Genomic DNA, 120,398 nt, shown 5'->3' with positions numbered 1-120,398 from the left:
AGCACAGTGGTGAACTTGCCCTTGATGGGGGTTCTTTAACCAACCAGCACAATTCTGATCACTGAAGTTTAGCAACACCATGACCTATTTCCACAAAAAAAGGACTTAGTTTTATTTTGTTCTAATTGTGTAAAAATCTTGTACAATTTATAGTCATAGAGCACTACAGCACTGAAACAAGCCCTTCAGCCCATCTAGTTGCTGCCAAACTATTCTTCTACTTGGGTCCTTAGCTACATAGGCTATTGATGACCTGTCTCCGTCATCCAAAGACAATGGTACGGTTGGACTTCTGTAATCCATTGTGTCCACTGTACAGGGGATTTGCCCTATTGGCATCACCAGAGCATTGTTGGTTGACCTTACCCATTCCCACCTCTCACAACGGGGACATAGGGATGGACTTTGAGAGGCAAACTATTATTCTGCCTATTCCTAATGGGCCCACTTGGACCATAGCCCTCTATATCCCACTGATCCATGTACTTATCCAAATTCCTCTTAAAAGCCGAAATCGAACTTGTATCCATCACTTCCACTGGCAGCTCTTTCCACAGTTGCATCATGCTCAAGTAAGTAAGTTCCCCCTTAGGTTTCCCTTAAATATTTCACTTTTCGCCCTTACCCCATGACCTCTAGTTCTAGCCTCACCCAACGTCAGTGGGAAAAGTGTGCTTCCCTCATTCCTATTGGGTGTTGTCCATTTGCCATCGACTCATGGCGACCCTGTGGATAGTGTAGATGTCCACAGGGTTGTCATGGCAAGATATGGAAGTATCTGTGTAGGTTGGGACCTGGCCGTATTCGAACTCAGGACCATCCAGTCTCCAAGTCCAGTGCTGATGCCACTACACCACCGACCAGCCCAAACCGTGCTCTAACTTTACCACCCATTATTTTGTCTACCTCTGTCAAATCTTCCCTCATTCTCCAATGTTCCAGCAAATAAGGTCCTAACGTTCAACCTTTCCCTCTAACTCAGGTCCTCAAGACCCGGCAACACTTATTTCACGTTTCTCTTGTGAATGCTGCTGATCTGATGCTGTGTTGCTGTGATGCTGATGCAGAGCAACACACACAAACACTCAGCTGGTTAGGCAGCATCTGTAGAAAAGAGATAACAGTCGACGTTTCGGCCTGAGACGCTTCTTCGGGATTCAGCGAGAAGGGGGTGAGATCCTCAAATTACCTGGTGGGGCGGGTGAGGGGGAAGAGGCTAGCTGGAAGGTGATAGGTGAAGCCAGGTGGGTGGAGAAGAAAGAATCTGATCGGAGAGGAGGGTGGACAACAGGAGAAGGGGAAAGAGGAGGGGACCCAGGGGCTAGTTTTGACCAAGAAGGGCAATGCGAGTCTGTCTGTTCAGGAGCTGGCATTGGATCAGTCTCCATGCAGCATCTCGTCCACAGCCGTTCCAACGTGGGTGGCCCTGAATTGGCATCGCCTGATGGAGTCCATGAAGCACGCAAGCCTCCCCACGACATCAACGTGTTGACCAGGTCGTGGTGGAATGGGTAGGTGAGAAGAAGTGAAAGGCCAGAGCGGGGAATAGAGGAAGTGGGGAGGGAGAATTTTGTTCAACGGAAGAGGAATTTGAGATTCATACCATCAGGCCGGAGGGTACCCGGACGGAATATAAGGTGTTGCTCCTCCACCCCAAGGGGGGGCCTCAAGAGGAGGCCATTGGAATGGGAATGGGACGTCCCACTTGTGGCCGATGGTGCGGAGGTGCTCGACAAAGCGGTCCCCCAATTTATGACGGGTGTCACCAAAGTCGAGGAGGCCGCATCAGGAGCACCGGACGCAATAGACGACTCCAGCAGATTCGCAGGTGAAGCGTTCCCTCACCTGGACGGACTGTCTGTGGTTCTGAACGTAGGTGGGAGAGAAGGTGTATGGGCAGGTATAGCACTTGGGTTGCTTGCAGGGATAAGCGCCTGGAGGGAGGGACGAAGGAGCGATCAACTTTTCTTTATTGTGCACTTCATAATAAACCCGATCTCAACTTTGAGAACGATGCCAGTCAACGGAAAGTTCAGAGAAGACCAAACAGAAAGATAGCTTCTGAGCCTTGCCAAACGTTGCAGAATTTGTATTTAATTCAGAAAATAATTTACATGAAGTAGACTATAAAACTATCACAATTTTTATGTGGTTTTTGAATGCTGTTCACTAGTTAGAATGAACGATTTAAAAAAACATAGAACACACAATATTACGGCACAGTATATATACAGAGTGGGCGATTTGCCTCTGTAAACACATCATAGCATCCAGTCACCCTCCCAGTGGCCGTGAAGTGTCGATAGAATGAACGTGACAGTGTTTACATGAGGCAGTTGCTGGTTTGGGTGGGCGTTCAATTTTCAATACAGTGGATTCCTGCTAATCAGGCCATCAGTTAACTGGGACAGCCACTTACTTGGGACAACTCTGAACGAACAGAATCAGAATTCAGAATCGGGTTTAATATCACCGGCGTATGTCGTGAAATTTGCTAACTTTTCGGCAGCAGTACAACGTAATACATAACAGAGAAAAAAATACTGTGAATTACAGTAAGTACATATAGAGTTATAGAAAACTACGGCACAGAAACAGGCCATTTGCCCCATCTAGTCCATGCCAAACCATTTAAATATATATTAAATAGTTAAATAAGTAGTATAAAAAAATAGAAATGATCAAGAAACTAAGTGAGAAATTAGACCAGATTCCCTTCATTTATTTAAGACACTAAAAGGGACAGGAGATTGTTAAGACCATAAGATATAGGAGCAGAATTAGGTCATTTGGCCCATCGAGTCCATTCTGCAATTTCATTATTGTTGATCCAATTTTCTCTCTCACCCCCAATCTTCTGCGTTCTCCCCCGCATCCCGCCGTGCCCCGACCAATCAAGAACCTATCAACTTCTACCTTAAATATACCCAATGACTTGGCCTCCACAGCCACCTGTGGCAATGAATTCTATAGGTTCACCAATTTCTGGCTAAGGAAATTCCTCCTCATCTCCTTTGTAAAAGGATACCCCTTCATTCTGAGGCTGTGTCCTCTGGTCTTAGACCCCCATCCCCCACCCCCATCATAGGAAACATCCTCTCCACATCAACTCTATCAAGGCCTTTCAATATTCAAAGTTCCAAATGACAGAGTTCTTCTGAATTCTGGCGAGTACAGGCACAGAGTCATCTGACACGCTTCGTAATGCAAGCATTTCAATGCTGAAATCAGAATAGTCGTTGCAAACACCCTTTGAACTCTCTCCAGCGTCAGCAGTTCCTTTCTCGGATAAGGAAACTGCTCACAATACTAAGTGCGACCTTACCAGTACTGTACTCTATAAGACCTCAGCATTACATCCTTGCCTTTATATTCTAGTCCTCTCGAAATCAATGCTAACATCGCATTTGCCTTCCTTCCCACAGACTCAACCTGCAAGTTAATCTTTAGGGAATCCTGCATTTCTCTCCATTTAGAAAATAGTCTATGCTTTTATTCCTTCTACCAAAGTTCACTTCCCAACACTATTCCATCTGCCACTTTGACCATTCTCCTGTTGCTGCCAAACAACTTCTAACTTGCATCACTTGTGTGGCCCACAAGTTAGACACCCCACTGTGCTTAGAACGAACTGTTTTTAAATAGCGTCAGTTGCGCGTGAGTTCAAAAAAGCTGCGATTTTTGTCATTGATAGTTAGCAAGAAATAAGCAGTCAGACAATTCAGAACAGTTTTGCTCACTGTGCTTTCAAGCACTCAGGCTTGGAGATGCCAGAAATGGCCGGGAATGAAAATGAAACGATTTCACTACTTCAACAAGTTAGGACCTACAAATAATTCGAAGGTGTCGACAATCATCTTGAATGTTACAGTGAAATTAAGATTTGGAGGATGCAATTGTTTGAAGCTGTATGGAGGCTGTTCTGGACTAGGTGTCTGTGATGATTTTGTTTGTTTACAGTCAATCAAAAGCGTAATTCCTCTGTCGATGACTGTTAGGAACTCATGCTAGTTAATAGTACTCCAGTAGTACTGATAGTGTCCTAACTTGTTCTGAATTTCTCTCTTAACTGTATACTTTGTTTCTCAGTTAAACATTAGTTTTTGTCTTTTTTATACATTTTTAAACTATTTTCATGAAACTTCGGCTAATTAGGGCAGCCACTTAATTGGGCCAAAATGTCCGGCTCCCAATGTGTCCTGATGTAACTGGAATCCACTGTATTTTCTAAAAAGTACACACAAGGTTGGGGTTTACAATGAGTTGATAAAGAAATCTATATATTTTGCTTTACGCAGTTCTCCTGATTATTCGAAGGTCAGTTTGATTGGAAATACACCAAAACAGAGTGAAATGCGCTGCTTGCGTTAACGACCAACACAACCTAGCGATGTGCTGGTGCAGCCCATGAGTGTCGCCACACGTTCCTGTGCCAACGTAGCGTGCCCACGACGCTCAGCAGAACAACACAGAACACAACAAGCAACAAAACAACAGCAGCAAATCGAGCCCCATTTCCCCCTCCCTCCCTCCCTCCCTCTCTCACACACATATACACACACACACACACACACACACACACACACACACACACGCACAAATACATGGACAGTCCGGACCTCTGGGCTTTGACTTCCGCACTTCCGATCGGAAATGTCAGTTACCTGAAGGACTCACCCTGAGTTGGGATTGCTGGCGTGAGAACAACTGATTGACTCAGGTACTGAGACAGAAGATAGAGATTCACGTGCTGGGGGGAGGTCGGAGCAATGAAGAGGATGGGGGCTGAAATACACCCTGAGGATCAGAGCAGTTTGTCATCTATTTTGGGGCTGAGGTCTTGAATTCATTGGGGTTTCCTTTCGCCTGGAAAGAGAGTGCTGTCATGGGGAAAGGGGCACGGCAGCCATTTTCTGACTTAACTGTGAGACTGGCACCGGGACTCGGGGCAGAGTCATCTTTCCAATGGATCGGAACCCCTTGGGACTTCCGCATCCAACAGTGAGGGCAGATGGCTCCTGTGGAAAAGTTTGGGATGGGCGGAGCCCCTGGATGGGGAGTCGAAACAAAGGCAGGCCTACTAGCCAGCCTCGTCCTGGTTCAACACCATCCATCAACGGGTCCGAATGAATCAGTGGCCAGGGGAACAAGAGCCACTGTCCCAGAAAGAGTCGACACAGAGAGGACATTTAAAACAAAGGTTTATAAGTCCTTGATTAGTAAGGGCTGCAGAAGTCAGGAGGAGAATGGCAGGTCAAACTCAGTGGGCTGAACTAATGTGGCAGGTGGATGGGAAAGTGCAGAGAGACAGAGGGGTGTAAAATGAGGGGAGAAGCAAAAAGTAGTAAGGTGAAAAGTAAAAGCAGCAGCCAGGCAAATCCAGGGCGAAAATCAAAAAGGGCCACTTTTCAACATAATTGTATAAGGGCTAAGAGTGTTGTAAATACAAGCCTGAAGGCTTTGTGTGAATGAATGGCCCTAATTCTGCCCCTGTGTCTTATGGTTAAGTGTGTCAAAGAACTAGTGACACTCAACTCTGAGAGAACAGGGCACTGGCATTGAGATTTAAAGTTTTATGGATGATAATGGACTCTGGCCTGGAACGCAGTCAATGTTCTAATGAGGCAGGTCATCGATGTTGGATTGGGATGTAGATTTGTTCTCCTTGCAGTTTACTATCCCTAAGTTTACTTGTATTTTTATATAATTACATATATACATATATTTGTTCAGTGAATTCTCCAAACATTACAGTAAAATACTTCCTGGTTATTAGGGAACTGCAGTTTCTGTGTTTTTCTCGAAACTTCTTAGTTTTCAGTAACAGGCGTCAGGCCACTTGAATCTGGCTATCTTATCGGTTAATTGTTTTATCATTGGAAAGCTGTTATCTTGAGTCTAAGAGATGAGCATGATTGGTTCTTCCTTTGTCTTTTCTTTGTTCCTTTCTTGTTCATTTCCTACTCTTGTAACACTTAATAAAATGGCCACAATCAGTAATTCCTGTGCCTCATTCTTGACTTCCGAAGAACCTTTGGATCGCTAAAGTATCAGGATCCAACATCGAGGACCTGCCCTGTTGTCCAATGTCAGAAATCGGTCAAGTGGGAGATGCAGAGTGGGAACGGTGGAAGTGTTCTCCTGGGAACATACCTCCGACCCGCCCGAGCTGTGATACTCAAATCAGGCTGGGGAAACCGAGGAATTTGAAACCGATGACACCTCTGTTTTGGATGCTGAGGAGAGCTCAGAACCGTCGTCCACCTTCTTCCCAAGGAGTTGCAATATACAGTTCCGGAACTGGCCAGGGAAAGACGACACAGGTTAGCTACCTGTTAACAGAGTGAGACTCCCTCCGCACCACCCATCACACCCTCCCAGGGTCAGACACAGAGTGGTTCCCTCCACACCGTCCCATCACACACTCCCGGGGTCAGACACAGGGTGAAACTTCCTCCACACCGTCCCATCACACACTCCCGGGGTCAGACACAGAGTGAAGCTCCCTCCACACCGTCCCATCACACACTCCTGGGGTCAGACACAGAGTGAAACTCCCTCCACACCGTCCCATCACACACTCCCGGGGTCAGACACAGAGTGAAGTCACTCCACACTTTAGTGGAGATGTGACTAGGTGGGAGGAAACTATGCCGGAGTTTTACTGACCTGTCTGTTCATGAAGATGTAAATAATGGGGTTGTAGATCGTGGAGCTCTTTGCAAAATAAGCAGGGAGAGCAGCTGCCAGAGGGTGGAAAGCATAGCCAGGGTTCAGGGAGGCAAAGAGCGCAAAGAAAGTGTAGGGCCCCCAGCAGAAGCAAAAAGCAAGAATCATCACCACAACCATCCGTGACACCTCCTTCTCAGCCTTCTGTGTGGTCTCCGATTCCTTTTGCTGCATGGCCACCTGAGGGGAGAGCAGCGAGCATCAGCAGAGTCCGGCTCACACCTCCCGGTCCCGCGCACCACCCAGTCTCACACCACCCGGTCCCGCGCACCACCCAGTCTCACACCTCCCGGTCCCGCGCACCACCCAGTCTCACACCTCCCGGTCCCGCGCACCACCCAGTCTCACAACTCCCAGTCCCGCGCACCTCCTGGTCCCGCGCACCACCCAGTCTCACACCTCCCGGTCCCGCGCACCACCCAGTCTCACACCTCCCGGTCCCGCACACCTTCCGGTCCCGCGCACCACCCAGTCTCAGACCTCCCGGTCCCGCACACCTCCCGGTCCCACGCACCACCCGGTCCCACGCACCACCCAGTCTCACACCTCCCGGTCCCGCGCACCACCCAGTCTCACACCTCCCGGTCCCGCGCACCTCCCGGTCCCGCGCACCACCCGGTCCCGCGCACCACCCAGTCTCAGACCTCCCGGTCCCTCAGACCTCCCGATCCCGCACACCTCCCGGTCCCACGCACCTCCCGGTCCCGCGCACCACCCAGTCTCACACCTCCCGGTCCCGCGCACCACCCAGTCTCACACCTCCCGGTCCCGCGCACCTCCCGGTCCCGCGCACCACCCGGTCCCGCGCACCACCGGGTCCCGCGCACCTCCCGGTCCCACGCACCACCCAGTCTCACACCTCCCGGTCCCGCGCACCACCCAGTCTCACACCTCCCGGTCCCGCGCACCACCCGGTCTCACACCTCCCGGTCCCGCGCACCACCCGGTCTCACACCTCCCGGTCCCGCGCACCACCCGGTCTCACACCTCCCGGTCCCGCGCACCTCCCGGTCTCACACCTCCCGGTCCCGCGCACCACCCAGTCTCACACCTCCCGGTCCCGCGCACCACCCAGTCTCACACCTCCCGGTCCCGCGCACCACCCAGTCTCACACCTCCCGGTCCCGCACACCTCCCGGTCCCGCGCACCACCCAGTCTCAGACCTCCCGGTCCCAAGCACCAGCCAGTCTCACACCTCCCGGTCCCGCACACCACCCAGTCTCACACCTCCTGGTCCCGCGCACCACCCGGTCTCACACCTCCCGGTCCCGCGCACCACCCAGTCTCACACCTCCCGGTCCCGCACACCTCCCGGTCCCGCGCACCACCCAGTCTCAGACCTCCCGGTCCCGCGCACCACCCAGTCTCACACCTCCCGGTCCCGCGCACCACCCAGTCTCACACCTCCAGGTCCCGCGCACCACCCAGTCTCACACCTCCCGGTCCCGTGCACCTCCCAGTCTCACACCTCCCGGTCCCGCGCACCACCCAGTCTCACACCACCCCGTCCCGCACACCTCCTGGTCCCAACACCCCTCCCTGCCTCACACACCTCTCCGTCCCTCACACAGGGTGTGACTCTGTGTGTGTGTGTGTGTGTGTGTGTGTGTGTGTGTGTGTGTCTGTCTGTCTGTCTGTCTGCATGTGTGCGTGCGTGTGTGTGTATGTGTGAGTGTGTGTGTCTGTCTGCATGTGTGTGTGTGAGTGTGAGTGTGTGTGTGTGTGTATGTGTGTGTCTGTCTGTCTGCGTGTGTGTGAGTGTGTGTGTGTGTGAGTGAGTGTGTGTGTGTGTGTGTGTGTGTGTGTGAGTGTGTGTGTGTGTGAGTGTGTGTGTGAGTGTGTGTGTGTGTGAGTGTGTGTGTGTGAGAGAGAGAGGGCATTGTTCACCCATGCCCATGGCTGTGGCCAGCCACTCAGTCACTACTCTTCCTGCTGGGCTGAGCGGCCGTCAGACTCCTCACCGATCGAATGGCCATCCAGACTTGCAGGTAGCAGATAATGATGACCAAGAGGGGGAGGATAGCACAGGTGATGGTCAGGGTGATCATGTAGGACTTGACCCCGGGGTCTGTGCTCCCGCTGAATACGTCTGGTCCGCACGAGGTCTTCAGCCCATGAGGCCAGTATCTGGCAAGAAGATAGAGAGTCAGACAGTCCAAGCTGGGTCAGCTGGCCCACTTCAGGACACAGGGAGAGCCACAACTCCCACTCCCCACCCCAGGAGGTACAATCTGTTGTCATCTAACTCTATCAATTTACACAAATCGGTGGAGGAACTCAGCACAGCAGGTAGCATCTATGGGGTGGAATAAACCGCCGACATTACGGACTGAGATGCTTCATCAGAACTCGGCACAAAACAGGCTATTTGGCCCATCACTCACATGCCGATTTTTAAAAAACCCTTCTCAGCATCTCCTGGTGGCCACCCATTTCAATTCAACTTCCCATCCCCATTGCAACATGTCCTCTACTGAGGCCAAACTTATCCCTCTATGTTCCATCTAGGCAGCCCCCAACCTGATGGCGTGAACAATGAGTTCTCCAACTTCTGGTAATTTGTCCCCCTCCCACTTCTCTCTTTCTCTATTCCCCATTCCCTTCTCCTCCGCTGCCCAAATTTCCCCTCCTCTTCCCCTTTCTTCCATTGTCCACTCTCCTCTCCAATCAGATTCTTCCTTCTTCGGCCCTTTACCTTGTCCACCTATCACATCCCAGCTTCTTACTCCATCTCCCCATCCACCTTCCCCCTCACCTGGTCTCACCTACCACCTGACGGCCTGCACTCCTTCCGGTATGTTTTGTAACTTCAAAACATTAAATTAATTCAGATGGAGATGAGTCTGGGAATACAGGTCTGACTTCGTCTTTACTTATAACGAAGCACACACGATCAATTGGTAGCGTGATGACATATGCAAGTCATGTATTTTGACATATAACCCATAATTAACCATTTAAATGAACAATTAATCAAACTATGAATACCCAAGATGACTCAAATATTATTGAAATATCACATACACAACACCATCCCCTCCCCCTTCTTATTCTGGTGTCTTCTCCTTCCTTTCCAGTCCTGATGAACAGTCTCAGCCCGAAACTGCTGACTGTTCATTCCCCTCCATAGATGCTGCCTGACCTGCTGAGTTCCTCCGGCTTTTTGTATGTGTTGCTCCAGATATGGGCATGAACTAGAAGGGCCGAATGGCCTGTTCCCGTGCTGTACTTTTCTATGTCTCGATGACTCTGCTTCCAGCGTCTGCAAAATCTCTAGTGTCTCTGAAAGGAAACTGCTGGAGGCAGTCAATGGGTCTGCCGGTGTTGGAAACAGCTGCTGTTCTGATACTTTGTGTTAGGTATCAGATGAATTGATGTAAGACTAAAGGTGTAGTTTTACTGACCGGTGGTGTGGTGGCTTTAGCATCAGACTTCAAGGCTAATGACCCTGGGTTCAAATCCGGCTAGCTTCCACCCATGCTGGGTTAAGTGTCCCAGCCTCGGCCTTGTTTTAAAAAAAAATTAGTCAAATGCTACAGGAACGGCAAAAACGCCACCCAATGCGCCACAAGACGTGGAAAGGAACATTGTAGTTTAACGTGTGTACTTTGGTTCTAGTTTAATCATCTGTACTTTTCGCAAACTCATTTTTCACAGTAAGTGATGGTTCGTCCCTATTTACTGGCAATTACATATACTGTATCTTTCCATTGGCTAAGTGTTTGCACATCAACCATGTGGTGTAACTGTGCAACCATTAAATGGTTTACCTTATCTAAGGAATTTTTTCTCATCTCGACTATAAAGATGATGGATTTTTCAGAGGGGCTTGTCTTTTAGCTTCACCTTCATTACTTTTTGTGTTTTGCTTCTCAGCTCCCCATTGAGTTTCCCTAGTGTTCGTATGTTTGTTTGTACTTTAAAATAGACGATCGTTAAGAATTAAGCCTGCTCGCCACTCTTGACTTCTGGGAGGACCCCCAGAATATCAGGGAAATAACTGAGAGCCGGCAGCAGCATCTGTGGGCAGGGGGGGGGGGGTGGACAGTTGATGTTTTAGGCCGAGACCTTTCATCAGGACTGAAAGACAGGCGGGGAGAGATCTGGTGTAGAGAGGTGAGGGGAAGGAATCAGAATCAGGTTTACTATCACCGGCATGCGGCGTGAAATTTGTTAACTTAGCAGCGGCAATTGAATGCAATACATAATATAGAAGAAAAAAATCAATAAATAAATCTTATTCAGTATACTTTATATAGATTAAAACTCATGCAAAAAAACCCAGAAATACTATATATTATTTTTTAAAAAGTGAGGTGGTGTCCCAGGGTTCAAGGTCCATTTAGGAATCGGATGGCAGAGGGGAAGAAGCTGTTCCTGAATCGCTGTGTGCCTTCAGGCTTCTGTGCCTCCCACCTGATGGTGACGATGAGAAAAGGGCTGCCCTGGGTACTGGAGGTCCTTAACGGACGCTGCTTTTCTGAGACACCGCTCCCTAAAGATGTCCTGGGTGCCTTGTAGACTAGTACCCAAGATGGAGCTGATTAGATTTACAGCCTTCTGCAGCTTCTTTCGGTCCTGTGCAGTAGCCCCTCTATATCAGACAGTGATGCAGCCTGTCAGAATGCTCTCCCCGATATATCTATAGAAACTGCTATTGTTGCTTTTTTAAAAATAACTTAGAGAGTGCGAAGTGAAGGAGCCTTGGGTCCCACAAGATGCAAGCTTCGATCGCCTCGGTGGCTGGAGGCTGTGGACTCGCTCTCGGCTGTGGTTTGATGTCTAGTGTCCTCCGCGCTTTTCTTGTTGCGCTTCAGCGCGGAAATGGACCTGCGCTTACGGCCTGCGGTCGCCGACGCCCTGCTGGACGATGTGGCCGCAACTGCGGCCGCCGGCTCCCGGACCAGCTTCACTTGCCTCCGCGGCTTGCGGCTGCGGGCGCTTGCAGTCTGGTGTTCAATGTCTTGCGGGTTACTTGCTCGCTTTTTTTGCAGTTTGCGCACTTCGTCCCTTTTTTAAACGCACGTTTGATTGTCTTGTGTGGGGATTTTCTTTAAACGGTTCGATAGTGTTTTATGGGTGCCTGGAATCAGACGAATGTCAAGGTTGTAAATAAATATACTTTGAACGTTTAAGTGCCTATACGGGAAGCAACACACATCAGAGTTGCTGGTGAACGCAGCAGGCCAGGCAGCATCTCTAGGAAGAAGTACAGTCGACGTTTCGGGCTGAGACCCTTCGTCAGGACGAACTGAAGGAAGAGTTAGTAAGAGATTTGAAAGTGGGAGGGGGAGGGGGAGATCCAAAATGATAGAAGAAGACAGGAGGGGGAGGGATGGAGCCAAGAGCTGGACAGGTGATTGGCAAAAGGGATATGAGAGGATCATGGGACAGGAGGTCCTGGGAGAAAGACAAGGGGGGGGGACCCAGAGGATGGGCAAGGGGTATAGTGAGAGGGACAGAGGGAGAAAAAGGAGAGAGAAAGAAAGAATGTGTGTATATAAATAAATAATGGATGGGGTACGAGGGGGAGGTGGGGCATTAGCAGAAGTTAGAGAAGTCAATATTCACGCCATCAGGTTGGAGGCTACCCAGAGGGAATATAAGGTGTTGTTCCTCCAACCTGAATGTGGCTTCATCTTTACAGTAGAGGAGGCTGTGAATAGACATATCAGAATGGGGATGGGATGTGGAATTAAAATGTGTGGTCACTGGGAGATCCTGCGTTCTCTGAAGGACAGAGCGTAGGTGTTCCGTGAAACGGTCTCCCATTCTGCGTCAGGTCCACCGAGAGCACCGGACGCAGTACATCACCCCAGCCGACTCACAGGTGAAGTGTTGCCTCACCTGGAAGGACTGTCTGGGGCCCTGAATGGTGGTGAGGAAGGAAGTGTAAGGGCATGTGTCGCACTTGTTCTGCTTACAAAGATAAGTGCCAGGCAGGAGATCAGTGGGAAGGGATGGGGGGGACGAATGGACAAGGGAGCGGTCCCTGCGAAAAGCGGGGGGGAGGAAAAGCAGGCAGTTTAGTGGAGATTAAAAGGCTTTTAGACTGACACATGACTGTGAAGGGACTGGAGGGATGTGGATGAGACACAGGAAGGGGACATTTAGCATAAAAGATAGGCACAACATTGAGAGCGAAATGGCCCGAACCAGTGCTGTACTCTTTATGTACCATGTTCAATACAATGGAATGCAGTCAAGGGTTAAGTAGGATGGCACGGTAATGTAGCGGCTACCTTAACGCTTTATAGTACGAGCCACCCTGGTTCAAATCCCACCGCTGCCTTGACGGGGCGTGTATGCTCTCGGAGCCGGTTTCCTCCGGCTGCTGTGGTTTCCTCCAGCATTTCAAAAATGTACCGGTTAGTGAGTTCAGTGGCATGGGCTCATTGGGCTGGAAGGGCTTGTCACCGTGCTGTTTTATCTTTAGATAGACAGATAGTTAGATAGATAAATGGATAGACGGAGCATAGAAGGTTGAGGGGGGACTTGACAGAGGTGTTTAAAATTATGAGGGGGATTGATAGAGTTGACGTGGTTAGACTTCCATTGAGAATGGGGGAGATTCAAACAAGAGGACATGAGTTGAGAGTTAAAGGGCAAAAGTTTCGGGGTAACATGAGGGGGAACTTCTTTACTCAGAGAGTGGTAGCTGTGTGGAACGAGCTTCCAGCAGAAGTGGTTGAGGCAGGTTCGATGTTGTCATTTAAAGTTAAATTGGTTAGATATATGGACAGGAATGAAGAAGGAAGTCTGAGAATCGGAGCGGGAGTACGGAAGAAGCCATTTTTGAATTTTTTGGTTTTTTTTTCCATCGGCGTTCAGAGAGGCAGGACTGCGCAGGCATGTGAGGTCGGGCAGTGAAGCACGGAAGATTTAAAAGGAACAGAGCCTTTTTCAGCGGGCAGCATAGTTTGCGGGCAGCAAAGTGAGCCGGGAGCAGAGTGAAGGCTTAAGGGCTTTGGCTCAATGGGCTTAGGCGGAAATGGGCAAGGCGAGGAAGGTTTTGTATTCATTTTTTGTTGTTATTTGAGGAGAGGGGCAGTATGAGTGTGAAGGAAGTTTATTGTTCTCGGTGCCGAATGTGGGAGGCCCTGGAGTCTCCAAGCCTCCCGGACGTCCACATCTGCGCCAGGTGCGTCGAGATGCAGGTCCTAAGAGACCGCGTTAGGGAACTGGAGCTGCAGCTCGATGACCTTCGTCTGGTCAGGGAGAGTGAGGAGTTGATAGAGAGGAGTTACAGGCAGGTGGTCACACTGGGGCCACGGGAGGCAGACAAGTGGGTCACGGTTAGGAGGGGGAAGGGGAAGAGTCAGGTAATAGAGAGTACCCCGGTGGCTGTGCCCCTTGACAATAGGTACTCCTGTTTGAGTACTGTTGGGGGGGACAGCTTACCTGGGGGAAGCCACAGTGGCCATGCCTCCGGCACAGAGTCTGGCCCTGTAGCTCAGAAGGGTAGGGAAAGGAAGAGGAGGGCAGTTGTAATAGGGGACTCGATAGTAAGGGGGTCAGATAGACGATTCTGTGGACGCAGTCCAGAGACCCGGATGGTAGTTTGCCTCCCTGGTGCCAGGGTCCGGGATATTTCTGATCGTGTTCAAGATATCCTGAAGTGGGAGGGTGAGGAGCCAGAGGTCGTGGTACATATAGGTACCAATGACATAGGTAGGAAAAGGGAAGGGGTCCTGAAAGGAGAAAATAGCGAGTTAGGAAGGGAGTTGAGAAAAAGGACCGCAAAGGTAGTAATCTCGGGATTACTGCCTGTGCCACACGACAGTGAGAGTAGGAATGCGATGAGGTGGAGGATAAATGCGTGGCTGAGGGATTGGAGCAGGGTGCAGGGATTCAAGTTTTTGGATCATTGGGACCTCTTTTGGCGCAGGCGTGACCTGTACGAAAAGGACGGATTACACTTGAATCCTAGGGGGACCAATATCCTGGTGGGGAGATTTGCGAGGGCTACTGAGGTGTCTTTAAACTAGAATGGTTGTGGGGTGGGAATCAAATTAAAGAAACTAGGAGAGAGGAGGTTAGTTCACAACAGGGGGTTGGGAACCAGTGCAGAGAGACAGAGGGGTGTAAAATGAGGGTAGAAGCAAAAAGTAGTAAGGTGAAAAGTAAAAGTGGCAGGCCGACAAATCCAGGGCAAAAATCAAAAAGGGCCACTTTTCAACATTATTGTATAAGGGCTAAGAGTGTTGTAAAAGAGCGCCTGAAGGCTTTGTGTGTCAATGCAAGGAGCATTCGTAACAAGGTGGATGAATTAAAAGTGCAGATTGTTATTAATGAATATTATATAGTTGGGATCACAGAGACACGGCTCCAGGGTGACCAAGGATGGGAGCTCAACATTCAGGGATATTCAATATTCAGGAGGGATAGACATGAAAGAAAAGGAGGTGGGGTGGCGTTGCTGGTTAGAGAGGAGATTAACACAATAGAAAGGAAGGACATTAGCTGGAAGGATGTGGAATCGATATGGGTAGAGCTGCATAACACTAAGGGGCAGAAAACACTGGTGGGAGTTGTGTACAGGCCACCTAACAGTAGTAGTGAGGTTGGGGATGATATTAAACAGGAAATTAGAAATGTGTGCAATAAAGGAACAGCAGTTATAATGGGTGACTTCAATCTACATGTAGATTGGGTGAACCAAATTGGTAAAGATGCTGAGGAAGAGGATTTCTTGGAATATATGCAGGATGGTTTTTTGAACCAACATGTCGAGGAACCAACTAGAGAGCAGGCTATTCTAGACTGGGTATTGAGCAATGAGGAAGGGTTAATTAGCAATCTTGTCGTGAGAGGCCCCTTGGGTAAGAGTGACCATAATATGGTGGAATTCTTCATTAAGATGGAGAGTGACATAGTTAATTCAGAAACAAAGGTTCTGTACTTAAAGAAGGGTAACTTTGAAGGTATGAGACGTGAATTAGCTAAGATAGACTGGCAAATGACACTTAAAGGGTTGACGGTGGATATGCAATGGCAAGCATTTAAAGGTTGCATGGATGAACTACAACAATTGTTCATCCCAGTTTGGCAAAAGAATAAATCAAGGAAGGTAGTGCACCCGTGGCTGACAAGGGAAATTAGGGATAGTATCAATTCCAAAGAAGAAGCATACAAATTAGCCAGAAAAAGTGGCTCACCTGAGGACTGGGAGAAATTCAGAGTTCAGCAGAGGAGGACAAAGAGCTTAATTAGGAAGGGGAAAAAAGATTATGAGAGAAAACTGGCAGGGAACAGACTGTAAAAGCTTTTATAGATATGTGAAAAGAAAAAGATTGGTTAAGACAAAATGTAGGTCCCCTACAGACAGAAACAGGTGAATTGATTATGGGGAGCAAGGACATGGCAGACCAATTGAATAACTACTTTGGTTCTGTCTTCACTAAGGAGGACATAAATAATCTTCTGGAAATAGTAGGGGACTGAGGGTCCAGTGAGATGGAGGAACTGAGGGAAATACATGTTAGTAGGGAAGTGGTGTTAGGTAAATTGAAGGGATTAAAGGCAGGTAAATCCCCAGGGCCAGATGGTCTGCATCCCAGAGTGCTTAAGGAAGTAGCCCAAGAAATAGTGGATGCATTAGTGATAATTTTTCAAAACTCTTTAGATTCTGGACCAGTTCCTGAGGATTGGAGGGTGGCTAATGTAACCCCACTTTTTAAAAAAGGAGGGAGAGAGAAACTGGGGAATTATAGACCAGTTAGCCTAACATCGGTGGTGGGGAAAATGCTAGAGTCAGTTATCAAAGATGTGATAACAGCGCATTTGGAAAGCGGTGAAATCATTGGACAAAGTCAGCATGGATTTGTGAAAGGAAAATCATGTCTGACGAATCTCATAGAATTTTTTGAGGATGTAACTAGTAGAGTGGATAGGGGAGAACCAGTGGATGTGGTATATTTGGATTTTCAAAAGGCTTTTGACAAGGTCCCACACAGGAGATTAGTGTGCAAACTTAAAGCACACGGTATAGGGGGTAAGGTATTGATGTGGATAGAGAATTGGTTGGCAGACAGGAAGCAAAGAGTGGGAATAAACGGGACCTTTTCAGAATGGCAGGCAGTGACTAGCGGGGTACCGCAAGGCTCAGTGCTGGGACCCCAGTTGTTTACAATATATATTAATGACTTAGATGAGGGAATTAAATGCAGCATCTCCAAGTTTGCGGATGACACAAAGCTGGGCAGCAGTGTTTGCTGTGAGGAGGATGCTAAGAGGATGCAGGGTGACTTGGATAGGTTAGGTGAGTGGGCAAATTCACGGCAGATGCAATTTAATGTGGATAAATGTGAGGTTATCCACATTGGTGGCAAAAACAGGAAAACAGATTATTATCTGAATGGTAGCCGATTAGGAAAAGGGGAGGTGCAACGAGACCTGGGTGTCATTATACACCAGTCATTGAAAGTGGGCATGCAGGTACAGCAGGTGGTGAAAAAGGCGAATGGTATGCCGGCTTTCATAGCAAGAGGACTCGAGTACAGGAGCAGGGAGGTACTACTGCAGTTGTACAAGGCCTTGGTGAGACCACAGCTGGAGTATTGTGTGCAGTTTTGGTCTCCGAATCTGAGGAAAGACATCCTTGCCATAGAGGGAGTACAAAGAAGGTTCACCAGATTGATTCCTGGGATGGCAGGACTTTCATATGATGAAAGACTGGATCAGCTAGGCGTATACTCATTGGAATTTGGAAGATTGAGGGAGGATCTTATTGAAGCATATAAAATCCTAAAGGGATTGGACAGGTTAGATGCAGGAAGGTTGTTCCCGATGTTGGGGAAGTCCAGAACGAGGGGTCACAGTTTGAGGATAGAGGGGAAGCTTTTTAGGAGTGAGATGAGGAAAGACTTCTTCACACAGAGAGTGGTGAATCTGTGGAATTCTCTGCCACAGGAAACAGTTGAGGCCAGTTCATTGGCTATATTTAAGAGAGAGTTAGATATGGCCCTTGTGGCTAAAGGGATCAGGGAGTATGGAGGGAAGGCAGGTACAGGGTTCTGAGTTGGATGATCAGCCGTGATCATACTGAATGGCGGTGCAGGCTCGAAGGGCCGAATGGCCTACTCCTGCACCTATTTTCTATGTTTCTATGAAAGGAGTGGAGGGTTATGGGCTGAGTGCAGGTCAGTGGGACTAGGTGAGAGTAAGAGTTCGGCACGGACTAGAAAGGCCGAGATGGCCTGTTTCCGTGCTGTAATTGTTATATGGTTATAGATGGACAATTAGGTAGATAGATAGATAGATAGATAGATGGACACAGAGACACAGACAGACGGATAGGTAGATGGATAGACAGACATCTAGATAGATAGACAGACAGATAGATGGATAAATAGACAGTTAGGTAGATAGATAGATAGATAGGCGGTTACGTAGATGGATAGATAAATGGATGGATAGACAGACAGTTAAATAGATAGATGGATAGATAGGCAGACAATTAGATACGTGGAGAGATGGATAGATGGACAGAAATGGACAGACCATTAAATAGATAGACAAATGTGTAGATAAATGGACAGATAGACAGTTAGAAGTATAGTTAGTTAGATGGACAGACAGATGATAGAAAGAGAGAGAGAGAATTAGAGTAAGAGAAAGAGACAAAGAGTTTGGGGAGATTTGCTATGTCACCAGAGTCTGGAAATTGTCTGTGGACGTGCTGTGGAGAGCATTGTGGCAGGTTGTATGACTGTCTGGCATGGAGGTCCCAATGCACAGGGTCAGAAGAGGCTGGCGAGGGTTGTAAACTCAGCCAGATCTATCAGGGGCACAAGCCACCAAAAAGTTAAGGGCATCTTCAAAAGCCGGTACGTCAGGAAGGTGGCATCCATCATGAAGGCCCCCTCCATCCGAGGCATGTCCTCTTCTCACTATTACCAACAGGAAGGAGGTACAGGGGTCTGAAGACACACATTCAATGTGGAACAGCATCTTCCCTCCACCATCAGATTTCTGGACCGCCCAGGAACCCACGAACACCACCTCACTATTTCAGTCTCTGTTTGCACTACCTTTGTGTATTCTTGCTGTAACTTACAGTAATTTTCGCTTGTGCTGCGGTGCTGGTGCCAAGCAACAAATTTCATGATACCGCACACAGATGGAGATGGGTGTGCAGAACACGCTGCCAGGGATGGCAGGAGAACTGAAACATTAGGGACATTTAAGAGACAGATGATAGAAATTTGACGGACTATGTAGGAAGGAACAGTTAGATTGATGTTAGAGTATGTTGAAAAGTTAGACCGTAAGAGATAGAAGCAGAATAACGCCATTTGGCCCATTGAGTCTGCTCCACCATTTCATCGTGGCTGATCCATTTTCCCCCTCAACCCCATTCTCCTGCCTTCTCCCCATAATCTTTCATGCCCTGACTAATCAAGAACCTGTCAGCCTCCATCTTAAACACACCTACGACCTGGCCTCCACAGCCTGCTGTAGCAATGCATTCCACAGATTCGCCACTCTGGCTAAAAAATTCCTCCTCGTCTCTGTTCTAAAGGGACGTCCCTCTATTCTGAGGCTGTTCCCTCTGGTCCAAGACTCCCCCAGTGTAGGAAACATCCCCTCCACATCCATTGTATCTAGACCTTTCAATATTCAACAGGTTTCAATGAGATCTAAATTCAAGTGAGTACAGGCTCAGAGTCATCAAACATTTAATAACCTTTTCATTCCTGGAATCATTCTCATGAACCCTATCCAACGGCAGCACATCCTTTCTTAGATAAGGGGCCGAGAACTGCTCACAATAATCCAAGTGCGACCTCACCAGTGCCTTGTGAAGTCTCAACATTACATCTTTGCTCTTATATTCTCGTCCTCGCAAAATGCTAACGTTGCATTTGCCTTCCTCACCACCAATTCAACAAGCTGGCACCACATAGTGAGCCGAGGGGCCTGAACTGTGCTGTAATGTTCTACGTTCTACTGCAGCGGTAATCTGATTCTGACTCAGATAAATGGCCCTGAAAGCACAGGGAGGGTGGATGAAGGTTCTCACCTGCTCCATCCGAAAATAGGAGGAAGACACCAGATAGTGGACCATGCCCAGGAGAAGATGATGCCAGCAGAGGCCCACTTCTCGTCAAACTTGATGTTCCCAAATGGTTTGCAGACGACCACCCAGCGCTCCCATGCAATGACGGTCAGTGACCAGAGAGCTGTAATACCTGGCGAAGGAAGGACAATGTCACCAACGCAGCTTGTCCCATCGCCAACCCTGCCACCATCTCCAAACAGTTTCACTAAAACCCCTCTGACTCAACAAACCCGTCCTCACCTCCCTAGTTACCCCCAAACCCTTGTTCCCACCCCAACACCCCAACTCTTCTCACGGTTACCCCAAAACTCTTGCCAATATCCTGAGTCCTAACCGTGTCCTCAACTCCTTGCAGTTACCCCAAAATTCTTGTACCCACCCCAACACCCCAACTCTTCTCACAGTTACCCCAAAACCCTCATCCTCACCCTGACCCTCAACTTCTCACAATTATCCCAAAAGCCTCATCCCCACCCTGACACCCCAACTTTGCCCTCATCTCCTCAAAGTTACCTCAAAACCCTCATCCCCACCCTGATCTCCCAACTCTGCCCTCAACTCCTTGCAGGTAACCCAAAACTATCATCCCACCCTGACCCCCAGTTCTGCCCTCATCTCCTCATGCTTATCTCTCATCCCTACACCAACCCTCTCATCTCCTCACGGTTACCTCATATCTCTCATGCCTACACTGACCTCAACTCTGCCCCCATCTCCTCATGGTTACCTCAAAACTCTCGTACGCACCCTAACCTCCCAACTCTACACCCTCATCGCATGGTTACCCAAAAACTCTCATCCCCACCCAACCCCCCCAACACTACCCTCATCTCCTCACGGTTACCCCAAAACCCTCATATCCACCCTGACACCCAAGCCTGCCCTCACCATACCCCAACCTCCCAACTCTGCCCTCATCTCAGTTACTCCAAAATACCCAACCCCATCCTAGGACCAAGGGATGGGAAGTCTCACCGCAGACAGAGACAGTGAAGCCCTCGAAGATGCACATGGGGTGGCCGAGGATGAAGTATCCGAAGATCTGGTTGCAGATGCTGATGGTGCTGGCAAAGAGGGTCTCGCCGAGGTCAGCCACCGCCATGTTCACCAGGATCCAGTTGAGTGGGTGTCGTAGCTTCTTGAACTTCCAGGTGGAGACCAGCACCAGGCCATTGGTGAAGACCGAGGCAATGACCACCAGCACCATCCAGAAGCTGGTCAGGTCGTAAGCCCAGCGGGGGGCTATGTGGTAGTTGGGGCCCTCAAATGGGCCTGTGGTGGTGGGGGGGGGGTGCAGTTCAGGGTGGGAGGGGTTGAATGGAGGGAGGGGAGTGAGTAGGAATAGGAGGGTAAAGGTTGGCAGGAGAATGGAGGAGGAAGGAGAGGACAAGACGGGGTGGAGGAGGTATGGGATGTGGGGAGAGGGCAAAGGAGTGTGGGGTGGATTAGGATGTGAGGAGGTGTGGGGAGGGGGAGGAGAAAGTAGTGAGAAGGGTGGGGAAGGCGATGAAATGGAGGGATTAAGGTGGGGGAAGGATTGGGAGTAGGGGGTTGCAGATGGAGAACAGGTGGGGCATAGAGAGGGAGAAGAGGAGAGAGAGAGAGAGATTAGGCCACAGTGCATGAGTGTTTTCCCTACAACACTGGCAATGAAGGCAGGGCATCCCCATATCCCCACATGACCACCACTTCACTAACCAGTCCCTTGTAAAACCAAATGATGAGGGTCGAGGCAGAGTCAATATTTTGTCAGCATGTTCCCTAGTATCATAGATCCGTCCAGGAACCCTGGCTGAATTCTCCCCTCTTCTCTCTTTCTCTAATCCGGGGGTCACTGGGCAGTGACAGGGAGCAGGAAACCGGGCTGATTTTCCCCCTCTTCTTGGGTGATGTTCAGGATAGCCTCTTGCCCAAGGGGACTAGGGTGAATGTGAGTGTTGATCCCCCAGCGAGGGACAGGGAAGTAATGGCTTTCAGGACACCAGGGAAATGAGGTGGGGTGTGAGGGACAGTCCGAGGAGTCGTACGTGGGGTATGAGGAGCGGTAAGGACCGGACACCCTCTCTGAGGGCCAGACGTTTCATGGAGCAATATGCAAGGTGGGGAAGGGGTGAGAGGGATGAGGTGGCCTTCTGCTGGGACGTGGCACACCTTCCCAATTACCTACCCCCCCCCCCAATCGCTTACCCCTGGTGGAATTGGTGTTAGTGTAGATGAAAACGCTGCCCCGCGTGGTCTCCTCCTCCTCATATCTCCGCCGTGCCGCGTACCCCACCGCGTTCCAGGATTCTGTCATCTCCCTCGCTTCGTGACCCCCTCCTCCTCCTCCTACCCACCCTCCGCCCCGATCTCTGAGCCGACGGACCGTGCACGGACGGAGAGAGCTGGGCGTGACTTTATAAACCACTCAGAGATTTGCCTCCCCCCCCAATCCGCTGGCAAACCCTCCCTCACCCAAAATCCTGCCCTTAAGAGCTGAAATATTATTCTCCTCTTCCTCCCAATACTCCTCTGACGTCAACAGGCAGGCTTGAGTGGAGACTTTTCTGGGCATCTCAGGTGAAGGGCCTCATGTGGCAGGTCAGGAGTAATCAGGATTCCCAGCAATCTGTTCTTATTACTCCCAAGGTCTTCACGCCCTCCCTTCTAAATGAAACTGGGTCAACCCTCACTGAGAGTAGGGAAGTCCTCACCACAACTGTGGAGGGGCTGTGGTCTTTAAGGGTGAGTGCGGTGCGGAGCTTGGGCTGAGAAGTGGCAGATGAAGTTCAACCTGGAGAAGGGTGCAGTGATTCACGTTGTAAGGTTGATTTTAAAGGTGAAATACAGGGTTAAGGACAGAAGTCTGGAGGAACAGAGGGATCCTGAGGTCCACATGCATAGATCCCTCTAAATTGCCACACAGTTGATAGGGTGGTTAGCCGGGTGTATGGTGTTCTGGTCTTCAGTTAGTCAGGGGACTGAATTCAAGAGGCGTGAGGTAATGTTGCAGCTCTATAAAACTCTGGTTAGACCATATTTGGAATATGGTGAACACAGGAGATCTTGCAGGTGCTGGAAATCCAGAGCAACACAAACAAAATGCTGGAGGAACTCAGCAGGTCAGGCAGCATCTGGGAAAAGGAATAAAGAGTTTATGTTTCAGGTCAAAACCCTTCACCAGGGCCAGAAAGGAAGGGGGAAGAAGACAGAATAAATTGGGGTATGGGAAGGAGTTATCTTCCCCACCTTCTTATTCTGGCTTCTAACCCCTTCTTTTCCAGTCCTGGTGAAGGGTCTTGACCCCAAAACGTCAGCTCTGGAATATTGTGCTGCATTCCGGTCACCTCATTATAGGTAGGACCTGGAAGCTTTAAGAAGAGATTTACCAGGATACTGCCTGGATTATAGAGTACATTTCATTAGGTTAGGTTGAGTGAGCTAGGACTTTTCTCTCTGGAGCGAAGGACGATGAGAGGTGACTCGATGGAGGTGTACAAGATGATAAGAGGCACAGGTAGAGTGGATAAGACATTTTCCCAGGGTGGAAATGGCTACTAGGGGGAGGAATAATTTTAAGATGATTGCAGGAAAGTATAGGGGGGAAGGCAGAATCAGGGTTAACATCAGGATGTGAAAGGTTTAGAGAGGATGCCGAGGAGATTGATCAGCATGCTGCCTGGATTAGGGAGCATGCCTTATGAGGATAGGCTGAGCGAGGAGCAAAGGAGGGTGAGAGGCAACTCGATAGAGGTGTATAAGATGATAAGAAGCATAGTTCGAGCGTGTGGGTAGCCAGCAGCTTTTTCTCAGCGCTGAAACAACTAATATGAGTGGAGGGGAAGGATGTCAGAAATAAGTTCTTGTTACACAGAGTGGTGGGTGCATGGAACACCCTGTCAGTGGCGGGGGGGGGGCGGGGGCGCGAGGGTTGATATAATAAGAACATTTCAGAAACTCTTAGGCACTTGGATAATATTAGAACAGAGGGCTATGTGGAAGGGAAGGGTCAGACTGACAGTGGAATAAGTCAGCACAACACTGGACTTCTACTGTGCGTTGTTCATGATATGATGAAGGCCAGTATGCCACATACCTTTTATTTTTAAAACCACCCTATCTACTTGTGTTGACAGTTTCAGGGAACGAAGGGGGAACTGCTTCGTCCAAGCACCTTTGCTCTGTCCACCGTAACGGCTGGGATTTCCCAGTGGTCACCCATTTTAATTCATCATCCCTTTACCACTCCAACATGTCGGCCCATTCCCTCCTCTACTGCCACCATGAGGTTGGAGGAGCAACACCTCACATTCCATCTGGGTAGCCTCCAACCTGATGGCAAGAACGTTGACTTCTCTAACTTCCCGGTAATTTCTATCTCCCCCCCCCCCAACCCCTTCTCTTTTTTTTTTAAATTCCCCATTCTGGTTACCCTCTCTCTCCTCTTCTGCCATCACCGCCCTCTTGTGCCCCTCCTCCTTCTCTTTCTTCTTTGGCCTGTTCTCCCCTCGTATCAGATTCCTTCTTCTTCACCTCTTTATCTCCTCCACCAATCACCTCCCAGCTTCTGGCTTTACTCCCCACCCACCCAGCTAGCCCCTCACCTGATCTCACCTATAACCTGCCAGTCTGAACTCCTTCCCCTCCCCACCCCTTCTTATTCTGGCCTCTGCCCCCTTCCTTGCCAGTGCCAATGAAGGGTTTTAGCCCAAAACGTCGACAGTTTATTCATGTCCATAGATGCTGCCTGACCTGCTGAGTTTCTCTAGCATTTTGTGTGTGTGCATTAGAGCTGTTTCTAATTCCTGATCCATAATCCCTACAAGATCTGATCCTCTCACTCCGTGACACCATCCCCACGCACTCCATAACCCAGTTCCATAGTCCCATGAATTTAACTTGTAATTGAGTAAACTAATCCCCCCCTCCAGGCATAATGTCCCTATCCCTACATCCTCTCTCCATCCGTGTGCTTGAGAATCTCTTAAGCACTTGAATTAAATTGACTTTATTACTTACATCCTTCATATACACGAGGAGTAAAAATCTTTTCGTTACATCTCCATCTAAATGTACAATGTGCAATTTATAGTAATTTATAAAGAACAGTATGTACAACAGGACAGCCAATATAACATAGAAATACAATTGTACCAGCATGAATTAATCAGTCTGATGGCCTGGTGGAAGAAGCTGTCCTTGGGCCTGTTGGTCCTGGCTTTTATGCTGCGGTACCATTTCCCGGATGGTAGCAGCCGGAGCAGTTTGTGGTTGGGGTGACTCGGGTCCCCAATAATCTTCGTCCCTTTTTACACACCTGTCTTAGTAAGTATCCTGAATAGAGGGAAGTTCAAATCTATAGATACACTGGGCTGTCCACACCACTCTCTGCAGAGTCCTGCAATTGAGGGAAGTACAGTTCCCATACCAGGCAGTGATGCAGCCAGTCAGAATGCTCTCGATTATGCCCCTGTAGAAAGTTCTTAGGATTAGGGAGCAGTTACCAAACTTCTTCAACCGTCTGAGGTGAAAGAGGCGCTGTTGTGCACATACACAGCTGGTATGTACAGACCATGTGAGATCCTGGTGAAGTATATGCCGAGGAACTTAAAGCTGATCACCCTCTCAACCCCAGATCCATTGATGTCAATAGGGGTTAGCCTGTCTCCATTACTCCTGTAGTCCACAATCAGCTCCTTTGTTTTTGCAACACTGAGGGAGAGATTGGTTTCTTGACACCTTTCTCGTATCTGCCTCCACCACACCTAGCACCCTCCACTCTTTATGTAAGAAACTTCCCCCGCACATCTCCTTTGAAATTACACCCTCACAGCTTAAATGCATGTTGTCTGGTGTAAGGCATTCCAACACTGGGGAAGTGATCCTGGCTGTCTATCAGCTCTCCTTGTATCCCCTGATGCTCCAGAGAAAATAACCCAAGTTTCTCCAACCTCTCCTTATAGTACATGTTCTTTAGTTTGCAGCTAAACCTCTCCAAAGCCTCCACATCCTTGATGGAATGGGGTGCCCAGAAATGAACAATATGAGGGGTGATTGATAAGTTTGTGGCCTAAGGCAGAAGGAGATGAGTTATACAGCTCTCGTTACATGCACGTGAAGTTCATTTCTTTGAGTGAAAATGCAGAAAGTTTGAAGTTAATAACTCATCTCTTTCTACCTTAGGCCACAAACTTCTCAATCACCCGGGCTGTGGACCACTTCTGGAGGTTCAAGATGCTGACTTCTACAAAGAAGGGATCCGTATGCTCAATGACCGCTGGACTAAGTGTGTAAATGTAGGAAAAATAAATGTGCTAGGTTTTCTAAAATTGACTCTTTCTACCTTAGGCCACAAACTTATCAATCACCCCTCTTATTTCCAATGCAGCCTGACCAGAGCTTTATAAAGCTACAACACAACTTCCTGATTCTTTAACTCAGTGCCTTGAATAATAAAGGCAAGCATGTTGTATGCCTTCTTTAACACAGTGTTACCACTATGGACATGGACTCCAAGACCCCTCTGTACGTTATGGGTCCGACCATTAACAGTGTATTGTCCACCATATATGTGATCTCCCAAAGCACAACACCTCACAATTACCCAGATGTCACCAAAGACATTTGCAAATTTCTACAGACGTACTGTGGAGAGCATTCTGACTGGCTGCATCAGCGTCTGGTATGGGAGGGGTGGGGTGGGGTCGAAATCAGCTGCAGAAAGTTGTGAACTCAGTCAGCTCCATCCTGGGCCCTGGCGCCCCCCCCCCCCCCCCCAGCATCCAGGACTTCTTCAAGGAGCGATGCCTCAAAAAGGCAGCATCCATCATTAAGGACCCCTATCACCCAGGACGTGCCCTCTTCTCACTGCTACCATCAGGGAGGAGGTACAGGAGCCTGAAGACACACACTCAACGATTCAGGAACAGCTTCTTCCCCTCTGCCATCAGGTTTCTGAATGGATATTGAGCCCATGAACACTTCCCCACTACTTTTTTTCTCTTGTTGCACTATGTATTTAATTTAACTTAAATATATATTTTTTTTTAAGTGAAGTTTGTTATGTGGCATTGTACTGTTAGCATGTAACACACACTGCAAATTACATTATATATATACAGGTTTTATTATTATTTACTGCTGCCACATAACAAAAAATTTCATGACATATGCCAGAGATATTAAACCTGATTCTAATTAAACTCCATCTACCCACCAACACTAGCTACAACACCTCCAATCTTCTTATCATCTGCAGACTTATTCACCCACCCATTTACATTGTCATCTATGTAATTTATATATATCACAAACAGCAAAGGTCCCAGTCTGGATCATTGCAGAACACCACTGGTCACGGACCTCCAGCCAGAATAACTCGCATCGACCCTTTTCAATGGGCAAGGCAATTCTGAATCCAACCGGGCTAATTCACCAAGGATCCCCTTGCATCTCGATCTTCTAAAAGAGCCTGCCAAAAGGGACCTGTCAAATCCTCATTAAAATCCACGTAGATAACACCCACGCTTATAGCGAGAGGATTTGAGTACAGGAGCAGGGAGGTACTACTGCAGTTGTACAAGGCCTTGGTGAGACCACACCTGGAGTATTGTGTGCAGTTTTGGTCCCCTAATCTGAGGAAAGACTTTCTTGCCATAGAGGAAGTACTAAGAAGGTTCACCAGATTGATTCCTGGGATGGTGGACTTTCATATGAAGAAAGACTGGATGAACTGGGCTTGTACTCGTTGGAATTTAGAAGATTGAGGGGGGGTCTGATTGAAACATATAAAATCCTAAAGGGATTGGACAGGCTAGATGCAGGATGCATTGTTCCCGATGTTGGGGAAGTCCAGAACGAGGGGTCACAGTTTGAGGATAGAGGGGAAGTCTTTTAGGACCGAGATTAGGAAAAACTTCTTCACACAGAGAGTGGTGAATCTGTGGAATTCTCTGCCACAGGAAACAGTTGAGGCCAGTTCATTGGCTATGTTTAAGAGGGAGTTAGATATGGCCCTTGTGGCTACAGGGGTCAGGGGGTATGGAGGGAAGGCTGGGGCGGGGTTCTGAGTTGGATGATCAGCCATGATCATAATAAATGGCGGTGCAGGCTCGAAGGGCCGAATGGCCTACTCCTGCACCTATTTTCTATGTTTCTATGTTTCTATGTCACACCCTCGAAAAATTCAGCCAAGTTAAGGCATAACTTGTTTGAACAAAGCCATACTGACTGTCCCTAATTAGGCCATGGTTTTCCAAATACTCATAGATCCTAGTCCCAAGAATCCTCCCCAATAGCTTTGCTGACACTGATGTAAGATTCACTGGACTGTAATTTCCAGGCTTATCTGCATCCCCTGTGACAAGAATACACATAGATGTTAGCTGTCCTGTGTGATCAGCAGTTGGTCTGCCACCTGTCTTCGGGAGAGAGAGAGATAAGGAAGACAATGAAGCAGCATTTGGAGATGTGTAATGAAGGGACGGGAGAGAGAGCTGTCTAGAGCGGCTCCCCCTTTGAACCCTGAACTGTTTGAAGTGATGGACAGGCGATACCCCAGCAGGGGGATAAAAAGGGACAGGTTCGCTAAGGCAGGACACACACGACACCCGAGGTAACAAGACCCTGGAAGCGGTGCGCCTCTCACAAGTCGGTGGGAAGCTTTGGACGGCTGATCGCGGGATCAAGCCATAAACGCACAGGGTGGAAAGGCACGATCGGCGGGAACCTGGTGTGTGTCCATCCTTGCCTGGGTTCCAGGTTCAGCGCAGGGAAACAATCGTATCTGGAAACGGAGGGGTCACGGTCGGTGACCTCAGATGACATCACAAAGGACTCGCCCGAAAGCTGACTGCGAAGGTCTGTGTGGAAGCTGTGTTGAATATTCATTCGTTTTGCTCTCTCTCCTTCCCCCACACTGTCCATCTCTCACGGCAGTGATTACTGCGAACTGAACTAAATTGAACTGAACTTTGCGTTACTTTGAAACTGGTCATTTACCCCTAGACAACGATAGAGCTTGATTGATCCTGAATTCTGTGTGCGTGTATGTTTATCATTGCTGAACTGTTGCATTCATTATCCTTTTGATTAGAGTACTGTGTTGCTTGTTTCTTTAATAGAACTTTCTTAGTTCTAGTAATCCAGACTCCAACTGAGTGATCCATTTCTGCTGGTTTGGCAACCCAGTTACGGGGTACGTAACACCCTTTTCTTGAATAATGTTAGCTTAGCTATGTGCTAGCCCTCTGGGACCTCACCTGTGGTTAGAGAAGACATGAAAATATTGGCAAAGGCCCCAGCAATCTCTTGTCTCTCTCAATAACTTGGGGTATATTCCATCATGGGTGTCGGGGTGGAGATGTGTCTCTACCAAAGGAGGTGTATGGCATTCCTTCCCTCTGCTAGCTTCCAGGTCACCCTGGGGCGAGGTGTAGCACCTGCTTAGACCCCCCCATCAGGGTCATATGAAGCCATGGGAACAGGTGGTGGATGGTCATATGAGCAGTTGATGCAGATCACAAGTCCTGGTTATGTGACCACTGACGCCAGGCAGACAATCTCTGAAGAGTATTGATAATGGCTGGGGTCACCCATCTTGTAAAGACACTGCCCAGAAGAAGGCAATGGCAAACTACTTCTGTAGAGAAATTTGCCAAGAACAATCATGGTCATGGCAAGACTGTGACTGCCCATGTTATATGATACAGCACATGATGAACGAACAATATTCCATCAGGTTCTGTTGACTTAGCCACCCTGATGTTCTTCAAGGGATCCAATACTACCTCTTCCTTTACCTCCAATAATGTCAAGCAGAACTCTCCGCACTGATCTCCCAACCCTCCACTTCCCTCCCCATGGGAAATATCCACACTTCTGGCAGCTCTTTCCATATAAGAGGAGGAGGGGAGGAGAAGATGGCAGCACGCAGCCGTTCCGAAATGATATCGTATTTGTAAGTTGGTACCATGCACAATCCTGATTTGATGGAGACAGATGTGAGAAGCACAGAGGAACATCTGGAGAAACTTCTGAAATGCCCGCTTCACTGCTGCTGTTACTGTGCGATTGAGAATCTCCGAAGGGGAAGGCCCCAAATCCTCAGCTTTGCCTATTGCCTGTTGCTGGGGCCGGGGTCGAAGAGCTCAGTAGAGATGGTGCTCGGTGCTCGGTGTCGGAGGGCTGGTCGGAGGCTCGAAGTTTTCGGACGGACTCAAGAGTCGGCTGTGGTCGGGTGCTTCCAGGGTGCTGCATCGGCAAGTTTGCGGCGCTGGAGGTTCATGGCAGGAAATGAGTTTCTCTTCCTTCTACCGTCTGTGTGAGATGATGGGACTTTCGAGAGACTTTGAGACTTTTTTTTAACCATGCCCATGGTCTGTTCTTTATCAAATTACAGTATTGCTTTGCACTGTTGTAACTATATGTCATAATTATGTGTTTGTTGTCAGTTTTTCAGTCTTGGTTTGTCTTGTGTTTCTGTGATATCACACCAGAGGAATATTGTATCATTTCTTAATGCATGCATTACTAAATGCCAATAAAAGAGGACTGCGTGTCCTCATATCTAATCTAATCTAATATATGGACCTCCCTCTGTGTTAAGAAAGTAGCTTCTCAGGTTCCTGTTAAACCCGGAAGGAGATGGCACCAGTGAACAATATAACCAAGGACAACGTCCTCCAGATGGTTCTCAAAATTAATTTCACTTCTTTGCAACACACACAAAATGCTGGACGAACTCAGCAGGCCGTGCAGCATCTATGGAGAAAAGTACAGTCGACGTTTTGGGCCAAGACCCTTCATCAGGACTGGGTAAAAGAAGATGAGGCGTCGGAGTGATAAGGCGGGGGGAGGAGAGGAAGAAACACAAAGTGATAGGTCAGACCGGGGGTGGGGGTGGTGAAATAAAGAGCTGGGAAGTTGATGGGTGAAAGAGATACAGGGCTGGAGAAGGGGGAATCTAATAGGAGAGGACAGAAGACTATGGAAGAAAGAAAAGGGGGAGGAGCACCAGAGGGAGGTGATGGGCAGGTAAGGAGATGAGGTGAGAGAGGGAAAAGGGAAAAGGGAATGGAGAATGGTGAAGGAGTCGGGGAGGGGGGCATTACCGGAAGTTCGAGATTGATGTTCATGCCATCAGGTTGGAGGCTACTCAGATGGACTATAAGGTGTTACTCCTCCAACCAGAGGTGTGGCCTCATCACGACAGTAGAGGAAGCCATGTACTGACATGTCAGAATGGGAATGGGAAGTGGAATTAAAATGGGTGGCCATTGGGAGATCCCAGTTTTTCTGGCCAACCACAACCTGCGTTGAGGTGCTTGGCAAAGCAGTCTCCCAATCTATGCTGGGTCTCACCAATGTAAAGGAGGCCACACCAGGAGCACTGGACACAGTATATGACCCCAACAGACTCACCTGGAAGGACTGTTTGGGACCCTGAATGGTAGTGTGGGAGGAGGTGTAGGGGCAGGTGTAGCACTTGTTCTGCTTGCAAGGGTAAGTGCCAGAAGGGAGATCAGTGGGGAGGGATGAATAGACAAGGGAGTTGCATAGGGAGTGATCCCTACGGAAAGCAGAAAGTGGGTGGGTTTGGGATTCCACCCTCTTACTGTGACTCCTCGTTTTTTTTTCCTCCGGTTCTGATGAAGGGTCTCGGCCTGAAATGTCGACTGTACTCTTTTCCGTGGATGCTGCCTGGCCTGCTGAGTTCCTCCAGCATTTTGTGTGTTTGTGTGTGTGTGTTTGTTGCTTAGGTTTCCAGCATCTGCAGATTTTCTCTTGTTTGTGAACGTGGAAGGCCTGCGAGTGTGCAGCCAGACTGTCTACCAGCCTCTTGTTTCCTGCTGCCCGAGGAAGGTGTCTGCGTGTGACGGTCTCTCTCCCTCCCTCGATGCTGTCAGAGGATGGTGCCAAAGTCCTGGGTCTTGGACAAGGTTTAACCAACGCAGGTTGTGGATTAGACTCTGTAGTTCACGTTATGATGTGTTTCTGGTTTCTAGTTGCTCCTTTTTTTGCTGCTATTTTGGGCGATTTTGATCGGAGCGGCCTGCAGATAACAAACACTGAGCTGAACTGAGTCTTTCAATCTTGTGTTTTATATTCCGTATTTTTGGCTCAATTCTTTTTGTTGCTGTTTGCGCGATGTTTTGCGCATGGGGGGGGGAAGTGTTTGATGTTTTTCTTTGAATGGGTTGCACGGTGTTTCTCTGTTTTGTGGCTGTCTGTGGGAAGACAAATCTCAGGGTTGTATACTGCATACACACTTCGATAATAAATGTACTTTGCTTCTTTAAAATCTTTCCCCTCTCATCTTAAACCTTTACCCTCCTCTCCTTTCCAGTCCTGAAAAATGTTGACTGCTTATTCCCTTACAAAGATGCAGCCTGACCTGCTGAGTTCCTCTAGCATGTTGTGTTTTGCTACTGTATGTCCTCCAGCTCGCCCTGGGGAAAAAAAAAACTGTGTGTGTGTTCACCCCTCATGATTTTATACACCTCTGCAAGGCCATCCTTCATTCTGCAATCCTCCAGTATCAGATTCAGGTTTATTATCACTGACATATGTTGTGTGACTGTGTGGCTCAGCACAAGCTGAAATGCCATCTATAAATTTACTGATGACACAACTGGTGTTGGCAGAGTTTCAGACGCGACGAGAAGGCATGCAGGTGCGAGGTGGATCAGCTGGCTGGGTGGCACCGCGGCAACAACTCTGCACTCAGCATCGGTAAGAATTGTAATTGATTGTGAACCTGAGAAAGGGTAGGATGAGGGAACACACAGCAGTCCTCACCGAGGGATCAGAAGTAGAAAGGGTCCCTGGGCGTCAACGTCTCTGAGGGTCACTAGCACTGTAAAGCAATGTGCTAACCACGGTGCTGCTGTACCGCCCCGGTAGGAGTGATCAAGGAGCGATGCCTCAAAAAAAGGTGGCATCCATCTTTAAGGACCTCCATCACCCAGGGCATGCCCTCTTCTCATTGCTACCATCAGGGAGGAGGTACAGAATCCTGAAGGCACACACTCAGAGATTCAGGAACAGCTTCTTCCCCTCTGCCATCCAATTCCTAAATGGACATTGAACCCATGAACACTACCTCACTACTCTTAACTTAAAACTATATATATATTTCTACCGTAATTTACATCTGAAGGCACTTGAAAAATTCCATCAACGCTGTCTTCGACACACCTTAAATATCAGCTGGGAAGATAGAAGAACCAACGTCAGCGTGCTAAATGAAGCAAAAACGACAAGCATTGAAGCCTACGTCATCAAGAGCCAGGTAAGATGGAGCGGTCATGTTGTTCAGATGAAAGACGAACGTCTGCCGAAACAAATCTTCTACTCCCAGCTTAAAGAAGGCAAACGTAAAAGAGGCGGACAACAGAAGAGATTCAAAGACGTCTTAAAAGCCAACACGAAGAAATGTAACATCGACATCAACAAGTGGGAAACCAATGCCAAGGACAGGAAACTCTGGCGAGCCATCATCCAAGAAGCAACAGCAACTTTGGAAGCCAACAGATGTGCAGAATTAGAAGAAAAGAGAAGAAAATGGAAAGAGAGGCAGCAACAACCAAAGCCTGATCTGCCATCTGGAACTACCTGTCCTGAATGCGGAAGAACTTTCAAAGCCAAGATTGGACTCATAAGCCACTTGAGAGCCCGTAAGTAGATCAACAGAACAAAGACCATCATCCTCGACCTCGAGGGATAGCCACGACGACGACAGTTTCTATTATTATGTATTGTAACATACTGCTGCCGCAAAACAATAAATTTCAGAATCAGGTTTAATATCACTGGCATATGTTGTGAAATTTGTTTTGCAGCAGCTGTATATGTACATAAAAATTACTACAGGTTACGAAATTAAATAGCGCAAAAGACAAATAACAAGGCGGCGCTCATGGCTTCGTGGACTGCTGGGAAATCTGGCGGAAGGGAAGAAGCTGCTGCTGGATCATTGAGTGTGGACCTTCAACCTGAATCAGAATCAGGTTTAATATCACCGGCATATGTCGTGAAATTTGTTTTGCAGCATTGCAATCCATAGTATTAAAAACTATACATTACAATAAGTATATAGACTGTAAAATAAAGTAAATACACAGTGCAGGAAGAGATGGGGGAACTATTAGGTCATGTTCATGGGTTCGTTCAGAAATCTGTTGATGGAGGGAAGAAACTATTCCTAAAACGTTGAGTGTGTGTCTTCAGGCTTGATGGCAACAATGAGAAGAGGGCATGGCTGGGTGGTGGGGTCCTCAGTGATGGATGCTGCCTTTTTGAGACGTGCAGTAGGCCAGTGCCCAAGAGGGAGCTGCCTGAGTTTACAACTTTCTTCTGACCCAAACCCGATGGTGATTGCAATAAGTTAGAATGCTCTCCACAGTACGTCTGAAGAAATTTATGAGAGTCGTTTGTGCCATAGCAATTCTCCTCAAAACCCTCATGAAATATTACTGCTATTGTACCTTCTTTGTAATTACATCAACGTGTGGGGCTCAGAGATGTTTACACCCGGGAACTTGAAACTGCTCACACTTCCGATCCCTCGATGAGGACTGGTGTGTGTTCTCTGAACTTCCACTTCCTAAAGTCCACCATCAGTTCCTTGGTCTTACCGAAGTTGAGTGCAAGATTGTTGCTGCGACTCCCCTCAACCAGCTGATCTATCTGGTTTACAAATGACCTGGTTGAAGAAGTAGAAGGGTGGGTTAGTAAGTTTGCTGATGACACAAAGATTGGGCGTGTTGTGGATAGTTTGGAGGGTTGTCAGAGTATGGTGGAGGATCAGAGAGATCTTGGGTCTGTGTCCATAAGACACTCAAAGCTGCTGCGCAGGTTGACAGTGTTGTTAAGAAGGTATATGATGTGTTGGCATCATCAACCATGGGATTGAGTTCAAGAGCCGTGAGGTAATGTTACAGCTATGTAAGACCCCAATTGGAGTACTGCGTTCAGTTCTGGTCACCTCATTACAGGAAGGTTGTGGATACTATAGAGAGAGTGCGGAGGAGATTTACAAGGATGTTGCCTGGATTGGAGAGCATGCCTTATGAGAATAGGTTGAGTGAACTCGGCCTTTTCTCCTTGGACCAAAGGAGGATGAGAGGTGACCTGATAGAGGTGTGTAAGATGATGTGGGTCATTGATCATGGGGATTGTCAGAAGCTTTTTCCCAGGGCTGAAATGGTTAACACGAGGGGGCATAGTTTTAAGGCGCATGGAAGTAGGTACAGAGGGGGTGTCAGGGGTAAGCTTTTCACACAGAGAGAGGTGGGTGAGTGGAATGCACTGGTGGCGATGGTGGTGGAGGCGGATACAAGAGGGTATTTTCAGAGACTTGGATAGGCACATGAAGCTTAGAAAAATAGAGGGCTGTGTGGTGGAGAAATTCTAGGCAGTTTCTAGAGTAGGTTACATGGTCGGCACAACATTGTGGGCCGAAGGGCCTGTAATGTGCTGTAGATTTCTATGTTTTATCTCACTCCTGTATGCCTCTTTGTCACCATCTGAAATTCTGCCAACAATAGTTGTGTCATCAGCAAATTTATAGATGGCTTTTGAGCTGTGCCTAGCCACACCGTCATCGGTGTAGAGAGAGTAAGGCACGCATCCTTGAGGTGCACCAGTGTTGATTGTCAGCGAGAAGGAGATGTTAATTCAGATACGCCCAGACTGTGGTCTCCCGGTGAGGAAGTCAAGGATCCATTTGCAGGTGGAGGTACAGAGGCCCAGGTTATGGAGCTTGTTGATTAGAACTGAGCATATGATTGTCTTGAATGCTGAGCTGTAATTAACAAACGGCAGCCTGACGTAGGTATCAGTATTGCCCAGGTGATCCAAGATCAGGTGGAGAACCAGTGAGACAGCATCTGCTGTAGACCTATTGCAGCGATAGGTAAATTGCAGGGGATCCAGGTCCTCGCTCGGGCAGAAGTTGATTCCATCCACGACAACCTCTCAAAGAATTTCCTTGCCGTCGATGTGAGTACCACCAGATGGTAATCATTGAGGCAGCTTCACCCTGCCTTTCTTGGTCACTGGTATGCTTGTCGCCCTTTTGAAACAGATAGGAATCTCCGACTGCAGCAGTGAGAGATTGAAGATGTCCTTGAACACTCCCACCAGTTGGTTGGAACAGGTTTTCTGTGCCCTACCAGGTACATCATCAGGGCCTGATGCCTTGTGACGGTTCACCCCCTCTTGAAAGGTGTTCTGACATCGCCTCCGAGACAGAGACCACAGCGTCACCGAACGCTTTAGAGACTCGCAGAGATTTGATTTCATTCTCCCTCTCAAAGCGAGCATAAAAGGCGTTGAGCTTATCAGGGAGTGACGCATCTCTGCCATTCATGATGTTAGGCTTCGCTTTGTAGGAAGTGCTGGCCTGCAAACCCTGCCAGAGCTGACATGCATCCAACTCTGTCTCTAACTTCAATCGGAATAGGTTTCTTTCTCACTCCTAGGTTATAACTGGACGGCTTGTATAGTTCTGGATCACCAGTCTTGTGCCACAGATCTAGCCCTCAACAGACTACCAATCTCCTGGTTCATCCACAGATGTTGGTACGGGTACGTCCAGTATATTCTCAGAGGTACACACTCATCGGTGCCAACAGTGGCGTATTCATTCACATCTGAAGATGAACCCCTGAATATTGTACCACCCACACGACTCAAAGCAGTCCTGTAAGAATTCCTGTGCCTCCCTTGTCCATGCCTTTCTGATCCTCGCCACTGGTGCTGCAATCTTTCGTCTCTGCCTATATGCTGGGAATAGAAGTACAGCCAAGTGATTGAACTTTCTGAAGTGTGGGCTTGGGATGACACGGTGTACAAGAGAAAATCTGCAGATGCTGGAAATCCAGAGTAACATACACACACACACACAATACTGGAGGAGCTCAGCAGGTGAGGCAGCATCTATGTTAGAGAGTAAACAGTCGACGTTTCGGGCCGAGACCCTTCTTCATTCCTGATGAAGGGTCTCAGCCCGAAATGGCGACTGTTTACTTTTCCATAGAAGCTGCCTGGCCGGCTGAGTTCCTCCAGCAATTTGTGTGTGTGGGGCACAGTAGGTGTTCTTGAAGGGTCAAGTATGTTGGTTCCTCTGGTTGTCCCAGTGATACATTTGTGGTAGTTGTTCAGAGACAGTGATAGGAAGGCATTGGAGTGCACAGTTCCTTGCCTGTTGATTACGTTGCTCAGCACTTCCAAAGCCTGCCTGACGTTGGCCTGAGGTGGAATGCACACCACTACCAGGATGATGGCAGAAAACTCCCTTGGCAGACAAAATAGACAACAGCTGGATGTTCCATAATGCATTAATCATAAAGTATACTCCACTGGACTCAAAAACAATTATTTCCCTCAAACCATCAGGCTGATGAACACCTCCACCTATTAACCCATCCACCACATACATTGCACATGGTGTTTTATATTTATTATTATAAATATATACGTTTAATATTTATATTGTATTAATTGTGGGGTTTGGTCACTTATTGTTATCTTTATACTTAATACATTATTTTATGCTGCATCGGATCCTTTACACCTCATGAACTGAAGAATGACAATAAATAATCGAATTTTGAAAATAAACCCGATTCTGATTCTAATACTGTCAGTGTGCCAGACATCTTCTTCACTACCCTGTCTCCCTGTGATGCCTCTTTCCACGAACTATGCACTTGTACTCCCAGATCCCTCTGTTCTATAAAACTGCCCAGGACCCTGTATAACAAAAAGCTCGATTTGACTTAAATCTGCTGAGGCTATTCCACTGTGGGAGGCATCACAGCAGACTATCCTGCCTCAACATCTTGGTCGCAAACTTCCCAAGCCATATTCATAGGTTGGCACATTATCAGAGTGGGGTGGGGAGTCTTTACTAGATTGTAAGCAGAAACCCCATTTAATTTCCTTTGCAACCCACACTTTGATGGGGACCTAACATTTTCCTTCAAAAGACTGGGCTGCCAATTCAGCGGCGGGCTCAGGTCGTCAATCATGATTGGCTGATACTTCTGACAATCACATTAGCTTTCCACACTATTGGCGCAGGGATATGTCAATTGCATGATTTCGGCGCCGGAGTAGTTGGAGGGCGGGCCTAGAAGCAGGAGAAAGAACTTTGAACATGGCCCCGCCTTCTCGCAAGATAGGTCCACTTGCCCGTCAATCGGCGATGATCGCGTCGCTGGTTGGGTGGAGACGGCCAGGCGTAGCCAATCAGAGAAGGCGGTCAGGCTCAGTCACGTGGTGCTTGCTGAGGCGAGGGACGGCGAACGGTGGTTTGTTCGGGCTTTGAGCAGCGAGATCGGCCGCCATGAACATCCGTAACGCTAGGGTGAGTGAACTCCGGGGATAGACGGTGGCGGGAAGAAGCCTTCAGCTCCCGATAGCCAGGCTCTTCGGGCGAAGTTGTAACTTCCCCAGCCTGGTGCCAACGGTTGGTAAAATCGGGCCGAAGAGCGGCCGCGTGGAGACCGGGACGCAGGCCACGCCCCTTGGCCACGTTACGCTGAGCACGCGATTTGGTTTTCCCCGCCTCACCCGTGACCTGGGTTGGCACTTCCGCCTTTATATTGGGGTTCCATCCTATATAGAAAACCTTAGGCCCAATTAGAAATTATCTGAGGATACCCATAGCCCTCTATTTTTCTAAGCTCCATGTACCTATCCAGGCCCTATCATGGGGGAGATTCAAACGAGAGGACATGAGTTGAGAGTTAAAGGGCAAAAGTTTAGAGGTAACTTACTCAGAGAGTGGAGGCTGTGTGGAACGAGCTTCCAGCAGAAGTGGTTGAGGCAGGTTCGATGTTGTCGTTTAAAGTTAAATTGGACAGCTATATGGACAGGAAAGGAATGGAGGGTTATGGGCTGAGTGCAGGTCGGTGGGACTAGGTGAGAGTGAGAGTTCGGCACAGACTAGAAGGGCCGAGATGGCCTGTTTCCATGCTGTAATTATTATATGGTTATATCCACCTCCACTACCTTTGCTGGCAGCCCAGTCCATGCACTCACCACTGTCTGTGTTAAAAAAAACTTACCCCTGACATCTCCTCCGTACTAAAAGGTCTAGAGCGGACATGATGAGGATGTTTCCTATGGATCAGAAGGCACAGCCTCAGAGTAGAAGGATGTTCCTTTAGGATTGAGATGAGGTAGAATTTCTTTAGGCAGAGCATGGTAAATTTGTGAAATTCATTGTCACTGATGACTGCGGAGTCCAAGACATTGGATATATTTAAAATAGAGATTGATAGATTCTTGATGAGTTAGAGTGGCAAAGGCTAAGGGGAGAAGGCAGGGGGATGAAGTTGAGTGGGAAAATAAATCTGTCATGATCGTACCTTGCAGTATTTTAGATGGGCCGAAGCAACACTCACAACATGCTGGAGGAACTCAGTAGGTCAGGCAGCATCCGTGGAAATGATCAGTCAACGTTTCGGGCTGAAACCCTTCGTCAGGACTGAAGAAGGAGGGGGCAGAGGCCCTATAAAGAAGGTGGGGGGAGGGTGGGAAGGAGAAGGCTGGTAGGTTCCAGGTGAAAAACCAGTAAGGGGAAAGATAAAGGGGTGGGGGAGGGGAAGCAGGGAGGTGATAGGCAGGAAAGGTGAAGAAGGAATAGGGGAACATACAATGGGTAGTAGAAGGAGGTGGAACCATGAGGGAGGTGATAGGCAGCTGGGGGAGGGGACAGAGTGAAGTAGGGATAGGGGAAGGGAGGGGGAGGGAATTACCGGAAGTTGGAGTATTATATGTTCATGCCAAGGGGCTGGAGACTGCCTAGACGGTATATGAGGTGTTTCTCCTCTAACCTGAGTTTAGGTGTTGCTCCTCCAACCTGCAGAGTATTTTGTGTTTTAGATGGGCCGAATGGCCTAATTCTGCTCCTTTGTGTTTTAGAAAGTTGAAGATGCGCAGCACAACAAAGAATGGCAGGTGCTTCGAATACACTGCAGAAGGTGTGTGGAAACAGACATGCATAGTTCGAGAGGCATTTAGGCAGACTTGTGAACATTAAGATTTGCTTATTAGCCACATGCAAATCAAAAAAATATGCTGTGAAATGCTTTGTTTTGTGTCAACAGCCAACATAGTCCAAGGATTGAGCTGGGGACGGCCCGCAAGCATCGCCATGCTTCTGACGCCCACATGGTGGTGGCTGTCCATCGTGTCTGACAATGATAGGAAACCTGAGCAGGAGAGTTATTAAAGTGGAAAAGCCAGTTCCACTCTTTCGACCTCAGAAGTCCGGGTCCAGTGGATGACCGTGACATCTTCTGTGCCCTGTCAGGCCCTCTGCTCTCCACGTGGTGTTGCAGAACCGCCTTCCTAGCCATTGGATCTCTCTGTAGATCCCATCCGCCCAGGCTGCCGGAGCTGACTTTGGATGCTGGGACAGGCATTTCCCTACTTCACCGGGATATGAGGCCGCTGGCTACCCTTACCTGATTTAGCCCGAAGTTTTGTAGCAAGGTGTGGCCCCTGTCATGTGCAAACAGCTACATGGAGCCACAGGTGAGAGCTGAGTGCCTGTTGGGGACCAAAGGTGAGTGAGCTGCGTTTGTGCACGATAAGCCCTTTCACCAGAGGCGCTACCCCTCCCTAGATAGCCCATAAATCCTAACCTAGCATGCCTGCAGCTCACTAGCCGTCACCCTTACAGTCATTGGAATGTGGGAGGAAACCAGAGCACCCGGTGGAAAGCCATGTGGTCACCCGGAGAACTTGAGGCAATGGAAATCGTCAGGAACAGGCACGGTTTGGAGGGATGCAGACTGATTGCTGGCAGATACCTGTAGTTTAATGAGGTGTCATGGCTGGTGCAGGCATTTTGGGCTGAGGAGCTTGTTACTGTGATGTAGCTTCCTGTGCTCTGTGAAAGGGGACTTTTAAGATGATGGGCTTTGTGGTGTGAATGCATCAGGTTAAGGAGAAGCGCATGGCCAAGTGGTTAAGGCGTTTGTCTAGTGATTTGAAGGTCGTTAGTTCGAGCCTTGGCTGAGGCAGCGTGTGTGTCCTTGAGCAAGGCACTTAACCACACATTGCTCTGCGACGACACTGGTGCCAAGCTGTATGGGTCCTAATGCCCTTCCCTTGGACAACATTGATGGCGTGGAGAGAGACTTGCAGCATGGGCAACTGCTGGTCTTCCATACAACCTTGCCCAGGCCTGCGCCCTGGAAACCTTCCAAGGCGCAAATCCATGGTCCCATGAGACTAACGGATGCCTAAAAAAAAAGGAGGAGCTGTCAATCTAAAGTGCTCACTGAGGTACCATGGACATCTTGGCCCCATGACATGTAATGGAACAGAGCGAGCTAGAATTCATTGGAAGTGGTGTCATGGATAAACAAAAGTGGTGAGAAACAGTGTCCGAGCATTAAGTGCAGGAGTTGGGACATCATGTTGTAGTTCTACAGGTTGTTGGTGAAGCCGCACTTGGAGCAGTGTGTACAGTTTGGGTCACCCAATTCGTACAAAAGACATTAGATTGGAAAAGGTGTAGAGAAGATTTATGAGGATGTTTTGAGGTCTTGAGGGCTAGAGTTTTGGTCAGGCTGGGTCTTTTTTCCTGGGAATGGAGAAGGAGATGTGATCATTATGATTATGAGAAGCAGGAATAAGCTGGACACCTGCTTGTCTTTTTCTCATAGTAGGGGAGACCAAAACTAAGGGTGTATTAGGTTTAGCGTGAGAGCAGAGGTTTAAAAGGGATCTAACACAACCATTTCAGGCAGAGGGTGGTGAGTGTATGGAACGAGCTGTCAGGGTAATTGGTTGAGGCAGGTACAATAGTTTCATTTAAGAGGCATTTGGATAGGTACATGGAGAAGTGGGACGTGCTGAATGCAAGAAGTTCAGATTAGCTGATTGGACACTGTGGTCAGGTTGGGATAAAGGGCCTATATTTATGCTCCGTTGCTTAATGACTCCAAACCTAATTAGGAATCGGGAGGTACCCTGACAGGTGTGAGAGTGTGTAACTCTGCCCCATGGGGAAGAGTTGAGGGGGGGGAACAAGGTCTGAGGGAGAAGGTAAGAGAGTTACATCAGCTGCAGAGGATGGGTGGGTTGCGGTTACACACACAAAATGGTAGAGTAACTCAACAGGTCAGGCAGCATCTGTGGAGATGTCATTGTTTAAGGCTGAAACCTCCCATAAGGACTGGAAAGGAAGGGGGCAGATGACAAGATAAGAAGGTGGGGGGAGGGAAAGGATGTTGATAGGTGGAATAGGAGAGGAGGAAGGTAGGTTGGTGGTGGGGGAGTGTGAAGGAATAATTTAAAAAGTTAGGAAGTGATGGGTGGAAAAGGTAAAGGACTGAAGAAATTGAACAGAAGAGGAATGTGCACCACGGGAGAAAGTGAAGGAAGAGGGGCACCAGAGAAGGGGGTGAAAGGCAGGAGAGGAGAAGAGGAGGGATAAGAGGAGAACCGGAATGGGGAATGGAAAAAGAGATGAAGGAGAGGGGAGAAATTACTGGTAGTTATAGAAATTGATGTTCATGCTGTCAGGTTGGAGGCTACCCAGACAGAAGATATTGCACCTCCAACCTGAGATGGCCTCATCGTGGAGTAGATGAGGCCGTGGACCAACATGCCAGAATTGGAATGGGCAGTAGAATTAAAATGGATGGAAACCAGGAATTCCTTCCTGTTGTGTGAGGAACGAAGGTGCTCGATGAAGTGATTCCCCTCCCCCCCCCCACCCACCCACCCAACCTAGATCGGATCTCACCAATGTAGAGGAAGGAGGCTGCGTTGGGAGTACCGGATACAGTAGAATACCTTGACAGACTTGCAGGGATTTAATTGGAGTTGCCAGAATTAACTCATTAGGCTGAAAAATCTCCTCATAGACATTATTATGTGCCGTGCCATATGACGTAGTCTTCCTGCTTTTTCCATGACCATGATCTTGGCAAATTTTCCTACAGAAGTGGTTTGCCATGCTGCCTTCTGGGCAGTGTCTTTACAAAGACGTGTGATCCCAGACATTATCAATACTCTTCAGAGATTAACTGCCTGGTGTCAGTGATCGCATAACCAGGACTTGTGATGTGCACCAGCGGCTCCCGTGGCTTCAAGTGACCCTGATCAGGGGCGAAGCAGGTGCTGCACCTTGCCCAAGGGTGACCTGCGTTCTAGCGAAGAGAAGGAACGCCTTACATCTCCTTTGGTAGAGACATATCTCCATGCTGTCAGCCACTGAAAGGTTGCCTCCAATTTCGAAAGAGCGGAAGCTTTGTGTCGTGTCAGAGTAATAATGGTTTTATTAATTGGGTAATTCCATTATAGATTGTTGGTGTACGAAGCAGGTCAGTGAATGAAGTAGTACGGTGATACGGTATAGGTTTATAGTGATGGGGATCAGGGTGGGTGGGTGAAGATGTTGTTCCGACAGATGTGGAGATGAGACAGATGGAGAGGTTGACAGCAGGACCTACAGCTATTCTTGGCCAGTCCCGGCATGGATATGTGACAAGTGCTGACAGCTGAGAGATTAGGGCAGTCTTATCTGCACCCAATGCTGATCTTTGCACCCCTCCCCCCAGCGCCCTGATCTGAGGCTCCCAGAGCAGATTACCAAAGAGGTTTACGAATAATCCAATCGGCTTGTTGTTAATCCTTCCGCACCTGCCAAGGTGCCGACTGTTTAACCCATGGCAGCTTGCTGAGCTGCGTTCATCTCAAAACTCAAGGTAAACTGTGATCAGGTCAACAAAGAAATTGCCCTTCCAATACTGAACACCTTCCCATTCACCTTGGTGTGTGACCCTGCACTGAGACTCGGCTCTTCAGCTGTGCAGAAGTTTAATGGAAAGCCTCATTGTGGTTGTTATTTAATGCAGTCGGGTGTGAGGTGTTTCACTTTGGGAGGATAAACCAGGGTAGGGCTTGCACAGTGAGCTGCAGGACACTGAGGAGTGCACTGAAGCAAAGAGATCTGGAAATACAGATGCATAATTCCTTGAAAGTGACATCCCAGGTGGATAGGGTCATGTGCTCTTCGGGCATATTGGCCTTCTTCAGTAAAAGTACTGAGTACAGGAATTGCAATGTGTTGAAGTTGTGTGAGACATTGGTGAGACCTTATTTGGAGTACTGTAGTACTGTGTGCAGTTCTGGTCTCCTACCTACAGGAAAAGATAGAAGGATTACTGACCAAATTTGCAATGATATTGTCAGGACTTGAGTTATAAGGAAAGGTTGAATAGATGTGGTTTTTGTTCCCTGGAATGTAGAAGACTGAGGTTTTGATAGAGGTTGACAAAATTATGAGGGGTATAGATAGGGTAAATGTAAACAGGCTTTTTCCACTGAGCTTGGGTGAGACTAGAACTCTTAAGACTCATGGGTTAAGGGTGAAAGGTGAAGTGTTTTAAGGGAACATGAGGGGGATCTTCTTTACTCAGAGGGTGGTGTGCGTGTAGAACGAGCTGCCAGGGAAAGTATTGGATGGAAAGGGTATTGATGTATATGGTTCTGGTGCAGGTCAATGGGACGAGGCGGAATTACAGTTCAGTATGGACTAGATGGGAAGAAGGGCCTGTTTCTGTGCTGTAATGCTCTGTGACGATGGTTGCGAACTATCTCTGGTCTCCCAGTGCTCGTCAGAGCAGATTCCATAATGGAGGGACAGGGTTTCGAGCCCAAATGATGCGGGTTCAAGCCCGCACCTCCCTCAACATATCTCTTTTATCATTTTGTTCTGCCATGGCTACAGATGTGGAAACTTAGCCTTTATTGCAGCATGGTTAGAGTTCAGAGTTGGGGGAGATACTATCCACAGTTTTGGTCCCCTTACGTAAGAAAGGATGTGCTCGTGTTGGAGGTAGTCAAAGAGATTCACTGAGGGGGAGAAAAAGGCAAGCAATTAGCTTCAAAACATGAGAAAATCTGCAGTTGCTGGAAATCCAAAACAACACAGGCAAAATGCTGGAGGAACTCAGCAGGCCAGGCAGCATCTATGGTAAAGAGTAAACAGTTGATGTTTCGTACTGAGGCCCTTCATCAGGTCTGGAAGGGAAGGGGAGAAATCAGAATAAGAAGATGGGGGGAGGGGAGGAAGTACAAGGTGGCAAGTGATAGATGAAACCGGGAGAGGGGTAGGGGGTGAAGTAAAGAGCTGGAAAGTTGATTGGTGTAAGAGTTAAAGGGCTGGAGAAAGGGGAATCTGATTGGAGAGGACAGAAGGCCATGGAGGTAAAGGGAGGAGCACCAGAGAGAAGTGATAGGTAGGGCTGGTAAGGAGATAAGGAGAGAAAGAGGAGTGGGAAACTGAAGGAGGTAGGGGAGGTGCAGTTACCGAAAGTTCGAGAAATCAATGTTTATGCCATCAGGTTGGAGGTTACCCAGATGGAATATAGGTTATTGCTACCCAGAGGGAGTATAATTTGTTGCATCTCCAACCTGAATGTGGCCTCGTCTTGGCAGTAGAAGAGGCCGTGGACTGACATGTCGGAATGGGATATAGAATTGAAATGGGTGGTCACAGGGAGATTCCACTTTTTGTGGCGATGGAGCGTGGTAGCTGCTTGACGGAGTAGTCTCCCAATCTACGTCGAGTCTCACTGATATACCGGAAGCCACACTGGGAGCATTGGATACCGTAGATGACCCCAGTAGGCTTGCAGGTGAAGTATCTCCTCTCCTGGAAGGTCCGTTCGGGGCCCTGAATAGTTGTGAGAGAGGAGGTGTAGAGTCAGGTGTGGCCCTTGTTCTGCTTGCAACGATAAGCTCTCTATGTGACTTCCTTGTCCACTTGTCCCTCCCCACTGAACTCCCTTCTGGTACTTATCCTTGTAAGAGGACCGGAGGAAATCCATACAGTCACAGGGAGAACGTACAGACTCCTTACAGACAGCAGCGGGAGTGAACCCGGGTCGCTGGTACTGTAGAGTGTTGTGCTAGCTATTATACTAATGAGATAATATTCATGGATTATTCAGAAATCTGATGGCGGAGGGGAAGGACTTCAATCTAACTGTGAAGTATATTGTGGTAATTCCTCTTGTTTGATCTGCCCACAGCCCGAAGACCTGATGAACATGCAACACTGCAATCTGCTATGCCTTCCTGAAAACTACCAGATGAAGTATTATTTCTACCATGGCTTGTCCTGGCCACAGGTAGGGACTATCCCATGCACCATATGTGACAACATCACCACAAATGGTATATTTGAGCTCCGCAGCCAGATTGGTGGGCCCGTAATCCTGACCGATGTTCCTCGATGTGGAGCTGTGCCCAGGGAATTCTGTTCAGTCAGAGAGCACTGGCCAGAGAGTGCTTCTCTCCCTGCTGCCTGACTTGCCCATTATTTCCTCACTTAATTACATTTGCTATCCGGGTAAAGATTAGTCCTAGCTCTAACCACCCCAATGTCTCCACTCCAAAATGATAACCTTTGAAGTTGGGGAAGAAAGTAAAACCCGTTTTAATTTAGTGCTATTCGTAATCTTGATAGGCTTCAGATTAGTCCAGTTTAAGGTAGAAAATTGATTTAACATTTGAACAGTATTGTGCCACTAGGACTATTGTGTACAGTTTTGGTCACCCTGTTGCAGGAAAGACATTAAAGATTATATTGATTTGTCACATATACATCGAAACTTTGAAACATACAATGAAGTGGAGGACTTCCGGGTCATCAAGGGAATGGCGGCGTAAGGAAAAGGTCTCTCGACAAAAAAGAAGGTAAACTGCCCCAAAATTGAATTTAGACAAATACTTAATATTGCATAACTATATTAATAAAAGGGGCAAGGATGATGTCTAAGAACAAGAATAAAAAGTCCGCTCTGAAGGCTGATAAACATAAAGAGATGCAGCAAGGCGAAGGGCCTAGCTCTCCCACGGCAAGCCAGGACGGAGATAATGAGGGGGAATCGGTGACTTTGTCTTTGATTCTCGGAGAGATTCGCGAGTTCCGACAAGATAACAGCAAACAGCTGGAAGATATTAAAGGAGAAATAGTAAAAACTAACTCGTGGATAGATGAAGCCGAAGCGAGGATTGTTGGAATTGAAGAGAAGCTACAAAATGCAGAGGAGGTGATAGCAGAAATGCTGAAGCTACAAGACCAACTCCAGTGGAAACTAATAGATCAAGAAGGCCATTCGAGAAGGGAAAATGTGAGGATCTACAGAGTTCCCGAAGGAACCGAAGGTAAACCCGGATTGATGATTCCCTTCGTGGAGAAGCTGCTTAGAGAGAACCTTGATATACCGGCCGCAAAAGACCTACAGATAGAAAGGGCTCACCGTGCGTTGGCACCACAGCCTCCGGCAGGCACCCAGCCCAGATCGATTCTGATCAGATTTCTCAGTTACAGAACGAAGGAAGAGGTGCTTAAAAGAGCATGGCAAAAGAAAGGTTTCATGTGGAACAACTGTAAAATCAGTTTAGACCACGACTACGCACCGGGGATTCTTGCCAGACGGAAGGAATATACGGAAACACGGAGAGTCCTGAAGGAAAACAACATCAGATTCCAGGCCCTGTATCCAGCTCGGCTGAGAGTCTTTTACGACGAAGGGACAAAAACTTGCGCTACGGTGGAGGAGGCAACGTCGGACCTGGCGGACCGGGGACTACCTATTAAAGTTATCACCCAACCGGAGTCGCTACTGGAGAGGATTCGGCAGAAGTCGTGGCAGTTAGTGGGGCGAGGACGCTCCACTCGAACCAGAGTGTCAAACTACAAGGAAGAGCTGCAAATATTCAGACGCGAATGTACAGAGAATACAGATTAATTAAGAGAAATGACTGAAAAGAGTAAATCGGACTTAAAAGTAAAATGAAAACTGGTAACTGAAAATAATCTAGGCGGAATAACTTGAATGATAGCAATATGGTCGAGACATAAATAGGAGAAAATTCTCTATGATTATTCAAACTGCTGAGGGCCCTCTAACACAGGGTGAAGATGGAGGTTATCCCTCTGAACTGAGGCGGGTCGGTGCTCAGGCCTCACTGTGGGAAGTCGGGGAAAATTTTCAAATGTTATACGTTCAGAAATGTCTAGGGTGTGGTTATATGTCTTGGTTTACTGTTGAGAAGGGATTGCTTACTGTTTGGTTAGAAAAGGAGAGTGCTTTTTTTCTACTAGAGAAAAATGCAAACTGAATAGGTAAAAATAATTTCCTATAATGTTAATGGGGTTTTGAATCCAATTAAAAGAAATAAGATTATGTCTAAATTGAAAAAAGAGAGGGCACAAATAGCTTTCCCCCAGGAAACACATATGAGCCAATCTGAACATGGAAAATTAAAAAGAATGGGCTTTAAGCATGTATTTTATTCATCATATAAATTGAGTCACAAAAGAGGGGTAGCTACTTTAATATCAAGTACTCTTAATTATGAACATATTTCAGAATAGAGACAAAGAAGGACGGTTTGTAAAAATCACAGGAAGAATAGAAGGTACAGAAATAACATTGCTGAATGTTTATGCTCCTCCAGGTAGTGAATGGTCATTTTATAGACACATTTTTGACCTAATGGTCAGTTCTCGAGGGGTAGTAATTTGTGGAGGGGATTTTAATATTAGATTAAATCCTATATTAGATTCTTCAAGAATAGTTACTCAGAATAAACCTCTGACTCGGAAAGTGAATTCATTGATGGAGGAGTTGGGAATTATAGATGTCTGGAGGGAATTACACCCTACTAGTAAAGATTATACATATTACTCTTTCCCTCATTCAGCCTATTCAAGGATAGACTATTTCTTTATCTTTAATACAGATAGACTCAGGATAAAAAACTGTAATATTGCAACAATTGATCTGTCGGATCATAGCCCAGTCTCTATGTCTCTAATCCTGGAAAGGAAAATGAGGAAAACACTATGGAGGCTAAACTCACATATACTTAATAACCCAAAAGTAATGGAGAGATTAAGGGGAGAAATCAAAGAATATCTGGACCTTAATGACACGGGAGAAACATCACCAGTGATTTTATGGGATACATTGAAAGCTGTACTGAGAGGGAAAATTATTTCCATTACTACTCACATGAAAAAAATCAATGCACAAAAATTAGCAGACCTTCAAGGAAAATTAAAACAACTTCAAGTTGGAGATAGCAACAAAAGTAATTCAAATCGAAAACAGGAAATTAGGAAATTGCAAAGTGAAATTGATGATATTTATACGTTGGAAACTCAAAGAAATTTTCTTTACCTGAGACAAAAGAATTATGAAGTAGGAGGTAAATCAGCTAGATTATTAGCATATAAATTACGAAAACAACAAGCAGACAATACAATTCATAAAATAAAGAATCCAAAGACAAAGCTTGTGGAGAGTACAATAGGGAAAATTCAAGAGAGTTTTGAAACGTATTATCGAGAGCTGTACTCCCAACCCCGGGCCCCCAATGAGCCCTATATAGACAGTGTATTGAATTTTTTAGATCTACCTAAACTTACAGATTTACAAAATGAAAGTTTATTAGAACCAGTAACTGTCAAAGAACTGAACGTGGCCATCTCTAGGTTAAAGGCTGGAAAGTCCCCGGGTTCTGATGGGTTTACTTCAGAGTGGTACAAGTCCCTGAAGACACAGTTAGCCCCATTACTACTTAACACCTTTAATTGGATCTTGCAGAGAGGAGAAACTCCACCTTCCTGGAGAGAAGCGATTATTTCAGTTATTCCTAAAGAGGGTAAAGATAAACTAGAATGTGGCAATTATCGGCCAATTAGTGTTCTTAATTTAGATTACAAACTATTTACATCTATATTAGCGCGCAGATTGGAAAAGCTTTTACCTGGCCTAATCCATTTAGACCAGACTGGATTTATTCAACAAAGACAAACACAGGACAACATAAGGAGAACTCTGCACATATTAGAACAGGTTAATAAGAACGAGACAGAGACAATGGTAGTAGGATTGGACGCTGAGAAAGCTTTTGATTCGGTTAGTTGGGCATTCCTATACAGAGTGTTAGGAAGACTCGGCTTTCAAGAAAGGTTTATTAAAGTAATTCAGACTCTGTATGACAGCCCAACAGCCCGAATTAAGATAAATGGGGACCTCTCTGACTACTTCATTTTAGAGAGAGGCACTAGACAGGGATGCCCAATTTCTCCTCTGCTTTCTGCGCTATATATTGAACCACTTGCCCAACTAATAAGACAGAGCGAAATCGTAAAAGGTATCAAGGTGGCAGGGATTGAACAGAAAGTGGCGTTATTCGCAGATGATGTTTTGGTCTATCTGAGTGAACCAGAAAAATCATTTATAGGATTGTTTACACTGTTGGATGACTTTGGGAAAATATCAGGTTATAAAATAAATGTAAAGAAAATGCAGGTTATGTCCCTAAATTATACACCATCCAAAAAATTGCAGGATACATACAATCTTAAGTGGGAAGCTAAATCGTTAAAATATTTAGGAATAACCCTGCCGAAGGATCTTTCAACACTGTCACAGGTAAATTATGGGCCATTAATCTCAGTGATAAAAGCAGATATGCATAGATGGAATCTTATCCCCTTTTTAAGTTTAAATTCAAGGATAAATACTATAAAAATGAATATTCTTCCTCGGTTATTATATCTTTTCCGTACTTTACCAGTGGAGGTGGATGATAATCAATTCAGGGAATGGGACAAATGGATTTCCCGCTTCATTTGGCAAGGAAGGAAACCTAGAATTCGATATAACACCTTACAGTTAGGGAAGGAAGGAGGAGGTATGGTTCTTCCTTGCCTGAGAAATTATTTTTATGCCTCACAGATAACCCCTCTGTTATATAGGTGTAATAGGGAATATAAGGCTAGATAGAAGGAAATAGAATTTGGATTAGTTGACAGTTTTCCTCTTCAGGCCTCAATAGCTGACAAAGGATTGATGGCCCAGTTGGAAAAATTTAATAATGCTTGGATAAATCTTACATTAAAAGTATGGCAGAAGGTGGTTAATTCATGTGGAATTAATAACATGCTAAAACTCTTTAGATGGTGTGCATATGATACCGAATTCCTTCCCAACAGAGGAGATAAAAGATTTGAGCTATGGATAAAGAAAGGTCTTACAACCTACCTCTCATTTATAGATAAAAGAGTATTACAAAGTTTCCAAATCCTGCAGGACAAACATGGCCTAGAACATAATGACTTGTTTAGGTACCTTCAAATACGAAACTATGTTAACCAGAGTTGTAGATATACAGACCTATCAACAGTAGAATTAGAATTTTTCAAGATTCTGAATTCGGCTTGCAGTTCAATACCTAGTAAATCAGTTTCTCGCCTATATAATGCACTCTCCCATGCTAAAAATGTAAATACACTGTATATTAAAGAGAAGTGGGAGAAAGAAGCGGAGTTGGTACTTTCAGAGGAGGCTTGGGGGAAAATCTGCAGCTTTCAATGGTCCTCGACTAATTCTTTGACTTGGAGAGAACATTGTTGGAAAAACATTATAAGATACTTCAAGACCCCATATCAGGATAAATATAAAGATACAAATGTGATGTGTTGGAGAAGGTGCGGCTCCAAGGAGGCAAATCATTTTCATATTTTCTGGGATTGCCCTAAACTAAGTCTATTTTGGGAAGGTATTCAGAGAACATTAGTTAAGGTACTTAGGTCCCAGATACCTCTGAACTTTGAGACGCTCTATTTGGGGCATGTATTGTTCCTTGAACAGAAGGAAGATATAAAGTTGCTGCAGGCCCTCTTAGCGGCAAGTAAGAAATCAATCACTAGAAAATGGCTAAATCCAATACCACCTACATTAGAAGATTGGTACGAAATTATCTTGGAAATATTTAAAATGGAAAATACTCCCTGAGAACTCAAAAAGAAACATTTTATCAAATCTGGAATAAATGGATTGAATATATAACCCCAATGCGAGCAGACTTTAGATGACTCTCCTAATGATTTATATTGCTCTTCTCATCAACACAGTAATATTGCTAACGTAAGCACCCCTAGTCTAAATGTTTGTTGTTTTCTTTTGGAAAATAGAGTATTAACACAAGTAAAGGGAAAGATTTGGGAAAGGGATAAAAAAAATGAAAAAATTAAGTAAATAAGTACATAAGTATTGGATAATTATGTCTGCGGGCAGGAACAAGCACGAACAAATTGGGATATAAACACCTACAATGGTTGGTATATAGGCTTGTATGCAACATTTTGGACCAGTGGAAATGGTCCAGAAGGGTTGTATGGAAACTATTATTACCATTTTTCTTAACAACTAATTTCATTACTTAGCCTAATAGGTTAGATTTACCACAGTACATAATTATCTATTTAAATGTTTATTTTGCTTTTATATCATCTCAATGTGTACTTAAGAATGTATAAATAATTGTAGTTTTATACATATAAAAAAATGGAAAAGGTTATATGTGTGAAAAAAGTACATGATACTTGTGAACTCCTTATCCAAATAAAAATAAAATTTAAAAAAAAAGAAACATACAATGAAGTATGTTGTTTGCAGGATGTGCTGGAGCTAGCCTGTAAACGTTGTCATGCTTCCAGTGCCAACATAGCACGCCCACAACTCACTGACCCTAATGCCAACACACCACAGTCAATTCCAAATACATGTAAATGTATGCGGCAGATGAAGTTGATTCTTAATCTTTGGAATGTGGGAGGAAACCAGAACAACCAGAGGAAACCCACATGATTATAGAGGGGCGTACAATCTCATTACAGACAGTGGTGGGAACTGTACCCCGATTGTACAACTGGCGTTACGCTAACCCCACAGTAACGTGACATGTGACAAATAGCACTAATCTTAGCTGCTCGGTTTCAGGCATTGTGCGCTAATCGCTCTCTATTTCTTTCCAGCTCTCTTACATTGCTGAGGACGAGAATGGAAAGATTGTGGGCTATGTTCTGGCTAAAATGTAAGTGGATGTAAACCCTGTGGTTTCCTTCCTCCTGGGCTTCCTAGTTGGGATCGTCAGGGTCAGATTGAATTGGGTTGGGTGAAGTTTTGGGTTCGGGCTGGGAGTTCAGGACTGTTTGCACAGTATCACAAGTGGTTTCCGATCTGTTTTGTACTGGAATGGTTGGGTCAGGTATGGAGTAAATTATAAATATTTGGATTTAAACTTTTTTGGGAAATCCACACCCTGCAGACTCCTTTCCAAAGTCTTTATAAAGATTAGCTTTACGTATCACATGCATAGTGAAACATACAGTGAAATGCATCGTTTCCGTTAACGACCAACATGGTCCGAGGAGGTGCTGGAGGCAGCCCACGAGTGTCGCAATGAGCACCTAGAGGAAACCCACCTGGTCACGGGGAGAACGTATAGACAGCGGGATTGAACCTTGATGGCTGATCACTGGTGATATAAAGCTCTGTACTAACGGCTACACTACCATGCATTGCATTCTGACTTGGCCATAGAGCAATACCGCACAGAAAGGGGCCCTTCAGCCCAACTTGTCAATACTGACCAGCTGAGATAGTCCCCATTTGCTTAAAATTGGCCTGTATCCCAAACTTCCCCATCTATTCATCAACATATCTTTTAAAAGTTTTACTGTGAGCACTTCCTGTAGCAGCTCATTCAATGAATGCACCATCCTCCGATGAAGAAGCTATTGCTCAGGTCTTTTAAATATTTCCCCTCTCATCTTAAGCCCTCTAGTTGTGGGTTGCACAGTAGCGTAGTGGTTAGCACAACATCTTACAGCGTCGGCTATTATGTTGGGGTTCAGTTCCCACTGCTGTCTGTAAAGAGTTCGTATCTTGTCCCTGTGACCTCCTGGGTTTCCTCTGGATGCTCCAGATTGCTCACACAGTTGAAAGACGTACAGTTAGACTTAGTAAGTTGTGGGCATGCTATGCTAGTGCCTGAAGCATAGTGATACTTGCAGGCTGCCCAGCACAATACTTGCTGATTTGTTTGGATGCAAACTCTGCATTTCACTGTATGTTTTGATGATTATTGTCATATACAGTATATATAGCTAGGGTGCATAAGACTTTGGCAAAGTACTGTACATACTATTAGTATGCATAATACAAATTATAAATTACAAGTATATAAAAATTAAATCAGTAGTGCAGAAAGAAGAATAAAAATACTGAGATAGTGTTCATGGGTTCAATGTCCATTCAGAATTCTGATGCCAGAGGGAAAGAAACTGCTCCTGAAACATTTGAGTGGGTGCCTTGTACCTCCTCTTTGATAGTAGCAATGAGAAGACGACATGTTCTTAATGATGGATGCTGCCTTTTTGAAGATGCCCTTGATGGTGGGTGGGGAGGCGAGTGCCCATGATGGAACTGGCTGAGTTGACAACTTTCTGCAGTTTTTTTTCTGATCCTTTGCAGTAGCCCCTCAGACTGTAATGCAACCAGTTAGAATGCTCTCCACAGTACATCTGTAGAAATTTCCTTGGTGACAGCCATATTCTCCTCAAACTCCTAATGAAATATTGCCACTGTCATGTCTTCTTTATAATTACCTCAGTATGTTAGCCCAGGATAGATCCTCAGAGATGGAACTTGGAAACTGCTCTCTTTCCCCTTCTGATCCCTTGATGAGGACACGTGTGTGTTCCCTCGACTTCCCCTTATGGAAGTTCACAATCAATTCCTTGGTCTTAATGATGTTGAGTGCAAGGTTGTTGCTAAAAACACCACCAAACCAGCTGATCTATCTCACCTCCTCCTCGTCATTTGCTATTCTGCCAACAATAGTTGTGTCATCAGCAAATTTATAGATGGTATTTGAGCTGTGCCTAGCCACACATTTGTGGGTGTAGAGTGGGCTAAGCACGCATCCTTGAGGTGTGCTAGTATTGATTGTCAGCGAGGAGAAAGTGGTGTCTCAGTGAGGAATACCATAAGACATAGGAGCAGAATTAGGCCATTCAGCCTATCAAGTCTGCTCCACTATTCCATCATACACCTGCCTTCTCGTCGTATACTTTGATGTCCTAACTGATCAGTAAACGATCAACTTCCGCCTTAAACATATGCACGGACTTGGCCTCCCACAGTCTGTGACAGAGCATTCCTCATTTACTATTCTCTGGCTAAAAAAAAAAATCCTCCTAACCTCTTTTCTAAAGTTTCACCATTCAATTTTGAGGCTGTGCCCTCTAGTTCTGGATATCCCCACCATAGAAAACATCCTCTTCTCATCCACCTGATCTAGTCCTTTCAACATTCAGTAGGTTTCCTCCTGCATTCTTCTAAATTCCAGTGAGTACAGGCCCAAAGCTTCCAAGGGCTCCTCATGAAGAACCCATTTATTCTTGCAATCATCCTCATAGAAACCATAGAAAAACTACAGCACAGAATCAGGCCTTTTGGCCCTTCTTGGCTGTGCCGAACCATTTTCTGCCTAGTCCCACTGACCTGCACACGGACCATATCCCTCCATACACCTCCCATCCATGTATCTGTCCAATTTATTCTTAAATGTTAAAAAAGAACCTGCATTTACCACCTCGTCTGGCAGCTCATCCCACACTCCTGGATCTGCACTGGACTCTCTCCAATGACAACACATCCTTTCTGAGATATGGGACCCAAAACTGTTGACAATACTCCAAGTGCAGCCTGACGTGTCTTAAAAGGGCTGAGCATTATCTCCTAGCTTTTGTATTCTATTCCCCTTAAGATAAATATCAACATTGCATTTGCCTTTACCCCATACTCAAACCTGTAAATTAACATTCTGAGAGTCTTGCACGAGGACTCCCAAGTCCCTCTGCACCTCTGATGTTTGAACCTTCTCCCCATATAGATAGAACATAGAAAACCTACAGTACAATACAGGCCTTTCGGCCCACAATGCTGTGCCAAACATGTACTTACTTTAGAAATTCCCTAGAGTTACCCATAGCCCTCTATTTTTCTAAGCTCCATGTACCTATCCAGGAGTCTCTTAAAAGACCCTATCGTACCACCGTTGCCGGCAGCCCATTCCACGCAATCACTACTCTCTGCATAAAAAACTTACCCCTGACATCTCTTCTGTACCTACTTCCAAGCACCTTAAACTGTGCCCTCTTATGTAAGCCATTTCAGCCCTGGGGAAAAAGCCTCTGACTACCCACACGATCAATGCCTCTCATTATCTTGTATACCTCTATCAGGTCACCTCTCATCCTCTGTCGCTCCAAGAAAAAAAGGCTGAGTTCACTCAACCTATTCTCAGAAGGCATGCTCCCCAATCCAGGCAACATCCGAGTAGGTCTCCTCTGCACCCTTTCTATAGTTTCCATGTCCTTCCTATAGTGAGGCGACCAGAATTGAGCACAGTACTCCCAAATGGGGGTCTGACCAGGGTCCTATGTAGCTGCAACATTACCTCTCGGCTCTTGAACTCAATCCCACAGTTGATGAAGGCCAATGCATCTTTTGCCTTCTTAAGCACAGAATCAACTTGCATAGCAGCTTTGGGTGTCCTATGGACTGGGACCCCAAGATCCCTCTGATCCTCCACACTGCCAAGAGTCTTAGCATTAATACTATATTCTGCCATCATATTTGACCTACCAAAATGAATCACCTCACACTTATCTGGGTTGAACTCCATCTGCCACTTCTCAGCCCAATTTTGCATCCTATCAATGTCCCACTGTAACCTTTGATAGCCCTCCATACTATCCACAACACCCCCAACCTTTGTGTCATCAGAAAATTTACTAACCCATCCCTCCACTTCCTCATCCAGGTCATTTATAAAAATCACAAAGAGAAGGGGTCCCAGAACAGATCCCTGTGACACTCAAAGTTGCTACGCAGGATGACTCTAGTTAAGAAGGCATAAGGTGCATTGGCCTTCATCAATCGTGGAATTGAGCTTAAGAGCCGAGAGGTAAAGTTGCAGCTATATAGGACCCTGGTCAGACCCCACTTGGAGTACTGTGCTCAGTTCTGGTCACCTCACTACAGGAAGGACGTGGAAACCATAGAAAGGGTGCAGAGGAGATTTACAAGGATATTGCCTGGATTGGGGAGCATGCCTTATGAGAATACGTTGAGTGAACTCGGCCTTTTCTCCTTGGAGCAGCGGAGGATTAGAGGTGCACAAGATAATGAGAGGCATTGATCATGTGAATAGTCAGGGTTTTTCCCCAAGGCTGAAATGGCTAGCACGAGAGGGCATAGTTTTAAGGTGCCAGGAAGTAGGTACAGAGGAGATGTCAGGGGTAAGTTTTTTACGCAGAGAGTGGTGAGTGCATGGAATTTGCTGCTGGCAGTGGTGGTGGAGGCGGAAACGATAGAGTCTTTTAAGACACCTCTGGATGGATACATGGAGCTTAGAAAAATAGAGGGCTATGGGTAAGCCTAGGTAGTTGTAAGGTAAGGACATGTTCGGCACAGCTTTGTGGGCTGAAGGGCCTGTATTGTGCTGTAGGTTTTCTGTGTTTCTAAAATAAAATACCACTGGTCACCGACCTCCATGCAGAATATGACCTGTCTACAACCACTCTTTGCCTTCTGTGAGCAAACCAATTCTGGATCCACAAAACAAGGTCCCCTTGGATCCCATGCCTCCTTACTTTCTCAATAAGCCTTGCATGGGGTACCTTATCAAATGCCTTGCTGAAATCCATATACACTACATTTACTGCTCTACCTTCATCAATGTGTTTAGTCACATCCTCAAAAAATTCAGTCAGGCTCATAAGGCACGACCTGCCTTTGACAAAGCCATGCTGACTATTCCTAATCATATTATCTCTCCAAGTGTTCACAAAACCTGCCTCTCAGGATCTTTTCCATCAACTACCAACCACTGAAGTAAAACTCACTGGTCTGTAATTTCCTGGGCTATCTCTACTCCTTTTCTTGAATAAGGGAACAACATCTATAACCCTCTAATCCTCCGGACCCTCTCCCATCCCCACTGATGATGCAAAGATCATTGCCAGGGGCTCGACAGTCTCCTCCCTCACCTTCCACAGTAGCCTGGGGTACATCTCATCCATTCCCGGAGACTTATCCAACTTGATGCTTTCCCAAAGCTCCACCACATCCTCTTCTTGAATGTCTATGTGCTCAAGCTTTTCAATCTGCTGTAAGTCATCCCTCCAATCGCTCAGATCCTTTTCCACAGTGAATACTAAAGCGAAGTATTCATTGTGTCTACACTGCCTCCTCTGGTTCCTTACACACTTTTCCACTGTCTCACTTGATAGGTCCTATTCTCTCATGTCTTATCCTCTTGCTCTTCACATACTTGTAGAATGCCTTGTGGTTTTCCTTCATCCTGCTCGCCAAGACCTTCTCATGGCTCCTTTTGGCTCTACTAATTTCATTCTTAAGCTCCTTCCTGCGTGCCTTATAATCTTCTAGATCTCTATCATTACCTAGTTTTTTGAACCTTTCGTAAGCTTTTTTTTCCTTCTTGACTAGATTTTCAGCAGCCTTTGTGCTCCATGGTTCCTGTACCCTACCATCCTTTCTCTGTCTCACTGGAACGTACCTACGCAGAACACCACACAGATATCCCCTGAACATTTGCCACATTTCTTCCATACATTTCCCTGAGAACATCTGTTCCCAATTTATGCTTCCAAGTTCCTACCTGATAACTTCATATTTCCCCTTACTCCAATTAAACGCCTTCCTAACTTGTATGTTCCTATATCTCTCCAATGCTATGTTAAAGGAGATAGAATTATGATCACTATCTCCAAAATGCTCTCCCACTGACAGACCTGACACCTGACCAGGTTCATTTCCCAATACCAGATCAAGTACAGCCTTTTTTCTTGTAGGCTTATCTACATATTTAGTCAGGAAACCTTCCTGAACACACCTAACAAACTCCACCCCATCTAAACTCCTTGCTCAAAATTTGGGAAATTAAAATCTCTCACCACCACAACCCTGTTACTATTTAAAAAACATCCAGTAGAGTTATTGACATCTTCCTATTTTTAATTTCCACCCACAGACTCAGTAGACAACCCCTCCGTGACTTCTACCTTTTCTGAAGCTGTGACACTATCTCCGATCAGCAGTGCCACTCCCACTTCTCTTTTGCCTCTCTCCTTGTCCTTCCTGAAACATCTCGAGCCTGACACCCCTGCCCCTGAGCCATCCAAGTCTGTAATGGCCACAACATCGTAGCTCCAAGTAATGATGCACGCTCTAAGCTCATCTGCTTTGTTCATGATGCTTCTTGGGTAATAATCAACACTATGTTCCTTTTACCAAAATGCATTATCATACATTTCCCAACACTGTATTCCATCTGCCACTTTTTTGCCCATTCTTCCAATTTGTCTTAGTCCTTCTGCAATCACTTTGCTTCCTCAGCAATACCCACCCCTATCTTCTTATCCGCAAACTTTGCCACAAAGCCTTCAATTCTGTTATCTAGATCACTGACAATCAATGTGAAAGGTGTCAGTCCCAAGACTGACCACAAAGGAACATCACTAGTCACTGGCAGGCGGCAGCCAAATAGAAAAGGTCCCTTTTGTTCCCTCCTGCCTATCAGCCATTCCTCTATCCATGCCAATACCTTTCCTGTAATGCCATAGGATTTTATCTTGTTAAGTATCCTCATGTGTGGCACCTTATCAAACGACTTCCGAAAATCCAAGCAAATCACATCCACTGCCTCTCCTTTGTCCAAGGACGTCAAGGATCCAGTTATAGAGACCCAGGCTTTGGAGCTTGTTGGTTAGAACTGAACACTGAGTTGCACTGTGCGCAATACTCCAAATGTGGCCTCACCAAACTCTGGATGCAACTGCAATGTAATGCCCCAACTGAGGGGGTGGGGCCGCGGTAGCATTCGGTTAACATTGGTCTCCGATTAGGATTCAATTCTTGTCGCTGTCTGTAAGGAGTTTCTACGTGTTCCCCATGATCGAGTGGGTATCCTTCGGGTGCTCCGGTTTCCTGTCTCATTCAAAAGCCATAAAATTAAAGATAGCAGTGGTAAGTTGTGGGCATGCTATGTTGGTGCTGGAAGCATGGTACCACATGTGGGCTGCTTCCAGCAGATCATCAGACCGTGGTTGTTGACACAAATAATTAATTTCACTTTATGTTTCAATGAACATGTGACAAATAGTTAATCTTTGTCTTTAACTCTTACATCTTGACTGATGAAGGTCAGTGCGTCAAACTGTGTATCTGTGATGTCACTTTCAGCAAGCGGGGTATCTGTACCCCTGGAAAATACATTGCTTACCACTGATCTCCCTCCTGGCACTTATCCGTGTAAGCAGAACAAGTGCTACACATGCCCTTACACTTCCTCCCTTACCACCATTCAGGGCCCCAAACAGTCCTTCCAGGTGAGGCATCACTTCACCTGTGAGTCGACTGGGGTGATATACTGCGTCCGGTGCTCCCGATGTGGCCTTTTATATATTGGTGAGACCCGACGCAGACTGGGAGACCGCTTTGCTGAACATCTACGCTCTGTCCGCCAGAGAAAGCAGGATCTCCCAGTGGCCACACATTTTAATTCCACATCCCATTCCCATTCTGACATGTCTATCCACGGCCTCCTCTACTGTAAAGATGAAGCCACACTCAGGTTGGAGGAACAACACCTTATATTCCGTATGGGTAGCCTCCAACCTGATGGCATGAACATTGACTTCTCTAACTTCCGCTAGGCCCCACCTCCCCCTCGTACCCCATCTGTTACTCTTTTTAATGCACACATTCTTTCTCTCACTCTCCTTTTTCTCCCTCTGTCCCTCTGAATATACCTCTTACCCATCCTCTGGGTCACCCCCCCCCCCGTCTTTCTTCCCGGACCTCCTGTCCCATGATCCTCTCGTATCCCCTTCTGCCTATCACCTGTCCAGCTCTCGGCTCCATCCCTCCCCCTCCTGTCTTCTCCTATCATTTTGCATCTCCCCCTCCCCCTCCAGCTTTCAAATCCCTTACTCACTCTTTCTTCAGTTAGTCCTGACGAAGGGTCTCGGCCTGAAACGTCGACTGCGCTTCTTCCTATAGATGCTGCCTGGCCTGCTGCGTTCACCAGCAACTTTGATGTATGTTGCTCAGTTCTTCTCAGTTACTGAAATTCCCTCCCCTACAGCACTGCGGGAGCACCTTCACATAATACTCCAGTGGTTCAAGGAGGTGGCTTCCCGTCCCACCCCAACCCAACCTCAAGTGGCAACTAGGGATGGCAATGTTGCCGAGATACCAAGAATAATTTTAAAACGTATACAGAGCATGGTACGAGGATGTTGTCAGGACTAGAGGGACTGAGTTAAAGATAAAAGATAGTCTTTATTTGTTCAAAGTACTTTTATTATCATAGTACGTAAGCAGTATACAACCTTGAGATCTGTCTTCCCACGGACAGCCACGAAATAAAGAAACAGGATGGAAGCTGTTCATAGAAAACATCAAACACCTAACTTGCAACAAAAAGAGAACAAATTGCACAAATGGCAAAAAAAAGCGAAAAACAAAATGTAAAACATCAAACCACATTAAGACATTGAAACAGTCTAGGAGTGTTCAGTTCAATACAATTTAGCACTGTGTCATTCATTGTCTGCAGGCTACAGAACCTGAACAACATCGCACAAAATAGCAATAGAAATGGAGAAACCAGAAACACATCATAACCTGAACGACGGTGTTCAATCCGCAAACTGCATCGATTAAACCTTGCCCAAGACCCAAGACCCTGGCACCATCCTCCAGCATCATTGAGCAAGGCAGGCATCTTCCTGTGGCAGCAGCGAGAGGGGGAGAGAGACCAGTCAAACAGGCAGACTGCGCTGAACACCGGCTCGCCTCTTGCTCTAGTCGCCGCTGTTTTCAGTCTTCCTCACGCTTTAATCACAATAGAGTCGACCATGGGCCCAAGCTCTTCTCCGGGCATCTTGGCCTCCAGGCCGCACAAACCTCGCCAAACTCCCTCAGAGACAGCAATGCGCCAGATCAGCCAATCAGCCCAAAAACACCATCAAAATGTAAACCGCAGTTCCAAAAAGTAGCAGAATCATATTTGAAAGAAGCAGTAAAAGAAGTAGTTTCATCAACTGTCTGAAGGAGATCATCGCCTTTGGTTCTTCTTTAGATTCAAGATTCAAAAAAACCTTATTGTCATTCTAACCATACATCAGCTCTGCAGGGCAGAATGAGACAGCGTTTCTCAGGGGCAGTGCAATCATAACATAACAAACGCAGCACTAAATAATAAACATAACAATAAGTAGTAAAACACAACAGCCACATGTCAGTTAAAATCAGTTATAAGTGTCCAGTGCAAGTTAAAAGTGTCCAAAGCAGAGTCAGGTACAGCAGCTATTTAGCAGTCTGACTGCCTGTGGGAGGAAGCTGTTTAGTAGCCTTGTGGTTTTAGTTTTGATGCTCCTGTAACGTTTGCCTGATGGCAGAAGAACAAACAGTTCATGGAGAGGGTGTGAGGGGTCTTTAATGTACCGTGTCTTCTGGAGGCATCGACTCTGAAAGAAGTCTTGGACAGAAGGTAGGGAGACCCCAATAACCTTCTCTGCTCCCCTAACCACCCTCTGCAAGGCTTTTTTGTCGACAGCACTGCAGCTGGAGTACCAGGTTGTGATGCAAAAGGTCAGCACACTCTCAACCACGCCCCTGTAGAATGTAGTTAAGATGTTAGTGGGGAGTGATGCTTGTTTAAGCCTCCTCAGAAAGTGCAATCTCTGCTGGGCCCGCTTCACAATTCCAGTGGTGTTCCTGGACCAGGTGAGATTGTCCGAGATCTGCACCCCAAGGAACTTGATGTTTTCCACTCTCTCCACTCTGGAGCCGCTGATGCTGAGGGGTGTGTGCTCAGGCTGAGACCGTCTGAAATCGACGATCATCGCCTTGGTTTTGGTGACATTAAGCATCAAGTTGTTATCCCTGCACTAGCTCTCTAGGTGTTTGACCTCCTCCCTGTACATAGTTTCATCATTTTTGCTGATGAGCCCCACCACTGTGGTATCATCTGCAAATTTAATGATCAGGTTCTTCTTGATCTGGCTGCACAGTCATGTGTTAGCAGTGTAAACAGCGATGGGCTAAGCACACAGCCTTGTGGGGATCCAGTGCTCAGTGTGATGGAGTCAGAGATGTTCCTGACCCCATGTCAGGAAACACAGTGAAATGCGTCAGTTGTGTCAACGACCAAAACAGTCAGGATGAGCTGGGAGGCAGCCTGTATGTGTCACCATGCTTCTGGCACCAACATAGTCTGCTCACAGCTTACCAACCTTCTCTAATCTTTTGGGATGTGGGAGGACACTGGAGTGCTCCGAGGGAACACTCTGGTCATGGGAAGAATATTACAAACTCCTTAGAGACAACAGTGGGAATTGAACTCTGATCTCTACAAAGTGATCTAAATTAATTACAAATATAAAACACAAAATGATTGATTGGATTAAGGTAAGTGAAGTTATCCATGTTGGTTCAGGACCCTGATGACTGTAGGGTAATAACCGTCCCTGAATTGGGTTTAGTCTTATGAACTTCCATTTTGCATTACATACTTTAGTATATACCAAGGAGGAATCAAATTTAACCCTTCCATACTCCGTACAATCGGCCAAGAAAGAAGAATCTCCACAGTGTACAAACTTGTTCAGTTTTCAGTTACCCCTTCCTGTGGCTGGTAAGGCAGTTCCCTGAAAGTGAGTCTCACTGACATGCTGCCTTAAGCACAGTCTGGGTTTCTGTCCCCTGGAGTACCTACTTCAAGGCAGCTCCTGTGGAGGAGGGTCTTTTAAGATGATTGAAGGCTTTCGTGGGGAGGATAAAGATAAAACTGTTCTGACGGTTGGATTTATACTCAAGAGATTCTGCAGATGCTGGAAATCCAAAGTATTATACAAAAGTGCTGGGAGAACTCAAGCAGTATCTTTGGAGGAGAATGAACAGCTAAATTTTCGGGCTGAGGCCATTCATAAGGATGGTTGCATTTAATCTTTGGAGCCCTGTGGTCACTCTGCTTTTCTTCTAAAGAACTGCTAATCCTGAGCATGATCAGAAAGATTGTGGTTTTTTTTCTGACTAATGTAAAGAGGAGTTGAGACATATTGTCTGCAGTCTTGATGATTGGGCTCATCTGTCATTCATGAAGTTGGAATGCCATTCCCCACCTCCCAAAGAAAGAGAGGTCAAGGCCAAGTGGCCCAGTGTAGCAGGGTTCAAGAGGGGCCAAATGGCCTCCTCCCCCTGTGGCAGGTGGAGGCTGCTGACCCCTTTTGAGCCTGTCCCTGATCATCTAGCAGTTTTAGACCCCATGTTTCACCCCTTGAATGATTGCTGACCCGTGGTCTGTTGACTGCTCCTTCTTGCCACGTTCTGTGAGAGGGAGGTGTGCACACATAGCGTGTGTACCTCAGTCTTGCACATTGCTCCCCAGGTAGGGCACTGTCTCGGTATGCGTGCGCACTTCGGAAAGCTGAACCCCACCCCCTTCAGCCTGATACACTGATCATGGCTGCTTTGATCTTATACCTATGTGTGTCTTTATTTCATTTCCTTCTAGGGAGGAAGATCCCGACGACGTCCCACATGGACACATCACCTCTCTGGTACGGAACTGGGGACAGAGCTCAGTTTGGGCCTGGGGTGGATTTCAATCGGTGGCTCTGGAGTTTCAGCTCTCACCCCCCCCCACCCCCCCAACACCAACACAGGGCAAACATTCATTACCACAGCTGAAGGCTGTCTTGTCCTGCTGAATAAGGGGTCGGGCAGGGAGATCCCACTCCCTCAAAAGTGGGGAGGAGGAGAAAGAAGAGGTTTATTCATCACCTCCTTTCAGACAGCCCCAGATTAAGGGACAGGGTCTCTTCCCCACTACTGTGGGCAGGGAGGCAGTGTGCAGGTAGCCCACTGCTGCCTCCCGGTGGCTGATTGTGGAACCACAGTGGGTTTTCTTTCCCACTGCAGCCGCATCCTATCCCACAGCCTTAATTGGGTATTTGTCACAGGGTGTCTCCTGTTCACACTCTCCGTTATGGCTCAGGTGAATGGGTCAGGATCTAGTGAAGTCAAGTTTATTGTCACAAGTGCGATGAAAAGCTTGTTCGCAGCAACATCACTGGAACATGGTTACAGAAAACACACTGACTATAATTTATATAAGTCATTGAATACAAAGAGGGCAAAAGAAAACTTTAGTACAAAATATAAATGCATGATCCTGTAGATGCTGGAAATGAAGAACAACACACACAAAATTCTGGAGGAACTCAGCAGGTCAGGCAGCATCTCTGGAAATAAATGAACATTCGATATTTCAGGCCTTTGGGACTGGAAAGGAGAGGGGAGGATGCTATAATAAGAAGCTGGGTGGTGGGGAGAGGGGGCGTTTGGAAGGGGAAAGAGGACAAGCTAGAAGGTGATTGGTGGGGGAGGGGGATGAAGTAAGAAACTGGAAGTTGATAAGTGGGAAGGGCTGGAAAAGAAGGAAACTGATCGGAGAGTGGATCATGGGAGAAAGGGAAGGAGGAGGGGCACCAGGCAGGTGAGGAGAAGAGGTCAGAGTAGGGAAATGAGAAGAGGGATGGGGAGAGTAAACAAAAACTGGAAGCTGGAGAAATCGATGTTCATGCCATCAGGTTGGAGGCTACCTAGACAGAATATGAGGTGTAGGTCTTGCCGTCTGAGAATGGCCTCATTATGCCACAAGAGGAGGTCATAGACCGACATGAACATGATCAGAGTGGGAATTGAAGTGATTGGCCACCGCAAACTTCTGCCTGGTGCAGATGGAACTGATGTGCTCGACAAAGCGGTCTCCCAATCTACGTCAGATCTCACTGATGTAGAGGAGGTTGCATTGGATACAATAGACTCACAGGTGAAGTGTTGCCTCACCTGGAAGGACTGTTAGAGAGGCTCTGAATGGAGGTGAGGGAGGTGGTGAATGGGCAGGTATAGCACTTCTGAGGTTTGCAGGGATAAGTGCAAGGAGGGAGATTAGTGGGGAGGGAATCACGCAAGGAGCAATCCCTGTTTGGGGGGGGGGAAGGTATAGTACAAATTAAATTCATTGGTCATTGTACTGTAATATTTTATGTTCTAAAGCAACAATAGATCCCTCGGTTCTCATTCAGAAAGTCAGGAAGCATGGGATCCAGGTAAACTTGGCTATGTGTATATACAATTGGCTGGCTATGGAAGTGCATTCTGCCTTGTGGTTGGTGAACAGTGGTGTTCTGGGACCCCAGCTCTTGGTAATTTTTATAGATGACTTGGATGAGGAAGTGGAGTAGTTGGTTAGTAAGTTTTCAGATGAAACGAAAGTTGGTGGAATTGTGGATAGTGTGAAGAGGTGGGTGTAGGTTGCAGGGGGACATTGACAGGATACAGAGCTGGGCTGAGAAGTGGCAGATGGAGTTTAATCCAGAAAAATGTGAAGTTAATCATTTTGGAAGGTTGAATTTGAAGGCAGAATATATGGTTAATGGCAGGATTCTTGACAGTGTGGAGGAATGGAGGGATCTTGGGATATGCATCCATAGATCCCTCAAAGTTGCCACATAGGTTGATAGGGTTGTTAAGAAAGCATATGGTGTGTTGGCCTTCAATAGTTGGGGATTGAGTTCATGAGTGTAAGGTAATGTTGCAGCTGTTTAAAACCCTGATTAGACACTTGGGTTCAGTTCTGGTTGCTTCATTATAGGCAGGATAGAGGAGTACAGCACAGGAACAGGCTCTTTGGCCTACAATATTGTGCCCAACCAATTCAATTAGTAATCAAGTGGCTAACAAAACTAATCTCTTCTGCCTACACAATGCCCATATCCTTCCATTATCCTTACATTCATGTGCCAATTTAATTGCCTCTTAAAAGTCTGTAATGTTTCTGCCTCTACCACCTCTTTAGGCAGCGCATTCCAGGCACCGCCACTCTTGTTTTTAAAAAAAAACTTCCCGCTCACATCTTTGAAATTACCCCCCTCACCTTAAATGCATGCCCTATGGCAGTGGTCCCCAACCACCGGGCCGCAAAGACGTGCTACCGGGCCGCGAGGAAACGATATGATTTGGCGATATGAAACTATATGAGTCAGCTGCACCTTTCCTCATTCCCTGTCATGCACTGTTGAACTTGAACACCCCACCCCCACCCCCGCCCCCCCACTGTCGGCCGGTCCACAAGAATATTGTCAATATTAAACCGGTCCGCGGTGCAGAAAAGGTTGGGGACCCCTGCCCTATGGTATTAAACACTTCAACCCCTGGAAAAAGATTGTCTGTCTACCCTATCTATACCGCTCATAATCTTGTAAACCTCTGTCTGATCTCCCTTCAGCCTCCGCTACTCTGGACAAAATAACCCAACCTCTCATTATAGCACATGCCCTCCAATCCAGGCAACATCCTGATAAACCCCTTCTGCACCCTCTCCAAAAACCTTAACATCCTTCCTGTGGACGATCAGAATGGTATACCGTACTCCAGGTGTGGCCTAATGAGTTTTATAAAGATGAAACATAACTTCCTGACTTTTGAACTCAGTGCCTCAACTAATAAAAGCAAGCATGCCATATGTCGTCTTAGCCACTCTATCAATCTGTGTAGCCATTTTCAGGTAACTATGAACTTGGACTCCTAGATCTCTCTGCTTATCAGCACATACAGTCTCTTCGTATTTGACTTAGCAAGGTGTAGCACTTCACATTTGGTTGGTTAAATTCTATCTGCCATTTCTTCATCCATACCTGCAACTGATCTATATTCCTGTTGTATTCTTTGCCTGTTTTCCACGCTATCCACAGCACCACCAATTATAGTACCATCTGCAAACCTAATAACCCACCCATCTACACGTTCATCCAGATCATTTATGTACATCAGAAACAGCAGAGGTCCCAGTACAGATCCCTGTGGAACACCATATCAGTAATCACAGACCTCAAGTCCTTTCGACCAAGATCTGCTTTTTTCTATTGACAAGCCAGTCTGAATCCAATGGCCAATTCAACATGGATCCTGTGCATCTTAATCTTCCAAATGAACCTCCCATGAGGAACCTTGTCTAAACGCCTTGTTTAAATCCACGTACAACCTTCTGGGAAGAGATACAGAGCATTAAGGACAACAACAAAGAGACTGCTTAGCAGCTTCTACCCACAAGCAGTGAAATGTATAACACCTTCTTCCCTTCTCCTGCCCCCCTCCTAAGATGGCGGCAGCTAAATGCATCACACTTCCAGGAATGGCAGGTGTGCAATAGTCCTATCCCCCCATCCATATATTATTAATTTTGGACTGCACTCCTGAGGTTTTAGAGTTTATTTTATGTATATATTCTTTGTCATGCTGCAAAACGTTGAGCTGCTAAGCTGTGTTTCATTGCTCCACAACAATGACAATAAAGATATTCTTACTTCTTACTTCTTCTTACAACATCCACAGCTCTACCTTCATAAATTATCCTAATGAAAAGACTCAATCATGTTAGTAAGACACGACTTGCCCCACACAAAGTCATGCTGCCTCTACTTAATTAGGCCATGGTTTTCCAAATGCTCATAAATCCTATCCCTAAGAATTCCCTCCAATAACTTTCCTACCACTGATGTGAGACACACTGGTGGATAGTTTCCAGGATTATCCCTTGTGGAATAACGGAACAGCGTTAGCTACTCACCAGTCCCTTGGACCTCATCTGTGGCTAGAGAGGACATGAAAATATTGCTCAAGGCCCTGACTATCTCTCCTTTTGTCCCTTTCTCTCAATAAACTGGGGTATAGCCCATCAGGCCCTGGGGACCTATCCACCTTAATGCTCTTTAACAGACCAAACATTACCTCTTCCTTGCCTCGAAATGCCACTAGCATATCAATACTCCAAGCACTTCTCCTTGATAAATATTGATGTAAAATACTCATCAAGAACTTCCCCCGCATCCTCTGCATTGAAACAAATGTTGCCCCCCTTACCCTTCAGTGGTCCCACCCTCTCCCTAGTTATTTTCTTGCTCATGATGAATGAAAAGGATCCTTTTGGACTCTCCTACTTGCCAAGGACTTTTCATGGCCCCTCCTGGCTTTCTGAATTCCCTTGATTCTTTTCTGGCTTCTTTATAATCCTCAAGTGGTCTGTTTGATTCTAGCTTCCGAAGCTTTACATACTTTTCCTTTTTTCTGTTCTAAATTTATCGTCTCTCTCAACATCCAAGGTTTTGTTACCTTGCTGTCCTTGACCTTTTGACTGGGACATACCTGTCCTGTATTCTGTGCAGTTGGTCTTTAAACACCCTCCAGATGTCAGGTGTGAAATTGCCCTAAAACAACTGTTCCCAATTAATTGTCCCTTGTTCCTGCCAAATGCTCTCGTATTTTGCCCTGCTCCAATTTAATACTAGCTGGCTGGTGGCGGAGTGGCATCAGCGTCGGACTTCGGAGCGATGGCTTCCGAGTTCGAACCCAGCTGGCTCCCTTGCATGCTTTCCATCCGTGCTGGGTTGAGCATCGAGTTAGCCAACTGGGCCTCGTAAAAATAAGAAAGCCTGCTTAAAAAAAACACCGTCATGATGGTGTCCCGATGACTCCACTCGGAGTTAAGGGCTTTCTTCTTCTTCTTTCAATTTAATATTCTCCCACAAGGTCAATGTTTATCTATAGCTATCTTAAAACTTAAGGAGTTATGGTCACTGTTTTCTAACTGTTCACCCATGGAATGGTCAGTCACCAAGTCCAGTACAGCCTCTCCTCTTGTTGCATTACTACATATTACTCTAAGAAACCATCCTGAATGCACTGAACACAATTCTGCCCCATCTAAACCACTTAGAAGGTCCCCGTTTATATCAGGGGATTTGAAGTTCCCCATGACAACAACCCTGTTGTTTTTACACTTTTCTTTAATCTGCCTGCATATCTGTTCCTCAGTGTCCCTGTAGCTATTTGGGGTTTGGTAGTGTAATCCCATCAGAGTGACTACACTCTTCCTATTTTTGACTGCTACCCGTATAGACTCGTTGGACAAGCCCTCCATTATGTCCCCTTTCAATGCAGATGTGATATTGTCCCTGATCTTACCTCCCTCTGTATTTTCTAAAACCCTGGGATATTATTGTCCCCACTCAAGTCTCTGTAATGGCCACATCACGGTTCCATGTACTGATTGATGCTCTAGGTTCATCACCTTTACCCAAGATACTCCTAGCATTGAAATACACACACTTCAAAATATCTGTCCTGTTACTTTGCTTCTGCCTGTCTTATTGGTCCTGACGTTTACCTTCCACTCCATCCCTCATCTTTCTGACCTGATTCTTTGGTTCCCATTCCCCTGCCAAACTAGTGGAACGTGGAAGCTTTGGAGAGGGTGCAGAAGAGATTTGCGAGGATGCTGCCTGGATTAGAGAGCGTGTCTTCTGAGGATAAGACAAGCAAGCTAGGGGTTTTCATTTTGGAGCAAAGGAGGATGAGAGGTGACTTGATACACTTAGTGGCCACCTCCTGTACCTAATAAAGTGGTCACTTTCTTTCTTTCTTTTTAAATCTTTTTATTGAGTAAGTATACAAAAAAGGTAAGCCATATAAACATTAATACAATGTTAAAGTATAATAAAATTCCAAAAGATAACAATACCAAAAAGAAAATACTACAAACAATGTAATTTAAGCATAAGAAACCAAGATAACATAATAGTATACTAGATTTTATATATATCAATGGAAAAAAAGAAAAAAAAAAACCCCAAAAAAAAAAACCCACCGTGCAACTAACTAAAAGCAAAGCAAAGCAATGGGCTAACTTGAAACCAAACAGAGTTAAACTTAAAATCACGTCCTCAATCCCGACCTCCATTAAAACAGTGAAGAGAAAACAAGAAGGGTAAATATTACATTAAATGAAAATATCGAATAAAAGGTCCCCAAATCTGTTCAAATTTAAATGAAGAATCATAAAGGTTACTTCTAATTTTCTCCAGATTCAAACATAAAATCGTCTGAGAAAACCAAAAAAAGGTAGTTGGAGCATTAAGCTCTTTCCAATGTTGTAAAATACATCTTTTCGCCATTAAAGTAAGAAATGCAATCATTCTACGGGCTGAAGGGGAAAGATTACTAGAAATTTTAGGTAGTCCAAAGATAGCAGTAATAGGGTGAGGAGAGATATCTATATTTAATACCTTAGAAATAATATTGAAAATATCTCTCCAAAAAGTTTCCAAAGTAGGGCAAGACCAAAACATATGAGTTAAAGAGGCTATCTGCCCCGAACATCTATCACAGAAAGGATTAATATGCGAGTAAAAACGCGCTAACTTATCTTTGGACATATGTGCTCTATGAACCACTTTAAATTGAATTAGGGAATGTTTAGCACAAATAGAGGAAGTATTAACTAATTGTAAAATCTGCCCCCAATCATCCACAGAAATGGTAAGCCCCAATTCCTGTTCCCAATCTACCCTAATCTTATCAAATGGAGCTTTCCTAAGTTTCATAATAATATTATAAATCATAGCCGATGCACCTTTCTGACATGGATTAAGGTTAATTATCGAATCTAAAATATATATAGGAGGAAGCATTGGAAAGGAAGTAAGTATAGTACTTAGGAAATTTCTAACTTGTAAATATCTAAAAAAATGTATTCTTGATAAGTTATATTTATTAGATAATTGTTCAAAAGACATAAGGGAACCATCTAAAAATAAATCCAAAAACCGTAAAATACCCTTAGTCTTCCAAGTTTGAAAAGCGCGATCCGTAAAAGAGGGAGGAAAAAATATGTTACCTAAAATAGGAATCGCTAACCCGAATTGATTAAGATCAAAAAATTTTCTGAATTGAAACCAAATGCGCAAAGCATATTTAACTATCGGGTTAGAGACCTGCTTAAGACGTTTCGAATCAAAAGGAAGAGAGGAACCTAAAATAGAACCAAGTGTATAACCCTGAACAGATTGTAATTCCAATGCTACCCATTTAGGAATAAATAGTATGTCCCGGTCAAGTAACCAAAATTTCATATGTCGAATATTAATAGCCCAATAATAAAATCTAAAGTTAGGTAATGCTAAACCTCCATCTCTCTTAGCTTTCTGTAAATGTATTTTACCCAGTCTCGGATTCTTGTTCTGCCAAATAAATGAAGAAATTTTAGAGTCAACTTTATCAAAAAAAAGATTTAGGAACGAAAATTGGTAATGCCTGAAACACATATAAAAATTTTGGCAAAAAAAACATCTTAACTGCATTAATACGACCAATCAAAGTTAAATATAAGGGAAACCATTTAGATGAAAGTTGAGTAATATGGTCTATTAATGGTAAAAAGTTAGTCTTAAATAAATCTTTATGTTTACAAGTAATTTTAATCCCAAGATATGAAAAGTAATTATTAATCAATTTAAATGGAAATTTATAATATAAGGGAAGATGTTTATTAATCGGAAAAAGTTCACTCTTACTAAGATTTAATTTATAACCTGAGAAAAGACCAAATTGTGCTAATAACTCTAAAACAGCAGGAATGGATCTCTCAGGATTAGAAATATATAAAAGTAAATCATCAGCATAGAGTGATAATTTATGGGACTTTAATCCCCGAGTTATCCCAGTAATATTTAAAGATTCTCGAATAGCAATTGCAAGAGGTTCTAATGCAATATCAAATAATAGGGGACTAAGAGGACAGCCTTGTCGAGTACCACGAAAGAGAGGAAAAAAAGGTGAGTTTAAGGAGTTAGTACGAACCGAGGCTACAGGGGAGTGATATAACAGTTTAATCCAGGATATAAATTTCAAGCTAAAATTAAACATTTCAAGCACCTTAAATAAATAAGGCCATTCTACTCTATCAAAAGCTTTCTCGGCATCTAAAGAAATAACACACTCAGGAACATTTTGTGAGGGAGTATAAACGATATTTAACAATGTGCGAATATTATAAAAAGAGTAACGACCTTTAATAAAACCCGTTTGGTCTTCCGAAATAATAGAAGGAAGTACTTTTTCTAGTCTATTTGCTAATAACTTAGAAAAAACTTTAGAATCAACATTTAATAAAGATATTGGTCTATAAGATGCACATTGAGCAGGGTCTTTATCCTTCTTTAGTATTAAAGAAATTGATGCTCTATTAAAAGATTCCGGAAGTTTACCAAGTTTCAAAGAAGCCTCAAAAACCTTATAGAGCCAAGGAATCAATAAAGAAGCAAAACATTTATAAAATTCAACGGTAAACCCATCAGGGCCAGGAGCTTTCCCCAGATTCATAGAAAAAATAACATTCTTAATCTCATCCATTGTAATGGAAGTATCTAATAAAGAAGACATATCCTGTGAAATCAGAGGGAAGTCTAACTTATCTAAAAAATCATTCATATATTTAGAATCTCGAGGAGACTCTGATTGGTATAAAGAAGAATAAAAATCACAAAAGGTTTGATTAATCCCCACATGATCCAATATCAATCGATCATTTTGGTTATAAATCTGATTGATTTGAGATTTAACATAATTAGATTTCAATTGATTAGCCAGCAGCTTGCCAATTTTATCACTGTGAACATAAAAATCACTTCTTGTTTTCTTTAATTGGTTTACAATCGAGGACGAGAGTAGTAAACTGTGTTCCATTTGAAGTTCAGTTCTTTGTTTGTATAGCTCCTCAGAAGGAGCCATAACATATTTCTTATCAATTTCTTTAATCTTGTCCACAATTACCATCTCCTCCTGCTTCTGTTTCTTCCTCAAAGCAACGGAATACGAAATAATCTGACCCCGAATATAGGCTTTAAAAGTGTCCCAAAGAGTGTTAACCGAGATATCTTCTGTATGGTTAATTGTAAAAAAAAGCTCAATCTGTTCATTCATAAAATTAACAAAGTCCGAGTCCTGAAGCAACAGCGAATTAAAACGCCATTGTCTATTGTTTGATATATTGGCCATAATTTTAATAGAAAGCTTAAGTGGAGCATGATCCGAAATGGTTATAGAATCATAATCACATTTAATCACTGAAGGAATGAGACGAGAATCAATGAAAAAATAATCAATTCTTGAATAGGAATGATGAACATGTGAAAAGAAGGAAAAATCTTTTTCCTGAGGATGCAGAAAACGCCAAATGTCCGTCGACCCAGAATCAGAAAGGAAAAAATTAATCAAATTTGCAGATTTATTAGGTAAAGTCCGTAAAGGAGCCGAACGGTCCAAAGCTGGAGATAAACAGGTATTAAGATCTCCGCCCCAAATCAATGAAAACTCGTTCAAATTCGGAAACTGATCAAACAATGATTTATAAAATTCCGGACAATCCATATTAGGAGCATAAACATTAACCAAAACTACTTTTTTATTAAATAATAAACCACTAACCAATAAAAATCTACCATTCGGATCAGAGATAATATCCTGTTGTATAAAAGTAACTGAGGAGTCTATAAAAATAGAGACGCCTCGAATCTTAGCATTGGAGTTCGAATGAAATTGTTGTCCCTTCCAAAATTTGAAAAAACGTAGTCTGTCCCCCCTCCGTACATGGGTCTCTTGTAAAAATAAAATTTGTGCTTTAAGTCTCCGGAACACTTTAAAAACTTTTTTCCTTTTAATAGGATGATTAAGACCATTAGTATTCCAGGAGACAAAATTAATAATAGACTCCATAAATCCTAAAGTCAACCCATAACAAGGAGGATTGACAATAGGCGCGACCCACAGACCCGGAGAGGAAACAGAACATACAAAAGATACCGGGGAAAAGGACGTAACCAATACTTCAATAATGTATATAGCCCAAAGAGAAACAAACTAAAACGTGAAGCCCCTCCCACCGCCCCCCACCCCAGGACCCCAAGGCGAAATCTAAAGCAGACCCGCCAGAAAGAAGCAAGCACTAAAACTACCCCCATGACTTCCGGTATACGCTCCCTAAAAAAAAGGTATAAATATGAAAAGGATCAGCTAATTGTAAAACAGTAAAAAAAATAAGTAAAAAAAAGTTAGCTCAATTAAAATACACACAGAACAGAACAAAAGCCGGAAAGTATATATTAAAAAAAACCACAATAAACCTCAAACTCATGAATAGACACAGCAACAAAAAAAATAGGATTATTAACATAAAATGATTATAAAAAGCAAAACAGAATAAAATTTTAAAAAAACTACAAAATTTAAGGCCGCACAGGAAATACGTAAGATGACAAAAGGGAAGTAACCACCCAGAATCCCCTGGGAAAAGAAAGAAATGACGCAGTTAAAAAGAAAGTTTAGCAGCCATATTAAGAAATCGAAAGTAAACTTTTCTGCCCAAATAGGGCACAGAAAAGTTAAAACCAACCAATTCACAGCCTCCGATCAACGGAGAAAATTAAAAAAAGGCAATTAAGATGTTGAAGATGAAAGTTGATCCAGATAACTCTGGGCATCCGATGGAGAATCAAAAAAACGAAGAGCTCCATCTAACATGCGAATCCTTAGACGTGCAGGGTACAGCAGCGCTGGTCTTAAATCCATCTTATAGAATTCCGACATCACGGATCTGTAACGGACCCGTTGGTCCCAGATTGGTTTACTGAAATCTTCCACGAATCGGAACTTAAGATCCGAAAAATCAATGAAACCTTTAGATCGAGCGAATCGAAACAGTCTCTCCTTATCTTGAAAGTAATGAAAACGTAAGATAACATGCCTAGGTCTATCTGACCTAGACGAGTATGATGGGATTCTGTGAACACGATCCAGTAGCGGTGGTTGGTCAGGAAATACAGTAGGGAATGCATCTTTTAAAAGTTGGGAGAAATATTTCATAGGGTTGTTAGCTTCCACGGCTTCCCTGACGCCAATCATTCGTAAATTCTGCCGTCGCATTCTAGATTCCAAGTCAGAGTTTTTAAAAGTCAAAAAGTCAAGTTTCTTCTTCATTACATTAATTGTTTCTTCGACTTTCCCCATCTTAAGCTCACTTTGTTGCGCGGATTTTTGAAGACCAGATATAGCCGACTGATGTTCCGCAATACATGTTTGCATCTTATCAATTAAATCGGCAATTTTCTGGAACTTAGTTGAGATTTCCATATGAATCAGGTCTTTAACAAAGCCCATAATTTCTGTACGAATCATCTCCCTAACAGAGGTTGAAATTTCCCTCTGAATTAACTCCGATATAGCTTCCAAAGTCACCGGTGATTCAGTCGGAGGGAGATCCGTAGCTTTCGGTTTAACCGGAGGTTTACCATCCTTGCCGTCTTTCCCGTTCTTAGACATAGCCGATCTCAGTATCATCCAATTGTCAGAGAATTCAGTTTAATTCAAAGTATTGTAAAAATTGATGCCTTAATAGTTAATTAAAGTATAGCTGACCATAGAGAGAAAAAACTCAGAGGTAATGGAGCGAGTCAAGAACGCGACTTCACTCCATGAGCGCTACCGGAAGTCTCCCATAAAGTGGTCACTGACTGGATTTCCTTATGGTCATGGTCTTCTGCTGTAACCTAGAGATGCATTCCGAGATGCTCTTCTGCACGCAACTTTGCAACATGTGGTTATTTGAGTTACTGTAGCCCTCTTGTCAGCTTGGAACAGTGGCCATTCTCCTCTGACCTCTCTCGTTAACAAGGCATTTTCTCCCTCAGAATTGCAGTATGCTGGATGTTTGTTCTGTTTTTCATAAACTGACGAGTGCATGAAAATCTCAGGAAATCAGCAGTTTCTGAGATACTCAAAACACCCCGTCTGGCCGCTGACAATCATTCGAGGTCAAACTGATTTAGATCACATTTCTTCTCCATTTTGATGTTTGGTCTGAACAACTGAATCTCTTGACCACATCTTGCTGCCACTTGATTGACTGATTACATATTGGCATTAACAAGCAGGTGTGCCTAATAAAGCGACGTAGAGTATGTGGACAGCCAGCTTCTTTTTCCCAGGGCAGAATGGCTAATACTAGGGGACATCATTTTAAGGTGATTTGAGAAAGTATGTTGGGGGGGGGGGTCAGATGAAAGGTTTTGTTTTTATACAGAGTTGTGGGTGCATGGAATGCACTGCTGGGGGTTGTGGTAGGGGCGGATACATTAGGGACATTTAAGAGACTTAGGTAAGCACATTATCATGGAAAAATGAAGCGCTGTGTCTGAGGGAAGAGTTAACTTAATCTTGGAGTCTGAAAAGGTCAGCGTGATATCATAGGCATCATATTGTTGTACGTTCTAACACAATCAGATGAGTCTACGATGGTGCAGGAGGTGGCCCATGCTGTTCTGCTGCTGAGGTAGGGTTAGGGTTATGCAGGTCAGTTCAGGAATCTGATGGTTGAAGGGATGTAGCAGTTTCTGAACCTGGTGGTGTGGGAGCTAGACTACTGTATCTCCTGCCCAAGGATAGCAGTGAGAAGAGGGCATGGCCCAAGTGGTGCAGATTCTTGATGAGAGATGCTGCCTTCTTGAGGCAGCTCTTCCTGTAGGCCAGGGGTTCCCAACTTGGGGTCCATGCCATAAAAAAGGTTGGGAGTCCCTGTACGCTTTGGATGTGGATTCAGTCCTAACTCTGGCCTACCCTGTTGAGCTGAAGTGGGGTGAGCCTAGCCTGCTTGTAGGCCCTTCGTGGTGGGACGCGGGTACCCAGTGATTTGGCCTCATTGAGGAGTCTCTAGAGAGGCCACTCAGCCTGCTATGTGTGCATCAGATGTCTGAGCTCCAAAGGCTGTTCAATCTATGGTTCTCTGCTGCCTTTATCAACTCTGTCTCACCCACTCCTGCAGGCTGTGAAGAGATCCCACCGAAGGCTTGGCCTAGCCCAGAAGTTGATGGACCAAGCCTCCAGAGCAATGATCGAGAACTTCAATGCCCGATACGTGTCCCTGCATGTCAGGAAGAGGTACTGTCATCTGTTCTGTGTGTGAGAAAGCAATGGTGAGCAGAATGGGGCAAGACATAGTGGAGCTGGATACTTGGGGCTGGGTGCGAGAGGTGGGAGAGTTTGTGGAGACGAATGGCAGAGCAGTCACAGTAGGCCGAGTGGTTTAATTCTGCTCCAGTGTTTTATGGTCGTTGGTTTTGTGGAGAGGGGAGAGCTCGAGTGGGTCAGAGCAGCCTCTTGTTCAAAGCAGAGCCCTTTGAACTGCATCCCTGCACTTTGTGTTGTCATGCCCTGTGGGTTCGGGGATTCAGTGATGTGAAGAGTGGTCCCTCACACCTGTGAACCCGGGAGCGGTGTCTGGACAGTGACCAGTGGCAGGCAGCTTAAATTCATACATCCTTCCCCATGTAGACGTGGAGAAATGGGGATTGCTGGTGAGACGCCACTGGAACTGGCTCTCCCAGTCTCCCAGTGGCTGAAGGGAAGTAGCTGTTCCTATATCTGGTGGTGTGGGACTTCAGGCTTCTGTACCTTCTGCCAGTGGTAACTGTGAGGAGAAGGGTGGGGATCTTTGATGATTGACGTTGCCCTCTTGACACAGCTCCTCCTGTAGATGATCTGTGTAGATTTATTCCTAACTTGACCTTTAGAGCCACACTGGGGAGATTAAACACTTTATCAAAGGTGTTGATGTCCTCAGCAAAGTAAATCAGCGTGCAGGTAGCCCACTACAGCCACTTCCTTCCCACCTCAATTGGGTACTTGCCTCCTTTTTCTCTTATGGCTCAGTCCTTAAAGCATCTTCAAGTGAAGTTGTGTTTTTTGACACAAGTACAATGGAAAAACTTACAGCAGCATCACAAGGCACGAGGGTACAGAAAACACACAGAATATAATTTATACAAGGCAGTAAAGACAGACTGCAAAACAACACAGTTAGAGACAGGGCATGGTAGTGTAAGAGGTGGTCCACAGTGTTCTGCTGCTGAAGTGGGGTTAGGGTTGTGCAAGTAAATTAAAGAACCCGACAGTTGAAGGGAACAGACTTTTCCTGAACCTGGTGGTGTGGGACTTGAGGCTTCTGCCTCTCCTGCCTCACTTAATAGTAAGAAGATGGCATGGCCTGGGTGGTGGGGCTCATCAGTGAAGTGTTTATAAGCTCTTGGGGGGTGGGGGGGCACTGTGTGAGGAACTTTGAACGGATCCAGATACAGTTTTAGTTCCTGTTCTCATTTTGTGTGTCCTCTCTTACAGCAATCGGGCTGCTCTGCATCTCTATTCCAACACTCTGAATTTCCAGTAAGTACCACCTCGCTCCTCCCTATCCTCTGTATCCAGCTGCAACAGCCCAACCTGCCTCCTCACTTCCCCCTCCCCTAATATGTCAGCTGCTCCATTCCAGCCTCCTCATTCCTCTCTACTCCTGTTCGCTTGGCTGTTCACGTCCGTGTCTTCGGCTGCCTGGGCTGCAGGTTCAGGGCACCCTTTAATTAATAGTAGTACTGGCTTCCCAAGTTTAAAGTTCATGCAATGAAGAGCTTTTTGACATCATTCCTCAGTAACTGGGTTCTCACTTTATGCATTTGCTTCCTTTCGATTACCAGTGACTGACATGACTTCTCTTGTATAAAATATTTTAGCATTGGCGAATAAACTCTTCTCGGAGACTGAGAACAAAGGCAGAGATCTCACTCTAAGAACTGGAAGTTGATTGTTGGCTAGGTGGGGTAGTGGAAACCTGATTGGATGAGGACTGATCAATTGGGAGGGACAGACAGGGATATAAGTACCACCTCACTAGACGTACCCAGGCGTCATCCCTGATAGTAGAGCTTGACATCAAAACATTAGTTATAATTGATATCTGTACCCGGTTGGAAGCCCAAGAAGAGTTTATTCATTGTAATGCCAGGAAAGCACTACATCCTTTTTTAAATTTAATGTTATTAGAGTTAGAGACACAGAGCAATACAACATGAATACAGGCCCTTTGGCTCAACCAGTTCGTGCCGACCACAGCGTTCACATAGCTAGTCCTAATTTCCTGTGTGCAGCCGATATCCCTTTTAGCCCCACCCATCTGTGTACCTCCCCACATGCTTCTGAAATGACACCATTGTACCATCCTCAGCAACTTCCTCTGGCAACTTGTTCCATACACTTACCACTCCATTATTTCCCTTTGAAATCTTTCCCTTCTCACCCTAAACATTTGGCCCCTTGATTTGGACTCGCCCTGCCCTGGGGAAAAGGCTGTTGCCATCCATTTTATCCATGTCTCTCAGCATTTTAAACACCTTCCCCTTCATGTTCCCTGGAATAAAGACGTAGCCTGGCAAACCAGCTATAACTCTGGCCCTCAAGTCCTGACAGCATCCTTGTAAGTCCTCTCTGCGATCATTGCAGCTTGATAACAGAGTGACTAAATCTGTAGACAGTACTCCAAGTGAGATGTCACCAAATAACTTGCACAATCGCAACATGATGCCCCAACTCTTGTACTCTATACCCTGATCAATGAAGGCCGTAAACCCCCTTGATGAGTTCTAGAGTCTTACAGCACAGAAACAGGCCCTTTGGCCCATCACTTCAATGCCATCTGACCTCTTTGCCCATGATCGGTATGTATCCTTCAATGCCTTACTCTACTGCCTCTTAAATTTTTGTTATTTACCTATTTATTGAGATACAGCGCGGAAAAGGCCACATTGCCCAGCAATCCCCCAACTTAACTGTAGATTAATCGCAGGACAATTTACAATGTCCAGTTAACCTACCAACCAGTACATCTTTGGACTATGTGAGGAAACCAGAGCACCTGGGTGAAACCCATGGGGTCCCGGCGAGAACATACAAGCTACTTACAGGCAGTGGCAAAGTGACTTTATCTGATTCCACCATCTCCTGGCAGTAGTTCAGATGTCAACCACTCTGTAAAAGAAATCTTTGATTGGGGTGGAGGGGGGCACAATATTGATTTAGATTTATTTATCACATGTACATCAAAACATACAATGAAATGGGCTGTTTGCGATAACAAACAACACAACCTAAGGACGTGCTGGGGTCAGCCTGCAAGTGTTGCCACACATTCTGGGGTCACACCCAAAGCAACAGCAACAATACAGGATGACAACAACAGCAAAACAAGCCCCTTTCACAGACAGACACACTCACAAACAGACCCCAGGACAGACCAGTTCTGGGCCTCCATTTGTCTTGTGGGCTCGCAGACATCAGGCCTCCGACTTTCCCAGTGAACCCATGGGTTTGTGGACATCAGGCCTCTGATTTCCAGACGTGCCAACCCAAGGCTTTGACCCCAACCAGACTATCTCTGGGCCTCCAATTGTCTAGCAGGCTCACAGACACCGGGCCTCCAACTTCCCCAGGCCTCCGACTTACCACTGAACTTGCTGGTATGCAGACTTCCCTAGTGAATTTGCAGGCTCACAGACACCGGGCCTCCAACTTCCCCATTGAACATGAAGGCTCACAGACATCGGGCCTCTGATTTCCGGACACATTGACCCAAGGCTTTGACTATTAGTCCTTGACTTCGGTCTTCGGGTTTTGATATCTGATACCAACCCCTGGACTCACTGATGACAGGACGCAGAATTCCAGTGTCTCATAGACTGCTGATTTGGGGGACGAGTGGTCTCCCTCCCTCATGCTTCCTGCCCGCATGGACCTCAAATACTAAGACCTGCTGTCCTTGGGGGGTGTGGGGGGGGGGAGCAAACACTAACCCTCATCTACGGGGCACTGTCTGCGATTATCTACTGTAACTATGCCTCTGGTGATATCAGACCACTCCTTAGCCTCCAGAGAAAACAAGCTCAGTCTGTGCAGTCTCTGCCCAGAATTCAGGCCCTCTAATCCAGGCACGAGGCAGCATCCTGGTACGAGTTAGTTTGATGGAATGGAGGCTCAGTCTTTTGCTGGGACTGAATGCCATTATGACAGCATGACCATTAAACACTGCCGCTCTTCCCTGTGCAGGATCAGTGAGGTCGAACCCAAGTACTATGCAGATGGGGAGGATGCCTACGCCATGAAGAGGGACTTAACGCAGATGGCCGATGAGGTTTGTACTACTTGCCTCTCAACTTTGGGTTGACGTGACAACACTGGTCAGTACAGTGGGGAGAGATGTTGGGAGGGTGTTGGTGGATTGGGTGCCAGACAGAACCAGGGTTCCAGCAATGTGAGGAGGCCACATGTAAATCTGATGGGGAGAAGACCCTATCCCAGAAAGAGTAGGAATGTGAAAGCTGCTTTTCCCAGGGAAGGGTGGGGGTTATGGGGAAAGGTGCCCAGGGAGGGGCATTGGGGTGGGAAGACAGGAGGGCCGGAGGTGACACACTGGTCCAGAGGAAAGGGGCCAATTGGCCAACCTTTGGGCTGCAGCAGCTGCTGGGGGTGAGGTGGTTGTTTATTACTGTTTCATAAGACACACAAGCAGAATTAGACCAGTTGGCCCATCGAGTCAGCTTGCCATTCAGTCATGGCTGATTTCTTTAATCAACCCCATTTTCCTGCCTTCTCTCCTCTCCTGTAAGCTTCAACAAACTGACTAATTAAGAACCTATCAACCTGTGCTTTAAATATATCCAATCACTAGGCCTCCACAGTCGTCTGTGGCAACGAATTCCACAGATTCACCATCCTCTGGCTAAAGAAATTCCTTCTTATCTCTGTTCCAAATGGATTTCCTTCTATCTGAGGCAGTACCCTCTGGTCCTGCTATGGGAAAACTTCCACTCCATGACTACTCCATGTGGGCCTTTTAATAAGATACAGTGCGAAGACTTCCAAATGCCACCCGGACAGATGGTTCCATTGAAGTAGTACTAAAGGGAAAAGATAATAGAATTATACGGCATGAAAATAGGCTGAATTCAGCCATGCCAACCAAGTTGCCCTCTAGACCAGGGCTTCCCAGCCTGGGGTCCACGGACCCCTCAGTTAATTGTACGGGTCCATGGCATAAAAACGGTTGGGAACCCCTAAAACTGCTCTAAAACTTTCCTATCCGCATACCTGTTCAATGTTATTAAGCTGCCCACCTCAACCACTCCCTCTGCCTGCTCATGTCATATACGATCCATCACCTGGGTGAAAAAGATAACCTTCAGATTCCTGTTAAGTCCCTTCCCAGCTCTAGGTAAAAGACTGTGTCATCATCATTATGTGTCGTGTCATACGATGTGGGCAGTCATCATCTTTCCATAACCATGATTGTTCTTGGCAATATTTTCTACAGAAGTGGTTTGCCATTATCAATCCACTTCAGAGATTGTCTGCTTGGCCTCAGGACTTGTGATATGCACCAGCTGCTCATGCGACCATCCACCACCTGACCCTGATCGGATCACGTGGCCCTAAGCAGGTGCTACACCTTTCCCAGGAGTGACCTGCAGGTTAGCATACACCTCTTTCGATGGAGACGTATCTTCACCTTGCCTCCCCAAAGACTGTAACACATACAAAATGCAGGAGAGGAATTCAGCAAGTCAGGCGATTTGTAAGGAGAGGTATAAACAGTTCATGTTTCTGTCTGAGACCCTTCATCAGGACACCAAAGCTTGTATATCTTCAATGGGAAATTACAATTACAGAGAAAGGGCAGTGCAGGTAGAAAAATAGGTATCCTTAATGGTCAGGCATTGGTGAATAGTGAGGAGTTTAGGACTTGTATCTCAGAAGGGATGTGTTGGAGTTGGATAGGGTCCAGAGGAGGTTCATGAGAAGGATCACGGGAATGAAAGGGTTAATGTTTAGGAGTGTTTGATGGCTCTGGGCCTGTACTCACTGTAATACTCACCACCCTCTGTAGGAAATAGCTACTCCTCAGGTCCCTGTTGTCCCAGATGGTAAGGGTCTTAATGATGGAAGCCAGCTCTTGAAGATGTCGTCATGGTGGGGAGAGTTGAGTGCGTGGTGGAGTTGGCTGAACCTCTGCAGTCTAACGCTTACAGCCTCCTGCGATCCTGTGTGTTGGCACTTCCAGAATAGATGCAACCAGTCAGAATGCTCTCCACGATACAGCTGTAGAAATTTGCTGGTGTTTTTTGGAGAGGCACCGTCCTGGTCAACTTATCCAAAGTCACCACACCCTTCCTGAATTGAAGCAACCAGAACTGCATGCAGAATTCTGTGCTGCCTAACCAAAGTATTATACAACTGCAAAGTGCCCGTTGTTCTGTATACGGGGAGTAAGAATGAAAATGGAGTAGCAGGATTAAACGTTTTTTACTGAATCATGTTGGTAATGGTACACGCTGGGCAACTTTACTGTGGGAGTGTCAAACGGGGCGTGCACTCAGAAGCCCACACATAAAGAGAGGGGCCTTTTGTGCTGAGGACTGCATGATCAATCACCTACATGAGCACTTGCCACATTCTCGCAATTGATCTGATACGGTCACCTTCCAGGTCACTGAGGCAGTGTTTCTCCAGACCGTTGGTGAATTGTGGGTGTTTGGTTGGGATACCTAGGGGAAATGGGTGAGGGGGCTGGCAGTGTTTGACACATTTGCAGGCTGTGATATGGTGGAACCAGTTCCGAGACCTGTTTCACTATCTCCGTTCTCTCTGTCCCCTCCAGTTCCGGAAGCAAGCAGATGCACGGGAGCGTCTCAAGCCCCTGGCACCAGGCTCTGCGGACCACCGGCCCCACCACAGGTCCAACCACTTCCCCGACTGCTGCCGCGACGACAAGTGCCCAGGAGGTGGTGGCGGGGGTGCCGTGGGGTTGGGCAGAGCCCGGGACAGGGCGGAGGACAGCGGCGACAGCAAGGATGTCAGCGAGGTCAGCGAAGCGACGGAGAGCACCGACGTCAAGGACAGCTCGGAGACCTCTGACTCTGCCTCGTAACACGCTGGGCAGCTGGGCAAGGGGTGGGGTAGTCTTGCGAGCAGGGAGCCCTCTCACCCCCCTCCCCCCCCCAACTCTGTTCTGCAGTCCATAGGTGGGCATAAGAGACCCCACCCCAACTCACTGCGAGAGCACACTGCACTCTGGGGTATCAGAAGGGTGCTGGTTCTACAGAGCACGCCTCCTCACACACTGCAGCGAAGTAGGGGAGTTGGGGAGGTTTACAGACAGTGGCTGGCATTGTCCCCGGTCACTACTGCACTGGGATGGTATGAATGTGGAATAAACTCCATTGAACAAATTGCTGCTGTCATTTACGACTCATGAGTTTCTTGTGTTAGGGTCCGAGCAACAGAATGAGGCCCTTCAGCCCATTTCCTGGCTTGTGCCTTTATTGTGTAACAGAATCCCTGGTCGATCGGTTGTGGTTTGGCACAGAGCTGGGTATGACTCCAGACTCCGAGCATAGAACAATAAATGTGCTTGAAGGCGAGCAATACACACAGACACCTCTTCTTCCCCCCCCCCCCCCACCTACCTGGAGGAACTCAGCAGGTCAGGCCACGTCTGTGGAGGGGAATAAACAGTTGTTGTTTCAGGCCGAGATCCTTCTTCAGGACTGGAAAGAAAGGGCAGAAGTCAGAATAAGGTGGGGGGGGCGGGGAGGAAGGGGAAGAAGTATGAGCTGGCAACTGACGAGTGAGAGGGCAGTGTCAATGAGGTCCATCCCAGTCCTGACAAAGGATCTCAGCCCAAAATGTCAACTGTTCATTCATTTCCATAGATGCTGCCTGACCTGCTGAGTTTCTCCAGCATTTTGTGCGTCTTACTGAGGGGATAAAGTAAGAATGTGGAAAGAGATAGATGGATGAAGTAAAGAGGAAAAGTAGGAATCCTGCCTTTTCTGTTGGACAGATGAGTGTCCTGGGTAGAAATTGGAGTCTCTAAGAGTGCCAGAGTTTTTGTACCAGTCCATAATTGAGCCCAGGCTATTAGATCAGTGGGTCAGTAGGCAAGGTTACAGACCGTCCCCTGGATAGTAAACGTTTTTTTTTCCAGATGTCCATTAAAGTCATATGGTGTTTGTCCACCATACTTAATGATGACAGGAAACCTGTGTAGGAGAGTTTTTAAAGTGGAAAAGCTGTTGCACTGGGGCAGTTCCACACTCAGCCTCAGGGCCAGGTCCAGTGGTACAAACAAGCATCACAAACTGGGGTCTTCCTTGTTTGCACTGGATGACCATGACATCTTCTGTGCCTTGTCATGCCCTTTGCTCTCCGTGGAGCGTTGCAGTACCAACCTCCTGGCTGTCACATTTCACTGTAGATCTCAGCTGCCCAGTTCCCCAGAGATAACCTTGCATCCTAGAACAGGCATGCCATTAACTCTCCAGAGTGTGAGGCCACCGGTCGAAGCAGCGTACTGGGGTGTTTGAATTGAATTGAATTGACTTTATTACTTTCATCCTTCATATACATGAGGAGTAAAACTCTCTGTTACATCTCCATCTAAATGTGCAATTTATAGTAATTTATAATAAATAGTATGTACAACAGGATAGTCAGTATAACATGGAAATAAAGTTGTATCAGCATGAGTTAAGCAGTCTGATGGCCTGGTGGTAGAAGCTACCCTGGAGCCTGTTGGTCCTGGCTTTTATGCTGCGGTACCATTTCCTGGATTGTAGCAGCTGGAACAGTTTGTGGTTGGGGTGACTTGGGTCCCCAATGATCCTTCAGGCCCTTTTTACATACCTGTCTTTGTAAATGTCCTGGATAGTGGGAAGTTCAGATCTATAGGTGCACTGGGCTGTCCACACCACTCTCTGTGGAGTCCTGCGATTGAGGAAAGTACAGTTCCCATACCAGGCAGTGATGCAGCCAGTCAGGATGCTCTCAATTCTGCCCCTATAGAAAGTTCTTAGGATTTGGGGGCCCACGCCAGACTTCAACCATCTGAGGTGAAAGAGGTGCTGTTGTGCCCTTTTCACCACGCAGCCAGTATGTACAGAGCATGTGAGATCCTCGGTGTTGTGTATGCCGAGGAACTTAAAGCTGTTCACCCTCTCAACCCAGATCCACTGATGTCAACAGGGGCTAGCCTGTCTCCATTCCTCCTGTAGTCCACAACCAGCTCCTTTGTTTTTGCGACATTGACAGGTTGTTTCTGGCACCACTGTGTCAGAGAGATGACTTCTCTGTTAGCTGTCTCATTTGAGATTAGGCCAATTAGTGTAGTATGGTCAGCAAATTTAATTAGCAAATTGGATATGTGGGTGATGACATGGTCATGGGTATACAGAGAGTAAAGGAGGGGGCTTAGTACACAGCCCTGAAGGGCACCTGTGTTGAGGGGCAGAGGTGAGGGAACCCACTCTTACCACCTGCTGGTGATCTGATAGGAAATCCAGGATCCAGCTGCACAAGGCTGGTGTGACTGCTTTTGCATGCAAACAACTGCTTTGAGCCCCAGGTCTAGTGGGAACCATACAGCACAGAAACTGGCCCTTCAGCCCAACTGTGAGCTAGTCCCGTCTGCCCATGTCTGGCCTATTGCCCACCAAACCTCTATCCATGGACTTAACTAGATGGCTTTCAAATTTTGCTCATGTGCCCACCTCAACCTCTTGACATTTTCTGGCAGCTCATTTGAAATTCACACCACACTCTGAAGAAGTTGCTCCGATGTCTTCCATTTCTCATCTGAAACCTATTCCCTCTTGTTTTTAACACCCCATCCCTGGGAAAAGGGCTGCATCTTTTGCACCTCATGAACTTGAATACCTCGATCAGCTCATCCCTCAATCTCCCAACTTTCCAGGGAATAAACGTCCAAATCTATGCCACCTCTCCTTGTACCTCAAATCCAGGCAGCATCCTGGTAAATCTTTTCTGCACATTTCCTACTTTACTAACATCTTTCCAATAACAGAGTGACCAAAACTGTTTTTAGGAAACAAAAAGGAGCATTGACGTAAATCTTAGTGGCCTGGATAATATAAATATGAAAGACCTGCAGCCCAGATGGGGACAGCCACGGTAGCATTAGTGGTATGCTTAACACTATTTCAGTACACACGGATCACCAATCAGGGTTCAATTCCCGCCGGTCTGTAAGGAGTTGTACGTTCTCCCTGTGACTGCATGCTTCCTCTGGGTGCTCCACTTTCCTCCCATGTTCCAAGGATGTACAGGTTAGAGTTAGTTGTTGTGGGTATATTGACAATGGGAGTGCGGCAACACTTGCGGGCTGGGCTTCCCCCAGCACAATCCTCACTCATTTGTTTTGATGCCTGTGACAAATGAAACGAATCAGCTGAAACTGAGCGGAGCATTGGAGCAGCGGGTAATGCTGCTGCCCCACCATCCCAGTGATCTGGGTTCAATTCAGACCTTCAGTGCTATCTGTGTGTGGAGAATGCATGCTCTCCTTGTGTCCATATGGGGTTTCCCTGGGTAAAGCCCTCCCAACCACTGAGTCCCTCTATATTTAAGACACAAACAGATTTTTGCAAAGCAGGGGAATTCAGGGTTCTGGGGAAAAGGCAGGTAGGTGGAGCTGAGTCTGCGGTTTTATTGAATGATGGAGCAGGCTTGACAGGCCAGATGTTGAGGAAAGCAGCATCCATCATCAGAGATCCCCATCACCCAGGCCATGCTCTTTTCTCACTGCTGCCATCAGGTATAAGGTATAAGAGCCTCAGGACTCGCACCACCAGTTTCAAGAACAGTTACTAGCCCTCAACCATCAGGCTCTTGAACAAAAGGGGATAACTACACTCAGCTTCACTTGTGTCATCATCAAAATGTTCCCACAATCCATGGACTCACTTTCAAGGACTGTCCATCTCATGTTCTTATTATTTATTGCTATTTATTTACATTTGTATCTGTGGTTTGTTGTCTTCTTCACTCTGGTTGATCTTTCATTGATCCTGTTATTGTTACTACTCTATATTGTTGAGTAGGACCATAAGAAAATGAATCTCAAGGTTGTATATGGTGACATATACATACTTTGATATTAAAATTTTATTTGAACTTTGGACTTTAAACTTCCGGGAGCTTGAGTCTGCCCTGGTTTTTTTGCAGAAACAAGAGACCTTCCCCTACAGCTCCCCCCTCACCACCATTCAGGGCCTCAAATAGTCCTTCCAGGTGAGGCGACACTTCACCTGTGAGTCTATTGTGTTTGGTGCTCCCAATGTGGGCGCCTGAATATTGGTGAGACCCAACATAGATTGGGAGACTGCTTCGCTGTGCACCTACACTCCATCTGCAGAAAAGGCTGGACCTGCCGATGGCCATCCGTTTCAATTCCACTTCCCATTCACATTCTGACCCATCAGTCCACGGCCTCCTCTATGGCCATGAAGATGCCACACGCAGGTTGGAGGAGCAACACCGTACATTCCGTCTGGGTAGCCTCCAACCTGATGGCACGAACATCGATTTCTTGAACTTCCCGTGATTGCCTTCCCCTCCACCACCACGTTCACCATTCTGCATTCCCATTTCCCTCTCTTACCTTATCTCCTTACCTGCCTGTCACCTCCCTCTGGTGCTCCCCCCTTCCCTTTCTTCCATAGTCTTCTGATTCATCAATCGAATTCCCAGCTCTTTACTTCTACCTTCCCCCTTTCCCGGTTTTACCCATCACCTTGTACTTCTTGCTCTCCACCCTCACCTTCTTATTCTGACTTCTAATCTCTTTTTTTCCAGTCCTGATGAAGGGTCTTGTCCCGAAACGTCAACTGTTTCCATAAATGCTGCCCGGCCTGCTGAGCTCCTCGAGCATTTTGTATGTATTTCTAGTTGTATTTCTAGTTTTATTTCAGATGCTCAGCGGCTGCAGTATTTTACTTGCCTCAGAGGCTGGAAGCGGCTGTTGATTGGTTGCGTGGGTCATGGGGCGACGGTTGCCAAGGCGTTGTGGGCGCAGGAGGGATCTCATTTCCGATTGGTCAACGGGAAAGGAGGCGGTGAGCGTGGGTTCGGTTTGGCTGTGCGATTGGCTACACCCACAAGGGGGCGGTGACTGCATCCCAGAATGGCCGCGTGGGACGGGAGGCGGGTGTATATCTGCGTGATTCTCGAGACGGATGTTGATTGGTTGCCTTGACCCGGAGGCTGCCACTGAGATTTTAACGTGGGTAGTACTCTGGCTGTTGATTGGCTGTGTGAGCCAGTTGGTTGCGTTGATTGGCTGAGTGGGTGAGAGGGCGGCAGGTGGCAGGTGGCAGAGGCGGGATCGGTCGCTGAGCAGCAGCCAAGCGGCTGGAGGACGGACCGGGCTGAGGTGATGGCGGAGCCGGGCTATCGGCCGGTGTCGCGGCGTGACTCTCGCTCCTTGGCTGGCTACAAGCATGCCTGTCACGCTATGTTATACGCGGCGGAGCCGGGAAAACTCTTCGGCAAAATCCCCCTCAGATATGCAGTGTTGGTGCGTAAATATCCCGGGAAGGGGTAAATACTGGGGTTAAGGGGTGGGTAAGTACACCAAGGACAGTAAACAGGAATAAATACTTCGGGGAGGTGGTTTATGTTGGAGATAAATAAACTGGAGTCAACTCTGGGGTGTAAATAACATGGGGAGAAAATACCCCGTGGGGGGGGGGTAAATGCCCCTAGGCACGCGGTTGTTAGCTAAATACCCCCAAGGTTAAATATTTGTGGAGAGAGGAGAAAATTCCAGCTTTTAAATAACCCGGAGGAGTGAGGTAAAAGCCCCGGGATAAAATACTGGGAGAGCAGTTAAATAACCCTGGGACATAAGTGCCTCGTAAATAACCTGGGGAGGAAGGAAATACCCTGGGGGTAAATTCTGTGTGGGCAAATAACAAATGGAGAGAAGTAAGTATCACAAAGGGACTTAAATATCCTATGGGAGGATGGAGTATAACTGAGGAAGGGAAGGAGATAAATACCCTACAGAGAGGGTAAATAACTCAGGGAGATTAAATACCCAGAGGATAAATATCTGGAGAGCAGGGGGTAAATACAAGAGAGCTAAAATAATCTCGGGTTTGTACAAATTCCCAGGGGAGTAGGACTTAAATACACTGAGGGTGAGGTGGTGCCAATGGCCTGAGAAGGGAAAGTGATAAATTCCCCAGGAAGGTGCGGGTGGGAGAATGTAAATACCAGGGCAGAGAAGAGGGTGATAGATGTCTGGAGTATGGATGGCATATAAATATGAGGGGTTAAATACCTCTTTGGAGAAAGGGCTGTGTGAGTAGTGTAGATACACAGGGTAGGGAGGGTGTGAATGTCCTGGGGAGGCCAGGGGGATGTAAGTACCATCAGGAAAGAGGGTTAAATTACCCGTGGGAGGGTGCGTAAGTATCCTTGAGGAGGGAGGTTAAATATCCCTGAGGTAGGAGGGATTAAATACAATGGAGAGTAATTCTCCTGTAGATAGGGTGATAGATCTCTGCAGGAAGGAAGGAGTGAGTAGGTGAGTACCCTGGGGAAGGGGGTGAATATCTTAGGGAAATGAGCAAATGTTTGAGGGAAGGGCGTCTGTGTGTTGGTTAAATACTGAGCAGTCCGTGTCCAGAAGACAATATACTCAGGGTAGGTGGGAAGGGTGAATCACCTGGGGGAGTGTGATAAATCCTGGGGGAAGTTAGAAGAGGTGGAAATATCCTGGGGAGCAAGGAAAATAATTGGGAGAAGGGTATGTGTGTGGGGTTTAACTGCTGAGTGGTTGGTATCCAGGGACTGAATATTCGGGGAGGGGGTAAATACCCAGGTAGAAAACAGGTGAGGCAGGGGTGAGTATAAATGCCACGGGGAGAAGCCAACAAATAACTGGAGTGGATAGGGGTAAACAACTGAGGAGAATGAATTGGATGTCAGGAGAGGGGGTAAATACTGGATGAGGTGGGTGTAAGTACCAAGTGATAGTGAGCTAATTACCTGGAGAGGGGCTTAACACTCAGGGGGAAGAAGTTGTAAGTAGCTGGGGGTGATACTGAGGGGAAGAAGGTGAGTAAAGGGCAGAGACAGGAGAATAGTAAAATTATCGGTGAACAGGGAGACAGCTCTGTGAAGTCACGCATACAGCCAAGACCTGGAGTCTCCCCCCACCCCGCCTTTCCCCGAAGCCCTGTACCGTAACTTCCCTCCCTCCCCACAGATGCAGATGCGTTTCGACGGGAAGATTGGTTTCCCGGGCGGCTTTGTGGACCCCCGGGACAACACTCTGGAGGAAGGGCTGAACCGCGAGCTGGGCGAGGAGCTGGGTTGGGACGGCAAGGGTCTGCAGATCACGGAGGTGGACTATGCCAGCTCCCATGCCACTGAGGCACTCCCCCAGAAGGTGGTGGCCCACTTCTTCACCAAGAGGATCTCTTTGGAGGAACTACGCAAGGTGGAAATGTGTGCCGTTCAGGCGAAAGACCATGGGCGTGAGGTAAGGGGGGGGGGGTGTTGTCACTGATTAACTGGACTCTAAAATTTCGCACTCGCTCCTCAAACACACTTGTTCACCAGGAGAACAGCGTGGCCCCTTTCACACTGTCCTGAAGATTGAGCAAAGAAATAATATTTTATCCAGCAATTGACTAGATGGATATAGATATTGACTAACCTTTTGGGATGTTCCCATTCCCTATTTGCATCACCAATCACACTATGGTATTTCAAATATTAATAGCCAATAGAATCTCCACGTTAAAGGCCAATCATATTTCAAAATAAGTAAACGTCCACTAGTATTACCCTAGATTCCTCTCTTCATTGGCCGTGCTTGCCTGGGCTGACTGCACTCTATCAACTACCCTGGCTTGGACATTATCTTATGCTTGCCTTGTTGCGACTTCCACAGGGGGGGATCGGGCCTGAACCCACTCCAAGTTCTGTGTGCTGACAGGGTTATGACACTGTTCGTCGGATGTAGCTGGTGTTGCGGTAGGTGACTGGACCTTTGGACATCAGTTGGGTGGAGCGGCTGCAGTGGTTGTAGGGTCTTGATGGGTGTTATAGGGATAGGAAGCAGTGTAAGAGTCAGAGCTGGAGAATGTGCCAGAGGAGGTCACAGAGATGGGAAGGGGTTGTAGGTGTCGCATTGGGGGTATTTATAGGGAAAGGGGATCATGGGACATGGGTGTCAGAGGGGGACATGGGTGTCAGAGGGGACCTTGGACACCGGGGCGGGACATGGTTAGGGGCTGCAGGATGTCACAGGTGGGGTGGAAGGGTTCATGGAGAGGAGGAGGGATAAGTAGAGATAGAAGGGTATCTTGGAAATGTGGAAGAGGTTTTCTGGGGTGGAGAGGGTCATGAAGATGGGAACCAGTCAGTTTAGATGCTGCAGCGTATAACAGACAGAAGAATGGGGTTAGGTAGGTCTCAGAGATGGTGTGGGGGTGTTACAGGGTGGGGGTTTGTCATTGGGAGGAGGGCTTTGCAGGGACAGGGAGGAGGAGCTTTGAGACAGGAAGTGGTGGATGAAGGAGGTCATGGTGTTCTGGGTCAGAGGGTTTATGGAAGTGGGAAGGAAGAGGTAGCTACAGAGGGGGTTATGGAGACAGGGATGTAGGGGCTGGAGGAATGACAGATGGGGTGGGGTTAGGGTCTGCAGGGGTTCATGGAAGGAGAGGGGTGTAGGAGCAGGACTGGTGACAGACAGGATAGGGTTAGGGGCTGCAGGAGTAATGGAGATGGAGAGGGGTGTAGGGATAGGACTGGTGACAGAGGGGATAGGGATAGGGGCTGCAGGGGTTCCCAGAGATAGGAGAGGTGTGTAGAGACCAGAGTGGTGACAGATGTGGTGGGGTTAGGGGGCTGCAGGAGTTACAGTACAGACAGTGTTGTAGGGGCTGGGCGGGTGATAGACCGAATAGGGTTTGGGACTGTGGGGGTGACAAAGTTGTAGAGGGGTATAGGGGCAGGATGGTGACAGACAGAATAAAGTTAGGGCCTGCAGGGGTCCCAGAAATGCAGAGGGGTGGAGGGACCAGAGTGGTGACAGATGGGGTGGGGTTAGACCATATGACATAGGAGCAAAATTAGGCCATCTGGCCCATTGAGTCTGCTCTGCCATTCAATCATACTGGATCCTCTTTCTCCCCTTCTCAGCCCCACTCCCCAGCATTCTTCCTTTGATGCCGAATCCAATCAAGAACCTATTGAATTCTGCATTAATACACCCAATGAACTGGCCTCCACAGCAGCCTGTCGTAACAAATTCCACGAATTCACCACCCTCTGGCTAAAGAAATTTCTCTGCATCTCTGTTTTAAATGGTCACCCCTCTATCCTGGGGCTGTGTCCTCTTGTCTGAGACTCCCCCACCATGGGAAACATCCTTTCTGCATCTACTCTGTCTAGGCCTTTCAACATTTGAAAAGTTTTAGTGAGATCCCCCCCTCATCCATCTAATTTCCGGTGAGTACAGGCCCAGAACCATCAAATGCTCCGTGTATGGTAACCCTTTCATTCCCGAAATCATCCTTGTGAGCCTCCTCTGAATCCTCTCCAATGCCAGCACATCTTTTCTTAGATGAGCCCAAGACTGTTCACAATATTCAAGGTGAGGCCTCACCAATGCTTTATAAAACCTGAGCATCACATCCCTGCTCTTGTATTCCAGACCTCTTGAAATGAAAGCTAGCATTCAATTTGCAGTCCACAGCACTGACTCAACCTGCAAGTTAACCTTTAGGGTGTTCTGCACAAGGACTCCCAAGTCCCTTTGTAGCTCAGATTTTTGGATTTTCTCCTCATTAGAAAATAGATTGCACATTTATTTCTACTATCAAAGTGTATGACCATGCATTTTCCAACATTATATTTCATTTCCCACTTTCTTGCTCATTCTCCTAATCTGAGTCCTTCTGTAAGCCTACCTGTTTCCTCAACACTACTTGCCCCTCTACCAATCTTCATGTTATCTCTGAACTTAGCCACAAATCCATCTATACCATCATCTAAATCATTGATATACAGCATAAAAAGAAGCGGTCCCAACACCCGACCCCTGCGGAACACTACTAGTTGGTGGCAGTCGACCAGAGAGTTAGGGGCTGCAGGGATTATGGAGATGGAGAGGGGTGTAGGGACAGGACTGGTGACAGACAGGATAGGGGCTGCAAGGGTTCCCGGAGATGGAGAGGGGTGTAGGGGTTGGAAGAGTGACAGACAGGATAGGGTTAGGGGCTGCAGAGGCTACAAAGACTGAGACAGAGAGGGGTGTAGGAACCAGAATGGTGATAGGTGGTGGGGTTAGTGGCTGCACGAGTGATAGAGGGGAGTGTAGCGGATGACTGGCAACAGCAGGTGGAGTTTGGGCCTGCAAGCATTACGGAGACGGAGAGGGGTGTAGGGGCTGGCCAAGTGACAGACCGGGTGGGGTTAGGGGCTGCAGGGGTTATGGAGATTGGGAGGAGGGGTGACTTGTGGAGGAACTCCTCGTATTAGGGTTGGGGGCTGGGGGCTGCAGGAACTACAGAGATGGGGAGGTGTGTAGGGGAGGAGGGGTTACAGGTGGTAGAGTTAGGGGCTGCAAGGGTTACAGAGATGGAGAGGGGTGTAGGAACAGGACTGGTGACAGACTGAATTAGATTAGGGGCTGCAGGGGTTATGGAGATGGAGAGGGGTGCAGGGGCTGTACTGGTGACAGATAGGGTAGGGTTAGGGGCTGCAGGGTCTTTGGAGATGGGAGTTATAGGGGCAAGTCTAAAATGAAGAGGAATTTCAATGTTGCCAGACCAAGGGCGGTGAGGCTCAGTGATTTTCGGGTGATGGGTGAACAAAACAGGGACATGGGATGTGGGTCTTTGGACAGTGACAGAGCCTGGTCAGATGAACACAGGAATGGGTGAGTCTGAAGGGAACAGACAGGTGTTTGGGATACATTGCTGAGGAGTCAGAGTAATAGACAATAGGTGCAGGAGTAGGCCATTCGACCCTTCGAGTCAGCACCGCCATTCACTGTGATCATGGCTGATCATCCACAATCAGTACCCTGTTCCTGCCTTCTCCCCATATCCCTTGACTCCGCTATCTTTAAGAGCTCTATCTGACTCTTTCTTCAAAGCATCCACAGAATTGGCCTCCACTGCCTTCTGATGCAGAACATTCCACAGATCCACAACCCTCTGTGTGAAAAAGTTTTTCCTCAACTCCGTTCTAAGTGGTCTACCCCTTATTCTTAAACTGTGGCCTCTGGTTCTGGACTCCTCCAACATCAGGAACATGTTTCCTGCCTCCAGCATGTCCAATCCCTTAATAATCTTATGTTTCAATCAGATCCCCTCTCATCCTTCTAAATTCCAGTGTATACAAGCCCAGTCGCTCCAATCTTTCAACATATGACATTCCCGCCATCCTTGGAATTAACTCAGTGAATTTACGCTGCACTCCCTCAATAAATAGCAAGAATGTCCTTCCTCAAATTTGGAGACCAAAACTGCACACAATACTCCAGGTGGGGTCTCACCAGGACCCTGCAGAACTGCAGAAGGACCTCTTTGCTCCTATACTCAACTCCCCTTGTTCTGAAGGCCAACATGCCATTAGCTTTCTTCACTGCCTGCTGTACCTGTATGCTTACTTTCAGTGACTGATGAACAAGGACACCCAGATCTTGTCGTACTTCTCCTTTTCCTAATTTGACACTATTCAGGTAGTAATCTGGCTTCCTGTTCTTGCCACCAAAGTGGATAACTTCACATTTATCCACATTAAACTGCTTCTGCCCACTCACCCAACCTGTCCAAGTCACCCTGCATTCTCATAACATCCTCCTCACATTTCACAGTCACCCAGCTTTGTGTCATCTGCAAATTTGTTAATGTTTCTTTTAATCCCTTCATCTAAATCATTAATGTGTATTGTAAATAGCTGCGGTCCCAGCACCGAGCCTTGCGGCACCTCAGTAGTCACTGCCTGCCATTCTGAAAAGGACCCGTTAATCCCTACTCTTTGTTTCCTGTCTGCCAACCAATTTTCTATCCGTGTCAGTACCCTACCCCCAATACCACGTGCTCTAATTTTGCCCACTAACCTCCTATGTGGGACCTCGTCAAAGGCTTTCTGAAAGTCCAGGTACACTACATCCACTGGCTTTCCCATGTCCATTTAACGCCCCAGGCTGTGGGTCTAAGTGCTGTTTGAGAGAGAGCTATCCCAGGCTTGCTGGGCTGAGCAGCAGTATCCCAGTGTGGTGTTTGGCACTGCTGCCTCAGTAAATGATCCTGCTGCTCATCCTTCTGTTTGTGTCTCAGATCGTATTCAATGTGGAAATACTGAAAGCAGCTTCCCAGTGCAACTGAAGAGGTGTCAGTGGATGATTCACACCGCAGTGTTCTTAATCACATGGATTACACTGCAGCATATTCCGTGTTGAGTCACAGTAGGGGGTGGGGGAGGAATATTTTGGGGAGGTGGGTCAGAGTAAAGTTGGTTGCATCTCTTTTGTATCAGTGAATATATGAAAATAATCACCGATTTTCAAGATTATGTAATACTAGCAGTGATCTGAGCCTGCTGCTACTGAATTTACTTTAACGTGCGAAAGTTGCATTTGTTGCCCTAGTTACCTTATTGGGACTGGAGTCACGTATAGGATGTTGCCAGGGCTATAGGGGGTGGTAGGACAGGGTAGCATAGTGCTTTACAGCGCCTGCAATCTCAGTTTAATTCCCACCGCTCTATATAAGGAATTTGTGCATTCTCCCCAAGACTGCATGGGTTTCTTCTGGGTGTTCTGGTTTCCTCCCACATTCCAAAGACATACCGGTGAGGGGCAGTAAATTGAGAACAAGCTACGTTGGAATTGGAAGCATAGTGATAGTTGTGGGCTGCCCCCAGCACAATCTCGGGCTGTGTTGGTCGTTGACGTATTTCTATAGATCTATAGAGAAACACTATATGTTCCTGTATTCATCATGTGCAGTGTCATATGACAAAGGTGATTACTGTCTTGACCATGATTGTTCTTAGCAAATTTTTCTATGGAAGTGGTTTGCCATTGCCTGCTTCTGGGCAGTGTCTTTACAAGATGGGTGACCCCCCCCCCCCAGCCATTATCAATACTCTTCGGAGGTTGTCTGCCTGGCATCAGTGGTCACATAACTAGGACCTGTGATGTGCATCAGCTGCTTCCACAACCATCCACCACCTGCTGCCATGGCTTCACGTGACCCCGATCGGGACTGGGCAGAGGGAAAAAGCGCCTTTGGTAGAGACGTAGGTCCACCTGCCACTCAGTGTTTGTATATACATGTGACAAACAAAGCTAATCTTAATCCTATGAGATGCGGTGAATGGTAAGGGGGGGGGTTCCAAAATGAGGTTGAGGGAAAGATTTAAGAGGGACCCGAGGGAAATTTCCTTAACGTAGAGGGTTGAGAATACAAGCTGCCAATACCATCATTTAAGAGACATTCATGTAGGTGGGGTTTAAAGAGATATGGGCCAAACACAAGAAATTGGCTCTAGCAAGGTGGGCACAGTGGTCAGTATGGACTGTTTGGGCAGAAAGGCCTGTATCTTGAAATAAAATAAATAAAAATCAGCCATGATCAAATGGCAGAGCAGACTCAATGGGCCGAATGGCCTAATCTCCTATGTCTTATGGCCTTTCTGTAGGGTTAAGGATCAGCCAAACTCCTAATGGGATCTAATAGTGACTGAACTGAACATGAGCAAGTTGAGCCTCTGGCAGGTGCCCCAAGAACTGGCCTTCCTACCTACCTCTCTACCATTCCTGTACCGTAAGATATAGGAGCAGAAATAGACCATTTTAGTCCATTGAGTCTGCCATTCAAGCATGTCTGACTCCCCCCCCCCCACCAAACCACTTGCCAATCAAAAATCTGTCAACTTCAGCTTTAAATATATCCAATGACTTAGCTTCCGTAGCTGTTTGTGGCAATAAATTCCACAGATTCACCAATCTCTAGCATTTGTAATCTAAAGAGACTTCCCTTTATTCTGAGGCTGTGCCATGTGGTCCCAGACACTCCCACTGATGTAAACATCATCTCCATGTTATGCGCTATCCAGGCCTTTCAGTAGTCATAGAAAATTACAGCAGGGTTACAGGCCATTCGAGCCAGATTCCACGCCAACCATCAACCACCTATTTACTCTAAAACTCCTGTCAACTGAGGCTACTTACAGCAGCCAAATAACCAACCGACCCTGCAAGTCATCGTGGATGTGGAAGGAAACTGGAGCATCTGTCGGGTAAGCCCCCAGGGTCACAGGGAGGATGAGAAAACTCCCCAACCACAGTACAGCACTAGAGGTCAGGACCAAACTGGGGTCTCCAAAGCCGTGAAGCAGCAGTGTTCCCTCAGCACCGCCACAGACTCTTTCCACCCCTTCCCCACCCCGCCCACCCTTCTAGGAGCCTTGCCTCACAGTGCTGTCCTCTGCTGCCTGTGCCCACAGGTGCTGGGAATCATCCGGGTGCCCCTCTACACCCTGCGGGATGGCTTCGGGGGACTGCCTGCCTTCCTGACCAACACTTTCATCGGCAATGCCAAGGAGCAGCTGGTCGAGGCCTTGCGCAGGCTGAGGCTGGTGAACGAGCCAGAGTTGCAGGCAGCCATCTCCGCCAGTCGGGTCGGGTAGGAGCTTGGTGGTGGCAGTACCCCCAAATGTTTGTTTCCCCCCCCCCCACTCCCGCAAATCCAGGATAGTACACTGCATGTTGTGGCAAACTACAGTGTTTGTAACGCGGTTGGTTTCTTTTCCTCTTGTCTATTGTGTGCATGCCACATGTTGGGAGTGAGTCGTATAGGCTCGGGAGTTGGGGGGGGTGGTGCTGGGTCGTGTTTGTACATCACGTGCCCCCATGCTCCACAGTCCCTGTCTCTGCCTGGCGCTGGGTGACGGCAGGGCATGTGGGGAACCAACATGCAGTGTTGCCCTCTTTGAATCTTAAATGCCCATAGGAGTGGGCAGGTGGAGTCCAGTTTAGGGTCTCACCCACGAGGACTCTGACTAAGCCACGCTGCCTCTTCTGATGAGGCTCTGCCACAGCCTCCACCTTTTCACAGTACAGATCTATCACCTCACTGCTGTTCTGAAGGTGTGGTCCTCTCCCCCTCAGTGGAAGTGTTGGCTTGTGTTCCCTCCTGACGGTGTTGGTTCACTCTTGTGAATCGGGATAGTTATCCGTGTGTTGATTTTTGCATCATTATCCCTGCCTTGTCTGAGCGAGGGGTTACAACATGGCCCGAGAGTTGGGGCGTCACAGGGCATTCTGCCTGCAAGTGGACTGAGTGACCGATACTTCTGGCTCGCTGGGCTGTGAAGGGCACGTGGTGTCACAGTGATGGAGGGTGGGGCTAGACGATTGTCTCTATTGTCTGTTTGGAAGGTGGGGAGTGGTGTTGGGGGTTACTGCCTGGCAGTGGGGCAGTCACCGTGCATGTTGGCCACCAGTGTGAGTGTGAGCCCAGAATTTGTTACTTTGGTGTCTCTGTGAAAGCTTGAGAGATGAAATAAAGATGGAAACATTGACCCTCTGCCTCACCACGTCTCTTACTAGACCAAAATGCGCATCGCGGCAGCTAGTAAGTTCTGGTTTGATCCTGACTCCTAGTGCTCTCTGCATGGAGTTTGCACATTCTTCCGATGACCGCAAATTAATATCGGGCATGAGAAGTGACAGCACTGACGGGTGCAAACACCAGCTTGGAGGAGGTGTAGTTCTGGAGGCCCCCTTTCCACAGAGCACAAAGTGGGCACAGGGGAGCTCGGTAACTTCTGACCAAACGGGTAACAGATGGGCGTCAAACGATTATGTGGATAGTGGTGGGTGGTTTCGGAGATAGGAAGGGATGGAGCAGCTGGAGAGTGTTAGAAAGAGAGAGATGAGTAGAGGGAGAGGGATGTAGGAGGTTGAAGGGGTTACAGGGATGGGGATGAGTGTTAGGGCTGGATAATAGCAAGGGGAAAGGCAGGAGAGGAGGTTACAGGTATGAGAAGGTGAGTATCGGTTAGAAAGCCTGGGGTCCACGTTATTTTTTTAAAAATGGGAATTCCTGGGCTAGAGGGTGCTACTTCAATCAGGAGGGGTGTAGTGGGTTCATGAAGCAGGTTTATGGGTTAGAAGGGGTTACAGAGATCAGGAGTGGTGTAGAGGCTTTGAGTCCTTGAGCAATACAGCACAGATACAGGCCCTTTGTTCATCAGTTCATGCCGACCCCAGTTATCTTTGTTGAAATCCATTTTCCACTCCTCGCCCCACTTCCCTAACTGATCAAGATTCCACTTTTTACCTACCGGGATTTTCGGGATTATTTTGGCAGCAGTATACATTCCACCTTAGGCCAATGTTAATCAGGCTTTGGATGATCTGAGCAATGGGATCAACGTGTACAAAACAGCGCACCCTAACGCCTTCATCGTTTTGGGGGATTTTAACCAGGCCAGTTTGAAAAAATCACTAAGCCACTACCATCAACAGATCACTTGCAATACCAGAGGAAACAACACACTGGACCACTGTTACACCACCATCAAGAATGCCTACCGTGCTATTCCACGTCCTCACTTTGGGAAGTCTGATCACCTAGCTGTATTTCTACTCCCTGAGTATAGGCAGAGACTGAAGACTGCAGCACCAGCAGTGAGGACCAACAAGGGAAACACAGGAGCACTTGGAAGACTGCTTTGAATGGGTGGACTGGACTGTATTCGGGGATTCATCTTAGAATCTGGATGAGTATGCTGCAGCTGTTACCGGCTTCATTAAAACTTGTGTGGATGACTGTTTGCCTACAAAGACTTACTGTACATTCCCAAACCAAAAGCCGTGGATGAACTGGAAGGTGCGTCGTCTGTTGAAGGCTAGATCTGTGGCATTCAAGTCTGACGACCCAGATCTGTACCAGAAAACCAGGTATGATTTGCAGAGGGCTACTTCAAGGGTGAACAGACAACTTCAAGCGAGGTTGGAGGCGACATCGAATGTACGACAACTCTTGAAGGGTTTGCAAGACATTACTTTCTACAAAGGGAAACCCAATAGCATGAATGGCAGTGATGCTTCACTACTAGATGAATTGAACGCCTTCTATATAACTACAGCTGTGAAGGTCCCTGCTGCACCTGCTGACCCTGTGATCTCTGTCTCAAAGGCCGATGTTAGGCTGTCTTTAAAGAGAGTGATCCCTTGCAAGGCTGAAGGTCCCGATGGAGTACCTGGCAAGGTTCTGAAAACCTGTGCCAACCAACTGGTGGAAGTGTTCAAGGGCATTTTCAACCTCTCACTGCTACAGGCAGAAGTTCCCACTTGCTTCAAAAAAGCAACAATTATACGAGTGCCTAAGAAGAATAACGTGAGCTGCCTTAATGACTATTGCCTGGTAGCACTCACATCTACAGTGATGAAATGCTTTGAGAGGCTGGTCATGACTAGATTGCACTCCTGCCTCAGCAAGGACCTGGATGATCAGCCATGATCACAGTGAATGGCGGTGCTAGCTCGAAGGACCGAATGGCCTACTCCTGCACCTATTGTCTATTGATCCATTACAAATTGCCTATCGCCACAATAGGTCAACACCAGGTGCAATCCCAATGGCTCTTCACACAACCTTAGACCACCTGGACAGCACAAACACCTATGTCAGGATGCTGTTCATTGACTATAGCTCAGCATTTAATGCCATCATTCCCACAATCCTGAATGAGAAGTTACAGAACCTGGGTCTCTGTATCTTCCTCTGCAATTGGATCCTTGACTTCCTAACCGGAAGACTATAATCTGTGCAGATTGGTGATAACATCTCCTCGCTGATGATCGACATTGGTGTCACCTCAGGGGTTTGTGCTTAGCCCACTGCTTTACTCTCTATATACCCATGACTGGCTAGGCATAGCTCAAATAAATTTGCTGATGATACAACCATTGTTGGTAGAATTTCAGGTGGTGACGAGAGGGCATACAGGAGTGAGATAGGCCAACTAGTGGAGTGGTGTCGCAGCAACAAACTTGCACTCAGTGTCAGTATGACGAAAGAGCTGATTGTGGACTTCAGGAAGGGTAAGATGAAGGAACACATACCAATCCTCATAGAGGGATTTGAAGTGGAGAGAGCAGTTCCAAGTTCCTGGGTGTCAAGATCTCTGAGGATCTAACCTGGTCCCAACATATCAATGCAGTTATAAAGAGGGCAAGACAGCGACTATACTTCGTTAGGAGCTTGAAGAGATTTGGTATGTCAACAAGTACACTCAAAAACTTCTATAGTTGTACCGTGGAGAACATTCTGACAGGCTGCATCACTGTCTGTACGAAGGGGCTACTGCACAGAACCGAAAGAAGGTTGTAAATGTAGTCAGCTCCATGTTGGGCACTAGCCTACAAAGAAGCAGGACATCTTCAAGGAGTGGTGTCTCAGAAAGGTAGCGTCCATTATTAAGGACCTCCAGCACCCAGGGCATGCCCTTTTCTCACTGTTGCCATCAGGTGGGAGGTACAGAAGCCTGAAGGTACATACTCAGTGACAGGAACAGCTTCTTCCCCTCTGCCATTGGATTCCTCAATGGACATTGAACCTGTGAACTCTACTTCACTGTTTTAATATATTATTTATGTTCTTTGCGCCATTTTTAGTCTATTCAATATACATACACTGTAATTGATTTACTTATTTAATTTTTTCTTTCTTTCTTTTTAAATCTTTTTATTTTTCAAAATTATAAACTCAATAACAAAATTGGTACAAAGAGATTGGAATAATCTTAATCAGCATATACAAAACAGATTTTAAGTAACATAGATATAAAAGACTTCCAAACTCATAATGAAATTAGTCATAAAAAAGAAATAAAAAGAAAAAAAATATATAAACAAAAAAATCCCCAAAAGAAAAACAGAACCCCCCCCAAAAAAAACAGGGCTAGACCAATATCTTGTATCAGACACGTCCAGTAATGTCGTTAACTCCGCTCCTCTAATCATATAATATAAGTTTAAAAAAAAGATTTGGAAAGGATTTAATTTTTTAAAAATTATTTTTGCTTTTATATTATGTATTGTATTGAACTGCTGCTGCTAAGTTAACAAATTTCATGACACATGCCGGTGCTAATAAACCTGATTCTGATTCCAATGTACAATAGCCTTCTTCACTATCAACACCTCCCAATTTTATGTCAGTTATAAACTTACTGGTCAAGACCTGTCTATTTGTATCCAAATCTTTTCAGAAGTTCAAATTTCAAAGTAGATTTATTATCAAAGTCCATTTCTGTCACCACATACTATGCTGATATTCATTTTCTTGCTGGCATTCACAGTAAATACAAAGGAACTCAATGGAAGTAACGAGAAACTACACGCAACAGGATGGACAGACAACCAATGGGCACAAGACTACAAAAAGGAAAAATGAGCAATAAGTATTGAGAATATGAGATGAATGTGAGACACTTGGTGTGGGAACAGATCAGTGTTGAGGTGAAGTTCTCTTCTGGTTCAAGAGCCTCATGGTTGAGGGGTAATAACTGTTCCTGAACCTGATAATGTGGGTCCTGAGGCTCCTGTACCTCCTTCCTGTTGGTAGCAGTGAGAAGAGAGCATGACCTGGGTGGTGAGGTCCTTAATGATGGGTGCTGCTTTCCTGCAACAACCGTATGTAGATGTGCTCAGTCGTATTTGTCCAAATAACAGGGTCTCAACAGAAATTCATACAGCACACCACTAGTCATAGACCTTCATTCCAAAGAAACAACCTTCAAACACCACCCTCTGCTTCCTACCTTTGAGCTTAATTTTGAATTCCCCCATTAGCTCCATGCAACCCAACCTCACAGGCCAGACGAGATCTTGTCAGAGGATTTCCTGTAGTCCAAGTAGACAGTATTCACTTATCTCGTGGTTACCTATTCAAAAGAAAACTAAAAAATCCGTCAAACAAAACCTTCTGTGCACAAAGTCATGCTGACTCCTCTGAATCAAGATACTGATAGATCCTGTCCCTCAGAAAGCTCTCCAGTTACTTCTCTTGTGCAGGGCTGAAAGGTGTTACAGAGACTTGGAGAAGGGGTCACAAATTGGGATGGGAGTGGGAACCGCAGAGGTGGGAAGGCCTGAGGGGGTTGCAGAGATGGGGAGATGTCAGGGCCCGAGGGAGTGACGGAGATAGGGAGGGGCATCAAACTCTGGAAGCAGGTCGCAGAGACGGGGAATGGCGCTGGGCTCTGGAGGTAGGTCATAGAGTCTTGTTGGGGCCAGAGAGGGGCTGCGGAGATGGGGAAGAGTGTAGGGGCCAGAGAGGGGCTGCAGAGTTGGGGAAGAGTGTAGGGGCCAGAGAGGGGCTGCAGAGATGGGGAAGAGTGTAGGGGCCAGAGAGGGACCGTGGAGATGGGGAAGAATATAGGGCCCAGGGAGGGGCCACAGAGATAGCGAAGGCTGTGGTTTATGGAGCAGGGCACCGAAAATACCCTGTCAGTCGGGCATGAGGTCGGAGGTCGTGGAGTCACAGCTGAGGATTTCCGTAGCAAGGCTGTCTGATTGCACAGTGGCGGAAGGAGGCGGTGCTTGCAGAGGCTGCAGATTTGTGGTCGGGCAGGCATTAACTCTTTCAGCCCAATTCTGCCAAGGGTGTGCTGAGAAGTATTGATAGTTTCATCCTGTGGAGTCTGTGAAGGGTTAATACAGCATTAAAGCTGCAAGTGAGATCTTTTAGTCTTGTCTGCTGCCAGCAACATCCGCTGATACTGATGCTTATCTTCCTCTCTCTCAGTCTTACTTGAACGCCTCAGCCTCAGCTCCTTGCACGCTGCTTGTCATCTGCCTAACACCAGTGTCACACTGTCACTCGGACTGGTTCTTTCATACCATCTCTGTACACATCTGAGCTGGGCAGCTTCCTCTTTGGGCCTCTTACTTTGCACTCCTTCCTCTCTCACCGTGACCACACTTTCAGATATTGGCAACGCTTGCACGTGTGCCTTTTGCTGCGGTGGAGATATTAACACAGCTGCGGGAATATTCCAGGCAGACTTCCTGCATCTTGGCTGAGCTCGTTGGGTTCAGGGTGGCTTGTCCACTGTCATTCAGCAGCAAGCGTGCACCGAAGTGCAGTGAAAAACTTACCTGCAACAGCTTCGTAGGCACATCGCATCAGATATCCAACGTTCACAAGAAAAATAAATGAACCACTTTTTTTTTTCAAGAAAACACAATTCGAACAATAAGTTCATTTCAGTGCAAAGTGGTCCTATTGGTAAACTGTTGTGATAAGGGATGTGCTGATTCAAGAACTGAATAGTTTGACGGGAAGTAGCTGTTGTATCCTGATGCTTGTGCAATCTAAAAGTTCTTTGGAAGTCAAGAACAAAGCATAAGACTTGCGGCTTACGGCTGTTTCATTAATGTTGCAATAACAAAGAAAGAGAGCCGGAGAGAACAAATGAAAAAGCAGCCATGGTCATCTTGTACTCAGACGACAGATAACAACATTCCAGTGATAACAATTAGCTTATAAAACAGGCAGATTCAAGCCTGTCACCTGCTACTGAAAATTAAGAAGCTTCTGGAAAAGTATAGAAGCAACTGTAATGCAATTCCTGGAAAATTCACTGTACAATTGTATGTATATAGATGGTTATACATATATAAATACAAGCAAGCAATAGAAAGTTAACTACAAGAAAAATAATTCTACAGCCAAGTCCAATATGGTGTAGCTGATCCTGAACCTGGTGGTACAGGACTTAAGGCTTCTGAACCTCCTGCCCCATGGGAGCTGGAAGAAGGTGGCATAGCCCAGATTGTGGGAGTCTTTGAGTGATTTTTAAAATTTATTCATTTACGGGATGTGGGTGTCGCCAGCTAAGCCACCATTTATTGCCCATCACTAGTTGCCCTTGAGAAGGAAGTGATGAGCTGCCTTCTTGAACCCATGCAGAAATGGTTAATTCAAGGGGGCATAATTTTAAGCTTATTGGAGGAAAGTGTAGAGAGTGTGTCAGAGGTAAAGTTTGTACACAGAGTGATGGGTGTATGGAGCATGCTGACAGAAGATGCAATTCCTGGAAAATTCACTGTACAATTGCATTGTATGTATGTAGATGATTATACATATATAAATACAAGCAAGCAGTAGAAAGTTAAACTAAAAGAAAAATAAAAATTCTACAGCCAAATCCAATAAGGTGTAGCTGATCCTGAACCTGGTGGTACAGGACTTAAGGCTTCAGGTTTAACATCACTAATACATGTTGTGAAATTTGTTGTTTTGCAGTAACTTTACAGGGCAATAAATAAAAATATGCAAGAAATACACAAACACATGTATACCAGCAGTTAGAATGTTCTTCACAGTGCATTTGTAAAAAATTGCTAGTCTTTGGTGACATACCAAATCTCCTCAAGTCCAAATGAAATGTAGCCCAGTATACATTCTTTGTAATTTTACCAATACATTGGGGTAGATCTTCACAGATTTTGACCTTGCAGGAACATGAAACTGCTCACCCCCTCAGTGAGGACTGGTGTGCGTTCCCTCAACTTCCCCTTCCTGAAGTCCACAATCATGTCCTTGGTCTTGCTGACGGTGAGTGGCAGGTGGTTGTTGCGAGACCACTCAACCATCAGATCTGCCTCACTGCTGTATGCCTCCTCGCCATCATCCGAGATTCTGCCAACTACAGTTGTGTCATTGGCAAGCTTATACATGGCATTTGAGCTTCGCCTAGCCACGCAGTCATTGGTGTAGAGGGAGTAGAACAGTGAGCTCTATTCAGGTGGTAGAAGGAGATAGGCACATAGACGAAAGAAAAATTGAGGGTTATGGGAGGGAAGGAATTAGATTAATCTTAAGAGTAGGTTAAAAGGTTAGTACAACATTGTGGGCCAAAGGCCCTGTACCATGCTGGAATGTTCTATGTTCTTGCGTTCTTATGTGTTCAAATTGCTGTATCAGGCCATGATGCAACCAGTCAGGATACTTCCACTCTATTTGGAATTTGCTGTGGTATGCTGGTCAGGGCGTGACATGCAACAATAAACTCCCTTCACAAGGAGTTCTTCCCATGCACATGGGGGAATCTGGGGTGGAGGCTGTTGCACAGAGCGGTGCCCTGCAGTAGTTCTTTAGTTCATACACGGATCTCCGAGCCGCATGTCACTTCTGCGGGCTGGAGGAGACTGTGTATCACATATGCATGGGGTGGGTGAGGCTGCAGCCCCTTTTTGCATATCTGCATGGTCTGCTTCTCACCTTCTGGTTGCACTTTAGCCCCACCCTATTTATAGCATGACCAAGTGGTTAGGGTGTTGGGCTCACGATCTGAAGGTCGTGGGTTCAAGTCTCGGCCAAGGCAGCATGTTGTGTCTTTAAGCAAGACACTTAACCACACACTGCTCCATTCCACCCAGCTGAAAATGGGTACCGGCAAATGCTGGGGGTTAACCTCGTGATAGACTGGCGTCCTATCCGGGGGGGGGAGTCTCGTACTCAGTCGCTTCACACCACAGAGACCGGCATAAGCACCGGCCTGATGGGCCACAAGGCTCGGGACAGACTTTAACTTTTAACTACTTATATATGGTCATCCAGTGAGGAGGGGGACATGGAGAGATGAGGATGTCCTTGACAACTTGCTCCTGGGGCTGGCGAAATCGGCCAGTGGGTCCTGGAAGTGGGTGGCGACAGAATCTGCCCGGGTAGACTGCCTAGTAATGTTTAGGGGGTATTTCATACCCGGGTAAATATCGAGAAGGAACATGCGCAGTCCACAGTGACCATAGAGGCATTCCAGGACTGTTGGGCTCCGCGGGAGGGGTTATTGCCATCATTGACAGAGATGGAAACATTTTAGTTTAATGTGTATTGTCTATTTGTAGTGAAATAATTGTGTTAGTCACTGGTTTGTGTGTGTGTGTATATATATTTATAGCACTGAATTTGTAATAAAGATATTTTGTATTAAAAAAAGGACATGCAACAATAAACATTGAACATTTATACAAGTAAAGATTTACAGTGGATCTTGGCCCAATTAAGTGGCTGCCCTAATTACCCGAAGTTTCATGGAAATAGTTTATCTTTTTTATACTTTTTAACCAAGTAAAATTTATGTAGTTAAATGAAATACAGAAGAAATTAGAACACTACCAATATCTTCATTTTCATCATAACATTCAAGATGATTGTTGATACCTCTGTAATTCCTAACCTGTTGAAGTTGTAAATTCATTTCATTTTCATTCCCGGCCGTTTCTGGTCTCCAATTCTAAATGCTTGAAACCGTGGTGAGCAGAGCAGTTCTGAATTGTTTTACTGCTTGTGTCAGGCCGACTATCAGTGACAAAAATCACTGCTGTTTGAACACAAACACATCCAACTGATACTATTTAAAAACTGGTCGTTTTAAGCACAGTGTACCTAATGACCTTATAGGTGCTAGTTAGAAACTATTCAATAACAGTCTTCTGCCCCAATTAAGTAGCATACTGTCCCAAATAAACAAAGGGAATTCCAGCTACTTTCTTGATTTAGTTTTTGTTCTTTGAGGAAAAAGGAAAGGTATGTCGCATCCACAGTTTCTCCGGTTAGTGGACGATTTCCCTCCACGCCTCTCTGACGTAGTGGGGAGCCGCGTACGAGGCAAGTTACAGCAGTGGTTTGCCATTGCCTTCTGCCGGGTGAGTTTCCAAAGAGGTCACCAGTTCGTAACCCAGCACGGATGGAAAGAGTGCAGGGAGCCAGCTGGATTCGAACTTGGGACCTTTCATCCCGAAGTCCGACGCTGATGCCACTACGCCACCAGCCGGGTCTTTAAGAGTTGTTTCAAATAAACAGCTGCCCTGATTAACCAATCGCCTAATTAACTGGAATTCACTGTATATAAAAATAAGTTAAAAGTACAGATATGCATAAATACCAGCATGAATTTACAATGTAAACAGCTTTATAAAAAGTGGTTTAAAGTGTTTGCAGTGCAGTGATGGGGGAGGTAACTCAAAAGATTGATCAGATTAACTGCCTGGAGGAAGAAACTTTTAAGATGGCGTGAAGTTTTTGTTCTAGTCGCTCTACAGCGCTTTCTAGAAGGGAGCTATTGGAAAAGCCAGTGTGGGTGCTGTTCACAATATTTTTTTTCCTGCCTGCTCCTTTGTCCTGGGTACATAGAAGTTCTGCAGTGACGGTAGACTGAGGTGTTTCCTGCTGACCTGACAGTTCACACGAGAAGATCTGCAGATGCTGGAAATTCAAGCAACACACACAAAATGCTGGTAGAACACAGCAAGTCAGGCAGCATCTATAGGAAGAGGTAGTTTTTGTATATTGTAAGGGGATGCTGCACCAAGCTATTCAGTAATAGCTGATGTGAGGGTGCTCTCTATGAAGGCAGTGTAGAATTGCACCAGTATGTTCTGGGGAAGGTGGAATTTTACCAGCTGCTGCAAAAAGTACATTCTGGGCTGAGTCTATTTTTAATGAAGGAGTTATGGTTCTTCCATGAAGACCTGTGAAATATGATGAGTGGGTTGGTCACCCTTATACAGGAAAGAGGCGGCTACTTAGGAAGGAGTGTAGAAAGGATTTAAGGATGTTGCTGGAATGCGAGGGACTGAGTTACAGAGGGAGGTTGAGCAGCTAGGACTCTCTTTGTAGGAGGACTGACAGGTGTTCCTATGGAGTTATATAAAATCATGAGGGGTGCAGATAGAGTGAATGTGCAGTCTTACTCCCCGGGGATCCAGAATCAAGAACTAAAGTGCACAGGTTTAAGGTGAGAGGGGACAGATTTAATATGAATCTGATGGACAACTTCTTCATCTGGAGGGTGGTCCTTGTAGAGAGCAAAATGCTGGAGGAAGTAGGTGAGGCTGGAATATTATTAACATTTAAAAAGCTCTTGAAGAAGTATGTGAATAGTGAAGGTTTAGAGCAGGGATTTCCAACCTTTATACTGTGTACTAATACTACTAATCAAGGGGTCTGTGAACCCCTGATTTAGAGGGATATGAGATAAATACAAGTAAATAGGACTAACTTAGATGGGTCTTGGCCAGCATGGACAAGTTGTGCTGATGGGTCTGTTTCCCTGCTGTACAACTATATCCACATTCTGGTTTGCATGTGGCTTGGGTAACGAAAGACTGCACAGTACTCAAGCTTTTGTCCGTGAGCAGAGCCCCCAGCTGCTGATGCTGTCTGGACAGTACCAGTTCCTTCTAACCATCAGACATAGGAATAGAATTAGGCTATTTGGCCCGTTGAGTCTTCTCCACCATTCCATCATGGCTGATTTATCATACCTCTCAATCCCAAACTCCTACCTTTTCCTCATCACCTTTGGCGCCTTCAAGAGCTTATCAACCTCTGCCTTGAATATACTCAACAACTTAGCCTCCAGAGTTGTCCATGGCAATGAATTCAATAGACTCACCGCCCTCTGGCTGAAGAAATTCCTCCTTATCTCTGTTCTAGAGGGGCGTCCTTGTGTTCTGAGGCTGTTCCCTCTGGTCCTAGACTCCCCCACAATAGGAAACATCCTCCCACATGTCCACTTTGTTTAGGGATTTCAGTATTTGATAGGTTTCAATGAGATCTTCCTCATTCTTCTCAAATCCAGTGAGTACTGGCTCAGACCCATCAAACGTTCTTCATTGCCAGGACCATTGTCTTAAACCTTTTAAACCCTCTAGAATGCCAGCAAATCCTTTCTTAGATATGGGCCTAAAACTACCCACAATAGACTTCATCAGTGTCTTATAAACCCTTAGCATTACATCCTTGCTTTTATATTCTAGTCCTTTCTAAATGAGTGCTAATATTGTATTTTCCTACCACTGACTCAACCAGCAAATCAACCTTTAGGAAATCCTGCACTAAGGCCTCCCCTGTCATTATGCACCTCAGATTTCTGAGTTTGGTCCTCATTTAGAAGATAAATTCTGTTCCAGCATTGACTAGTCACTTGAGTTTCAAAGCAGAGAGGATATATTGTCGGGCGACCCATTAACATGCCTTGAAGCTCTGAAAGGTCAAAGCTATGAATTGTAATCCGATATTCCATTCACTGGTCCTATAAAGTGTTGCACTAAACGTTAAAGGGAAGGTTTCTTTGCATCTTGTTTTCAAATATGTCAACAGGAAGGCGGGTGGCTATTAGCTACAGGGAAATTCTGCCTGTGCACTGGCCTGTTACACATCTTCTGACCAGGTGTTGCACCTGAAGATCATGGAAAGGAGTGTCATGCACAGTACATCATTAGGAATCTCCAGAATATTTAATTTATTCAATAAAGCCCTGCTACTCACTACCATAAGATCCCTTCATATCAACATAAGAACATATGAACTAAGAGCAGGAGTAGACAATCTGGCCCATCATCCTGCTCCGCCATTCAATAAAATCATGACTGATCGAGCCATGGACTCATCTCTACCTATCTTCCTTTTCCCCAACTATGCAAAGATCTATCCAACTTTGTCTTAAATATATTTACTGAGGTAGCCTCCACTGCCTCATTGAGCAGAGAATTCCACAAGATTCACCACTCTTTGGGAAAAGCAGTTTCTCCTCATCTCCATCCTAAATTTACTCCCCGGAATCTTGAGGCTATGTCCCCTAGTTTAGTCTCACCTCCCAGTGGAAACAACTTTCCTGCCTCTGTGCTATCTATCCCTTTCATAATTTTATGTTTCTATAAGATCTCTCATTCTTCTGAATTCCAGTGAGTACAGTCCTAGGGGACTCAATCTCTCCTCATATTCTAACCCTGTCATCTCTGGAATCAACCTGGTGAACCTCCTCTGCACCGCCTCCAAAACCAGTATATCCTTCCTCAAGAAAGGAGACCAGAACTGCACGCAGTACTCCAGGTGCGGCCTCACCAGTACTCTGTACAGTTGTAGCATAACCTCCCTGCTCTTAAATTCAATCCCTCTAACATTCCATTTGCCTTCTTGATAGCCTGCTGCACCTACAAACCAACCTTTTCCAGTACAGCCACAAGCATTCCCAGGTCCCTCTGCACAGCAGCATGCTGCAATCTGTTAACATTTAAACAATTATCTGATCTTCCATTATTCTTTCCAAACTGGCCCTGTGCTCTACCATGTATCTACAAAGTGGAAAAGTCTACAGAAAGTGGTTAATCACAGGCAAAGCCTTCCCCATCAGTGAGCACATTTACATGGAGTGTTGCTAGAAGAAAGCAGCATCCATCATCAAGGACCCCCACCATCCAGACCATGCTTTCTTCTCACTACTACCGTCACCATGAGGCACAGAGCCCTAGGTCCTACACCGACAGATTCTGGAACAGTTATTACAATTACAGGCTCCTGACCCAGTGTGGATCACTTCACTCACCTCAAGATTCAAGTTTGTTTAATGTCATTTCCAGTACACAAGAAAAACCAGCTCAAAAAAAAACATAATAAGATAAAGCAACACACATAAAAAATGCTGGTGTACGCAGCAGGCCAGGCAGCATCTATAGGAAGAGGTACAGTCGACGTTTCGGGCCGAAACCCTTCGTCTGGAAAGGAAGAGGGCAGAAGCCACGATAAGAAGCTGGGGGTAGGGGAACGAGCATGCTAGTGGGTGATTGGTGGGAGGAGGGGATAAGTGGATCAATCTATTCTTCCTACATAGTCTCTATTTTCCTATCCATGTTTCTTAAATACCCCTCTATCAATTCATCTTTCCTTTCCAAAGAGAAAAGCCTTAGCTCACTCAACCTATCTTCATAAGACATGCTCTCTAATTCAGACAACATCCTGGTGTATCTCCTCCCTCTCTAAAGCTTCCAAATTCCTCCTACAATAAAGCAACCAGATCTGAAAACATTAATAACCTGGTTTTTATAGAGCTGCAACATCACCTCACACCTCTTGAACTCAATCCCTGACTAATGAAGGCCAACACGCCATACACCTTAACAACCCTGTCAACTTGTGTGGTAACTTGTAGCAGTATTTGGACCAGTTGGAAAAATAAGCTGATACATGGCAGCTGGAATTTAATGCAGACAAGTGTGAGGTGTTATACTTTGGGAACACAAAACAGGGTAGGACATACAGTGAATAGTAGGGTACTGAGAAGTGACGTAGAAGAGAAGCATCTAGGAATACAGATCCACAATTCCTTGAAAGTGGCCACCCAGATAGATAAGGTTACGGTGAGCTTTTGGCCCATTGACCTTCATAAATAAAAGTATTGAGTACAGGAATTGTAATGTTATGTTGAACTTGTATAAGATGTTGATGAGGCTTAAATTTGGAGTTTTGTGTTATGTACCTGCGGGAAAGATATCAACAAAAAGAGTACCGAGAAAATTTACAAGGATGTTGCCGGGACGAGAGGACCCGGGTTATAGGGAAAGGTCCAATAGGTTTGCACTTCATTCCCCTGGAGCGTAGAAGAATGAAGGGATAGACTTCCATATACAAAATGATGAGAGGTATAGATTGCAACATTTTAGTACAAGGGTGGGTGAGGTATGAAGGGCTATGGACCAGGTATGGGTCAATGGAACTTAGCAAAATTACAGCTCAACACAGGCTAGATGGGCAGAAGGGCCTGTTTGTGTGGCGTAGCACTGATGTCGACCTGTTGAGTTCCTCCATTTACTTTGTGTGCGACAGGTTTAAGTTGCGACACCACCCCCCGCCCCGCCCGAGCAACAGTGCAGTGTGGACAATCCCCTGGTTTTCAGGAAGTTCAGGATCTACCACACCCACCCCCCCCACCCCCCCATCATCCACCACTGCTTCCCTTTTAAGAGCTCCTCCCGCAGTGAGACAGAACATTACAAGTGGAAGTTGAGGCAGAATCTGCTACTTCCTGTTAGAGCGGCTCAGGTGGAGGCTCGCTGAGAGGCACTGTGTACAGTAACTTACCCCGGAGCATGGTGCCAGAGAGAGGGGAGAGATGTGCAGGAGCCCATACTGAGACATAGCACACACAGGGTGTGTGTACAGTAACGTACCCCGGAGCATGGTGCTCTGTCTCTCTCTCTCTCCCTCACACACACACACACACACACACACATGATGTACAGGGTGTCACTCTGAGTCTCTCTCTGTCTCTTACACACACACGCACACACCCACCCACCCATGGTGTACAGTCTCTCTCTAGCTCTCTGTCTGTTTCTTGAGTCTCTCTCACATACACACACAGAGTACAGGGTCACTCACTCACACAAGGGTGTACAGGGTATCTCTCTCACATGGTGTATCGGCTCTCACTCTCTGTCACTCACTCAATTACACACACGGTGTGTCTCTCTCACAGACACACTCACACACAGTATATAGGGTCTCGCTCTGTCTCCCTCTCTCTCTAGCTCTGTCTCTCTCTCCCCCTCTCACACACACACACACACACACAATGTACAGGGTCTCTGTCACACACAAAGGGTATGCAGGATGTCTGTCTCTCACATGCACACACAGGGTCTCTCTCTCTCTCTCTCTCTCTCTCTCTCTCTCTCTCATACACACACAGTGTACAGGGCGTTTTTCTCTCTCTCTCTCACACACACACACACACGGGGCTTTTCTGTCTCTGTCTCTGTCTCTCTCACTCACACATGCATGGTGTTCAGGGTCTTTCTCTCTCTCACTCACACACACACACTGTACAGGCATCTGTCTCTCTCTAACACATGCACACGGTGTACAGGGCGATTCTGTCTGTCTCTCTCTCTCTCTCTCTCTCTCTCTCTCACTCATACGCACAGACAGGTTGTACAGGATGTCCTTCTGTCCCTCTCACACATGCATGGTGTATAGGGTCTGTGTGTCTCTCTCTCTCTCTCACACATGCACAGAATTGGAGAGTACATCAATTGACACTGAGACGCATTGCTCGTGAACCTGTGTGAAGAGCTGAGCTGTGAGGTATGGATTGTGTTCATTGGTGCTGGCACTGTGTGCTGAAGGAGGCAGTGCTGAACTGACTGTGGTGTAACAGTTCTCTGCGGTTTCCTCCTCTGATCACTCGGCTGCTTCTCAGTATTGATGCAGCAGGGGCAAACGATTCAGAGGGAGAGCTGCCATTAATCTCACCGGCTGTCTGCAGCCTCCAAGTCCAGACTGCGCCACAGCACAGGGCTGCCCCTGACTTGAGAAGGCCCAAAGTGTATGAAGGAACGGGGAGGGTGGGTGGTGCGTGGATCGAGACCGGATCACGGCATCCAGGAAGCTGCTGTCCCCAGAACGTCCCGTCAGTACGAAAGATCAGAGTCACTTGCTCCATCACACAGCCTCTTGAATCGGCTCACTCTACTGCCATCTCAGCCAACCCACAGAGATAGTTTTATTCCAGGGGAGACTACGAACCTTGAAGACACTGCCCCAGAGGTAAGATCTAGTCTGATACCTCTCTATCTCTCGTTCTTTCTTGTTCCTGCCTCATCCTCTTCCTCTCTTTCGTTCTGTCTCGTTTACTTTCTTCCTCTCTTTCTCTTCCTCTTTCGTTCATGTTCTTTTGCTCTTTCTCTCACTTTCTCTCTCTCTCTCATTCTCATTTGCTGATCGGCTAAATCACCGTCCAAAAACCAGAAATTAAATTGTCAACAAAGCTTGAAGGATCTGTGCAGGGACAAGAAGAGTATATATGGCCCATTCTGCCTGCTGCTAGCTCCTGGCAAGTGTTCCCTGCTTCCCCTGCCGTGCATGCCCCCCTCCCCAGCTAGCCTGGTCAGGAACATCCCCAGCGACAGATTGGAGGTCTGATAACGATCTGAGTCCTGGAGTCCTGCCCCCGTCACACCAAAACTAATCCCCGTGTTTAAGTAATTTCATAATCGGCCCTTCCAGGAACCAGGGCCTTTTTAAGATAGGTTTGAACTTCTTCCGGCAGGGAGCAGAGACTGGGTGAGTGGGCGAGGATGAACATCGAGCCATCGAGCGCTGTCGGACCCTGAGGCAGCAGGGAAGGGGGATCTGAGGGACGTTGAGCGCCTCAAAAGCTTGTGACTGTCCCGCCACTGCTGTGGTTTACCCCAAGTGCTGAGCCAGTATGGCCCTGCAGGGGAGGAAGAAGGAGAAAGGGGTCACTGATTACGACACGCAACTGAAAGGTTAGTGCTGGGTGAGAGTGTGTGGCATTGTGTATGAAGGTGTATGTTACGTAGTGAGAGTGTGGGTGTGTTAGAGTGCATATGTCAGTGAGTGAGTGTGTGTTTATGTTTGCGAATGTGAATCAGAATGTGCTTATGTGTTTAATCATGTCAGTGCATTTATGTTTGTGACTGCCAATGAAATTATGTGCATCTGAGAATCTGGCAGAATGGATGTGTGTTTAAAAAAGTGTCTGTGTGTGTCTGAGAAAATATGTGTGTCAAAGTGTGTGTCAGTGAGTATGTTTCAGGTGAATGTGAGTGAGAGTGCATTTGTGTACGTGAGTATGACAGTGAGTGTGTGTACGTGCTGCTGTTTGTTTCAGTGCCTCTGTGACAGTAAGTGTGTTGATGTGTTCAACAATGAGTTCTGTCTCTGGCTCTGTATCAGAGTCACGTGTACAAGTGTTAGTGAGAGAATGTGTGCTTCTTTGACTGTCTTTTGTGTGTGTGTGCACATGTGCCTATGTAGGCATACAGTCCAAGTATGAATGTGAGTGTGTGTCTGAGTGATTGTGTGGATGTGTGTGTTTTGTGTGTCTGCATGTGTCGGGGAGCATGTCTGTCTGAATGTATGTTTGTCACTCTCTGCGTACGTGTCCCGGTGTGTCATTGAGTCTATGCATATTAGGTGTGTGTCTGCATATGTCAGTGTGTGTATGTATTAGTGAGTATGTCAGTAACTGGGTGCATGTGAAAGTGTTTGGTTCTGTGTTCCCATGTCAGCCCCCCCAACCCCCCCGCACCATTCTTACCAACTGCTTTACCACTTCCTGATCGACCCAGATTTGTCTCCGATTTTCAGACCAGTTATCAACCTTCATGATGTGACATCAGGACACCAACCTCCACTGTGGGAACTAAGGGCCCTTCCACAACCATGGGGCCTCAGAGCCCAACCTCGACCACAAAATCGTAAGACATAGGAGCTGAATTAGTCCATTTGATCCATCATGTCTGCTCTGCCATTTCATCATGGCTGATTTATTATCCCTTTCAACCCCATTCTGCTGCCTTCTTCCCATAACCATTACTAATCAAAAACCTATCAACCTCTGCTATAAATATACCCAATGACTTGGCCTCCACAGCCATCTGTGAATTCCACAGATTTACCACCCTCTGGCTTATGAAATTCCTCCTCATCCCTATTCTAAATGGACAGAGTCTATTCTGAGGCCGTGCTCTTTGGGCCTATACTTTCCCGCTATAGGAAACGTCCACTCCACACCCACTCTATCTAGGCCTTTCAGTATTCAATAGGTTTCAATGAGAGTCCCCCTCATTCTTCTAAACTCCTGCAAGTACAGGACCATATATTAACCCTTTCATTCCAGGAATCTTCCTTGTGAACTTCCTCTGGGACATTTCCAATGCCAGCACACCTTTTCTCAGATAAGGGACCTAAAGCTGTTATCAATACAGTCTGACCAATGCCTTGTAAAGCCTCAGTACTACATCCTTGCTAACATTCATTTACCATCCACTCAGACTGCAAGTTAACCTTTAGGGAATCCTGCACAAGTCCCTTCGTACCTCTGATTGCTGAATTTTCTCCCTGTTTAGAAAAGAGTCTATGCCTTTATTCCTCTGTCAAAGTGTATGACTATAAACTTCCCTACACCATGGGACCTTGGCGTAATCTCCACTGTGGAACCTCAAAGCTCAGCCTCCACCGTGTGAACTCTGGACCCTTATCCACTGTGTGACCTTAGGGTTTCTTCTCCGCCATGGGACCTCAGCATTTCACCTCCACTGTGGGACCTCAGGACTTCACCTGAATGGCGAAACTCAAAGGATGCAGGATGTTTTGAAGTGCTGTAGAACATTTTATTGAGTTCATTCCAATCTGAGGAAGCCTTCTGGATGTGGAAGGAATGACGTGCAAATGGGGATAAGGCAGGAATGCAGTGGAGTTTGGCGATCAACCTTGATCTAGTTCAGTGGTGCAATGGGCTGAAGGGACTGCTGCCTTTTCCCACATAAACGTACCCTCTCCTGCTCTCTGAGGCTTAAGCTTATGTTTGATCCTGAGATACTCAGGTCTTCTCCCATAGCCTGAACCTTTTGCCCCACCACAGGGCTTCAGGCCAACCCCTCAACTGCTGTGCGGCCAAGCTCTCCACCGTAGGGCTTTCCTTACAGCACTCCCCATCTCTGTGATCCCCTTCAATGCCAACACTCTCCCTGTCTATGACTGTCTCTGGCCATTACATTCCAACCAACCTTTGTGACTTCCTCTGTACTCCACACCCCTCTCCATCTCTGTGACCTCCTTCGGTCCCTACATCCCTCCCTGTCTCTGTGAACCCTTCTGGCCCTCCAGCCCTCCAGCCCTCACCACCACTGTAACTCCCTCCAGCTCCTACATCATTGCAAGATCTCTGCCCCGCTCCCATGCTGACCTCCGATTCCTCCTCTGAGCCCGGTCACCCCATGCCTTCAGCATCCGGGCTCTGAGCTGTAGATTCCATCCTCGAAGCCCTTGGCCTCAAAACTGAGTTCATTCACCGAGTTGTCGGTCACTCACTGGGAATTGCCCTTGAAGCCCAGGGTAGCGGTGCGTTGGGTGACTCCCGAGAAGCCCCTTTGGTGACATTTCCTCTGAGTAGTGGTCATTGTGGCATGGTTCCCTCTGGTCCTCCTGCAGAGATCCGCGGCCAGCTGGCGGACCAGTTGAAGTGTCTGGATACACAGGTGGAGCTTCGAGGCCAGTGCCTACAGGACATGTCCGAGTTCTTCCGCAGGAAGGCAGAGATCGAGCTTGAGTATTCCAGGGGACTGGAAAAGCTCGCAGACCGATTCTCCTCGAAGATCCGTAATTTCAAGGACCCCCAGGGATTTTGGTAAGGACATTCAAGTTGTTCCTACAGACTCTCATCACTCACTCCTGGGGTCAGACACAGGGTGAAGCTCCATCCGCAATGTCCTATCATACACTCCCAGGGTCAGACACAGAGTGAAGCTCCCTCCACACCGTCCCATCACAAACTCCCGGGGTCAGACACAGAGTGAAGCTCCCTCCACACCGTCCCATCACACACTCCCGGGGTCAGACACAGAGTGAAGCTCCCTCCACACCGTCCCATCACACACTCCCGGGGTCAGACACAGAGCGAAGCTCCCTCCTCACCGTCCCATCACACATTTCTGGGGTCAGACACAGAGTGAAACTCCCTCCACACTGTCCCATCACACACTCCCGGGGTCAGACACAGAGTGAAGCTCCCTCCACACAGTCCCATCACACACTTCTGGGATCAGACACAGCGTGAAGCTCCCGCAGAAACATCCCATCACTCACTTCTAGGGTCAGACACAGTGTAAAGCTCCCTCTATACCATTTCATCACACATTCCCGAGGTAAGACACGAAGTGAAGCACCCTGCACTCCATCCCTTCCCACATACCCGGGGTTAGACACAGGGTGAAACTTCCTCCACATTGTCCCATCACACACTCCTGGGGTCAGACACAGAGCAAAACTCCCTCCAGAACATCCCATCACTCACTCCCGGGGTCAGACACAGAGTGAACTGTGATACACTGTCGAATCATACGCTCCTGGGACACACGACACTTAAAAGCTAAAATAAGAGATATGCCGCCCAAAAGGAGCCAATTAGTGTTGAGATTTTTATGTCTTGCCACCAGTGAATGGAATCATCCCTAGTGAGTACTTTATCAAATTAAATTGAATTGATTTCTCAGGCTAAGTGGATTGAATGCTGACTGCGAAAAATTTGCATCTTAATTTCACAAGCAATTTATTGAATCACTCATTTCTGTACTACGCTGCACATGATTTTAGCCAAAAGGCCGAGGAGCTCCAGTGAAACGAGAAAACTAATTGAA

At 46.4% G+C, this 120,398-nt stretch overlaps 4 protein-coding genes across 8 annotated transcripts in view; 3 read left to right on the top strand and 1 right to left on the bottom strand.

Annotated features, from left to right (window-relative positions):
- Positions 1-6,020: 6,020 nt before the first annotated feature.
- On the bottom strand, positions 6,021-22,092 carry LOC134338911 (red-sensitive opsin-like). Its single transcript, XM_063035093.1, has 6 exons — positions 21,981-22,092; positions 20,769-21,065; positions 19,755-19,923; positions 8,692-8,857; positions 6,670-6,909; positions 6,021-6,300 (listed from the first exon to the last, which is right to left on the bottom strand). Exons 1-6 carry the CDS (start codon positions 22,087-22,089, stop codon positions 6,184-6,186), a joined length of 1,098 nt encoding a protein of 365 aa, XP_062891163.1. The 5' UTR covers positions 22,090-22,092; the 3' UTR covers positions 6,021-6,183.
- Positions 22,093-38,022: 15,930 nt separating this feature from the next.
- On the top strand, positions 38,023-84,792 carry naa10 (N-alpha-acetyltransferase 10, NatA catalytic subuni). Of its 4 annotated transcripts, none has more exons than XM_063035440.1 (9): positions 38,065-38,145; positions 39,893-40,322; positions 45,842-45,940; positions 52,651-52,709; positions 64,290-64,335; positions 77,490-77,605; positions 78,842-78,886; positions 81,593-81,677; positions 84,201-84,791. In XM_063035440.1, the coding sequence occupies exons 2-9, from the start codon at positions 40,311-40,313 to the stop codon at positions 84,468-84,470; spliced, it is 732 nt and encodes a 243-aa protein (XP_062891510.1). In that variant the 5' UTR covers positions 38,065-38,145; positions 39,893-40,310; the 3' UTR covers positions 84,471-84,791. The 4 variants fall into 4 exon arrangements, with proteins under 4 accessions (XP_062891508.1, XP_062891510.1, XP_062891511.1 ...); XM_063035441.1 differs by having other exon boundaries at positions 39,893-40,353; positions 84,201-84,786; XM_063035438.1 differs by lacking the exon at positions 39,893-40,322 and having other exon boundaries at positions 38,023-38,145; positions 84,201-84,786.
- Positions 84,793-89,711: 4,919 nt separating this feature from the next.
- zgc:103759 (U8 snoRNA-decapping enzyme) lies at positions 89,712-99,972 on the top strand. Its single transcript, XM_063035532.1, has 3 exons — positions 89,712-89,915; positions 91,614-91,889; positions 98,879-99,972. The coding sequence occupies exons 1-3, from the start codon at positions 89,775-89,777 to the stop codon at positions 99,059-99,061; spliced, it is 600 nt and encodes a 199-aa protein (XP_062891602.1). The 5' UTR covers positions 89,712-89,774; the 3' UTR covers positions 99,062-99,972.
- Positions 99,973-115,149: 15,177 nt separating this feature from the next.
- Positions 115,150-120,398, top strand: part of LOC134339140 (SLIT-ROBO Rho GTPase-activating protein 3-like) — an 83,171-nt gene continuing 77,922 nt past the window's right edge. The window contains exons 1-3 of one of the 2 annotated variants that reach the window (XM_063035496.1): positions 115,150-115,782; positions 116,285-116,504; positions 119,194-119,389. In XM_063035496.1, coding sequence (XP_062891566.1) covers positions 116,444-116,504; positions 119,194-119,389 — 257 coding nt within the window. In that variant the 5' untranslated portion in view covers positions 115,150-115,782; positions 116,285-116,443. Of the gene's footprint in view, positions 115,783-116,284; positions 116,516-119,193; positions 119,390-120,398 lie in introns of both variants that reach the window. The other variant, XM_063035497.1, reaches the window with a different exon arrangement.

This window comes from Mobula hypostoma, chromosome 28, assembly GCF_963921235.1.
Source record: "Mobula hypostoma chromosome 28, sMobHyp1.1, whole genome shotgun sequence".
Lineage (NCBI taxonomy): Eukaryota > Metazoa > Chordata > Chondrichthyes > Myliobatiformes > Myliobatidae > Mobula > Mobula hypostoma.
The sequence above is the reverse complement of the archived record's forward strand: the minus strand, read 5'-3'. Positions and strand labels throughout refer to the sequence as shown.

What these genes read in the sequence shown, in the direction of transcription:
- LOC134338911 (XM_063035093.1), bottom strand. Translation starts at nt 22,089, where the DNA reads ATGACAGAATCCTGGAACGCGGTGGGGTACGCGGCACGGCGGAGATAT. An exon ending in TCTGGATGGCCATTCGATCG is followed by an intron (nt 6,910 to 8,691) that starts GTGAGGAGTCTG and finishes CTCTCCCCTCAG; the next exon opens with GTGGCCATGCAGCAAAAGGA. An exon ending in ACATCTTCATGAACAGACAG is followed by an intron (nt 6,301 to 6,669) that starts GTCAGTAAAACT and finishes TTCCCTGGCCAG; the next exon opens with TTCCGGAACTGTATATTGCA.
- naa10 (XM_063035437.1), top strand. Translation starts at nt 39,737, where the DNA reads ATGGCAGGTGCTTCGAATACACTGCAGAAG. An exon ending in TCCCTGCATGTCAGGAAGAG is followed by an intron (nt 77,606 to 78,841) that starts GTACTGTCATCT and finishes CCTCTCTTACAG; the next exon opens with CAATCGGGCTGCTCTGCATC. An exon ending in TAACGCAGATGGCCGATGAG is followed by an intron (nt 81,678 to 84,200) that starts GTTTGTACTACT and finishes TGTCCCCTCCAG; the next exon opens with TTCCGGAAGCAAGCAGATGC.
- zgc:103759 (XM_063035532.1), top strand. Translation starts at nt 89,775, where the DNA reads ATGGCGGAGCCGGGCTATCGGCCGGTGTCGCGGCGTGACTCTCGCTCC. An exon ending in CCCTCAGATATGCAGTGTTG is followed by an intron (nt 89,916 to 91,613) that starts GTGCGTAAATAT and finishes CCCTCCCCACAG; the next exon opens with ATGCAGATGCGTTTCGACGG. An exon ending in CGAAAGACCATGGGCGTGAG is followed by an intron (nt 91,890 to 98,878) that starts GTAAGGGGGGGG and finishes CTGTGCCCACAG; the next exon opens with GTGCTGGGAATCATCCGGGT.